Raw genomic sequence first — 144,179 nt, 5'->3', positions numbered from 1 at the left:
GGGACTCCCAGGCTTTAGAACACAGGCTCAGTAGTTGTGGTGCATGGGCTTAGTTGCTTCGCAGCATTTGGGATCTTCCTGGATCAGGGATCCAACATGTGTCTCCTGCATTGGCAGGCGAACTCTACCACTGAGCCGTCAGAGAAGGCACAAGGAAAATCTTAAGTTACCTAAAGATCGCCAAAACTATGTGCCTCTCCCAGCTGATCAGTGGTGCGTTCAACATCCTTTACGTGCTAGGGTATAAGTGTGTGTGTGTTAGTCACTCAGTCATGTTCAACTCTTTGAGACCCCAGAGACTGTAGCCTGCCAGGTTCCTCTGTCCGTGGGGATTCTCCAGGCAAGAATACTGGAGTGGGTTGCCATTCCCTTCTCCGGAGGATCTTCCCAAGCCAGATTGAACCCACATTTCCCACATTGCCAGCAAATTCTTTTCCGTCTGAGCCACCAGGGAAGCCCAGTGTATAAGTAGCAGGTTGCAAGAGAGGATGTTTCTCCAACCCCTCCCAGTCCTGTTGATGTCCATCAAAATAAGAGTTAAAAACTTCAAAACAATCACATATGAAAATCTGGGCTTCAGTCTTCACAGGGCTTTAGCTCATCCCATTGATGATTGCCAGACTTTAATTTCATGAGACCACATGTTGGATATTTCCAGAAAGGAGGCCTTTAACACATCTCCTTTCCCAGCTTGTACTCTCATTCAGATCTGAGAGACTGTCATAATACTGGCCAAACATATATGTGAAAAACAGGCTAATATTTATTCCTTCAATTAATTTTTTTCAACACCTGCTTCAGTTCGATGAATATTTAAGAAGGAAGACCCTGAGAAGACATCAAGGTCACGTGAAAAGACTCTTCCAAAATTACGTGGTTGGCTGGTTAAGTAGTCACCTCAGGACCTGGGTCTGTACCCAGGTTAGGATATTACAGCAAGGAAAGAAACTTATAGGAAACATTAATGCAGCAAGAAAACAAAACAAAATTTGAAAAAAAAAAAAAAAAAGGACAACATTTTAAGATAAATAGGGACTTCCCTGGTGGTCCAGTGGTTAAGACTCTCAACACAGGGGTCCTCGGTTCGATCCATGGTCAGAGAACTCAATGCCTCAACTAGAGATCCCTCATGCTGCAACTAAGACCTGGTGAAGACAAAAAAAAAAAAAACAAAGTGTACAAAATACACCATGCCTAGTTGTTTAAAATTCCTTTATGACTTCCAGAAATTACTACCGAGAGCAGAAAAGCAAAACAATGCATGAGACATGACACACAAGATTAACAACTTCGTCTTTTTTTCTGTGTAAATCATTCTAAATGCCCAATATAAACTGCTAATAAGATGTTTTCGATCAAAAGACTTTCTGACAGCCAGAACAAAACCCGGAACTAAATCCTAAGAGTACGTGAATGACGGGCCTATTGCATTTTTTACTATTAGCAAGCAGGCTCTAGTCTCAATTATATGATAGATTAAGTTGATGCCAACATATTTCTGTTCTAATGCTTTCTTTGCTTTATGTCACATCTTAGTCTGCAAGTGTATAATCACAGGAATACAAATATAATAGAAACAAGAGCTGTTAAAGATTTTGGTCCACATCTTAAGTGACCTTACTGAACTTTATTACCTGATTTTGACATTGTTGTACTCCTTGAATGACAAACATCCAATTCACAAACACCAGGATGTAAATAAATGCCTTAAAAATTCATTTGTGGAAAGAAATTTTTTGTTTGTTGGAATTTGGTTTTATGTGAAAAGTATGGGAAAGAAAAGAGTTTTAAAAAAACATGTTTTTGATCAGCTGATTCCCAGTTTGTCCTTCAATATGCCAAACAACCAAGGGCATGAGACTTATGACATTTTTAAGATTTAGTCTTATACGACTTAGACATATACAAAACTTCTGAAGACTATTGAAGGTAATACATTATAAGGTCTTTCATATTTACTTCATTTTTTTAGCTTGTCATTTCCATTGAATCCTTCTATCAGAAAACTCTATCTCTTAAGAGATTAATGTCTAAAACATTTCCAGAACTCCTACAACTCAATAGAAAAACAAACAACCCCCAATTAAAAAATGGGATGGGATCATAACAGACATTTTCCCAAAGGAGACATATAGATTGACCAACAGGTATATGAGAAGGTGCTCAGCATCACTAATCATCAGGGAAATTCAAATCAAAACTACTCTCATACTTGTTAGAATGGCTACTATCAAAGGCAAGAAATGACAGGTGTTGGTGAGAATGTGTAGAAAAAGGAACCCTTATGTTTTACTGATGGGAATGTAAACTGGTGCAGTCACTGTGGAAAACAGTATGGAAGTTCCCCAAAAAATTAAAAATAGAACTATCAATTGATCCAGCAATTCCAACTCTGGGCATTTGTTTGAAGGAAATGAAAACACAGACTCAAAAAGATATGTGTACCATGTTCACTGCCATATTATTTATAGTAGTCAGGACGTGGAAATAATATAAGTGTCATCAGTGGATGAATGGTTAAGAAACATGTGAGAATACACATATTTCTCCAGCTCCTATGCTTCAAGAAGCACCATCTGCATTCAGTTCAGTTCAGTTCAGTCACTCAGTCCAGTCCAACTCCCTGCGACCCCATGAATCACAGCACACCAGGCCTCCCTGTCCGTCACCAACTCCTGGAGTTCACTCAAACTCACATCCATCGAGTCAGTGATGCCATCCAGCTGTCTCATCCTCTGTCGTCCCCTTCTCCTCCTGCCCTCAATCCCTCCCAGCATCAGGGTTTTTCCAATGAGTCAACTTTTCGCATGAGGTGGCCAAAGTATTGGAGTTTCAGCTTAAGCATCAGTCCTTCCAAAGTACACCTAGGACTGATCTCCTTTATGATGGACTGGTTGGATCTCCTTGCAGTCCAAGGGACTCTCAAGAGTCTTCTCCAACACCACAGTTCAAAAGCATCAATTCTTCAGCCCTCAGCTTTCTTCACAGTCCAACTCTCATATCTACACATGACTACTGGAAAAACCATAGCCTTGACTAGATGGACATTTGTTGGCAAAGTAATATCTCTGCTTTTAAATATGCTATCTAGGTTGGTCATAACTTTCCTTCCAAGGAGTAAACGTCCTTTAATTTCATGGCTGCAATCACCATCTGCAGTGACTTTGGAGCCCAAAAAAATAAAGTCTGACACTGTTCCCACTGTTTCCCCATCTATTTCCCATGAAGTGATGGGGCCAGATGCCATGATCTTCATTTTCTGGATGTTGAGCTTTAAGCCAACTTTTTCACTCTCCTCTTTCACTTTAATCAAGAGGCTTTTTAGTTCCTCTTCACTTTCTGCCATAAGGGTGGTGTCATCTGCATATCTGAGGTTATTGATATTTCTCCTGGAAATCTTGATTCCAGCTTGTGCTTCTTCCAGCCCAGCGTTTCTCATGATGTACTCTGCATATAAGTTAAATACTTATATACAACCTTGAGGTACTCCTTTTCCTATTTGGAACCAGTCTGTTGTCCCATGTCCAGTTCTAACTGTTGCTTCCTGACCTGCATACAAATTTCTCAAGAGGCAGATCAGGTGGTCTGGTATTCCCATCTCTTTCAGAATTGTCCACAGTTTATTGTGATCCACACAGTCAAAGGCTTTGGCATAGTCAATAAAGCAGAAGTAGATGTTTTTCTGGAACTCTCTTGCTTTTTCCATGACCCAGTGGATGTTGGCAATTTGATCTCTGGCTCCTCTGCCATTAGTAGTTGCTAAAGCCTGACTTCTAAATAATGAGATGCTTTGTTGTACTTGGTAACCACATTATCTATCTATAAAACTGTTTCTCAAGTTGTGCAGTTAGCAAAGAATTTGCCTGCCAATACAAAAGATGCAAGAGACACAGTTATGATCCCTGGGTTGGGAAGATTCCCTGGAGAAGGAAGTGGCAACCCACTCCAATATTCTTGCCTGGAAAATTCCATGGACAGAAGAACTTGGTGGGCTACAGTCCATGGGGTTGCAAAGAGTTGGAAACGACTGAGCAAGCACATGCACACACACGTATATATATACATAAAATGAAATACTATTAGCTATAAAAAGGAAATCCAGCCATTTAGGACAACATTATGTTAAGCAAAATGAGTTAGAAAAAGACAAATATCATATGATCTCACCTATATGGGGAATCTAAAAAAAAAAAAAACTCCCAAACTCATAGACGCTGAACACACATTGGTGGTTTCCAGAGGTGAGGAGTAAGGGTGAGGTGAAATGGGTGAAGGTGGTCAAAATGTACCAACTTCTAATTATAAAATAAATAGTCCTGAGTTTGCAATGTATAGCACTGCTGCTGCTGCTAAGTCGCTTCAGTCGTGTCCGACTCTGTGCGACCCCATGGACAGCAGCCCAACAGGCTCCCCCATCCCTGGGATTCTCCAGGCAAGAACACTGGAGTGGGTTGCCATTTCCTTCTCCAATGCATGAAAGTGAAAAGTGAAAGTGAAGTCGCTCAGTCATGTCTGACCCTCAGCGACCCCATGGACTGCAGCCTTCCAGGCTCCTCCATCCATGGGATTTTCCAGGCAAGCGTATTGGAGTGGGGTGCCATTGCTTTCTCTGAATGTATAGCACAGTGACTATAATCAATAATACTCTATGGTATATTTACAAATAGCTAAAGGAGGAGATCTTATAAGTTCTCATCACAAGAAAAAGAAAAATTTGTAACTATGTGTGGTGATGGATGCCAACTAGATTTATCATGGTGACCATCTAGCAATATATATATGTGTGTGTGTGTGTGTGTGTATATATATATATGTTATATATAATCACTACATTGTACACCTGAAACATATAATGTTTTAAGTCAATTATGTCCTTTAAAAAGTCCCCAATAATTTCTATTCAGTTTCAAGAAATTGTAGCTGCCCCATGTTGTTTCACAGATATAAATCTGACTCCACAAAACTTCACTTGAATGAAAAGTCAAATCACTGTTTTTTCATTTAATACTATAATAGATCCCTAACTCTCTAATATTTTTGAGCATTGGTGTTAATTCATTGACCTAGACAATTGGTTCTCACTCTAAAGGAGTCTTCAAACTGAAGCTCATTAGAGAGCTCTCTTTGGCTTAAATGCAATTATTTAGATCTATAGAATTTTTCCAGCTCCTATGTTTGAGGAAGCACCATCTGCATTAGTAGTTGCTAAAGTCTGGATTCTAAATGATGAAATGTTTTGTCCTAATTGGTAACCACATAATCTGTACTAATTTTCTACACACATGTCTGGTGAAATACATTTCCAGAATAAAGGTTGTGATTCAGAAATTTCAACATAATTAAAATCACATTTAAATATAGATAACTAATAAGGACATGCTGTAATAAGGAAATCTACTCAGTACTCTGTAATGGCCTATATGAGAAAAGAATATGCAAAAGAGTTGATATATGTATTTGTATAACAGATTCATTTTGCTGGACACCTGAAACTAACAAAACATTGCATATCAGCTATGCCCCAATAAAAAAATTTTTTTAATGTAAATCTAAATAGCTGAATGTATAGCATGAAGAGGTAGAAGAATCATGTTCTAAAGGTTCAGTTCAGTCGCTCAGTCGTGTCCGACTCTTGCGACCCCATGAATTGCAGCACACCAGGCCTCCCTGTCCATCACCAACTCCTGGAGTTCACTCAAACTCACGTCCATCGAGTCGGTGATGCCATCCAGCCATCTCATCCTCTGTCGTCCACTTTTCCTCCTGCCCCCAATCCCTCCCAGCATCAGAGTCTTTTCCAATGAGTCAACTCTTCACATGAGGTGGCCAAAGTACTGGAGTTTCAGCTTCAGCATCATTCCTTCCAAAGAAATCCCAGGGTTGATCTCCTTTAGAATGGACTGGTTGGATCTCCTTGCAGTCCAAGGGACTCTCATGAGTCTTCACCAACACCACAGTTCAAAAGCATCAATTCTTCGGCCCTCAGCTTTCTTCACAGTCCAACTCTCACATCCATACATGACCTCTGGAAAAACCATAACCTTGACTAGATGGACCTTTGTTGGCAAAGTAATGTCTCTGCTTTTGAATATGCTATCTAGGTTGGTCATAACTTTCCTTCCAAGGAGTAAGCGTCTTTTAATTTCATGGCTGCAATCACCATCTGCAGTGATTCTGGAGCCCCCAAAAATAAAGTCAGCCACTGTTTCCACTGTTTCCCCATCTATTTCCCATGAAGTGATGGGACCAGATGCCATGATCTTCGTTTTCTGAATGTTGAGCTTTAAGCCAACTTTTTCACTCTCCTCTTTCACTTTCATCAAGAGACTTTTTAGTTCCTCTTGACTTTCTGCCATAAGCGTGGTGTCATCTCCATAGCTGAGGTTATTGATATTTCTCCTGGCAATCTTGATTCCAGCTTGTGCTTCTTCCAGCCCAGCATTTCTCATGATGTACTCTGCATATATGTTAAATAAGCACGGTAGGAATGCCTGTATTTGAGATCTGGATCTGCCACATAAAAGCAGATGTTATGAATTTAAAGATGTCATTTAGCATCTCTGAGTTTTCTTATCTGGTAAAAATGATAGTTGTGACATAACTCTGATTTTTTCAAAAGTATGTTATTGTAAAGATCAAATGAGCTGATTGTACATCAAAAAGTTTTCTAAAGTGCTGTAAGAAATCAGAACTATAGTGATCAAATATTTGTTTAAAAATGCAAAGTAGTATCTCATTTTTCTTTCACTAAAATCAGAAAAAAAACTAGAGAGGTTTACAGTGGCGTTAAATTTTTTGGCCCTGAATCCGTTTTACTGGACCTTTGCTACACAAGTCAGATAACAATTTTTATTGTCTCTGATTTTATGTCTCTGTAATTTGATTTTAATGAGGCAATACTGTTTATAACGGATAGCATGCATATGTTTGCCATTAAGAATTTCAACCAGTTTCTGTAATATATTATGTGTTAAGGAGTGAAGGATGGAGAGACGCATACTAGGCATTGATTTTTTTACTTTACTAACAAAACTTTTACTAAGTACCTTCTGGAGAAAATATAGAGAAGGCTTCCCAGGTGACCCAGTGGTGAAGAATCCTCCTGTCAATGCAGGAGTCGCAGATTCGATCCTTGGGTCAGGAAGATCCCCTGGAGAAGGAAATGGCAATCCATGCAAGTATTCTTGCCTGGAAAATCCCATGCACAGAAGAACTTGGTGGGCTATAGTTCACGGAGTCTCAAAGAGTCGGACACAACAGCACATGCACTTCTATTTCTAATATTCTACCAAAAGTTACAAATGCCCAACTTCAAGTACAGAAAAAAATTTTTTTTAAAAGGAAAGAAACCAAACTTGAAAGATAAAGAAAAGCCTTCAGGTAAGTCTTTTCTCCAGTCAAGAAGGATGTGCTCAAACTTGTTCAAATAAAGAGAGGAAGAAGCCATTAGAATAAGAAGAATTGAAAGGATATGAAAGAACATAAGAATGGTGTCAAGGGAATAAAAAAGGCAAGGAAGATGAAGCACAAAAGTACAAGTGTTCTTCAGGGAGACAGAAGTTGAAAAATGCTTGGAAAAAGAGAGAAAGGTAATGAGTTGGGGAACTTGAGACATCCCTGAGGTTTTATGTTCAAGAAGCTGTGATTTATGTCTGTGTCTATCTCCATCGTTAGATTTTTAGCTTCTTAAGGCAAGATGCATCCCTTGGGTTTCCCTGGTGGCTCAGTGGTCGAGAATCCACCAGCCAATACAGGAGATGCAGGTTCAGTCCCTGGCCCGGGAAGATCCTACATGCTGTGGAGCACTAAGTGCATGCGCCACAACTGTTGAGCCTGTGCTCTAGAACCCGGAAGCTGCGACCACTGCAATCACACTCACAGACAAAAATAAATAAATAAGACATATAAATGACATAGCTTTATTCATATTATGCTTGTGTCTCCCAGAGCAACTAGTTCAGTTTCTTGTTCATAGAAGTTACTCAATGGGTATTTAGTTGAAACTGAATAAAAGTTGCCTGGGCTGCAGTTTAGATTCTGGTTATGAAATACAGTGATAGAGACATAGCAAGACAGGGCTCAGTAAGTATATACAGGCTCACTTATTTATTATAGACATTCTTAGTGAACACCATGTACTAGGAAGTCTCTGAGGATAGAACAATGAATCATATGTGTTAGGATTCTGCTTTTCTTTACCAAAATATAACCCAGATCTTCCAAGTTTAGCATTAGAACAATTTCCAGATGATCAGGTGTCACTTGTACCACAAGGCCCTGTCTGTTTCCCCTGGCTTTCTCTAGCCATTGGCGTCCTCAGACTGATTGCCATTGGGATGTCCTCGGTGGTCCACTGGCTAGGACTCCATGCTCCCATTTCAGAGGGCCTGAGTTCAATCCCTGGTGAGGGAACTAGATCCCACATGCCCCAACTAAAGATCCTGTATGCCTCCACTAAGATACAGCACAGCCAAAATAAATAAATAAATGTTCATTAAAATAATAGAATAAAATAAACTGATTGCCACTGAGATAACCATGCTGAGGATAGAGGGATGGAACGAAGATCCTCCTTTAGGCAGTTTGGCCCAAGCATGAACAAATGACTCTGTCTTCATTTCCTGTAATCCAGCTAGAATAGTTTATTAAAGATTGGTGGATAACAAAAGGTAAATAAACCTAAATAATAGCATGAATTTGGAAGATCTGAGTTTAAGCTATACCTTGCCTTCAAAGCTCATGTACTACCCTGGGGGAAAAAAGACAAAAAACAAACAAATCTTATCTGTGTCCTTCCTTCTTGGCTCCCACATGGAGGGTATGGGGAGCCACCTTTAATAGTAATTACAAAAAGTACATTTCCAAACATTCTGACCCAATCTTTAGGGATCAAACTTCATTTCATATCAATTATGGGCCCACCCACTCAGTCAAACTTTCCTGTCTGAAGATTAGTTTCTCTCCTTGGCATGTATCAACAAGAAAAACCTAGTCCTTCAGACTGTATCACAACATAATAGGCTGAACATTCTCTCAAGAGATACATACAGTTCAGTATAAGTGAAAAATTAGTCCATGAAATGTGGGTAAGATATGCTCCAGTATCAGCTTTGACTCCTAATTAGGGAAATGGGCTCTGTATCTTTTAAAATAATAACAACATAAAGCTAAAAGTTTGTTGACTATGTCCATATATCCCACCAAATTGTATATGCATGTCATGCAGAAAGGAAAAAAAAAAACACATGAACACAAGTCCAAAATTTGAATCCCGAACACTTTCACCCAAAGCATTCTACGAAGGAAAAGAGATTGCAGGGAAAAAATTAGAGGAGAAAGAAAAGCTACTCTTCAAATTTCCCCTAGTGCTAGTATAGTTCTGCTGCTGCTGCTAAGTCGCTTCAGCCGTGTCCGACTCTGTGCAACCCCATAGACGGCAGTCCACCAGGCTCCCCAGTCCCTGGGATTCTCCAGGCAAGAACACTGGAGTGGGTTGCCATTCCATTTCCAATGCATGAAAGTGAAAAGTGAAAGTGAAGTCGCTCAGTTGTGGTCGATTCTTAGTGACCCCATGGACTGCAGCTCACCAGGCTCCTCCATCCATGGGATTTTTCAGGCAAGAGTACTGGAGTGGGGTGCCATTGCCTTCTCCGAGTATAGTTCTAGCAACACACAAATAGTCTCCTGTGTCCTTGTAACAGTTCTAGGAATTCAGCTCATTTTATAGGTATGGAAAACAGAATAGCAAGGATAGAAGTGAATAAATCTGTTTATGTTTAGCTTGTAATTATTGTGCAAACTTTAGCTTCACGTCTTCACTCAATAGATATTTATTGTGAATTAATTACATATAAGCATTATAATATAACATAGCCAAGACACAGTGACATACATTCTCTGTCCTCAAATTACGTCCACTCCAGTAATGAAAGAAAAAACACTGCACTAATGAGAAGGTCACTCATACGTACTGAAATAATATTTTAGATGTCAATGTCAGGGAGTGAAAGTAACCCTCCAGTTATTTAAAAAATGAGTGGCTGGTGAGGAAAAAGAGGCAATGAACATGTAATTGAATACTCCCTGGACGTCTTAGTTCAGGTTAAAAATTCTCGAGCTACTTTAAAAATTGAATTTGTTCAGTTATATTGAGTCATTTATTCAGAGACAGCCTGAGGGTAGGGACATTAATTAGAACCAATTGTGGCAGATCCAAATCTAAAACAGCTCTCCACTTTAAAAGGCAGGGGGAGTAAGGAGTGGGGGAACAACCTCATGTTTCCAGAAAAGAATGGTTCCAGAAAGATTAAAAAAAAAAAAACGACAATTATGAAGGGAAGCTGAATCAGAAGGTAAGAAAAGAACTGAGCAGAAAGAGAATGGCTGCTCTAAGAAGTAACACAAACTACATCTGGCAGCATATGGTTATGACTAAGAACATGGACTTAAACATCAAAAAGACCTGGATTTAGAGTCTGGCTTCCCTGAAAAATGGTATATCTGCATATCTTTGAGCCTCAGGTTTCTCATCTGTAAAATGGGGAAAATAATAATACCTTTTTCGTCTACATGGCAGCTTAAAGGTTAAGTAACCAAATGCAAATAAAATGCCTGGGACATTGTGTGCTCTCAGCTAGTGGTTCCTATTTATGATGATTCAGTAATTTAAGGAGACTGTGTCCTTGAACTTAGTGAACATTTGGTAATCACTGGTGCCTATTAATTCAATGGAATGCTAAGCAATCTTTAAAATACATTCTACAGCAGCAATCCTTAATTAGTACACACCTACTCACGGGTGGGGGCATTTTGAGAGCTTGAAGGGAAAGTTTTAGGACATTGTAATCACAGGAATAGCAGTGGAAAGTGATACTCTGGATTAATGGACAGAAATTGGAGATGCTAGATGTTCCGGAATTCTCAGGAAAGTTCTACACATAAAAGGATGCATGCCCTTGCATCCTATGTGATTTTCAAATGTCCTTCTAGACATTCATGGAGGTGTATGATCTGAATCTAAAGCTCAACTCCATTATACATGAACATAAATGGTTTTTTTCATGATTTTAATGTAAATTTTCTAGGAAAGCCATTATTATGTAAATAGAGGACAGAAGGTATTTTTTTTTGTTTGGAATTTTACCAAGGTTAGTTCACCATCTTGGTAAAATCATGTGACTCATGACAGTGTCACCCCTATGACAAATCAACACAACTCTATATCAGTCTGCTTTTGTGTCATGACATTAGACTTAAAGCTACAAGAGAAAGATAAACACCATATGATTTCACTTTTATGTAGAATATAACAAAGAAACAAAACCAAAAATGAACGAGTTAAACCAAACAAAAACAAACATGTAGATATGGAGAACAGAGTAATGAAGAATAGAGAAATGGGGATGTTGGGGAGGTCAAATGGGTCATATATGACAGAAATGAAATTTTTAGTAGTGAATACACTTTAGTGTATACAGAAGTAGTAATACAATGTTGTACACATGAACTTATATAGTGTTATAAACCATTGTTATCTAAATAAAAAAATTAAAAAAAAGAAAGCTCCTTAAAGGTATACAAAACCTGGCTTGTTCACTCTGCCTTCCAGTGAAGTCATGCCTCAGCACTTCATATATTATTTCATTATAAATTGCTTCACTTTTAATTATCCTATGTATTATAGCTAAGGCATTTTTTAAATAAACTGTTTGGTCATGGTGGTTTAGTCACTAAATCATGTTCAACTCTTATGACCCCATAGACTGTAGCCCACCAGGTTCCTCTATCCATGAGATTTCCCAGGCAAGAATACTGGAGTAGGTTGCCATTTCCTTCTTTAAAATAAATTGGTCATGAAAATATATTAATAACATAAGATTAAGTGAAAAAGTAGATTCAAAGCATTACCTATGGATTGATCCCAGTTCTATAAACAAAACAAACAAAATTTACAAAACTCACATTCCTTTCCCTGTAAGATGGGATTACAGTATCCCAGCTGAAGAGATCTCTTATCTGCTCCACAGTCCTGTAAAACTTTGATCGAATATTTTGTTTTATTTCAATTAAATTATAGCAGTGAATTATAGAAGTGTATTGTTTGTGTTTCCAGGGATTAGATGGGAATGAAATATGGATTTTAACCTTGGTGTTATTATTTAAGCCCAGTCCTTTAACTTTTATAGGTTTATTTTGCAATCTGAAAAACTCATCAATAACACAAGATTTCCAGCTTTCTGTTTCTTTGATTCTAAAGCAAGTGTTTGTTGATTACAGGTTTAAGTAATATTTCCCCAACAATGCTCTACCTGGGGACATTTATGGATATTAAGTAAATAGAGTTCTATGGTTAGTATATCTTAGAAAACACTGGGCTAAATGAAGTAAAACATGTTTTTGTAGGTACGACTTTTCAATTTTCTTGTTAAGCTTAAGAATGTTGAGTTTTTCAAGAGAAGTACAGTGTGTAGCATTTCCTATATATATTTGACCACAGAATCTCGGTTCATATACCCTGAGACTTCCATGGAAATAATGTTCTACATAGCAAGTGCTGGGCCACACTAATTTAAGATGGTGTATATTTTAATATATTTTACAAGATTTTCTTTTACTTTCAAAAGACTGACTCCCTATGGTTAATTTTCAGGCATTATAACAAGCAATGGAGAAAACAGTTATGTATAGTGGTTCTCTTAAATCATATCACTTGAAATCAGAACTTGTAAGTTCAGGTTAATAGAAAGACGCTTGCTCCTTGGAAGAAAAGTTATGACCAACCTAGACAGCATATTAAAAAGCAGAGATGTTACTTTGTCAGCAAAGGTCCGTATAAGTCAAAGCTATGGTTTTTCCAGTAGTCATGTACGGATGTGAGAGTTGGACTATAAAGAAAGCTGAGCGCCAAATAATTGATGCTTTCAAACTGTGGTGTTGGAGAAGAACCTTGAGAGCCCCTTGGATAGCAAGGAGATCCAACTTGTCCATCATAAAGGAAATCAGTACTGAATAGTCATTGGAAGGACTGATGCTGAAGCTGAAACTCCAATACTTTGGCCACCTAATGCGAAAAACTGACTCATTTGAAAAGACCCTGATGTTGGGAAAGATTGAAGGTGGGAGGAGAAGGAGACAACAGAGGATGAGATGGTTGGATGGCATCACCGACTCAATGGACATGAGTCTGAGCAAGCTCCAGGAGTTAGTGATGGACAGAGAAGCCTGGCATGCCTCAGTCCATGGGGTCGCAAAGAGTTGGACACGACTGAGCGGCTGAACTGAACTGAATAGAAAGAAGGAACCAAGAAGGTTAACAAAGAACACAAATTGTAATGTCTGATGAACACAAGTCATTTTAGAGCTAAAAGGTGACACAGAGCTCTCTTTACATCAAAAGACTGATCTATTTCAAAAATTTGTCCAAAAAAAACCCAAGTTTGATGTATCCATTAAGTCGAAATAGTTAAAGTCTGAAAGTTATTTATAGAAAATCTACACAGTGCAGATATAGAAAGAATGTAATACTATATATGGAGAAAGGAAGAAATTAGGTGATTTGAAATATTAGAAATATTGTGCTTTCTCAGTTATTTTAGGAAGATTTGGCCACCAATACAGACAACCTAAATTAAAAACTAGAGTATAATTCTAGAAAGAACATAAATAACAAGATTATCCCAGCTGCAGAAAAGAGTATAATTCCTTTAACTGATGATTATTTTAAAGGTCAGCTGGTGGAAATTCACTGAATTTGTTTTGCGTAGGTGTATCAGCAGTTGGTCAGAGAAGGCAATGGCATCCCACTCCAGTACTCTTGCCTGGAAAATCCCATGGACGGAGTGGCCTGGTGGGCTGAAGTACATGGGGTCCCTAGGAGTCGGACACGACTGAGACACTTCACTTTCACTTTTCACTTTCATGCATTGGAGAAGGAAATGGCAACCCACTCCAGTGTTCTTGCCTGGAGAATCACAGGGACGGGGAGCCTGGTGGGCTGCCGTCTATGGGGTCACACAGAGTCGGACACGACTGAAGTGACTTAGCAGCTGCAGCATCAGCAGTTGGTATTAGTTTAAAAACTCCTGAATATTTGACATTTAAAGAATTATTTTAGATTGTATAAATTTCAAATTTCAGAATGCAAATTATTTAATGAGTGGAATATCTGTTGAAAAATTTAAACATTGAGGTTCACTTGCCCAGCTGTATAGTGTGCTTCTGGGTCACAGTTTACTGCACAAGATGGTTTATGAAAATAAATCTTAATAGCATACCAAGTAAAATTTAATCATGAAGGTAAGTCTACCATCGAAATAAAAACAAAACAAAACACTCAGGTAATAGATTCTAAAACCAACTTAAGGCTTAATTAACATATAAAACCTTTAAGGGCAAAAGCAATACTGAAGTGTGTATTTTGAAAGTTAGTCATTTAGTCATGTCCTACTCTTTGTGACCCTGTGGACTCTATCCACCAGGCTCCACTGTCCATGGCATTCTTCAGGCAAGAATACTGGAATGGGTTGTCATGCCCTCTTCCAGGTTATCTTCCCAACCCAGGAATCGAACCAGCATCTCTTATGTCTCCTGCATTGGCAGGCAGTTTGTTTACTACTAGTGCCAACTGGGAAGCACCTAGATGCAGAGAAACTCAGTCATATTAACTAGATGCAAAGGGCCACCAGGTCTAAAACGCAGCTCTGCACTCTTTCTCACATCAGTGGAGTAGACTGTGTTTCTGGCTCCGAAATCTTAGCTGGACATCTGGGCAGAGCCCCCTCAGTGCCTCCCACCATGGGAACGTGGCCTGCCATCCTCTCTCTGTCCCACCTGTTGCTGCCTGTCCACCAGTTTTCTTCTTGCTGATCCTGCTTCTCACGTGCCGCTGGGTAACTCAGCCAACCAGCCCTTTTTCATTTCTGTGGGAAAGAATGCCTGACTTGGGCCTCAGGCCAAAGAGTGTAGCTAGTTCAACAGTCTCTTTTAGCACAATATGGGACATAGATTTAGAGGCTATATGATAAATGTCGTTTGTTGACAGGGAAAAATCTCAGAAATATGTACTTGGTTTCTGGAAGAAATATAAAAATGCTTCAGGGAATTCGCCTGCAGTCCAGTGGTTAAAACTCTGAGCTTTCCTTGTGTAGGGTGTGGGTTCAATCCCTGGTCAGGGAACTATGATCCCACAAAGATAGTGGTGTAGCACACACACACACACAAAAGCTTCAGGTAGAATGTTTAGAGAACACGAATGTCAATTCCTTACAATTCTTTAGGAGAATTATGGTACTAATGCATATGTTTGGAATCTAGGGAAATGGTACTGATGAACCTATTTGCAGGGCAGGAATAGAGACCCGGAGGTAGGTAATGGACTTGTGGACACAGTAGGGGAAGGAGAGGGGGTGATGAATTGAGAGAGCAGCATTGAGATAGATATATACACACACTATCATATGTAAAATAGTTAGTGGGAAGCTGTTGTATAGCACAGGGAGCTTCAGTTCAGTGCTCTGTGAAGACCTAGATGGTGTGGGTGGTAGGAGGGAGGCTCAAGAGAGAGGGAATATATATATATTTATGGCTGATTCATGTTGTTGTAGGACAGAAACCAACACAACACCACAAAGCAATTATTCTCCAATGAAAAGTAGATTAAGAAATAATAAAATGGAGAACAACAACAACAAAAAATTATGGCACTATGCATGCTTTCAGAATAATGTGGCAGGTAGTGAAATCTTGATAAATCTAAATAGACTGTTTTTTCTTCAGGCACTTCAACTTCTCTATTGAATGTGCGGATATTTTAATTTAAAAGTAGACAATACAAATAAAAACAAAAATAAATTCAAAGTTTGGACATCTTTATTTTTTTGGAAATTTGCAATTTCATGGAAATTTGTCCGAAAGATCATCCTTATAGCAACTGACTATAACTTTATCTACAGATTTACATATCAATGTGAAGCCTGGGTAGATGTCATATAATCTTTCTTGGATTTTCAAGCCCTAGCTCATGCTTGCCACACAGAACTCCATGTTACCCTGAAAAATAAGAACAGGAACAACAGAAAAGCATATCATTTCTCAATGCTTTCAGCAAGAGAACGCGATGACATTTGGTATTTTTGGTAAAGCAGTTATTTGGGTCATCCCAAGCATTAGCATGTAATCATCTTCCATCTGCGAAAAGGGTTGGTCAGGTAAAAATAATTTATCTGACAATTGTAAATCCTGTGCTCTTAAAGGAAGAAAGGAAGGAAGAAAAAAAGTAAGGTAAGTGAGTAGGTGGTTCTAGGGAACGGCTTAGTGGGTGCTATCAGCAAACAAGTCATTTTAGCTGATAATAAAGCGATTCATTGCAGGAAGAGAGCCAAAAGAGACATACTTTCTTAAACCATTTATTTGCCTTATTATAATAACATAATTACAAGAGTTAATATATAGCATTTTTTGGTTATTTTTATTTCTCAAAATATTTTCACTCAGTTATCTTCATCTTCAAGTTGTTTAGGGTATGTAATATCCTGTTTTTATTCCCCTATTTTTGATAGACAAAGAAACTTTGAAATGAAAATCCTGACAAACTGCCAAAGCTAACAAAACTATTTAATGACAGAATTGGAAGCAGAACACATCACTTCTGCCTCTATTCCAGTGCAAACAGATATGTGTATTTCCACAAGTTTTCAGGCTATGGTTACCTAGAGATTATTTGCGAAGAGATTTCTTGAATTTAACACATACTCTGAATTTTTCTACTTGTGGTTTCATCTTTCAATTGTGTCAGTGTGTTTTGTTTTCATGATTCTGCACCCCGCCCCCACCCTCTTTGGATAAAATCTTATGGAAGAAAGCACAGTAGCTATTCCTTGAAAGTATCTTTGAAAAATTCACAGTGTTAATACAAGTCAGCACAAACCTGTATACTATATTTACTAATTTAGTCAAGAAATGCTGTTTGCTCTTATCAAGCTTAACATTTATTATTTTACTTGTTTTCATACCAACCCTCCAAGTACATATTATTCTTATGTTTCAGATGAAGTTGAGCAATTTGCCTGGGATCATAGAGTAAGTGGCAGAGCCAGAATTTGTACCCAGATTAGTGGTACTCTAAAAGCCATAGGATTTCTACTCCACCAAGTTAACATGACAGAGTCTCTTCTCTCAAAGTGGCTGTGGGTGTTCAGATGGGGATAAAGGTACACCTGGCTGGGCGGGGATGAGGATGGTGTGGGATCCAGAAGGGTTTGTGAATGAAGGAGCATTGGACCTAGTGCCTGGAAGATGTGATTCTTTTGATCGCGCACAAATGCAAGGTTGAGAAGTGTAAGCCAAGAACAGTGTGAACAAAGCTACAGAGTGGGAAAGTCAGAGCATATGTAGAGAACAAGTTTGGATAGAGCCTAAAGTGAATGAAGGAGAAATGTGCAAACTTTAGAAGCGTGTTTGTGGTTATGAAGATCCTTGAACAAAAGGCAGTGGACAGTCTTTACTACCAGTGGCTTACACAGATGGGTATGAATATAAAACACTCAGTCTTCAAATTTCAATGGTATCTGGATTAGGAGAATGACCCTATTAAGAGGAGGTTTTGTTTGTTTGATTTGCAAAGAGTAAGGGAACCGTTCTAATTGACAACTTAGGACTTAAGGATAGATGGTGTTTGGGATACCAAAAACAAACTCTACTGACCTTTAGCTGAAAGAGAGAGAGAAAAAGAGAGAGAGAGAGGGACAGAGAGAGAAAGAGAGATTATTGGTTTCTGAAAACAAATCATGAAAGTTTTGGTGAAAGTATCTAGCTTTGATTTAGATAAACGTAACTAGAAGTTTGCTAGAGTAAAAACTTTTAGTTATGAAACTCAATGCAATGCTTTGACTCTATTTCTTTAGATACAGCAACCATCCAATCACCACTGAGGTGATGGATTATATATATGCCACACCTATACCTAAGCTTCCTTTGGGAAGCTGGGAAATAGTATTTCAGGTAAACATGCTGCCACCAGAAATAAATTGAGGATAATTTTGCCCTGCCAGGAAAATGAATGAGATAGTTGGGATCCCAATGGCCATAGTATCTCTGATAGAAAGAAGCATCCATCCCTGTAGATGAATTAGAGAAAGTTCCTCCACTGGGTAGATGCTCCACTTGGTGAATCTCACTTCTTGGCAGGGTGCCTTTGCAGTAAACAAACGGCACAACCATATGAGATGGTCCTGGACTATGAGGAAGGAAAGAAAGATATGTTCTAAAGATGGCAAAGCCAAAGAGAGAAGGAGACTTGTTCCTACTGACCATGGATGGGCCATATCAACCCTGAATCAACTATTTTCAGACTTATTTTATGTGAGAGAAAAATAAAATGTATTTTGTTTGTGACCGCTATTTCTGATTTCTTTTCCTAGCAGCAAACTGCTAGTAAATTGACATATGGTATGATTTGAGAAGTACTATTCTTAATTAATGAATTAAACAAATGTTCCTTGAGCATTATATGTCAGACACTCTGTGATGCTGTGATGTACTAGGGATAAAGACAGAGCTTACAGTCTAGGAAGTGAATGATGGATATGTACTTACATAGATAATTGCAGTATACGGTGATAGGGTGGTTCAGTTTGCATATTGCATAAAAACATCTGGCTAAGAGGTGAGTGGGAGCTGTGCTCTGACAGATTGCGTTCACCCAGAGGGAGAAGTTTTCTAGTTAATCTCCACAAATGGGACACTTTTTAAAAAAAGACTATAATTCAACTAATAATAATGCCTTATTGTAATTTCATTCAGTGACTTCCAAATTTATTGTAGCAGCAGTTAGCCTTCTTTGAAAGAATTTTCATTCAGGAACAAGATGTTCAGATGTTTTGGTTGTAGAGGTCTAACAAATTAGTTTGGATGTAGAAGAAAATTACTAGTTAATTTAATCATACTAACTGTAGTAGAAAGCTGAAACTCCAATACTTAGGCCACCTCATGCGAAGAGTTGACTCACTGGAGAAGACTCTGATGCTGGGAGGGATTGGCGGCAGGAGGAGAAGGGGACGACAGAGGATGAGATGGTTGGATGGTATCGCTGACTCAATGGACATGAATTTGGGTGAACTCCGGGAGTTGGTGATGGACAGGGAGGGCTGGAGTGCTGCAATTCATGGGGTCGCAAAGAGTCAGACATAACTGAGCGACTGAACTGAACTGAACTGAATTGTAGTAGAGGTGAGCACAGTGCGCTAAGAAAATACACAGTAGGGCTTCCAGAGGCAGCTTTGCAAAGGAAGTGATGCTTGAGTTAAATCGTGAAGGATGATTTCAAGAGGAGGACAAATTAGGAAAGAGCACACCATGCTGAGGGAATATCATCAGCAAAAGTACCTAAGAGAGCATGTCTTGTTTCAGAAACAGCAATAGTTCACTAAAGGCCAGGAGTGACAGAGATGGTGATAGTAAGTAAGAGATCATTAAGGAATAGTCATGCTTGTGAAATTAGGTTTTAGTTTACAAATTATGGAGAAGTCACTGAAAGATTTTAAAGAGCAGAGTAATTTGAATAAAATATATTCTAGGAAGATGTTGTGCTTGTGCTCATGTTCAGTTGCTTAGTTGTGTCTGAGTCTTTGTGACCCGCCATGGACTGTAGCCCGACAGGTTACTCTGTCCATGGGATTCTCCAGGCAAGAATACTGGAGTGGGTAGCCATTCCCTTCTCCAGGGCATCTTTCCGAGCCAGGGATTGAACCTACATCTCCTGCATTGGCAGGTGGATGCTTTACACTGCACCACCTGCAAAGCCTGATTAACCAGGGGTACATTAATGGACAAAACGCAAAAAACTCAGGCATCAGGTGACACCACATTATGGTGCATTGAGATGGAGGGACTAGAGTAATACAAATATTTAAAATGTTAATTGGTAGATGCTGATTATGGGAAGAAAAGTTAAAGATGATTCCTAGGATGAATTGGGTGACCATTCATATGGTTACAGAATCATTAGTATGGTGGTACCATTTTAATGGGAAAGGTCAGGAATAGATTTTGGAGGAAAGAGAACAAGCTCTGTTTTAAACATACTGATCTTGAAATATGCAGACTGTCCGAATGGAAATACCCAGGAGGAAATTGACAATATAGACGTGAATGTCTGGTGAGAACTCTAAATTAGAGACGTAGATTTGGGAGTTATAAGCATCAAGATGGTAGTTAAAACTTGGAGACACGGCTATCTAAGACTCGAAGAGTGTGTTTGAGTCCAATTTTAAAAATATATGGAAGTCTCCAAGAGGAAAAAGGGGTCTATTGTGGTCACATGCCACCAAATATCTTCTCACTAAGCAGTGTCTTAAATTGTCATTGTTGTGATTTATATTTTTAAGTTACAGTTGTATCTCTATGTAACCACCTCTTAAAAATACCACTGGGGAGAATTAAACAAATGACAGGGTAGAAGAATGAAGACAGTAGCTGAACTAGGTATCTAGAAATCAGTTTCTAAAATTGACTTGCCATTGACTGCCTGGTTGATATTCAACAAGTCGCTTTGCTTTAGGTTCCTCATGTGGAAAATGAGGAAGTAAGACCAGGTGACCTTCAACTTTTGGTAAACTATGATTCAACCAATAAGACTGTCCTGTTGTAGTTTAGATCAGTAATTTTCAAATTTATTTAGCAAAATTTAACCTTCTTTGAAAGACCTTTCATGCATAAACACAACATACTGGTCAGGATGTTTGGTTGCAGAGGTCTAAGTCAAGTTAGTTCAGACATACAAGAGAATTTACTAGTTAATATAACTGCACTATGAGTAGTTGGATCCCCAGGCTGACTGGAGCCTGACACTGGCATACCACCAGGACTTATTCTCCACACTTCTTGTCTCTGTGTGATAGATTCATCCTACACAAAGCAGAGGGTAGCCATTGGCCACTCTCAAAATTTTCTTCTTTCCTGCCTTCTCGTCTCAGATTTCTATGATGGTGGACTAGCTCTTCTTCCTTTAGTTCTGTCTGAAAACATTCTGAGGAAGAACTCTGCTTGCTTTGACTTGAGTCATATGCCCAGAAGGGCATGGCATCCCACTCCACTATTCTTGTCTGGAGAATGCCATGGGCAGAAGAGCTCAGAGGGCTACAGTCCATAGGGTTGCAAAGAGGCGGACAGGACTGAAGTGACTTAACATGTATGCACATAGTCAGGAAGTTGGGGGACTCTACTGAGATGCAACTGTCACTAGAATTATCTGTTTGTAGTACGAGGAATAGTTTTTCCAAAGGGAAGGAGCACTGTTCACAGAAAAAGGAAAATTCAGAAGTAGTCAAATAGATGGTCTATATTTAAAACAGAGGCTTTCTAGTTGTGATCCCACCTATCTGTTCCCCTCTGCATGCCCTAAGTGGTTTCTGAAGCATATTTCTGAACACTCCATGAAGATCGTTGAAGTACAACATCAAAATAATTGATTTTACTGATTGAATACCACACCAGGTACCTCCATATACTTAAAAAACTGAAGCACTGGATATTTATAGGTGGTGGTCATGGAACTTACATTCCAGAATATTTCTAGAATGTAGGGAAATACTGGAAGAATGGGTGCTGATGATGATGGGGTTGGAGTGGAGATTCTGAATATTCGGGGTTCAAGGGACTTGAGACTCCATCCTGGGAATATAGAGAGAAGAGGCAGGAGGACATTAAAATGAATGTGGTCTACTTCATTATTTTATCTAGTACTAGTCTATGGGGTCACACAGAGTCGGACACGACTGAAGCGACTTAGCAGCAGCAGTAGCAGCATATCATATGAGGCTTCCCTGATGGCTTAGTGGGTAAAGAATCTGCCTGCAATGCAGGAGATACAGGAGGTGTGGGTTCGATCCCTGGGTCAGGAAGATTCCCCGGAGGAGGAAATGGCAACCCACTCCAGTATTCTTGCCTGAAAATCCCATGGAAGAGGATCCTGGTGAGCTACAGTCCAAAGGGTTGCAAAGAGTTGGACACAACTGAGTGACTGAGCACACAGCGTATCATACAGCAAGCACATTATTAAAAATGGTGGAAAATGTTTATCTTTGACCAAGAGAGTGGAATGGTCCTTCGCGTCATCCATAATCATACTAGAGAAAGGAACAAATAGGAGGTTGATGAAAAGAGAGAGTTGATGGACTGGAAGAGGTGTGGAGGCAATGAATGAAGCCATTTTTTTCTTAGATGAACATACCCATGGTATATGGCATCTCAAAAAATATTAGACATGGGGATAAAGGGGGAGAGAGGAAGACGAATAAGATGAGTAAAGATGGAAAGATGGATAGGAATATAGTTCAATAAAAGATAGAATATGTTACTGGAATATAGTTTGGAGGCCCTGTCAGGAGGTCTGGGAATTAAAAATTTAAGATCACTTTGATTAATACCTATTTAAATGTTGTACTAATGAATATCAGGTAAATTACATTTAATTATTTTATTAATTATAGTTTACTAAATAATTTAAATGTAATACTTGAAAAGTTTTACAGCTATTAGTATAGAAATGTATACTAATATCAATAAAATAATATTTGATTCTTTATAAAGTAGTAATAACATTCTTAAGTTAAAATTTAAGTCTTTGCCTTTTGAGCAAGCTGCTCAACAGAATTTCAGAAAACAAAGGTATATAGTTATAAGGGATTTTATAGATCTGGCTACCCATGCTACCAACAGAAAAAACATGGAGAGATCAGATTTACTCAGATAAAATATTAATTGCTAATTTGGAAAAGATGCAGGTGGTCACTAGAACATTGTGGGTTTTTTTTTGCTTTTTTTTGAGAAGTAATGAACCAATTCTGTTATAATGCAAATAAACATAAGTGTTTTCACAACAAGTTGTACCCTACACAGGTCTACTATTAAACCATTTTGGTCAAAAAGGCCTTACTTAACCCAGAAGTTTTTACTTGGATAAGTCACTTCTTTAAAGAAATATTTTCTTATTGTGTTGTTATTAAAAAAATTTTTTTTCAATATATACCTCCTTCTCTTTCAGTTCCCTAAAAACTCAGTTTTCAAAATTGCTCTCTACTTTTTTCTACACTTTCTCTTTCATAGACTTGTGTTCTCTTTCTTTTTTTAAATCTTCATTGAAAAATTGCAACATCTGTCAAACATGGAAAATTCTCATGAAATAAGCTATCAAAATCAGGTTACTATTCTTTTGTGAACTTTGAACTACTATAAAACTGCTTTTTAAAAATGGCTTAGGTACTACTCTTTTGTTATTGGAATGTCTTTTGGAGACTTATGAGGGAATTTTAAAAATATCAGTGAAAATTAAGATTTCTCAGCTTTCGTACAGGGCCAGCTATTTGAAAATTATTATTCCTTTAATTTCAATCTTCTTGCAAATGAGAAAAACAACCTATTTTTTGGACAATACGGTTATACTCATTAATATATGAAAACATGGCTTTCCTGTTTTTAAGGCGAGCCAATCTATTTTCCGTGGTGTAAAGAGAACAGCCCTGACACTAGAGATTATTTAAGCTTAACTTGCATTCAATTGCCCTTTTTTAATAATAAAATTCACTATTAACTCTATCACAATTCTAATTACTCAGTGGAAGGTGATGCATTTAGTATTTAAATTTAAAGGCCAACAATGAACATGGCCTATGTAAATCTGAACTTCAGGACCAGCAAACCCAAACATTTATCAGTGCTTCTTTCCCATCCACAGAGGTTCTCTCCTCCTTCCTCACTCCAGTCACTGACAGTTCGCCCTGTGAGACTGGCAGGTATCACATGGCTCCAGTGGAACTGCTAGTGCCATCAGCTTTATCCTCCTGGGCCTCATTGTGACTATTAATTTTTTGTTACCTTTCACACTTTCGTTTCTGGTGTGTTCTGTTTCCTGTTTATGGGTTGGCTTCCCCTACAAAGGCTGTAAGCTACTTAAGGACAGGGACCATATATGTTTATTTTTGTTTGTATCTGAAGAGAAATACAATATCTGGACTATAACACACCCTCCAGAGATGTTTACTGTATATGAATGACTACCTAGGAATCTATTGAATATATATTTACAGGTATTTAAAAAAGTTTAAATCTGTGAGAATATCCCATCATCTGATTTATGTTTTTCAGGTGTTTATTTTCCTCTTTTCTTCACCATTTGGTAGTATTTCTCCTTGGGGCAAATGTTTCTATGCCAAGGATAAATGCTGTGGCAAGATGCCACTGAGGCGGGTTACTATTCTGGGCTCCTGAAGTGACTTGTTTGGCTTAGTCCATTACAAAGCCTTAGAATCAAGATCGTTAGGAGAGAGTGGAACTTCTTTTACGATTTCAGACTCATTACAGAAGCTGGTTTGGGGGTGATGTTGCTAGGCAGGCAAATGGAAACAACACAGATGGAAAACAAAGTAGCCTGCGGTCTTCTACGTCTTGAGGGGCTTCTCTAATTACTCACACTTCCTGGTGACAAAGCTGAAAATAATGCAATTCTTCTTTTGGTGGACTCTTTCAATAACTGCTCCGTTGTGGCTAAATGATGATTTGCATTTTTACAGCAACTTTTACCCCAAGAGATGAAGACATTTTACATTCAATATAGGGCCTAAGATTAATTGCAACCAACACCACGTGTTTAGTGTGCTAAACACCGCCCCTGTGGGTGGGTGGGTGCGTGGGGAATCCTGAACACTGCTAATATACCCTTGACACTGGTTAAGTACGCAAGCCCGGAGCATGCATTGGGAAAGAGATTATGCAAAACTCTGTAAGAGCAGTATTTTGCCACTAGAGCTGGTGTGTTTTTTGACTGCTCGTGGTAAAAGCTGAAGCTGACCCACAAAAACAAAATTAAATCCCATAAACTTAAAATGTCAAGGCCATATACGCCAAGTACACATTCATATTTCTAGTTTACACTTTGCCGTTTTCACTATGTTGCTGGCACGGCCAAGCAAATGTATTTCTACCGTGAGAGGGGAGCCTCAGAAAATAAATAAGACAGGGTTAACGTAGAGCGTCTCAGGTTCTTTTATTCACCTCTCACAATGCAACTTACAGATGTTACACGTTAAAAAAAAAATTAAACCACAGAAGATGCCAGGAAACATTTTCTTCGGTCACTTCCTTCATCTCACCTGGCATCCCAATCGCCACCTTGAGCAGCGCTGGCTGGGCTTCGCGGTCAGGCCGCCTCAGGCGAGCGCGCAGTAAACAGCGCCGAGTCCCGGCGCGAACACCGGGTGAGGCGGGATCGCTAGTGTCTTCCCGCCACCCCCCGTGGCTTTGCGGCTGTGTCTTTCTGATAACCGACCAGCCTCCCCGGCTCGGCTCTTCACTCATGCCAAGAGAAACGAGTAAGAAAACAGCAAGGGTAAAGGAGAAAATGGGCAAGAGAACTGGCAGCCCCGCGCGCACGCGCACTACGGCCAAACGCGGCGCCCTGGGGGCGGGGCCAAGGCGCAGCGCTGAAGCTCCGCCTCCTCCCCCCTCACCCCACCCCTTCGCGCGGGGGAGTGACTGACTCTCGCCAGCCCCTCCACGTCAATCAACCCTCCTCCTTCTCGCACTCTCCGCACCTTGTTATTAATCTCAATACCGATATCCCGCGGACGCCTCTCCCCCGACTCTCGGGGGTGTGAACGTGTGTGAGCGAGAGCGGAGGCACCGAAAGCTGGCGTCTCGGTGCAGCACTCTCGGCCCCGGCAGCAGCAGGCGCAGCAGCAACCCCCGCAGCGGCGGCAGCCCCAGCGCCAGGAGGCCAAGGCCAAGGCCAGGCTCTGCGCGGCTCTCGGAGTAATAGCCGCGGCTCCAGCGGCTGCGAGGGCGCAGCTTCCTCGGGCAAGGGCCTTCGCGTCGGCGGCCGCGGCCGCGGGGCCTCTCCTGCGCGTCCGGGGTCACCGTCCCCGAAGCCCGGCGGCGCGGCCCTTGGTCCCCTCCCCGCCCCCCCATCCGTCTCCTTCTCGCTCCCCTCAGCCGCCCTCCTCGCCGCCGCCTTTGCGGTTCCTCAGGCGGCCCGGCCCGGCCCGCCCGCCCCGCGTCCCCTCCGGCCGGTGCCTCTCCCCCCGGCGGGCTGCCTGCATGTCTTTGCTGCCCTCAGCCCCGCCGCCACCGCCGCCGCCGCCTCCCCCGCCGCCGCAGCACCAGCAGCAGCCGCCCCGCCGCCGCCGCCGCCGTCGCCGCCCGGACCCCGGCGCGCTGAATGCAGGTGAGGAGGGGGTCGCAGGCCCTCGGGGGACCCCAGGCCCGGGCGCTCTGCGCGCCCGTCCCGCGCGAGCTGGGATCTGGGCCCGGCCGGCCGCCGCCGCCGCCGCGGCTTCCCTTCGGGGCGGGCTGGCGGGAGCGAGGCCCGCCCGTGGGTGTTTGTGTTTGCGTCTGCGGCCGCGGCTCCGGAGGGGAAGCATCTGTGGGGGCCGGGTGCGCGCGCGCGCGCGCGTGTTTGTGTGTGTGTTTCCCCTGCCGCGGGGAAATGGCTGCTGTTGCTCCTTCTGGGCCGGAGGAAGAGAATGAGGTAGAGTGTTTTCGTGCCTTCGAGTAGTATCGAGAGCGTTGGGCAGAGGAGCGCGACTCCCGGGGAAATGAGGTGGGAGAGGGCCGAATGTGCGAGGGGGTGTCGTGCGAGTTGGGACTCCGGCGGGCGGCGAGGCGGCCAGAGGACTCACAGCGAGTGGGTGTGTGTCGGGTGCGGGGCTGACCCGCGTCTCTTTCGGAGGCGGCGAAGGTTCCGGTGTGTGTGTGTGTTGGGGGGTGGTCCGTGCCCAGGGCCCGGGACTCTGGGGGCCGATTCAGAGTGTCCGGGACCCCCGAGTGGCGCGTCCCTCCCCCCTTTGTGGCCGAGGCTCCGGAGAGCCTCGCAGGTGAGAGCTGCCCCGCGGGGACCGGGGAGGGTGAGTGTGTGCGCGGCACACGCACAGCAGCCGGGCCCGGGAGCCGCGGGTCGGGGCCGCGCCGCCGTTGCCGGGGCCGCGGCAGGAAGCGCGCCGGCCTGCAGCGAGGCCTAACCTCCTCGGCTCCCGCCCGCCCGCTGGCCGGCCTCCCTGCCTCCCGCCGGCATCCCCGGACGCCTCGCGGGGCGCGGGGCCCTGCCTCAGGCCTGGGCAGGTGAGGGTCGGAGGCGGGACGCGCGGATCGCCGCCGCCTCAGCCGCCCTCGCGTCTCCTGAGGAGCGGCGGAGGCAGCTTTTGGCGTTCCAACTGCGAGCTCTGCCCTTCGCCGGCGGTGGGACCCGAGGGAAAGTGAATCTAAGCAGTAAATCTCGCGAAGACGCGGTGTCGAGGTCTCTTCTTTTAATCCTTTCCTTAAGGCTGTGTGTGGAGGGACGAAGTACATATTTCCTTTTTTTCTTTTTTTCGTTGCAAATACTTTCCCGTTGATAATACGCTTTTTTTTTTTTTTTAAGATTAAATTTTTCTCAGAGGGGCGGGGGAAGAAATGGAAGCTGGCTTCCCTGTCCTGTGGTGGTGGAAGGATTGGATGGAGTCTGTGGGTTTGAAATTGTTTTATCCTGCCTCCTAGGGGGAAAGGCGTGTACGCGCCGAGCTGAGGAGGTCGGTGAGGAAGAGGAAGTTACTGGAGCTGTCATCCTCCTCAGCACGGCCAACTCTCGAGCTTAGGCTGTTCAGAGATGCATTGTGTTGAGGGAGTTGGGTACACAGGGGAAGCTCAGGACTGTATTTCAGGGGATACTGCCTTACTGGCTCTAGTTCCCTTAATTATCAATCAAGATAGTCACTTATTGAATACAAACAAGTTTTCCCTCACAGTCTCCAAAACCTAGAGCAAGCCTCCTCTTTTGTCTGCTCTAAGCGTGTGCTCTTAGAAAGCTATTTTGAGAGTAGTTTAAGCAGAACGCAGCTGTAAAGGTAGATCTGCTGCCAGTAGGCGTACGCTGCATCTCAGAACCAAGTATCAGTGGTGGTTGGATGCTTATTTGCTATTTACTTTATCTTTCCCACTCTCTAATTACGTCTAGTTAGCTCATCTAGCTAGCTCATCTAGCTGAAAGTTCAATGGATGAAATCTTTATACAGATTCGATCCTTGTCGGCCACGCTCCGTGTCATGTCCAGAGGTTGCTCCTTTCTGAACCTAGTCTCACAAAGAAATGTTTCCTGCTGTTCGTGGGGGGAAGTGTCAAGGGGAAGAGGACGAAGGGTGGCGAGCTGTTTTCTGTGACCACTACTGGAAAAACAACACACGTAGTTTAGTGGGCAGAGGACTTGTTTTAAGGACCTCAGAACTCTGTCTGTGCCATTTCTCTTAGTTCTTTCACTTTAGGCAAGGTACCTAATGTCTCTTAAGCCTGTTTTCTTCATCAGTAACAACGAGATAAGACATTTATAGTAAGGTCCTGAGGATAAATTGAAAAAAAAAAAAAAACTTTGGGACATAGTAGGTACTTAGTTAAATATTAGTTTTTTGTTTTTGTTTTTGTTTTTCTTCTACAGCCCAGATTGTGGGCACTGAGATGCGTGTAAGTACAAATACTCATTGGATTACTGAGAGCAATATTATGTCACTGTATGTTAAAAATCAAGACAATAGAATATTTCAGATATTTCAGAATATTTCAGATATACCTTTGATATACTTAATGTATTGAATATATCAAAGCAAGGTTAAATGTTGTATTTTAGAAGTCTTTTTCTTAGAACGAAGACTGTCAGTAAAATAGCCTAGTGTCCTAATTTATACTATCTGGTCATACCTAATTTGTTTTCATATTTTTGAATAGGGCATCTTTCAGTTTCGTTTACTCTTTTTTTTGAGTTCTTGCTATGTAGTCCTGTAACAAAATCTTAAGCTATATACAGCACATATATATTAAGACACAATCAAGTGTGAAAAAGGATCAAGGGCCTAGAGTTTATTTATGAATATAAGTGCCACACAATTCCCATGCAATTGTTTCAGTTCAAAACCAAAAGCTTTTGGAATATTTTCCTGAATGGAAGCAAAAATTTTCTATCAGTAATTTCAAAAATCTTCTATCAAAAATCAGCTTTCAGTAATTTTCCATTTTTAAAAATTCTGTGAGGAGTGGTAAATGTGTTGTTCATTTAATTTTAATTGTACTGTGGTGGGAAAAAATAGCGATATGGAAAGGTAAAGGCAACAGAGAGGTTAAATAGTTTTCTTCTTATTTGCGGAAGGCAGGGTGAAGATGATGTGGGAGGAGTTTCATTAGTTTAAATTTGTAATACCTCTGTTTACTAACACCAGGTTTCCTTAGGCCTTGTATCATTGTTATTTATATCAGCAATGTTAAGCTTGAAAAAACCCAAGTAAAGCATTAAAATTTTAACACATTTGTGAAGTATGTTTGTGAAGGATAGGGGAGAGAACTTTATTAGAATGGAAAATGTCATGGTTTTGTTAAAGTGTATATGTTATGGGTGTGTGTGCATTTACAGTGGACAGAATTATCTGCCATATGGTTATATTTAAAGGAAAAATTATTTAAAATTAGGAATAATTTTTAATCTTTAAAAACAATAAAATGGAAATGAATTTTGCCCTTAACTCAGGCAAAATTTGATAGTTTTTATTAGACATTTTGAATTATTATTAGACATGAATATTACTATAAGAAAATAATTTGTAATTTTTTAATTGGGAGAATCGAGGAAGACATTTTTCTATTATAATCGTGAAAATAAATGTTAATGAAATAATAAGTGAACAGTGAACTTTATTATTTACAGTGGGACTCTTGCTATCATTTAAAGTAGTTTGCAAGAAAATTAAGGTGGAAAACTGTTTAGGTTTTAAAATTTAATGTTACTTAAATGGGCTTTTACATAATCTTTCCAAAATAGCCCTTATAAATGTTTTTAATTAGGGAGAATTGAAATATTTAAGATTCATGCATATTTTACTTTGGGTAATGCTAATTAGGGTAATAAATACATTCCAAAATTTCAGTGGCTTAACACATGTAAGTTTGTATTTTGCTCACATTAACAGACTAGTGCAGGTGCTCCTTGTTAGCAGGCTTGTGGCTTTTCTCCATGTGGTAATTGAGGGACATAGATGCCTTACATCTTATGTCTCCACTGTTCCTGGAGCCTTGGAGCCCTGCCTGTAACCTACAGGACATTTAAGAACCCCCAAAGACAAACATCTGCCCACATTTCATTGGTAATAATTTGTCGCAGAGCCTTATTTGAATGCAAGGGGAATGGGATTGTTGTCCCTGGGTGGTGAACAGCTTGGGGCATTTCATGAAGTTATTTCAGGTGGTAGCATATATTTGTGAAATTATGTCTAAAAGGTGAATTATAATACTTAAAATTGCTTTCCTTCTTCAAAAAGTAAAGTTGTGTGAAGAGGTTGGGGAGCAGTGGGAAGAGAAGGGAAGGGGTAAGAGCCACAGGAGGAGGAGGAGAGATGGACCTCTCTTCTAAGGTGGGTTTGAATGACAAGTAAATGTCAGGAGCTATTTAAAGATACAGATTTTACAAAGAACTTTACAACTGGATTTTATAACCTTTAGTGGGTCTCTCCTGTACTCTCCAGTTGTTGATTGCCGTTGTGGTCTACTGGGTTCTGACTGTTTGAGTTATTTCTGTTTGTACTTTGAAAGCTGTTAACTTTGAATTTCAGTTTCTGAAGTATAGTTTCGTGGGAAACATATCCTTTGAATTTTCTTTTTCTGTTGGGATAGAGTATTATTATCATTATTATTTTAAAGGAATATCATTTAGATGGACCTTACTGTTTTTTAATGTTTTCTGTTGCTGTTTTTGTAATTCTAAAGTCATTGTAATTAATATTTTGTGAGCCTTAACCCAGAAAGAGCAATAAAATCATCAAGTAAACAACAAAGACTTAATTATTAACTTGTGCTCATGTTTCATGATGAAAATACTACAACTTTCTTTGACCACCTGCACTAATACTGAACCTTTAAATTAACTTTATTTCTGGACAACTTTAATTTTAATTGAATTGCAGTTTATTCTTTTATTGTCTAGGATTGTTCTAATGTGAAAACTTGCTCTAGGTACACTTTTATTTATCTTTATTCTGAAGAATTTGATTAGGAATCTGGGGAGTTTTGTGTATTTCTCTATTCCCCAAAAGGAAGATTTTAGAGTAAGTCTGACTAACTTCTATATGCTAAGTAATTTCTAATGTTTTGCATTTTGAAAATTAGAAACCCTATTTGAGGGCCTATTCTGTACCCATTATTATGTTGTTGTTTAGTCACTAAGTTGTATCTGACTCTCTTGCAATCCCATGACCTGTAGCCTGCCAGACTCCTCTGTCCACGGGATTTCCTAGGCAAGAATACTGATGCAAGCTGCCAGGGGGATCTTCTCTTCCCAGGGATCGAACCTGCGTCTCCTGCATTGGCAGGCCGGTTCTTTACCACTGAGCCACAAGGGAAGCCCGCCCATTATTGTACTTGGTTCTAAAAAGAAAGAAATAGAAGAGACTGTTGTGAAGCTTATAGCTTATGAATAAGTGAAGTAAGGCATATAATTTAGTTATTTCAATACAATAAGTGAACAAGTGGGAGTTACTACAATATAAACTCTTTACAGGCATTCTGAGAGAGAGTAACAAAATGGATTGGTGGGTGGGCCAGGGACTATTCAAAGTTGAGGACTTTTTTGGTTAACAGCTTTTTTTGAGATATAATTCACTTATAGAAGTAGCCCATTTAAAATATATAACTCAGTAGTGTTTAGTATATTCACATTTGTGCAGCCATCCCAAAATTTATAGAACATTGTAGTCACCTGAAATACAAATCCTGTATTCTTTGAGTTATCTTTCATTTCCCCGTGTCCTTAATTCTAGGCAAACACTGACCTACTTGTATTTCCATATAAATTTTAGGATTAGCTTATCAATTTCTGCAAAGAAGCCAGCTAGCATTTTGATAGGAATTGTGTAAGTTTGTAGCTCGATTTGGGGAACATTGCCATCTTGACAATTTTAAATAAGTCTTCCTGTTTATGAAAATGCTTTATGAAAAATCTTTCCATTTATTTAGATCTTTAATTTGTTTTGACAGTGTTCTGTAGTTTTCAGAGTATAAGTTTTAAGCTTCATTTGTTGTATTATTCCTAAATATTTTATTCTTTTAGATGCTGTTGTAAAAAGAATTCTTTATTTCATTTTTGGGCTGCTCACTGCAAATATATAAAAATACAATTGACTATTGTGTGTTGATCTTGTATTTTGCAGCCTTGCTGAACTTGATTATTAGTTCTAATAGTTGTTTTTTAAATGGATTCCCTCTGGTTTTCTGTATACCAAGGATCATGTCACCTGTAAATAAGTTTTACTTCTTTTCCAGTCTGAATGCATTTTATTTTGTTTTCTTGCTTATCTGCCCTGGCTAAACCCTTCAGTCCTTTGTTGAAAAGAAGTGTCAAGAGCAGATACTCTTGTCTTGTTTCTGGTCTTGGGAGGAAAGCATTCTTTCTTCCACTGTTAACTATGATACTGGCTGTGGGGTTTTCGTAGATGCTGTTTATCAGATTGAGGAAGTTTCCTTCTGTTTTAGTTTGTTGAGTGTTTTTATTATGAAGGGGTGTAGAGGTTGAGTTTTGAGGGAAATACGAAATAAGTGGAAAAAAAAATGAAGATGCTAAGACCTGTAATAAGTGGCAGATAATGATGCTTAACTTGTTTGGGAAAGAGGGGCTAAGCTTTTTCCCCCTTCTTTTTCCCTCTCCCTTCTTTTCTCTCTTCCCTATCCCTTTCATGCTCTTTAATTGTCTTCCTCTTAATCCGTATACACATTTGGAGGGTCTTTAATCCTTTAGTGAAGATTTTTTGAATAACTCATATTTCTTGATCAGTGGAGAATATTGCTTCTTTTGAAAACATTTATTAAAAACAGTGTGGAGAATTTTTAAAGTTAGTTTGATGGCTAGATTGGAGGGGGACACAGGAAGCAGGGAGAAACTAAATCATCAATGAATTACTAAACATAGAACCTTGAGTATTCTTTGGAAGGACTGATGAAGCTTCAATACTTTGGCCACCTGATGCGAAGAGCTGACTCATTGGAAAAGACCCTGATGCTGGAAAAGATTGAGGGCAGGAGAAGGGGGCAACAGAGGATGAGATGGTTGGAAGGCATTACTGACTCAATGGACATGAGTTTGCGCGAACCATGGGAGATGGTGAAGGACAGGGAGGCCTGGTGTGCTGCAGTCCATGGGGTTGCAAAGAGTTGGACAGGACTTAGTGACTGAACAACAACAAAATAATTGAAAAAAGGGAAGAAACCTTTGTGGTATCAAGTGTATGTTTAATTAAGAATTCTATGTTTACTTTGAACCTGGCTGTCACCTGACTTTTTCTCCAAAACATTTCAGAATCAATTGTTTTGCCTCTGTAAGTTTTCTGCATAGTTTTCTATGAAATTTAATAGATTTTTAAAGGAAGTTTTGTGCTCCAAGGTAAGGTTATATTTCACTTGATGTAGTGATTATTCTTCATTTACTTTTTGAAATTTTAATTGTTTCCATGCAGCTACATTCTGATTAAATGTTTTTTTTTTTTTTTTTTTAATTTCTGTCCTTCATGTTGTAAGCCTCAGAAATCAAGTAACTTTGGGTCTCAAGGCAAAAACTGATAAGTAGTAACAGAATTTTTGTTTTGTATTCTCTTTTGTACCAGGATTATTTTCATTAATCTTTTAAGTCACCTTAAAATCTCTCTACAGGTAAAATTTTATTTCTAATTTTTTGAAGAATAAGTAGTTCACTTTGCTGTGAGGCTCAATATTTCATACTAAATGGATATCTGGTAATCGGGGCTTTTAGATTGTTTTCATTTATTAACAGTAGAAATTGGTGACCCAGATTGGTGATACAAAATAAAAGTTACAGCACTTTATCTTTCTTAATATTCATCTTGAACCTCTCTCTGTAATCTTACACAGCTTAGAATCTTTTTTTGTTTTCCTAAATTACTTAAATTCCCTGTGAATAAAATAGATAAGTTATATAATACCAGTTACAAATACTGCTAAGAGAATAGAATAAATTTAGGATACACCAACCTTAATTTCTTTCTATACGAAGACTTTGTTGGGATCTTTACATATATATCCGTTGCTTTCTGATCATAATGTTTATATTTAAGTAAAACCAAAAAAACTGACAGCATATGTTGTGCTGTAGATTCCTGTGTAGTGTAGTCTCCTGCAAAATTGACATACAAATTTCTGAAATAATATATTGTGATTATGTACAGAATGATAACCTTGAAATAACGAGAATGTGAATCACCAAAGTATATCTAACCTATTAATAAATATTTATTAAGCTCCTACTGGCTACGTACTGTTACATTGAGGATTCTGGGGAATACGTTCAGAATATAGTCTTTCACACTAGAAAAGTGGAACTTGTGTTTATTGGACTACTGAATTCTAAGGACTGTGAAAGCCATCCCCTTCACTTTTAAATATGTAATCTAAATTAGTATACATAAAATTCCTATGAATGAGACAGTCTGATTCTCATTCTCTTGCTGCTTAAGAATGTGAGCCTTTGATCCTTTACTTTTCTAGTTCTTGGGAAAATTATTTAACTTCTCCATGCTTTAGTTTCCTCATCTGTCATAGGGAGATAGTAATTGATAGTCCTTATCTTACAGGGTTGTTGTGAGGGTTAAATGAAATAGTCATAAAGTGCTTAGAACAGCGTGGCACATCAGAAGTAAAAAAGCAAAGCAAAACTAGAAAACTCTTATGTGATAGCTGTGACTGTTTCTTGTTGTTAGGGAGCCATACAAGTTAAATAACAAACCTTAAACATTGAAAAACACAGTATTTAAAACAAGATCTGTTTGACTCCAAAATATTTACTCTTGATACCACTTTCACTTAGAGTGGATGTAAGCCTGAATAAGTAGTTAGCTAGTGAAGGCAAGTATGCTAAGTAACAAAGAACATTAAGTGCTGTATCATATACCAGAGTACATATGGGTGTGTAGCCTATAGGGATATAGACAGGAGATAGAAGTTGATCTCACCTGTATAGTTAGAAGGAAAGAAAGGAAAAGTTAATGGATTACTGCAGCATTCTTGCTTGTTTCCCACATCCATTATGCTGTTTTAACTTCTGTTTCTTTGTATGTGTTATCACCAGAGAAATCCTTTAAAGGTTTATTCAGTATTTAAAATTCTTAATAATGTTACTATTTTTTGGTTGTCTATTTTGTGCTAAGGCTAGGAGTTGGCAAAATTTGTATGTGAAAGGCCATAAGGTAAACATTGTGGCTCTGTGGGTCGCAAGATCTCTGTTTTGTATTCTTCTTTGGTTTCTTTCTTTTTTGTTAAATAAACAATCCTTTAAAAATGTAAAACCATTCATTGCTGGCAGGCCAAGCCATAGTTTATTGACTCCTGTGCTAGGAGATTTTTTACATGAATTAACTTCTCTTTAGAATCTTGGCAAAATTGATATTATCAATTTCTATTTTGTATTTGAGGAAACTGAAGCTTAGAGAGGCAAATTTGATGAAAGTCACATAGCAAATAAATGACACAAGAGGTCGAATTCAGATTTAGGTCATGGGAATTCCTCAACTTGTCTGCTTTCCAGCATATCCTGCTGCTACTTACTGCTTTTGGAATAAAATGGAGCTTTCATAGCATTATATGTGAGGCTCATTATGATTTTGTCCCCTTGTACCTTTCCAGTTTTATTGTTTATTACTCCTCTCTCTTCAAACATGTTCTTGAGCCTAGCCAAAATGAGTGACTTTTACGTAGTCTGGTTTGTGCTTTATATGTGCTTACAATACCTTATACTTTATGATCTCACGGACTTCTTTAATAATTCACGTTAGGTGCTCCAACTCCAGGAAACCTTGCCTCCCCCTTCTAGTCTTTGCTTTATGCTCTTTCTCTGTGCTCCCCTAGCATCTGTGCATCCCTCTTTTGTGACATTTACCATACTGTCTTGTATTTACATGGTTTATGTCTCTGCTTTCTCATTAGACAGATTTTTAAAGAATATTTATTTGACTGCACCAGGTCTTAGCTGTGGCATGTAAGATCTTTAATTGCGGCATTTGGGATCCAGTTCCCTGACCAGGGGTTGAACCCCAGGCTCCAGCATTATGAACATGGAGTCTTAGCCAGTGGACCACCAAGGAAGTCTGTGTGCTAAGTCACTTCAGTCATATCCGACTCTTTGCAACCCTATGGACTGTAGCCCACCAGGCTCTTTTGTCCATAGGATCCTCCAGACAAGAATACTGGAGTGGGTTTTCATTCCTTCCTCCAGGAGATCTTCCTAACCCAGGGATTGAACCAGTGTCTCTTATATCTGCAGGCAGGTTCTTTACCACTGGCGCCACCTGGGAAGCCAAAAGGAGTCTCCTAGACTGAGATTTAAGTATTTGTTACAAAGTAGGAGCTTAACCCCTACTATGTACTAAGTGTTTAGTATATTTTAGGGGCCTAGTAACTGTTTATTGAATGAATGAATGAATCAAATGTCATTGCAAATCATAGAAGTTATATCAGCAAATATGTAGTAGCAGAAAGTCATGCATCCAGATTCCAGGAGGAAGAGGACATTGAGTTAATATCTGGTTAAATTCTGGAATTTCAGTGTGAACAAGGGAGGTGATAAGGCAAACTGGAGCGTGATTATTATGGAGGGGTTTGAATGAGGAATTTCAGTTTGAACCTAGGTTTAACTGTAGAGCACCAGGTGGCTTTTTACATTTATAAATTAGATTTCTCTTATTAATATGTGAATTTTATGTCATGATATTGTTTGAATGATATAGGACATGGCTGTAGAATTGTTTTGATAACTATTAATAGTTATTGCAGATATGGCTCTAGAATCATGTCATTATCAATACTATTAAAGACATTGGGAGCGTTGAGTGATATGGAGAGATTGGGGCAGTTTGAAAATAATTATTTAAGAAGATTAATCTGGTTGAGGTATGCAGAATCAGTTAAGATCAGAATGAGAAAAGGGAGGCTCTTTTTTAAAGAATTAAAATACGAAGTGATACGTCAGGAGAGAGATCTGTGTCAATTGGGATAGAAAAGAAAGCTTTTAAGTGACATCAGTGATTGAAAATGAAGGAAGAAGTCAGAGGTAACTGAAAAATCTGGAGGAGGATATGATTTGGGGAAGAAAATTTTGAATTTTGTATTAGACAAACTGATTAAAATTGGAATTTATTTATTTTTGTCTGAATTTAGGCCCTGCTTACTTTATGCCTGAGTAATTAGAATACGCTATGATTGGTTTTCCCTTCCTCTGTCTAATGTGTGGGTGTTGAGCTTGGATATGAGTGGATGTTTGGTTGTATGGACTCTTTGGCAGTCTGGAGGAGACTGTGGAGCCTTTTTAGAATAATGATTTTAACTGAATGAAATAAGATTAAAAAGGAATGTGTTATATTGAAATACATAAAAATAAATATGATATATTAATGTATGTGCCCCTTTATCAATGCAGTTAAAAAATAAGATCTAGTAGTGAGTCTAATAACTACCATAATTTTAAAGTAGTGATACATATGTAGATGATATTTTGAGGTATACGTAACAACTAACGTTATATGAAAATACAACTTGTATTAGTGATAAAAATCCTGGGTACTGCTAGCATTACTATGGTAGATTGTCTAGGTCTGGCTGAAAGAGGTACTAAACTTTAATTAGAGGTTAGTGAACCTAGGGATAAAATTTTTTTTCTTTTACAAATTTACATTCTCTGAGATTTATGGATCCCAGGTCAATAATCTTTGCTGTTGTCTCCTGGTTTCAATTTGCTGTATTTATTTTTGTCATATTATTCTTTTTCTTTGCAGATGGTAATATTTTTTCATGTTTACTTTTGTAAATAATTATGTACTCTTTGTGTAAAAAAAAAAGATGCTAAAGAGCATAGTTTTCTGGTTATCCTGTCTCATGGAAATCAAGACTGTTAGTATAATATGTATAGGAATAGATATACATTATCTATTTCTGGGTAATATGACCTTATATAACCATATTAACATAATAAACTTTGTTGTTGTTCAGTCAGTCAGTCATGTCTGACTCTTTGAGACCCCCTGGACTGCACACGCCAGGCCTCCCTGTCCTTAACCATCTCCTGGAGCTTGCTCAATCTCATGTTCGTTGAGTCGCTGATGTCATCCCCTTCTCTTCCTGCCTTCAGTCTTTCCCAGCATCAGAATCTTTTCTAATGAGTCAGTTCTTCACGTCAGGTGGCCCAGCTATTGGAGCTTCAGCTTCAGCATCAAACCTTCCAATGAAAATTCAGGCTTAATTTCCTTTAGGATTGACTGGTTTGATCTTGCAGTCCAAGGGACTATCAAGAGTCTTCTCAAACATCGCAGTTCAAAAGCATTATGATCCAGCTCTCACATCCATACATGACTATTGGAAAAACCATTGCTTTGACTATAGAGACCTTTGTTGGCAAAGTAACATCTCTGCTTCTTAATATGCTGTCTAGGTTCTTCATAGCTTTTTCTTCCAAGGAGCAAGTGTCTTAATTTCATGCTGCAGTCACCACCTGCAGTGATCTTGGAGCCCAAGAAAATAAAGTCGGTCATGTTTCCATTGTTTCCCCATCTATTTGCCATGAAATGATGGTACTGGATGGCATGATCTTCGTTTTTGAATGTTGAGTTTTAAGCCAGCTTTTCACTCTCCTTTTTCACTTTCATAATAAATTAAAAGACGCTTACTCCTTGGAAGGAAAGTTATGACCAACCTAGACAGCATATTCAAAAGCAGAGACATTACTTTGTCAACAAAGGTCTGTCTGGTAAAGGCTATGGTTTTTCCAGTGGTCATGTATGGATGTGAGAGTTGGACTATAAAGGAAGCTGAGCACTGAAGAATTGATGCTTTTGAGCTGTGGTGTTGGAGAAGACTCTTGAGAGTCCCTTGGACTGCAAGGAGATCCAACCAGTCCATCCTAAAGGAGATCAATCCTGGGTGTTCATTGGAAGGACTGATGCTAAAGCTGAAACTCCAGTACTTTGGCCACCTGATGTGAAGAGTTGACTCATTTGAAAAGACCCTGATGCTGGGAGGGATTGGGGGCAGGAGGTGAAGGGGACGACAGAGGATGAGATGGCTGGATGGCATCACTGACTCGATGGACATGGGTTTGGGTGGATTCTGGCAGTTGGTGATGGACAGGAAGGCCTGGTGTGCTGCAGTTCATGGGGTCGCAAAGAGTCGGACATGACTGAGCAACTGAATTGAACTGATACTGTTTTTAAAACTTGCTTTTTGATTTAACATTATATTATTGACAATTTTTCTATCAGATATGCATTAAAAATTTATAGCTTAAAAAAATTGAGGTATATGTCACAAACACAAAATTCACCATTTTCAAGTGTACACTTCAGTGGTTTTAGTGTTTTCACTGTGTTGTGAACCACCACTATTAATTTCAGAACATTTCCATCACCCTCAAAGGAATCTCATATCTATTAGCAGTTCAGATTTTCCCATTCATTAATTTGCTGGCAACTACCAATGTACTTTCTGTCTCTGTAAATTTACCTTTTCAGGGCATTTAATGTAAATGGAATCATATAATGTGTGACCTTTTGTGTCTGGCTTTTTTAACTTAGCATAGTGTTTTCGAGATGATGCCATGTTGAAGCAAGAAACACAGCTTCATTCCTTTTTATGCCATTGTATGGATATGGGCTTCCCTGGTAGCTCAGACGGTAATGAATCTACCTGGAATTCAGGAGTTTGATCCTTGGGTCGGGAGGATCTCCTGGAGAAGGGAATGGCTAGCCACTCCAGTTTTCTTGCCTGGAGAATTCCATGGACAGAGGAGCCCAATGGGCTACAGTCCATGCAGTCACAAAGAGTTGGATAGACAATATTTTACCTGTTCCCAGCTGATAAATATTTGGGTTGGTGCCAGTTTTTTGGCTGTTAAAAATAATTCTCCTATAAATATTCATGTAAAGGTTTTTTTTTTTTTTTTTTGACATAAATTTTCTTTTCTTGAGTATATCCCTAGGAGTGGAATTACTGGATCATCTGTATTTCTGGGTTTAACTTTTTGAGGAACTGACAGACTTTTCCACAGCAGCTGCATCGTTTTATATTTCCATGTATCATTTTTTTTTTTTAAGTAAAAAAATTTTTTTAAATTTATTTTTAATTGAAAGATAATTGCTTTACAATATTGTGTTGGTTATGCTTTTTAATGACTGGATTGTAGTCAATTTTATTGATGTGCTGTATAATTCAGTCCCCTATTGATTGGCAATTAATTGATTTCCTTATTTTCTGCAGTTATAAACAAACACCTTTGTCTACTGTTTTAAAGGGTAAATTTCTAAAAGTGGACTTGCTAGATTAAAATGATTTCACATTCAAAATTTTGATATCTTATCAGGTTGCACTTTTATGCTCCTACCAGTTGTGTCTATTTCCCCACACTTTGATATTAATCTTTGCCATTTTGATAATAAAGTCACATGATTAAAAAAGTCTTCAACTGATGATTAGTGGAGTTACATTTTTTTCACTTTTTTTGGTCATCGTATTTCTTCTTTTGTGATTTGCATGATCATGACCTTTAACCCTAATTTTTCCTTTGAGAGGTTCACATTTTTTTCTTATCGATTTGTAAAAGCTGTTTGTATTTTAGAAACATTACCTCATTGCCCATAAAAAATATTAGAGACCTTTTGCTCCACTTTGCTCTTGAGTTTATGACTTTGCTCTTTGTCTTATGGACATTGATGTTTAATTTGTCATTGTTTTTCTTTAGTCTTTACCTTGCTTTGAAGTCTTTTTACTCCAAAATTACAAGATTATTATTCTTCATTTTCTTCTAGAAATGTCTAAAACTTGTCATGGTTTAGTAGAAGCAGTTTAGATTTTGCAGTTGGATTTAGGCATGTTTAAATTCCAGTCCAATCACTCACTAGCTGTGAGGTGTTGAATATTTCACAACTTATCTGTATTTCAGCTTTCTCATTGGTAAAATGGCAATTAACAAGTAGTTTATAATTTCAGAAAAATTAAATGTATAATGCATGCAAATCATTTAGCACAGTATCTGGACATATACTGGGCTTTCGATACATGTTTTCTTCTCTCACATTTATAAACTCTTATCTTCCTTCAGCCTACTTAAAATCTAATTCTGAAGATAAGATGGGAAAATTTCAGGAAGAGAATGGTCCTCAGTTTTTAAAACCAGAGAACCACGCAGAATGAATATTGACTGAAAAAGGGATTGAAAATCAGTTTAGTAATTTGAGTTCATATATGTTTAATAAGAATACTTTTTTATTAGAGTGGTAAGAGAGACAGACATATTTTAATAGGATGAGGACTAAATAAAGCCATACAATGTACTCAGTCATGTCCGACTCTCTGCAACCCCATGGACTTCAGCACGCCAGGCTTCCCTGTTCATCGCCAACTCCCAGAGCTTGCTCAAACCCATGTCCATTGAGTTGGTGATGCCATCCAACCATCTCATCCTTTTCATCCGCTTCTCCTCCTGCCTTCAGTCTTTCCCAGCATCAGGGTCTTTTCAAATGAGTCCTTCATATCAGATGGCCAAACTATTGGAGCATCACTTTCAGCATCAGTCCTTCCAATGAATATTCAAGACTGATTTCCTTTAGGATTGACTGGTTTGATCGCCTTGCTGTTCAAGGGACTCTTTCAAGAGTCTTTTCCAACACCACAATTCAAAAGCATCAGTTCTTCCATTTCAACTTTATTTATGATCCAACTCTCACACCCAGACATGACTACTGGAAAAACCATAGCTTTGACTATACAGACCTTTGTTGGCGAAGTAATGTCTCTGCTTTTTAATATGCTGTCTAGATTTGTCATGGCTTTTCTTCCAAGGAGCCAAGTGTCTTTTAGTTTCATAGCTGCAGTCACCATCTGCAGTGATTTTGGAGCCCCCAAAATAAAGTCTCTCGCTGTTTCCATTGTTTCCCTGTCTATTTTCCATGAAGTGATGGGACCAGATGCCATTATCTTCGTTTTTTTGAATGTTGAGTTTTAAGTCAGCTTTTTCACTCTCTTTTTTCTCTTCCATCAAGAGGCTCTTGAGTTCTCCTTTGCTTTCTGCCATAAGGATGGTGTCATCTGCATATCTGAGGTTATTGATATTTCTCCCAGCAATCTTGATTCCAGCTTGTGGTTCATCCAGCCCAGCGTTTCTCATGATATACTCTACATATAAGCTAAATAAGCAGCGTGACAATATACAGCCTTGACGTACTCCTTTTCCAATTTGGAACCAGTCAGTTGTTCCATGTCTGGTTCTGACTGTTGCTTCTTGGCCTGTATACAGATTTCTCAGGAGGTGGGTAAGTTGGTCTGGTATTCCCATCTCTTTAAGAATTTTCCACAGTTTATTGTGATCCACACAGTCAAAGGCTCTAGTGTAGTCAGTGAAGCAGAAGTAGATGCTTTAGTCAAAGAAGTAGAAATAGATCACATGAAAGATGATTTTCACAAATGCAGCATGTATCTATCATTAGTATATCTCTGAGGAATAGTTGTGATTCTTCCTTTTTCTCTCATTGGTAGAATGTTGGTTAGAGGATATGGTTACCAGTACAACATATATTGTGTGTATAAATTGTACACAAACTTAAGTCATTTTTACTGCTATTAGTTACAAATTACAATGCTTGTAGCACTTCACAGTCATCAACCCCTGAAGACTGTTGCTCCATTCAAATTTTATTCTTCTTAGTAGCTTATTGTTGAACTTAAACATTTCTTTATTAAACTACAGTTTTTTGTAAATAGTTAAATATTCTTTGTGGTAAGCAACTTTAAGTACATTTTAGAAAGAGGTGGGAAAGATGTAAATGTTTACAATGTGGTAATCATTGTTTACCTTTTCCTCATCTTTCCTAGACGATAAGGTTTTTGGGCCAAGGAACACAGTTCTAGTAATTAAAGATATAATGGATTTTTGATGTGTTTTTAAAGCATTGAATTTTGTTTTAGTCTTTTTTAAAACAACCTCAGAGTTTTAAAAATTTGTTAATAAAACTCTTGGCGTTCATCATAGGAAGAAATAAAAGACATGGATTATGTGCAACTGGGTTTTAGAAAATGATACCAAATTTTATTCCTTGATCCTGGGTAACTGTCTGTTGTTCTTATACCGTGCTCATTTTGTCAGCCTCAAAACAAGAAGGAGGAAATTCTGTATTGGTTAGCTCAGGAGGAAGGTAATGAGTTTAAGTAACAAAACAGGAAATTTGTTCCTCTGTGACCTTTGATGCATTTGTGAATTTGGCATTTTGACTATAGGGTTGAAATTTAGAAGAGTTTCATATTTAGTTTACTTTGTTGCTTTTGGAGAGTATCTACCTGTCAGGGAAAAACAGGACTCCAAGTTAAAGGCTCCGCTGCCTTTGTGGGAAATAATGGACAATACTCTTCGTTTTGCTGACAAAATCTGGGTATCTGTGTTTTACAATGGCTGGGTTTTGCTTTCACATACAGCCAGAGTATCCTTTTCCTGGAACCAAGCGTGACTCAAAGCCTTTGTAAGTTCTCCTATTCTTTATCCTTTTAAGCAACTATTTTAGGAACTGTTTTAAAGCTGACACCCCTCCCGTTCAAATCTTTTCCTCTCAGCACAAAGCGCCACCTTCTTGGCAGTCTTTTGTATGAGTGGAGTGGGTACTCTCCTTAGGCATTTATTTCTGTCAAAAAGTGGATTAGCTGCATTGTTTAATGCTATCTCGTTCGGATCAGTGTAAGTCTGCATTGGCCTTGCCTTTTAAATTTTTTCATAATTAAGATGCTGGCACCTTGGAACTCTTTCCTGGATGGAGCTTTTCTTTGTGCCTTTTATTGAGTCTGATCCTGGAGTTTGGTTACTAAGGTTTTTCAGTTTTATTTCACTGTTTTAAATGGAGATTTGTAGATTTAGATACAGCTTTTCCAAATTCTAAACTCTGGTTCTCAGATAAGTGAGACTTTTTAACACCTCTCTATGTATATTTGGCTATGTGTATCTAAGGCAGGTTGCTGTTTTTCAGTTGATAAATCTTGTCCAACTCTTGTGACCCAATGAGCTGCTGCACTCCAGGCTTCCCTGTCCTTCACTGTCTCCTGGAGTTTGCTTAAACTCATGTCCATTGAATTGATGATGCCATCCAACCATCTTGTCCTCTGTCGCCTCCTTTCCTCTTGCCCTCAGTCTTTTCCAGCATCAGGGTCTTTTCCAATGAATCAGCTTGGCTGTTCACATTTTGTTCAGGTCAAAAAGTATGGGACAGCGATTATGATTACTCTCAGACTTTGATGTTAGTCAAGAAAACTTAGTATTCAAGATTTAATTAAATTATTTCCCCCAAAGAAATAGAAAAGCTATTATGAAAAGGGTTCATTAGTTAAATCCTTAGTTTTTGATTCAGCTATCATGTTCAGTTTTCTAGTAATGGAAACCAAATGTTTTCTTGAATTAGTTGTTTAAATTTTCTTGAATGAGTTGTTTAAATTTTCTTGACGTAATACAACTTTCATAGTTAATACACAGATGATTTTTTTGCTTATATAAACCAACTTACGGAGAAGGCAATGGCAACCCACTCCAGTACTCTTGCTTGGAAAATCCCATGGGCGGAGGGGCCTGGTAGGCTGCAGTCCATGGGGTCACTAAGAGTTGGACACGACTGAGCGACTTCACTTTCACTTTTCACTTTGATGCATTGGTGAAGGAAATGGCAACCCACTCCGGTGTTCTCACCTGGAGAATCCCGGGGACGGCAGAACCTGGTGGGCTGCCGTCTATGGCGTCGCACAGAGTCGGACACAACTGAAGTGACTTAGTAGCAGTAGCAAGGCAGAACCTGAAATTAGAAGATAGGAGAAAGAAAAAGATGAAGTATTCTGTTTTGTTATGAAGTATTAGCATAACACTTCACATATAACGCATTGGACTAAGTCCAATTTTTCTAGTAGATTTGTTATTTCAAGTCATAGGAACTTTTGTACTCTTGATGTGCTTACTTTTAAACAGTGTGTGACTTATCTATGTGATCTGTGATCGTTTTACAAGTGCCCTTGTAGCCTGTATCAGTTTGGGTGTGAACATACTTACTCTTCACTTTCTTCAGCTAGCAAAGATGTTTTCATTTCTGGTATGTTCAAAACAACAGACTTTGCTGTGGATTCTTAGTATGCTTTCAGATTGCACAGAGAACTGGTTGAAGAGAATAATAAGTATTCTTTGAGTAATACTTATTACTGATTAGCAGTTTTAGGAGAATGCTTGCAGTGAATTTTCTGATCTTAAATTGTAGACATCTTTAAGAATAGAAAGGCTTCCCTTGTGGCTCAGCTGGTAAAGAATCTGCCTGCAGTGTGAGAGTCCTGGGTTCAATCCTTGGGTTGGGAAGATCCCCTGGAGAAGAGAAAGGCTACCCACTCCAGTATTCTGGCCTGGAGAATTCCGTGGACTGTATAGTCCATGGGGTCGCAAGCAGTCAGACAGGACTGAGTGACTTTCACTTTCACTTGAGAATAGAATACTTTTGCTTGTGTTTTTTCCCCTCTCTCTAACTTTGGTAGATTAACTGTGGTGGAGAAGAGGAATTCAAAGGAGAAATCCTAGCAATCAGATATAGTGACCTTTTATGATTAGTACGTTAAGGACAGTGCTGGAGAATAGACCAACAACTTCGCTTGTTTATTTTTGAACACATGCCAGATGTGTTGGATAGTTCCCTCTTGACTACATAATAGCATCTCGAGTATATAACAGTATGGAAATTTTTTTCTCATCCTGTGTTTTTTTTTTTTTTTTCCTGCTTACCTGGGTATCTTACAACTATCCTTCAAAGAGGGATGTGAGGGCTGTGGAATTAAATCCTCAGAGAATTTGGCAGATAAGAGTATAAAATGTAAAAATCCCAAACCATTTTTCTTATTTTGTCATTGTATTTGTGATTGAAGTAGGAAATGAAAGAGAGGAACTGCTAGTGTGAGAATTCATTAGAGAAATGGGAAAATATTTTCCCTTGTGTTATCTCAAAGTTTGTTGAATAATAAGCCACACTGTAATGGATGTTACATTTGTTGTGCCTGTAACAGAAAATAGAACTGTTTCTGAGTTACTGTGTACTCCAGGTTACTTGGATTTGGAATGTTAGGAATATGATTTCATGTTAGGAATATGATTTCAATAGGATTTGGGTAGCCCTGGATCTCTGACTGTACTCTCATTTGCCTATCTGTCCAGCTAGTTAGGGTTGTACTTGTCTCTTTGGGGTTTCTTTTTTCTTTTTCTTTTATTGGAGTGTAGTTGATTTGCTGTGTTGTATTAGTTCTTTTTCTGACTTCACTTAGTATGATAGTCTCTGGGTCCATCCATGTTGCTGCAAATGGCATTATTTCATTCTTTTCTTATGGTTGAGTAATAGTCTAGCTGTAAATCTTTATCCCTTTCTCCGTCCGTGGGGAAATCTTCTTTATCCATTCCTCTGTCCTTGAGGTTTCTGAGGGGACTATATACATGAAGAAAAATGACAATTGAATTAGCAATTTATTAATATACAGGCTTTGCGCTGAACTGTTTTAAAGTCAAGACCTGTACAGACCTCCTACTCCTCAACTCTTCTGTTTCTAGATGAACTTCTTGAAAAATCAATCTTCCTAAGAATCAATTTGCTGAAATTACCAAAATTAATTCCATTCACTCAGCAAAATTATTTTGAAATTTATTCATGTTGTTGGGTATATCAATTGGTTGATCTTTTTTCCCATTTTCCATAAACGTCTTTTATTTTTGTTTTTATTCTTTTAACCTGTTTAAAAAATTGTGGTTAATTTATAGCGTTGTATATGTTTCAGGCGTACAGAAAACTGATTCAGATATATATATGTGTGTGTGTGTGTGTACATATATATTTTCAAATTCTATTCCATTATAGCTTATTCAGTTCAGTCGCTCAGTTGCGTCCAACTCTTTGCGACCCCATGAATTGCAGCACGCCAGGCCTCGTCCATCACCAACCCCCGGAGTCCACCCAAACTCATGTGCATCAAGTCGGTGATGCCATCCAGCCATCTCATCCTCTGTCGTCCCCTTCTCCTCCTGCCCCCAATCCCTCCCAGCATCAGAGTCTTTTCCAATGAGTCAACTCTTTGCATGAGGTGGCCAGAGTACTGGAGTTTCAGCTTTAGCATCATTCCTTCCAAAGAAATCCCAGGGCTGATCTCCTTCAGAATGGGCTGGTTGGATCTCCTTGCAGTCTAAGAGACTCTCAAGAGTCTTCTCCAACACCACAGTTCAAAAGCATCAATTCTTCAGCGCTCAGCCTTCTTCACAGTCCAACTCTCATATCCATACATGACCACTGGAAAAACCATAGCCTTGACTAGATGGACCTTTGTTGGCAAAGTAATGTCTCTGCTTTTTAATATGCTGTCTAGGTTGGTCATAACTTTCCTTCCAAGGAGTAAGTGTCTTTTAATTTCATGGCTGCAGTCACCATCTGCAGTGATTTTGGAGCCCCAAAAAATAAAGTCTGACACTATTTCTACTGTTTCGCCATCCATTTCCCATGAAGTGATGGGACTATTACAAGATGTTAAATATAGTTCTTGCGCTATATATAGTAGGACTTTGTTTATATATATAGTAGGACTTTGTTGTTCACCAGTATATATATAGTGGTTTGTATATATGTGTGTTAATCCAGAACACCTAATTTATCTCCCCTTTCCCTCTGATGTCCCCCTTGGTACCATAAGTTTGTTTTCTGTGTCTGTTTTGTAAATAAGTTCACTTGTGTCATTTGTTAGATTTCACGTTTAAGTGATATCATGTGATACTTTGGAGACAGGAATGGCAATCCACTCCAGTATTCTTGCCTGGAGAATCCCATAGACAGAGAGGCCTGGCAGGCTACAGCCCATGGGGTTGCAAAAAGTCAGACACAACTGAGCAACTAACACTATCCCTGACTTTGGGCTTCCCTAAAAGCTCAGTTGGTAAAGAATCTGCCTGTAATGTGGGAGACCTGGGTTGGAGACCTGGGTTCGATCCCTGGGTTGGGAATATCCCCTGGAGAAGGGAAAGGCTACCTACTCCAGTATTCTGGCCTGGAGAATTCCATGGACTACGGTCTATGGGGTTGCAAAGAGTCGGACACGAAAGAGTGATCAGAACACACGTGATATTTGTCTTTCTCTGTCTGACTTTGCTTAGTATGATAATCTCTAGTTCCATCTGTGTTGCTCCAAATGGCATTATTTCTTGGACTTCCCTGATAGCTCATTTGGTAAAGAATCTGCCTGCAATGCAGGAGATCCCAGTTCGATTCCTGGATCAGGAAGATCCCTGGAGAAGGGATAGGCTACCCACTCCAGTATTGTTGGGCTTCGCTGGTTATTTCATTATTTCATTCTTTTTATGGCTTAATGATATTCCATTGTATATACGTACCACATCTTTAATCCTCTGTAGGTGGACATTTAGTTTGCTTCTGTATATTGACTGTTCCTGTAGTTACGTACAGGTGTGAGTTGGACCATAAAGAAAGCTGAGCACCGAAGAATTGATGCTTTCAAACTCAGGTGCTTGGAGAAGACTCTGCAAGTCCTTTGGACAGCAAGTAGATCAAACCGGTTAGTCCCAAAAGAAATCAATTCTGGATATTCATTGGAAGGACTGGTGTGGAAGCTCCCGTATTTGGCCACCTGATGCGAAGAGCTGACTCATTGGAAAAGATCCTGATGCTGGGAAAGATTGATGGCAGGAGGAGAAAGGTGACAGAGATGGTTGGATGACATCACTGACTCAATGGACAGAAGTTTGAGCAAACTCAAGGAGAAAGTGAAGAGCAGGGAAGCCTGGTGTGCTGTAGTCCATAGGGTCACAAAGAGTGGGACACAACTTAGCGACTGAGCAGCAACAACAAATGGTGCTGCAGTGAATATTGAGATGCACATATTGTTTCAAATTAGGGTTTTCTTCAGATGTATGCCCAGGAATGAGATTGCAGAATCATGTGGTAACTCTGTTTTTAGTTTTTTAAGCAACCTCTGTACTGTTCTCCATAGTAGTTGTACCAATTTACATTCCCACCAGTGGTGTAGAGGGGTTCCTTTTTTTCCACACTGTCTCCAGCATTTATTATTTGTAGACTTTTGGGTGATGGCCATTCTAACTGTTTCATGGTGATAAATCATTGTAGTTTTGTTTTCCATTTCTCTGATAGTTAGAAATGTTGAGAATCTTTTCATGTGCTTGTCATTTATATGTCTTCTTTGCAGAAATGTCTATTTAGGTCTTCTGCCACCCAGCCCCCCCTTTTTGGATATTAAGCTATATGAACTGTCTGTATATTCTGAAAATTAAGCTCTTGTTGGTTACATTGTTTGCAAATGTTTTCTCCCAGTTTGTAGGTTGTCTTTTGGTTTGTTTATGGTTTCCTTTGCTGTGCAAAATCTTTTTGAGTTTAGTTTTTATTTTGTTGTTATTCTCATTACTTTAGGAAGCAGATCCAAAAAACTATTGCTGTGATTTATGTCAGAGTGTTCTGCCTATATTTTCTTTGTGTTTTGTAGCATCTGGTCTTACATTTAGGTTTTTGATGCATTTTGAGTTTTTTTGTGTATGGTGTTGGAGAATTTCTGATTGCATTCTTTCACGTCGCTATTCAATTTTCCCAATACCACTTATTGAAGAGACTGTCTTTTCTCCATTATGTATTGTGCCTCTTACGTTGTAGATTAATTGACCATAGGTGCTTAGGTTTATTTCTGAGCTTTCTGTCCTGTTTCATTGATGTATATTTCTGTGTGTATGTCTCAGTACCTTACTGATGACTGTAGTTTTATAGTACATTCTCAAGTCAGGAAGCCTGTTTCCTCCAGCTTCACTTTACTTTCTCAAGATTTCTTTGGCTTTTCATGGTCTTTTGTGTTTCCAAACAAATTGTAAAATTTTTTGTTCTAATTCTGTGAACAATGCCCTTGGTAATTTGATAGAAATTGCATTGAATCTGTAGATTGGTTTGGGTATTATAGTCATTTTTGCAGTATTTATTCTTCTAGTCTAAGAACATGGTATCTCTTACCATCTGTTTGTCTCATCTCTGATTTCTCTGAACAGTATCATATAGTTTTCTGAATACAGATCTTTTGCCTCCTTAGATATGTTTATTCCTAGGTATTTTATCCTTTTTGATGTGATGGTAAATGAGATTGTTTCCTTAATTTCTTTTTGTGATATTTCATTGTTAGTGTATAGAAATGCAACAGATTTTTGTATATTTTGTATCTGGCAACTTGACCAAATTCATTCGTGAGTTCTATTAGTTCTCTGGTAGCATTTTTAGGATTTTCTCTGTATAGCATCATGTCATCTGAAAACAGTAAAAATTTTACTGCCTCTTTTCCAATTTGTATTCCTTTTATTTCTTTTTCTTGTCTGATTGCTGTGGCTAGGACTTAAAAAACTATATTGAATAAAAGTGGTGAAAGTGGGCATCCTTGCTTGTTTCTGATCTTAGAGGAAATGATTTCAGCTTTTCACTGTTGAGTATGATGTTAGCTGTGAGTTTGCTATATGTGGTATTTCTTATGTTGAGGTATGCCCTTTTATGCCACTTTCTGAAGAATTTTTAACATAAATGGATGTTGAAATTTATCAAAAGGTTTTTTCTGTATCTATTGAGATGATCAGTTGGTTTTTGTTCTTCCATTTGTTAACGTGGTATAGCACACTGATTGATTTGTAGATATTTAAATATCCTTGCATCCCTGGAATAAACCACACTTAGTCATGGTGTATGATTCATTGAGGAATTTTTCATTTATGTTCATCAGTGGTATTGGTCTGTGATTGTGTGTGTGTGTGTGTGATTTCTTTGGTTTCAGTATCAGGGTGATAGTGTCCTCATAGAATGAGTTCAAAAGTGTTCCTTCCTCTGAAGGTTTTTTTTTTTTTTTTTTTTTTTTAATGATAGTTTCAGAGGGATGGGTGTTAACTCTTCTCTCTAAATGTTTGCTGGAATTCACCTATGCAGCCATCTAGTCTTGGACTTTTGTTTATTGAGAGTTTTAAAATTGCTAATTCGATTTCAGTACTGGCAATTGGTCTGTTCATATTTTATATTTTTTCCTGGTTCATTCTTCACAGATAGTACCTTTCTAAGAATTTTTCCATTTCTTCTAGATTGTCCCATGTTATTACTGTTCAGTTTCTCATTGTAGTCTCTTTTGATTCATTGTATTTCTGTGGTGTTTGTTATAAATTCTCCATTTTTAAATTGTATTTTACTGATTTGAGGCCTGTCCCTTTTTTTCTGTATGGGTCTGGCAAATAAAGGTTTATCAATTTTACTTATCTTTTCAAAGAGTCAGCTTTTTTTATCTTTTCTGTTAATTTTTTTAGTCTCTATATCATTTATTTCTGCTCTGATCTTTATGATTTATTTCCTTCTACTAACTTTCAGTTCAGTTCAGTTGCTCAGTCGTGTCCAACTCTTTGTGAGCCCATGAATCGCAGCACGCCAGGCTTCCCTGTCCATCACCAACTCCCGGAGTTCACTCAAACTCACGTCCATCAAGTCAGTGATGCCATCCAGCCATCTCATCCTCTGTCGTCCCCTTCTCCTCCTGCTCCCAATCCCTCCCAGCATCAGAGTCATTTCCAGTGAGTCAACTCTTCACATGAGGTGGCCAAAGTACTGGAGTTTCAGCTTTACCATCATTCCCTCCAAAGAACACCCAGGGTTGATCTCCTTCAGAATGGACTGGTTGGATCTCTTTGCAGTCCAGGGGACTCTCAGGAGTGTTCTCTAGCACCACAGTTCAAAAGCATCGATTTCTTTGGCACTCAGCCTTCTTCACAGTCCAACTCTCACATCCATACATGACCACTGGAAAAACCATAGCCCTTGACTAGACGAACCTTTGTTGGCAAAGTAATGTCTCTGCTTTTGAATGTGCTATCTAGGTTGGTCATAACTTTCCTTCCAAGGAGTAAGTGTCTTTTAATTTCATGGCTGCAGTCACCATCTGCAGTGATTTTGGAGCCCCCAAAATAAAGTCTGACGCTATTTCCACTGTTTCCCCATCTATTTCCCATGAAGTGATGGGACCAGATGCCATGATCTTTGTTTTCTGAATGTTGAGCTTTAAGCCAGCTTTTTCACTCTCCTCTTTCAGTTTCATCAAGAGACTTTTTAGTTCCTCTTCACTTTCTGCCATAAGGATGGTGTCATCCGCATACCTGAAGTTATTGATATTTCTCCTGGCAATCTTGATTCCAGCTTGTGCTTCTTCCAGCCCAGTGTTTCTCATGATGTACTCTGCATAGAATTTAAATAAACAGGGTGACAATATACAGCCTTGACTTACTTTAGGTTTCATTTATTCTTTTTTCTCTAGTTGCTATAGATGTAAGGTTAGGTTGTTCATTTGATGTTATTCTTTTTTTCCTGTGGTAAGCTTGTATCACTATAAACTACCCTTTTAGAACTGCTTTTGCTGTGTCCTATAGGTTTTGCATCATCATATTTTTGTTTTCATTTGTCTCTAGGTATAGTTTTTAAATTTCCTGTTTGATTTCTTCAGTGATCTATTGGTTGTTTCATAGCATATTATTTAGCCTCCACATGTTTGTAGGGTTTTTTTTTTTTTTTTTTTTCTGTGTATGTGTAGTTGATTTCTAGTCTCAAAGCATTATGTTGGAAAAGGTGCTTGATAAGACTTCAGTTTTCTTAAATTAACCAAGGCTTGCTTTGTGACCAGTTATGTGATCTATCCTGGAGAATGTTCCACCTGGACTTAAGTGTATTCTGCTGCTCTTGGATGGAATGCTGTGAATTAAGTCACACTTACATGTGGTCTACTGTGTCATTTAAAATCTGTGTTTCCTTATTGAGTTTCCATCCATTGATGTAAGTGGGGTGTTAAACAACCCGTTATTGTGTTTTTGTTAATTTCTCCTTATATATCCATTCACATTTGCCTTATTGAGGTGCTCCTTTGTTGGGTGCATATATGTTTAGGATTGTTATATGTTTTTCTTGGATTGATCTTTTGACCATTATGTAGTATAGATAATTTCATTTTATTGCTGAATAGTGCTTCATTATGTGCATGTAGTTACCAGTTCTACTTTCTGTTAAGCTGTTGATAGTCTTTTTTCCCCCCAGTTTTTTATTCTTACGGATAAAGGTACCAAGAACATTTGGGTTCAGTTGAGTCTTTGCATATGTTGTTATTGCTCTTCAGTCACCAAGTCATGTCTGACTCTTCACAGCCCCATGGACTGTAACATGCCAGGCTTCTTTGTTCTCTACTGTCTCCTGGAATTTGCCTAAGTTCATGTCCACTGAGTTGGTGATGCTATCTAACCATTTCGTTCTGTGCCATCCCTTTCTCGTTTTACCTTCAGTTTTTCCCAGTGTTAAAGTCTTTTACAGTGAGTCAGCTCTTCACATCAGGTGGCCAAAGTATTGGAACTTCAGCTTCAGCAACAGCCTTTCCAATGAATATTCAGGGTTGATTTCCTTTAGGATCGACTGGTTTTATTTCCTTGCTGTCTAGGGGACTCTTTAAAGAATCTTCTCTAGCACCACAATTTGAAAGTATCAGTTCTTCAGTGCTCAGCCTTCTTTACAGTCCAGCTGTCACATCTGTACATGACTACTGGAAAAACCTTAATCCTTTTGGCAAAGTGATGTCTCTGCTTTTCTATACAATTCTAGGTTTGTCATAGCTTTCCTTCCAGGGAGCAAGTGTCTTTTAATTTCATGACTGCAGTTACCATCTCCAGTGATTTTGGAGCTTTTTGCATCTCTGTCTTTATTGTATGGGCTAGAATCATCAGTACAAAGTTGAATAGAAGTGAGATCAGATATCCTTGCGTTGTTCATGGTCTTAGTAGGAAAGCATTCAAAATTTGACTGTTAAGTATGATTTTTTCAAAGAGTTCTTTTATCAGTTCCTGTAGTTTGTTATATTGGCTTTGTCTTCTTCAGCTTCCCTGCCCAACACTCAGCAATTGATGGCTTCTGCTTAGTACTCAAGACCCTGAGTTCTTGGTGAAGTTTCTTCCTTTTATGTTGCTCTGTCCTCAGACTTTTCCATTTCCAGCATATGAAACATTATTGGTTGTATTGGATAAGACTGAGACTGTAGGCCCAGACTGCTTGTGTTAAATCCTAGCTCTGCTACCCACTAGCCATGTGACCAGAAGCAAGTTCCCTTTCCTTTCCAAAATAGAGGTAATTGAAACACATACAACATAGAGTATTTATAATTACCAAGTGAACATACATAAAACACTGTAGATAATGTTTTCATATGGTTGGTGCTCATTGAATACTAGCTGTAATCTGATATTTGTCTCAAGGTGGAAATTGCTGAGATGCTCAGCCTTTGGTGGGATTACTATCTCCTTCTATTAGCACCTAGAGACAACTTTAATTGGCCAGAATGTTTTTAGTCAAGAACTTATGAATAAATATAACTCTTAACCTTTGAGTTTTCCCTCTCTGTCATGTGATTTTTTTGTAATAGTATTTGATTTCTCTCAACACGTGTTTAACATACATTATACTCTGGTTTCATTTTTGTATAGGATTCCCAACCTTGGCACAACTGACACTTTTGAGTCAGATATTTCTTGTTTTGAGGGCCTGTCCTGAGTATTGTAGGATGTTTAGCAGTATCCATGAACTCTGCTTACTAGATACCATTAGTGACATAACCCCCAGATCATGACAACCAAAGATAATGTTCAGACATTGCCATATGTCTCCCAAGGAGAAGATCACACCTGGTTTGAAAACTCCTTTTTTAGAGCAGACTCCTGTTAGATGCTGTGATATGAGACTGTGAGTAGTTATTTTAGTATTCCTGGGAGACAGCTGTGATGGTTTTATTAATCAGCACTTATTTTTTAGGTTGCTACTAGTTTTATTCAGTAGATCTTTCTCATATTTTCACTTTTGCATAACTGCTTGATTATTTGTTGCTACTGGGATTGATCAGTATGTTCTCTCTCTTTTTTTGGTGACTGTTCAAACTGATGGCTTGGAAAAAAATCTTTTCTTGCCCATATAGATGCAGTGGATTTAGGCATCTAGGGAATTTTTCTGTTTTTAAAAATTAATTTTTATTGGAATATAGTTGCTTTACAGTGTTGTGTTAGGGAATTTTTCAGTGGATAACAGCATCTAGCCTTAACCTTTTTTATATGTCATTGTACTTTGGTTTCAAAAAGAAGAGACAGGAAATCACTTATCTTTTTGAAGATTTCACTTATTTTATTCTCAGAGGTGGTTGGGGAAACAAGTATTTCCTGCTGTAAGAAAGGAAATTTTTGTTTGAAGGTAGTCTGTTGTCTTTAGGTATTCATAAGTGACTTTTAAAAAGAATCTTAAAAAGAATAGTAATGCTAGGTAATTTATTTGAATTAAAATTATTGAACAACTCAAGAATAAATACATTGTAAAGTGTTATTAGCAGTAAGTTTTTAAACATAAATTTGAATATGATCTTTATGCCTCAGGCATGTGTTAATTTTCTGGGAAGAATATGGTTTTGATTTATAAACTAAAAACTAGCATTTCTTTTAGATGTGGTTTGACTTAGAACATTTTCTTAATGCCACATCATTTTTAAAATGTTAGTATTATGTTGTGTATATGCATGATTGATAGAAGAAAAACATCTTACATTTATAGTTTAAATAATACCAAGCAAAATCAGATTAATTTCCTTAACCAAAAAACAGAAAAAAATTTAGAAAAATATGGGTTCAAAGGATGAATAAACTTTAGATAAAATTATGTGCCATAGTATGCATCTAGAGTCTTAGGCTTATAATAAAAAGCCAGTTAAGCATAGAAATGGCTTGCATATACTGCTGGACAGTGATCTCTTTACATGACTCATTAATGTTGTGACTTAAGTATTCTTAAATTATCTTTCTTATTTGGCAGAATTTTATTTCTTGTTTTGTTAATCTTTGTATTTTACAGTAGGAGCTTATTATCTTGATATTTTTGCAGATATCTTTAGGTAAGATACAACTTTATGAAAGATACAACTTTATGAGTATTGATAATGTGCGAGGTAGGTTATTATCAGAATTATGAAAAATACTATTTTATAAAATGTAAAAGTTTTACATATACCTTCAAATATATGTCAGGTGCCTTTGAAATTTATAATTAAAAGAACTCTTTGTAGGACTTCCCTGATGGTCCAGTTCTTGAGACTCCACCTTCCAATGCAGGGGACATGGGTTCAATCCCTATTTGGGGAACTAAGATCTTCCATTGTTATTGGGAATGCAAATTGATACAGCCACTCTGGAAAGAAGACTATTAGGCAGTTTCTTATATGCATGCATGCTAAATCACTTCAGTCATGTCTGACTCCTTGCAATCCCATGGACTGTAGCCCGCCAGGCTCCTCTGTTCATGGGATTCTCCAGGCAAGAATACTGGAGTAGGTTGCCGTGCCCTCCTCCAGATGATCTTCCTAGGTCTCTTATGTCTTCTGCATTGTCAAGTTTGTTCTTTACCACTAGTGCCACCTGGGAAGCCCAGTTTCTTATATAAGTAAATACATTATCATATGATCCAGCCAGGAGTCATGCTGTTCGATATTTACCCAAATGAATTAAAAACTTAACAGCTACCCAAAAACTGGTACCTGGATACTTATAACAGTCTTTACTCAAGATTGCCAAAACTTGAAAGCAGCCAAGATATCCTTTAGTAGGTGAGTGGATAAGTAAACTGTGGCACATCCGGACAATGGAAATATTATTCAGCGCTAAAAAGCAATGAGCCTATCAAGCCACGAAAGACATGGAGGAACCTTAGATGCGTATTACTGAGTGAAAGAAGCCAGTCTGAAAAGGCTGTATACTATATGATTCCAACTGTATTGTTGTTCAGTCACTAAGTCGTGTCTGACTCTGCGACCCCATGGACTGCAGCACCCCAGGCTTCTCTGTCCTTCACCGTCTCCCAGAGTTTGTGGAAACCTCATGTCCATTGAGTCTGGATAGTTGCCATCCAACTATCTCATCCTCTGCCACCCCCTTCTCCTCCTGCCTTCAGTCTTCCCCAGCTTCAGGGTCTTTTCCAGTGAGTCAGCTCTTCACATTAGGTGGCCAGAGTATTAGAGCTTCAGCATCAGTCCTTCTAGTGAATATTCAGGATTGATTTCTTTTAGTTTGCATTGACTGGTTTGCTCTCCTTGCTATATGACATTCTGGAAAACACGAAACCATGGAGACAGTTAAAAAGATCAGTGGTTGCCAGAGGAAGGGATGAATAAGCAGAGCACAGAGAATGGTTCAGACAGTGAAACTATTCTTCATGGAGCTACACTGGTAGATTCTTGTCATCATACACATGTCAAACAGCAAGAATGGCAGAATGTGAAACAGCAAGAGTGAACCCTGTTGTAACCTATAAACTTTGATAATGTGTCAGCATAGGTTCATTGATTATAGCAAATGTTTTGGACGGTTGTGCTATGTGGGGACAGGAATATATATACTTTCTGCTCAATTTTACTATGAACCTAACTATGTGTGTGCTAAGTTGTGTCCAGTTCTTTGTGACCCCATGGACTGTAGCAGTCCATGGAGTTTCCCAGGCAAGAATACTGGAGTGGGTTGCTGTTTCCTTCTCTGGGGGAATCTTGTGACCCAGGGCTTGAACCTGTTTCTCCTGTATTGCCAGGCAGATTCTTTACCACTGAGCCACCAGGTAAACTCAACTATGAACCTAAATTTGCTCTAAAAATAAAGCATATTAATAATAAAAGAAGTCCTTTTGTCATAGAAAATGTGTTAGTTGCTTAGTTGTGTCCAACTCTTTTGCTACCTCATGGACTGTAGCTCACCAGGCCATTCCCTTCTCCAGGGGATCTTCCTGATCCAGGGATCAAACCTGGGTCTCCCACATTGCAGGCAGATTCTTTACTGTTGGAGCCACCAGGGAAGTGCTTTGTTACATATTTTATATTTGTCATAGAGAATATAACTAAATAAGAAAAATTAAATTATATTCCTGTTATTGTTTTAGATATTTTTCTACACATTGGTACAGATTATGTACACATTGTTTTGTTACCAGGATAGGATTATGCCATATGGAGTCAGTTTTTGTTTTCAGTTAGCAGTACATCTTGATGTTTTCCCAAAGATTTAAATGTTCAAAAAATTTTTTAAAACTTGATTTAGTGCTCTTCCACAGTTGGCAAGTGGACTGTTCCGATTTTTAGAGGTGCTCTTTGCTAAATTTAGATTACTGACTTTCTGGTTAGGCTACAGAAAATAAGCATCCACTCTATACTGATTATAACAATGTTATTCTTAAGGATTATTTATTAATAGAATTACAGATTGGCACAAATGTTAGGACCAAATGATAGAGTTCTGGGTAGACCAATGTCTGTAGTATTTATACTTCATGCATTTTGCCATTATTTGAATATCATGTGTTTTTTTAAAGTAAATGATGGGATTTTAAGGCATTTATTTATTAAAGGAAACTTATAATAGGCTGTTATCAATGTAAAAGAGCTACTAGTTTTACTGGAGACTAGCTTTTAAAAACAAGGATAACAAACAATGAAAGTTGATTAAAGTTAATTTTACCAAGATTGTATAGAATATGTGATCTTTTGGTTACTATTGTACATATTTTTGATCACCATTTTGGGATGACTAGCATCACTTCTTAACCATCATTGGAGAGTCCATTTTCATTTTGGAATTATTCACTTTGGAATTGACTCCTGAGAACATGGAAGTTTATTATTTAATAGTTATATTTCTTGCACTCTTAACTTTTCCTCTTCAAAGAGAATCATGAAGAAACTGAATTGTGGAGAAAACCCCCCCTGAGGCACTTCGTTTGCTGCCTCAGTTCTGTGGACTTGGGCTGCTGTAGCTCTTTTTCATCCTGTATTTCATGTGTCTCTGTAGACAATTAAATTACAGTTTTCACTGAAGTATTAATTTAGAAATCATATGGTATTTTTAATGCAGCAGTTTATGTATACATTAGAGTATAGTGTTTTTCATTAAGTATGTGTTAATTTTGAAGTTTTTGAATAGAATTTGCTGGGACAGCCAGTAATGAAGCATTTCTAAAATTACAGTCAACTGTCGGTAAGTGGGAATTTTAAATTAACCCTTGGGGCATAAGCTTGAGATTTTGTTGCATTTCTTCTGTGGCATAAAATCATTCTTTTAGATGGAATAATCTAAATCTGGATTTCTACATTACTTTTATTTTCAAAACCTGAAAAAAGGATTTATTTTAGAACTAGAATATAGGTTAGTTGCTGGCCCTAAAGAATTATGAGTTTTGAGATAGTCTCATTTAAGTATATTTTCTCAAAGAAGAACATGCGTGCACATTTTAGGATTGGGTCTTTATTAGGTTGGTACAAAAGTGATCTCGATTTTGTATTGTTCAGCTTTGCCATTTGATATTGGAATGCATTCTTAAGTAAATGTGGTTGTGTTATTAAAAAGAGAGTTGGGTCTTAGACTAACTGAATCTGTTATAATCTAGTGATTATAATTGTGCATTCTGAAACACTTGGGTTAAATGTGGTACCAGTCAAATATTGTTCTGTAGTCTGCTTTTATGATGGGAAGAAATAAGAATATTTTCTATTTTATATGGATCATATAAGGATGTAGACTATGAGACAAGTTTTACAGATTGAGCATTCTTACTACAGACAAGAGGCACATAAGGAACATTTTTGGCAGAAAGTCTCCTAAACTACATTCAAAGATAACTCTCCTTGAGTTACAAGAACAACAAACTCTAGGGAGATGAAGTCTTTGGAAGCTCTTAACAAAGCAGCTAAAACAGGAAAACTGGCTATCTGAAGAAAATGTCAAGATTATAGAAAACTGTTTTGCAACATATGAAGTTACTGTGATATAGATTAAAGAGGTTTTAAAGTTTGTGACTTTTATATAAGGTTTTTGTTGGCCAAACTAAATTCTATGTAAAGTGAACTTTTTCCTGTGTAAAGTTCTTAATGAAGTTAAGCAAGTGTTCTAATGTTGTGAACTGCATCCTGTTCTTTTTATGCTCATTTTTGAGAAAAACTAGATAGTTGTTGGGTAGATGACATTTCATTACTTGTTAATTTTCAAAATTTAAAGTAAAAATGTAGTGAATAAATAATATGATTAAGTCATAAAATGAGAGAACACAGATACGGTAAACAAGAGCCCAGAATAGAAGTCAGGTTGAGGAATCAGTCCTTCTTCTGCCATTGAGATGTGTCTTGGACAGGTTACTTATTAAAATTGAGTCTCAGTCTCTAATTTGTAAAAGGAGGGCACTTAACTAGATCTCTAACATAGTCCGTTTCTATATAGTTTCTTCCTTTTCTAGAAGATACTTTAAATAGAAGAAGTTTTCTGTATGGTAATTTTATACTTACACAAAAGTAAATGCTGGCTAGAATTTTATGTTATTAACTGTTGGATTCTTCTCAATGTATTTTAAATTCTGTGTTGCTTGACCTTTGGGCTATAACTTTTTTTTTGTTATACAGCTTCCCTGGTAGCAGCTTTGATCCCTAGGTAAAGATCCCCTGGAGAAGGGAATGGCAGCTTTCTCCAGTATTCTTGGCTGGAGAATTCCATGAACAGAGGAGCCTGGAGGGCTGCAGTCCATGAGGTTTCAAAGAGTTGGACACAACTGAGTGACTAGTACTATACAGGGTTTTTAAGGCCTTTATAAATTTTTCAGATAATTTATGCATTTTATCATTCATTTTAATTTTCTAAAACAAGTTTATAGTTTAAGACTGTGACAGCTGAATCAGTAGATGATATAGGTCCTCTTGGAAGTGTGACTAGAAGAAATGCTGTTGAGCAGAAGAAAGTAAAATGGAATGCCTGAAGGCGGCAACCAGGACTGATAGTGTCATGTTTATTATTAGAGTCTCTCAAGGTTGGCAGTTTTTCATGTTAGGAAAATGATCTGTAGGAAAGCATAAACAGATTTTTGAACTTTCTGTGATCTTTCCTCCGCCCACCTATATAGCACCATCTCTCCATTCCTACAGTGATATTTTTAGCAACCCTGAACTGCTTATAATCCCCCTGTACTGTGTGTGCGCACGTGTGTTAGAAGATTTGGCGGGGGAGTGGCGGGGGAGGGATTTCCTTTTCAAATGGCCTAGGTCACATATGCTCTGATAGCATTTATTACTTAATAATGAAGTTGACTTATTATAACTCCTTGACATTGTTACTGAGAGTTCGCAAAATGCTGTGGACTGAACTTTCCTGATGTGACTTGCTGAAGTTCACTTATACTATTTTTAGGCTAACGTATTTATAAATGCCTTGAGATGAAGCTAGAGATAGGGAATCATATATTCTGTTTATTTTTGGTTTATACCCACTTACGTGGCATTTTGCATGAGAAAGCAATTTTCCCCAGATTGTTTTGCTTTACCAAGAGATAAGAAGGCTTAAGTTTTGTTTCCTGAGTGTATTTCTGATGATGATATGAGTAATTATAGATTAACCAGTATGTCTAGTTCACATAATCACACAAAAAAATTCCTTTATCCTCATTATAGTCCATCTGTCCCTCCACCCTTAAGCCTTGGCAACCATTTACCACTTTTCTGTTCCCATAGGTTCAATTATTCTGAAATATCATATAAATTGATTTGTATAGTACATAGCTTTTAAAAAACTTGAGATGTAGTTGACACATATTAGGTATACAACATAATGATTTGTTATATGTATATACTGTGAAATAATTGTAATGAGAAAGGTCTAGTTAACATCCATCACCTCCACACAAGGTCTCTCTTAGCAACTTTCAAATATATAGTTCAGTATTGTTAACTGTAGTTACCATGTTATACATTACTTCCCGAGGACTTACTTGTTTTTTAACTGGAAGTTTCTACCTTTTGATTCCCCTCACTCATTTCACCTATTCCGCCCACCCCACATCACCACCTCCGACAGCCACCAATCTGTTCTCTGTATCTTATGCATGTGTGTGTGTGTGTGTTTTGGCTTCCATGTACGAGTACAATCATACGATTTTTTCTTTATCTGACTTACTTCGTTTAGCATAATGTCTTCAGATCTGTTTGCAAATGACAGATTGCCTTATTTTTTATGGCTGAATGATATTTCATTGTGTGTTTATATCACATATTCTTTATTCATTTGTCTGTGGATGGGCATATAGGTTGTTTATACTGTGTCTTGGCTGTTGTAAATAACGCTGCAGTGAACCTTGGGGTACAGATGTCATTTCTAAATAGTGATGTTGTTTTCTTGGGATAAATACCCAGAAATTGGAGTTGCTAGTTCATATGGTAGTTATGTAAGTTTTTGAGGAACCTCTTTACTGTTTTCCATAGCAGCTGCACCAGTTTACATTCTTACTAACAGTACACACAAGTTCACCCTTTTCCTCCACTTTCTCACCATTTATCTGGTCTTTTTAATAACAGCCATTTTAACAGGTGTAAGTTGATATTCTGTTGTAGTTTTGATTTGTATTTCCCTGATGATTAATGGTGTTGAGCCCCTAATCATCAGGGAAATGCAAATCTGTTTACTTGTTGGCCATCTGTATATTTTCTTTGGAAAAATGTCTGTTCAGATAGTTTGTTCATTTTGGCGGGGAGGGCTTCCCATTTTTTAATTGAAGTTTTTTGCCATTGAGTGGTGAGTTCTTTACATATTTTGGATATGAACCCCTTATTAGATATATGATTTGCAAATACTTTCTCCCATTCTGTAGGTTGCCTTTTCATTTTGTTGATGGTTTTCTTTACTGAGCAGAAGTTTTTTAGTTTGATGTAGTCCAGTATGTTTATTTTTGCTTTTGTAGCCTTTGCTTTTCTGTCAAATTAAAAAAGTCATTAATGAGACCAATGTTAAGGAATTTATTACCCCCTGTGTATTCTTCTAGTTTTATGGTTTCAAGTCTACATTCAAGTCTTTAATTTTGAGTTGACTTCTATGTATGGCATAAGATAAGGATTCAGTTCAGTTGCTTTTCTCTTTTTTTTTTTTTTGCATGTGGCTCTTCAATTTTTGCAACACTGTTCATTGAGGAAACTGTCCTTTCCCATTGTATATTCTTGACTCCTTTGTTATAAATTAATCACATGTTTGTGGGTTTATTTCTGGGCTCTCTGTTGTGTCCCCCTGATCTGTTTTTATGCTAAAATCCTGCTGTTTTGACTACTGTAGCTTTATAATATGGAGAAGGAAATGGCAACCCACTCCAGTATTCTTGTCTGGAGAATCCCATGGACAGAGGAGCCTGTGGGCTACAGTCCGTGGGGTCACAAAGAGGTGGACATGACTGAGCAACTAAACCTCCACCACCACCACCAGCTTTGTAATATAGTATAAAATCAGGAAGCATCATGCCTCCAGCTTTGTTCTCTCTAAATTTTTTTGGCTTCTCTGGTCTTCTGTGGTTTCATGTACATTTAAGGATTGCTTGTTCTATTTCTGTCAAAAACGGCACTGGAATTTTGATAGGGTTAGCATTGAATGTGCAGATTGCTTTGGGTAGTATGGACATTTTAACAGTATTCTTTCAATCCATAAGCATAGAATATCTTTTCATCGTTTTATGTCTTCTTTAATTTCTTTCATCAGTGTCTCACAGTTTTCAATGTACAGGTCCTTTTTTTTTTTTTTTTTACCATGGTGAAAGTATTCCTAAGTATTTTATTCTTCTTGATGCAAATATTAATGGGGGTTTTCCCTAATTTCTCTGCTAGCTTTGTATTAGTGTATAGAAATACAACGGATTTTTATGTATTGATTTTGTATCCTGTCACTGTACTGGTTTCATTTAACATCCTTTTGAGTTTTTAATGTGTCATATCATGTTATCTGCAAACAGTTTTACTTCCTTTCTGATTTGGATCCCTTTTTATTTATTTTTCTTATGTAATTGTACTGGCTAGGACTTCCAGTACCACGTTGAATGAAAGTGACAAGAGTGTGGGCATCCTTGTCTTTTTCGTGATCTTTGAGGAAAATTTTTTAGGTTTTTATCATTGAGTATGATGTTTGTTGTGGGTTTATCATATGTGGCCTCTTTTATGTTGAAATTTACTGAATATTGCATTTTAAGTTTGGCATCTTTAATTTAATGTAAAGCATTTGACAGTCATCCATGTTGTGTGTGTTAGTAATTCAGTCATTTTTATTGCTGAGCGGTATTTCATTCAGAGAAGGCAATGGTACCCCACTCCAGTACTCTTGCCTGGAAAATCCCATGGATGGAGGAGCCTGGTAGGTTGCAATCCGTGGGGTCGCTAGGAGTCGGACACGACTGAGCAACTTCCCTTTCACTTTTTACTTTCATGCACTGGAGAAGGAAATGGCAACCCACGCCAGTGTTCTTGCCTGGAGAATCCCAGAGATGGGGGAGCCTGGTCGGCTGCCGTCTATGGGGTCGCACGGAGTCGGACACGACTGAAGCGACTTAGCAGCAGCAGCAGAAGTATTTCATTGTCTAGCTATACCACAGTTTTATTCATCAGTTGAAGGGTATTTGTATTGTTTCCAGTTTTGGGTGATTATCAATAAACTTTAGCTGAAAACATTTATATGCGGGTTTTTTGTGAACGTAAGTTTTAATTTTACTTGGGCACATGCCTAAGGATGAGATTGCTGGGTTCTATAAATGTATGTTTACTTTTATGAGAAACTACCAGACTGTGTTCTGAAGTGACAGTACCATTGTGTTTTCCCATCCGTAAAATACTAGGGTGTAAGTATGTGTATGTATTTATATATTAGACGCTTACTCCTTGGAAGGAAAGTTATGTCCAACCTAGATAGCATATTCAAAAGCAGAGACATTACTTTGCTAACAAAGGTCCGTCTAGTCAAGGCTATGGTTTTTCCTGTGGTCATGTATGGATGTGAGAGTTGGACTGTGAAGAAGGCTGAGTGCCGAAGAATTGATGCTTTTGAACTGTGGTGTTGGAGAAGACTCTTGAGAGTCCCTTGGACTGCAAGGAGATCCAACCAGTCCATTCTGAAGGAGATCAGCCCTGGGATTTCTTTGGAAGGAATGATGCTAAAGCTGAAACTCCAGTACTTTGGCCATCTCATGTGAAGAGTTGACTCATTGGAAAAGACTGATGCTGGGAAAGATTGAGGGCAGGAGGAGAAGGGGACGACAGAGGATGAGATGGCTGGATGGCATCACTGACTCGATGGACGTGAGATGGACGTGAGTCTGAGTGAACTCCGGGAGTTGGTGATGGACAGGGAGGCCTGGCGTGCTGTGATTCATGGGGTCGCAAAGTATCGAACTGAGCGACTGAACTGAACGTATCTATTTAGAAGCACACGTACAAGGATGTGGGGCACGTGTGTATGTGTGGCTTCCTTGTCAGTCCTAACTATTAAATTTTCAATGTAATTGTTCTAATAGGCATGTAGCGATATCTCATTGTGGTTTTAGGTTGCATTTCCCTAATGCCTAATGCCAAGCATCTTTTCATGTATTTATTTTATATCTATATATCTTCTTTGGTGAAGTATCTGTTAAAATCTTTTGCCACTTTAAAAATTGGAGTTTCTTACTACTTTGTTTTGAGAATCGTTTATATATTCAGGAGTACTTTTTCAAATAAGTATTTTGCAAAATTCTCAATCACTGGGCGTATCTTTTTAGTTATCTTTCAAAGAGCACATGTTTTAAATTTTCAAGAAATCTAGTTTATCAGTATCTTTTTCTTTTATGGGTCATGCTTTTCTGTTTTATATAAGAAATATTTGCTCAATCCAGGGTCACAAAGATTTTTCTCTTACGTTTTCTTTTGTAAGTTTTATAGATTTTGCTTTTACACTTAAACTTACGATCCTTGCAAGTTAATTTTGTGTATGGTGCAAGGTGTGGATTGATGCTTCTTTATTTTTGCATATGGATATCCAATTGTTCCAGTACCACTATCCTTTCTCTGTTGAATTACCTTTTTATCTTCATGGAAAATCTATTGACTCTATTTGCGTGGGTCTATTTCTGGTTTCTCAGTTCTGTTTCTTTGAACTATATGTGTCTTTCTTTCCATTAGTACCAAATGGTCTGGATTATCATTGCTCTCTAGTAAGGTTTGATATCAGATAGTGGGCATATCCAAGTTTATATTGCTTTTTAGATGGGGAAATATTCTGAAGAAAAGAGAAAAGATGACTTAAGCCATGAAGAATGGATAGGAATTTGACATCACTGAAAAAGATGAGAATGTACATACTAGAGGAAGTAGAAAACACAGGCTACATGAAGGAAAAAAGGCAGGGGGAAGATAGGGTTTTGGAAAAGTCATAGTCCTGGGAAAATTGGTGTTGAAATTTTCGATCTAGTCTAATTACCTCCTGTTTTCTGAGATAGTTAATTGTATTCCACATCTTTAGATTGAATGGGAGGCAGTAAATACAATAAGCATTAAAGACATTGATTGTTTAATGGAGACCAAGACCTAATTTGGAATGATAGGGCAAGAGTGATAAGCTTTGGTTGTCTAAATTGATTACTAGTGAAATAAAATGAAGCTTGTCTAATAACAGCATTATTTTGGAATTTTGAAGTGCTTTGTAGATTTGTCATTCCAGGTCTTTATTTTTCCTCTTAGAAGTTATGTTTTATGTTGCTGCCGCTGTTGTTTTCTGGTATGCCACACATGGGAGAAAATTTTTGGCTATGTAGAAAAGGAGTTATAGTTTTATTCTTTCTGCTTTTTCCCCGCCTTTTGATAGTATTTTAGTAGACTAACCCTAAAACTTACCTTTTGCAGAGTAATAGATTATCTTTCTGGAACCCTAAAATTTTCTTTCGATTACCGTTTAAAAAAGAAGTATAACAATCACTACAGCTATCTCATTTTTATCCAGGGGCTTTATCTTTACATCAGGAAGCAACAGTTATAACTGGACGTGGAACAACAGACTGGTTCCAAATAGGAAAAGGAGTATGTCAAGGCTGTATATTGTCACCCTGCTTATTTAACTTCTATGCAGAGTACATCATGAGAAATACTGGGCTGGAAGAAGCACAAGCTGGAATCAAGATTGCCGGGAGAAATATCAATAACCTCAGATATGTAGATGACACCACCCTTAGGGCAGAAAGTGAAGAACTAAAGAGCCTGTTGGTGAAAATGAAAGAGAAGAGTGAAAAAGTTGGCTTAAAGCTCAACATTCAGAAAACTAAGATCATGGCATCTGGTCCCATCACTTCATGGGAAATAGATGGGGAAACAGTGACTGACTTTATTTTTTGGGGCTCCAGAATCACTGCAGATGGTGATTGCAGCCATGAAATTAAAAGACGCTTACTCCTTGGAAGGAAAGTTATGACCAACCTAGACAGCATATTCAAAAACAGAGACATTACTTTGCCAACAAAGGTCCTTCTAGTCAAGGCTATGGTTTTTCCAGTGGTCATATATGGATGTGAGAGTTGGACTGTAAAGAAAGCTGAGTGCAGAAAATTGATGCTTTTGAACTGTGGTGTTGGAGAAGACTCTTGAGAGTCCCTTGGACTGCAAGGAGATCCAACCAGTCCATCTTAAAGAAGATCAGTCCTGGGTGTTCATCGGAAGGACTGATGTTGAAGCTGAAACTCCAGTACTTTGGCCACCTGATGCGAAGAGTTGACTCATTTGAAGAGACCCTGATGCTGGGAAGGATTGAGGGCAGGAGGAGAACGGGATGACAGAGGATGAGATGGTTGGATGGCATCACCGACTCAATGGACATGGGTTGTTTGGGTAGACTCCAGGAGTTGGTGATGGACAGGGAGGCCTGGCGTGCTGCAGTTCATGGGATCTCAAGGAGTCGGACATGACTGAGCAACTGAACTGATACTGATGCATTTCAGTTCAGTTCGGTTCAATCGCTCAGTCGTATTTGACTCTTTGCGACCCCATGAATCACAGCGTGCTAGGCCTCCCTGTTCATCACCAACTCCCGGAGTTCACTCAAACTCACGTCCATCGAGTCAGTGATGCCATCCAGCCATCTCATCCTCTGTCGTCCCCTTCTCCTCCTGCCTGCAATACCTCTCAGCATCAGAGTCTTTTCCAATGAGTCAACTCTTCACATAAGGTGGCCAAAGTACTGGAGTTTCAGCTTTAGCATTTGGTGGGGTAGATAACTGGTTATGAAGGAGATCGATAAGGATAAACTGACTAGAAATAAAACATATTGAGTACTAGTATTTTTAAAGGCCAGAAAAATCCTTGGTACTACTGTTTCATCATTATTCAGTTTGTTAGTAAAGATCATAGAAAAAATATGATCATTGGATTAGAAAACCATTTGCTATTATCACCTTAAGTGAAATATACTGATGTGTATTATCCTTTTATCTTTGATCTTATTCCTCAATTTTAAGCCCTTTAAAACTTGCCATTCTTGTTCTGGGTATGCTACTCTTTAATCCTATCCTTGTCCATTCTGTAGGTTATCTATTATTCATTACTCTCATCCTCTGTGATAAAGATCTTTTATTCTCCCTTTAGCTGTATGTTTCAGCATAGTGGCTATAGGGAGAAATGCAATTACCTGATGACGGGGAGAAAAGTACTAACAAAAAGAAATGAAAAATTGTTTGTGAAATTATTTGAAATTAGAATATTCTATAACTTTATTTTTCACGTAGTACCATGAAAATGGTGTAAGCTCCATGAGGGCAAGGATGACCTTTGTCTTGTTCACTGTTGAAGTCCTAGTGCTTGATACAGTACATGATGATAGCAGGCCTGCAGTGAATGTTTGCTGAATAAATGTGAAAGTGGTCCGAAACAGGAAATTCCAGAAGTCCAAAGGTAATTTTTTCCTTAATGATGGGTGGCTTTACCATTGTAAAACTTGAATTTTGTTTTGTTTTTGTTTAAAGTGGTGACAGATTGGGAGATACGAAGATTTTGAATGGCTCTTTTTGAGTGTTTCATTATTGAAATGATGAAACAAGTCTGTATTCATCTACAGACTTGAGTTGAATATGTCATTGAAGACAAATGTCACCCGGAGGCCGTTGGTATAGAAGAGGAGTAGGAATGTGGATGAAATTGTTGTTTATCACAAGGTGTCTTCTAAGCTCTTGTGATTGCCATCAATCTTTATTTTTATCAGTATGATTCTACTTTATGCAGTGTGATTTGCTGGAAGCTGTTTTTTAAGTATCTGCTGTGAGCTCCTGGGCTCACAGGCAAGGTATAAATTTTGTGTGACAGTTGTAATGATTAATACTTGTGTATAGTTAAAAATAGATATTGATGAGGAAATAGAAACTTCCAGTGCTGCAGTGCAGTGCTTATTTTTCTTTATTAAAAATGGTAAACTTAGACATATTTTCTCAGAAAGGAAAGTGGTCTTAATGATTAAGGCCAGATGGCAAGGATAGATGTTAGTCAAGGTGGATATTCAATAAATAACAAATAATGTGTTCCATGATCTTTGGAAATAAATGCTGACAGAAGACATTTATTTGAGAATATGTAAAATATAATAAGACACTGACATCTTGGTCTAAAATGTAAGCAGCGTAGGCTTAATTTTGTCTTCTTTTAACTTTGAGAACTCTACATCTCTGTCTAAGATTTCTTCGCAAACTGCTGTTGAGATGATGACTTAATATGTCTGTGGCTCCAAGTGCCTATCTACTGGTTTATACTTTAGGGTTGGATTCATTGAGTTAGAGGTCTGGTTCACTGTGATTGGAGCATTCTCTCTTATTGTGAATGCTAAATGAAGTAGGATTAATTTCTGAAACTGTGCTGAACTATAGACTGAGATAAAATGACCTTAAATTTAGAGAAGGGGGTAATCTGAGGGAATCTGTGGTTTAACACCATAATGACTTATATCTTTATATCCACTATAGAGTCTGCTATTTTTTTGTTTTTAGTAAGCTTCTCCAGAGAACCAAAATTAGCAGAAGCTTAGTTCTGGCCTTTAATAGTTGCTCTGATTTGGCTCAGATTATTATTTAGTGGGGAGGACAATAGGGCAGGGAGGAGTCATGTTGCAGTATTTTCCTCGCCCCAGATACAAAACCTGAGATTTGGGGTTCCTTGGCAATAGTGTATTTGGTGGTAATTCATGTATATTTTGCAACAATTTATTCATTGAACAGCGTGTTATATAGGAATCTTGTATTTTATTTACAGTTTGGGAATTGTAAATTTTTTAGGGCAAAGTAGCCCTAGTGTTACATACAGTGTTACTTTCAGCCAGAAAAGGACTGGAATACATCTTCCATGAAGTTAGTATTTTACAAGTTTACTTGAAGTTTTTGCGTAATTTTACAGACGACTCCAAGAAATAAACTAATGAAAATCTTCACTGTATGTCATAATTAATCATCCTTCAGTGATGATTTTCTTTCAGGATAGTTCACTTAGAAACTAAGAAATAATCAAGTTCTTTGTTCAGGACTGACAGTTGCTCTCAGAACTAGATTTATACTAGATTCTGAGAAGCCTGCATTGGTGATATAAGATTCAAGGAATGGAGGAGAGAGGATGGCAAGTTCAAAGAAGCTTATGTAGTCAGTATTTGGGGAGCTATGTGGAGTATTTTTCATAGTATTGAAGAGTGCAAGTTAAAAAGGCTGTTTTGTGAAGGGGGTTTTAGTTTACTCTTGTTACATTAGTAGGATCCCCTCCCCAGTGTAAATTAGGTTGATGTAATGGCATGATCCTTTGGGAACTGATGTAAGATATTGCAGAAATGAGAAATTCTTGGAAAAACCAATTGAAAAACCTGCCTTTCATCAATTTAATAAAGTTAGAGAAAGGAATTAGCTGTTAGACTTTACAAAATAAAACATTTCTCTTCCTTGGATGAAGTGTGTCCATCCAGTATTTAAACCTTGGACTGACCTGTATCTTAGACTGTTGAGAAAGCACATTATCAGTGTCACATTTAAAGATTTAAGTTATAGTTGAATTATTATTTTATACATTAAGTTATTTTGAAATAGGTTTTTGTGATAATGTCTCCAAGATGGAAGATTGATGCTGAGAAACTGAACAGGAAGATAAAGCTGAATAGGAGGTTCAGTAATGCCAATTTCTTAAATTTGAGCTAAGTTTTTAAGTAGCATATTTGAAAACCTGATGCTTAGGACAGTAGTGATCACCAAATCTATAGACTCTACTAAATTAGTTAATGCAAATAAGTGTTTTAACTTCAATCAGACTATCCAAATTTAGTGTCACTTTGAAGGATTAAATGACTTGTATTTTTATTGACTTCCTAATCAAATCCAAAAGAGACCTTTGATGCGTAATATAACAGTATTAATTGTACTTTGGTTTTTACATATTATAGACATTGGTAAGCATTTTATGGATATGATAAACAGATTTTTAAATTTTAATACTTAAAAAGATGGAGACATAAAAATTTTTTAAAAAGAAATACAGTTCTTATATAGTAGCAGTTTCAGATATTGACATTTGTGGGCCAAAAGAGATGATGACTATTAATCTCCTCTCTAGATTTCTAAATTATTTAGGGAAATTGATTAATGACCATTTCATGAGATTAATTTTTAGAAGAGCATTGACTGTTAATTGGACTAGGTGGGAGAAAGCTGGTAGTTTTTAGGATTAAAAAGCACATGATCATTCCACAAATACTTACTAGGTGCCCACTGTGTGATAGGAGTGCTTTGCGGTGGTAAAGAATCTGTCTGCCAATGCTGGAGATGTGGGTTTGATCCCTAGGTCAGGAAGATCCCCTTGAGTAGAAAAATTGCAACCCACTCCAGTATTCTTGCCTGGGAAATCCCATGGAGAGAGGAGGCTGGAGGGCTACAGTCCATGGATTGCAAAGAGTCAGATACAACTGAGCCACACACACATGTGATAGGAACTGTATAGAGACAAAGAGGATATACCTCCATTCTCATTATCCCTTAAGTAACACACTGTCCAGTGGTAGCCATGGTTAAACTGCCAAATTAAGTTGACCGATGCACTTTTTTTTTTAATTGGAGTATAATTGCTTTATAGTGTTGTGTTAGTTTCTGCTATACAACAAAGTGAATCAACTGTGTGCATATATCCCTTCCCTCGTGAATCTCCATCCCATTTCCCCCATCCCTCCCCTCTAGGTCATCACAGAGTGCTGAGCTGAGCTCCCTTTGCTGTATATATAGCAGGTTCCTACCAGCTATCTATTTTACACATGGAAGTATATATATGTGTATATATATAATCTCCTGATGTGTCCCACTCTCCTCTTTTCCCCGTTGTATCCACCTGTCTGTTCTTCATGATTACGTCGCTTTTCTTCCCCTGCTGTAGGTGCATCTATACCATTTTTTGCACTATGTTTTATGAAAATGATTTAAAATTAATGAAAGTTAATTTGAAAATTTCATAGTCTTAGTTTTACCCATTGTTATTGTTGATGAATTTGTAGCATGTCTTTGGATCTGAATCCATTTGATTTGGTTTTGCTTATTAATCTTGTGTTTTTGTAGAATCTTACATTAGTGTGTAGGAGTATCCACAGAGATACATGTGCCTTATGGTGCATAGTAGAAATTCTAAAAACCTTACTACCTAAAAATGTTATATTCAGAAATATTTTACATAGGCCACATAGGGTAAAAATCAAGTTTTTCCCCTGTGAAAAATGATCATACTCTTTGTGCTGTATGAAGATCCGGGACATTTATGGAAAATAAAACATGTTTCAGTATCACACAGTTATGTGATAAGATTAGAGCTGAAGAGCTTAACCAGGTTTGGAAGCTAATTACTGTTAACAGATGAAAAAAATCTGGAAAACTTCCTCTTTGCTCCTTTTAGTAAATGGGAAGAAATGACGGTTTTTCCTTCAGAAATACTAGGGCAAATTATGGGATGGGAAATTTTGATTGTACTCTTATAAACTAGCTTTGATTTCTTGATACATAATAGAATTCTTCCTGTTTTTCTTTCTATGTAACAAATTTCAGACCATCTGAAAGTAACTCTTCCATTGAGATAGAGGTTCTAAACTACTTGGAAACAGTCCCAGTTTTAGACATTTGGTTTTGGTGTCTGTATGTATATCTGTGTGTGTTAAAGTGTGAGCAAAGAAGCAACTATAAATAGTATGCAGATACTGATAGATGCTTTTGAATTGTGGTGTCGGAGAAGACTCTTGAGAGTCCCTTGGACTGCAAGGAGATCCAACCATTCCATCCTAAAGGAAATCAGTCCTGGGTGTTCATTGGGACGACTGATGTTGAAGCTGAAGCTCCAATACTTTGGCTGCCTGATGGAAAGAGCTGACTCATTTGAAAAGACCCTGATGCTGAGATTGAGAGCAGGAGGTGAAGGGGATGACAGGGGATGAGATGGTTGGATGGCATCACTGACTCAATGGACATGAGTTTGGGTGGGCTCTGGGAGTTGGTGATCGATAGGGAGGCCTGGTATGCTGCAGTTCATGGGGTCTCAAAGAGTTGGACATGACTGAGCGACTGAACTAAACTGAAATGATAGCATGCAGGAGTTTAAGACCTCTTGAATGGTTATTTTTATGGCCATTTGTCATCTGATTCATACATTGCACACTTGAGGAGTTTTATGTCTGTTTGGTTGTCACTGATGATTGTTCAATTATTTTTGCAGTTATATAAAGAAAACTGTATAATACTACTTTAAATTAGGGCAGCCATGTAACTCATCATCCAAATTGGACACTTTTGAGCATTATATTAATAGTGACCTAAGAGTAACAGATATAAACCAAGATTGGCCCATGTAAACCAAGATATATGATCTTAATTAAGATGCTTTTGATTACAAGTAGCAGAAAACACAAACTAGTAGTTTAAACAATAAGCAAATAGACTGGCTTGTATAGTTGAAAAACCCAGTGCTGAAGAATGCTACAGGAGTGGTGTGGTGAGGGCTCTGGCTTTGTTTCTCTGTTTTCTAGTCTCTGACTGCTATGGCTGGCTTCCCTTCTAGTTGTTGAATGATTGCCAAGAGTAGTTGGGGTTATATTCTTTTTCATGTATGACCAATAGGAGAAAGAAGCTTGCTCTTCCCATAAATGTAAAATTAGTCTTAAGCCTAGTGATTATTAGATATTTCTGAACTAATCTCTGTGACAGGGAGAATATCTTGTGCTTATTGTTTTAGACATGGAATATTTGAATAGCATGAAGCAAGGAGGATAGAATTACCTTGGTTCTCTTAGACCAATCAGAGTCCATCAAGGAAACTCTCAAAGGGTCAGTCTGTGTTGGAAAGCACAGCAGTTAAATGAAGAGGAAGGGGTGCAGTGAATGTTTGGGAAGCAACGACCATGTTTTATTGTGAAGTCCAGTGTCCCTGCTTCTTTGCATTTTCCTTGAGGCCTCTGTTACTAAATTCCTGCAGCCTAGCCTACTTTGCGTGTGTTTTCCTTCTAATGAGAATTTAAGGGTAGCCTGGTAAGGGGGAAGCCAAAGAAAACTTAGCGTCCCATTTTTCTCCCTCTGTTTTTATGTATGACTATAATAATTGGTCATCTTTTTTCTTTTTTCTCACAGACTAATAGGGATGCCAAAGGAAAAATATGATCCTCCAGATCCTCGCAGAATTTATACCATCATGTCAGCAGAGGAGGTAGCCAATGGGAAAAAATCTCACTGGGCAGAATTAGAAATCTCGGGTGAGTGAAATCTGAAACATTTAATTTGGGATATGTGGCTCAGACAGTAAAATGTCTGCCTACAATGCAGAAGACCTGGGTTCAATCCCTGGGTTGCGAAGATCTCCTGGAGAAGGAAATGGCACCCCACTCCAGTATTCTTGCCTGGAAAATCCCATGGATGGAGGAACCTGGAAGGCTACAGTCCATGGGGTCGCAAAGAGTCAGACACGACTGAGCGACTTCACACTTTACACACACATAATCGCAAGAATGAACAAGAGTTGAGTATTACATTTTTGTCATTGCTATACATTTTGAGTTAGATGAATTAATTGAAAAAATCCAAATGCTGAGGTACTTGCTGCTGCTGCTAAGTCACTTCAGTCGTGTCTGACTCTGTGCGACCCCATAGACGGAAGCCCACCAGGCTCCCCTGTCCCTGGGATTCTCCAGGCAAGAACACTGGAGTGGGTTGCCATTTCCTTCTCCAATGCATGAAAGTGAAAAGTGAAAGGGAAGTCGCTCAGTTGTGTCCGACTCTTGGCGACCCCATGGACTGCAGCCTACCAGGCTCCTCCATCCATGGGATTTTCCAGGCAAGAGTACTGGAATGGGGTGCCATTGCCTTCTCCGGCTGAGGTACTTACTAGTGTTCAACTTACTGTTTTATCTGTGACTAAATGTCTTTGTTTCCATTGTTTCTTTTGAGATTAATACCATGGGCCACAGGTGGCATCTAGAACTGAAGGCATTGGGAGTGCAGTTTCTAAGTAAAACCTGCTTCTTTGATATAATAGATTTTGTTTTTCTATCACAGAGTAATCATTTTTGCAAGTTGATATCTTTGCCATCATCCTGTCATCCCATTGTTGGCAGAGTAGGAATCCTAAAAGCTATCTGTTTATTCTATAAAGTGATAACTGCTACATGACTTTACATGTTTAGGATTTGTTAAAATAGAATCTGATTTCTGAAAACTCATAACCCCAGTCTAATAGTGAGAAAAACATCAGACCAACTGAAGGACGTTCCACAGAGTGATTGTCAGGGTCCTGAAAACAAGGAAAGAATGAGAAACTGTCATAGACAAGAGAAGACTAAAGAGACATGGCAACTAGATGCAAAATGGTATCTTGGATCAAATCTTCTAACAAAAAGGTGTAAAAACTGGTGAAATTCAAATAAAGTCTGTAAATTAGTTAATAACGAAAGTAGTAATCTTAGTTTCCTAGTTTTGACAAATGTTCTTTTTTGGGCTTCCCTGGTGAATCAGATGGTAAACAATCTACCTGCAATCCAGGAGACCCAGGTTCGATCTCTGGGTCAAGAATATCTCCTGGAGAAGGGAACTGACTCTAGTGTTCTGGCCTGGAGAATTCCATGGACAGAGGAACCTGGCGGGCTACAGCCAATGGGGTCACAAAGAGGTGGACATGACTGAGTAACTAATTCTTGCAGTTAACAGGCTTCCCTGGTGGCTCAGATGGTAAAGAATCTGCCTGCAAGGCAGGAGACCCAGGTTCTGTCCCTTTAGTTGCTAAACTGTGTTTGACTCTTTGTGACCCTATGGGCTGTAGCCTGCCAGGCTTTTCCCAGGTAGGGATTTCCCAGGCAAGAATACTGGAATAGGTTGCCGTTTCCTCCGTCAGGGGATCTTCTCCACCCGGGGATTGAACCCGGTCTCCTACATTGGCAGGCATGTTCTTTACTACCGAGCCACTAGGAAACCTTTTACAAATGTACAGTGGTAATATAATATGCTAGTAGTAGGGAAAACTGGCTGGGGGGTGTATAGGAACTGTGTTGTCTGGTAACTTTTCTATAAATCTACAATTATTACAAAGTTAAAAACTTATTAAAAATAAAAGTATAAGTACAGTTTTTCTTTTATGAATTGATATAATACAGACTGTACATAGAATGTAATTTTTTCCTCAGTAGGCTTTCATTGGAAGAGTTAAACCCACATTAGAGTATAGCAGGAACTATGTGTATCTTCGATAAAAAGTAGCTGGGTGGATAGGTGATTGGTAATTTTAAAATAATGAATATGAGCAAATCCTACTAGGTTAACCCAGGATTTCTCAACTTGGCACTGTTGACACTTCCGGGTAGACAGTTCTTTGTGGTTGGAAGTGGTTGTGGCACATCGATGTTCAGCAGCATTCCTGGCCTCTACCCACTAGATAGTGGTAGCACTCCTCTGGTTTTGACAACCTAAAATGTTTCCAGATTGCCAGAGTCCCAGTGTTGTCTCTGGTTGATAATCCCTTGGTTACCCCTAGGTAAAAACTTAAGTGTTTTATTTATTAGAACCTCTATCACTTGAAAACTTTGTTTCCTATTAAAATGCAAAATCCTAGTTAATACTTTAAGCCTGATTATAGACAAGGTCAAGGAACCTGTGATAGAAAGAACCCTGGACAGAAGATCTAAATTTGAGTCTACTGCTTGATAGCCACACGAAAAACAACATTTCCCTATTAAGATTTTTTTGCCCTCTGTACCTTCCACTGCTCTTTTAATCAGAATCTTTTACCATTTCACTTTGGTAAAAAGTTTTTAAAGTCTCTTCATATAAGTTTATTGTTAAGATAATACCACGTTTTACAGAAGTTGAAACTCTGTGATTTGCTTAGGCTTAATATGGCTAACAAATGGTAGAAATTAGGACTCTGAATCAAGTCTTCTAGCTTTTTCCAGAATGTGTTCTACCATAGCTGTCGGAGGCTGACTCACTGGTAAAGCGTAATGTGTGACCATTTCCTGGAGTGTGTTGCACTTAATGCAGAATCTTAAACCAGATTTATTAATGTATAATTGAAATATGAGAAAGCTGGGGAAGATATCTTCTTTGGGAGTAAAATGATTTTCCTGGTGGCTAATCTAAGATTAGCTCTAAATCATGGCAGTTACTCTTGTCTATTTAAAGTATGTAGACTAATTCAAACCCTAGGTGTAGATTAGCCTTGTACTGTTAATTTTCATGAAGTATGTGAGAAGTGCTTTGTTAGTACCATGACTTAAAAAAAATTCATGACCATTCTATTGCAAAAGCTCAAGTCAGCCCCATGCTTTCTCCTTGAGACATGTGATCACCCTCAATCCAAGGGTCTCCTTGTTATATTGCGTTTTATTTTAATACATGGTAGATTTGTGAGAAAGAATGGTTGTCAGACAAAAGTTGCATGGAATTAAAGAAGGACCAGTTATGTTTGGAAGCAGTCAAAAGCATTTAATGCAAAATTAAAATGTCAGAGTCAGAGTATCTGTATGCATTTATGGGCTTTTCTCCCACTTTTTGGTGCTTGTAGCTCATTTTTTGTCTTGGACCTAGGTTTAATGAATCAATATTTTGCCTTTTAGGTAGAGTGCGGAGCTTAAGTACATCACTTTGGTCATTGACACACTTGACAGCGCTGCACCTAAATGACAATTACCTTAGTCGCATTCCACCTGATATTGCCAAGCTTCATAATCTGGTTTACCTGGATCTGTCATCCAATAAACTCAGAAGTTTACCAGCAGAACTAGGAAACATGGTGTCTCTCAGGTGAGAACATATAAATGTGACACAACTGTATAAAATTGTAAATTTACCAAATACAAATATGGGAGGTTACTCATCTTAAAGTAAGTAGGCTTTCCATATGTATGTGAAGATTAAATGATATAAATTGTCTAAGCACAGTACTTGAGTTGGCCTTCATAGAATGCTTCTTTTCCTTCCTTCCTTTAAATTTGGAGTTTTCTAGCTGGAAATGTGCATGTATTACCAATTTCTTTTGACAGACTTGAGGTGGGATAGGGCTAAAATACTTTATTCTTGCTTTACACTCAGGTGACAAATCTCATCAGAATTATTTGGGGCTAGACTAGTAGTAGACTGGAGTGGGTTGCCATTTCCTCCTCCAGGGGATCTTTCCGACCCAGGAATTGAACTCACATCTCCTATGTCTCCTACGTTGCAGATGGATTCTTTACCCATTGAGGCATGGGGGAACCAATGAAAACAAAGATTGCTTTCCTGCCTTTTTACTGCTGAGTAGTAATGTTAAAAAATTGCTATCATATGTTTAAATTTAAACATTTAATATTTTAAAAATCTTGTTTTTTCACAATCCCTTTACTGTATGTGTTTTTTTTAATACTTCTTAGGTGTCTGATTTTATACCTTTTAGTCATTAATTAATAACACTGGCCATTTATTTTCTCTATAATCTGCCCCAAATTTCACAGTCATAAATTCAGATCTTCATGTGTGCTGTCCTGTTTATACTATCCTATGCTTTATTTTTAATGTTTATATTTTCTGTCAGTGATTGTTGTATCTTGAAGTGATTATAGTTGTAATGCTATGAAATTTGAATGGGTTACTGGCTACTGTGTAGTAAATCCTGAAGTTTATTAAAAAAATTTTTTTTTCCCTGTGATTGAGGCTGGGTTTGAGGATATCTGCTATCTTTGGGTACATAAAATATCTCTCTCTCTTGATTTGTATCTGAGAGGAATTTTGGGTGAGCGACAAAAGGGAGTGGATTTGAGTGTGATACACAATTCCTATATCTTTAATTTGTGTTCGAGAATGAGTAAATTCATAGAAACACTGTTAATGAATGTGGTAGTTATAACATTTTGGAATGAATATAGAGAAATAATGCCTTGATTGTAGATATCACTCATGGTATCTTAAAAGGCAGGTTAAGAACAGCAACTGTGGATATGTTAATAAAGTTTGTTTTTTTTTTCTTTAAAACAGGGAATTGCTTTTAAATAACAATCTGTTACGGGTTTTGCCTTATGAACTTGGTCGGCTCTTCCAGCTACAAACTCTAGGTTTGAAAGGTGAGTGATTTTTCTTTTTTAAATGATAGCATTGACACTCAGTATTGAGGCTGTGTTAACCTTTTAAAGGCCATTTTGGTTACAGTTAGGTCAGGTTTTAGTATAATTTTGAGAATATAACCATATGTTCCTCTTAAGAGAAAAGTGATTCTTCTGTGTCAAATTGAGCTTCAGGATTTCAACAAGCTCCCATCATTTTAACAAGCTTGTATGGAGGGAACATTTTTTAATTTTATTTTTAATTTTCTGTAAACCTTTGAATTGTCTTAGAGGAGATATTTTAAGTTAACACTTAGCATTGTAGTTTTTTTTTTTTCCCATTTAAAAAAAAATTTAAAAACAACGATGTAACATAATAAATTATAACCTCAGTCAGAATGTCTGATTTTAATAGAGTAGATAGCATTAACATATTATATAAGGGAAAAGCATAACAGTAAAAATGAGCTACACATAGTAAGTGTAGTTGTTTGTATATAAGCATATTAATCCATCCTCTGGTGGTATCATCTCAGTTTGGGATGAAAGTCATACTCAAATCACATAAATACTTGTTTTGTATGTTTTTCTCTTACAGCATAGCATAGGAAGACGGGCTTATTTTGAATGCAGAGGACTGTGTGTAGATTTACTGTATTGGTTAAACATTTTTTGTGCTAATAAGGAATGAACATTAATCAAAGCCTTATAAAATACACACTTTGTTTTATTTTCCTTCTTCAAAGACTACTAAGTCTCATGAACATGTTCTGTTTGTGTTTGTTAAAGTCATACAATGGAGCATTAAGAAAGAAGCTCGAATAAGAGTGGTAGGATTGCTGATGTTACTTGTTGAAATGAATGAAATGAAAACAGTGGTATTAGGCTTTCTTACACAATTAACCCTTTGTAAATTAAGTCATTATATGAATGGTCTAACTTGTGATTTTAGTTTCTTTGTAGGATTTTACTGCTTTGTTTTTTTTTTTTTAAATCATGTATGAAGTACAGACAGGGGGATACTTATCATCTAAAATATTTTCTTGAGGATTCACCCAAGGTGTGAATTTCACCTTACTCTCTATATGTTAAATCTTATTCTTATAGTTGAAACAATTATCCAGCTAGAGTTGGAGTGGGGGCTTCTGTTCCTCTTAATAAGTATGAATGGTTATCATTTTGTATAATCTTAGATTTCATGAAATATGGAACTCACAATTTCATACTGGTTATAATAATTGTATATTTTTTTCTCCAAGGATAACTATTATTTCTTTCAAGATCAATCAGAAGGGCTGTTTTCCTCCTTCTCATATTGATGGAGAGCATGTTAATGACAAATGAATAATTTGCTATTGAACCCAGTTAGATTTAGCCTTTATACTTTGTAACATTCCTAAAAAAGCAAATATTATATATCTTCTGTTTCACAACTCTATTCCATGTTATCTCATGTAGAGACGTGTTCTCAGAAAATTTATACTGTGTACCAACTGAATGAATCATTCTGAATATCTATTGTCTCCTTAGTCCTTCATTCTTTTTTATTGGTTAAAATGTTAGTCTTCCAAACTATAATCTTTGGTTGGCCTTTGGTTTTAGAGATTTGTCTGCTGATGATTCACATTTGTTAAAATCTCCCTTTAGACTTTAAAGTCAGGCACCAGTTCTGCTTTACTAGATGCAACTTAGTTTTCTCTGTGCTCTTGAATAACTTCCTTTTCAGTAAACTTCAGTTTGTTCTGTGGTAAATGCCTGTATGCAGCCCTTTCCTCTTCTGTGAAGATTTGTTTTTCTGGCAGTGCTATTTTATGTTCAAGTAATCAGTATGGAGGAGTAAGGACCTTTTAGAAATGAAAGAAAATCAGAGCCCTTCCAACCTTCTTTCATAACTTTAAGATGGTAAAAAACAGGGTTGGTTTTATGAAGGAATTAAAGGAATAAAGGTCCCTAATGAATGGTAGCTGTATATTCTTAGGGAGGTAAAACTTGAAATAATTCATCATCAGTTTTAATAACCACGTAGTGGTATTTTGTGTCTAAAGGGGAGGGAGTAGAATGGAGCATTTAAAATAGTGTTGTGATATATTTAAAAGAAACAATGAAAATGGATTGCCTCTGAGATTCCATTTTGTCTTCAAACTAGAAAAAGGAGTGCCTTTCTTCCATTTCCTGTCTTCCTCTGAAGCATAGATACTGACATTTTGATAATGATTTTGATCATCCTGGCTCACCAAGTTAATTTTTAGAAATTCTGTTTTGAGACTTGAGGAGTATGAGTGGTGGGTTGGGTATTTTAGGAGTTACGATAGGAAGAAGGCCAATTTAAAAACTACATACATGGCCAGTCCAGTAAGCTGGAAATGTTCTGTTAAGTCACTTAAAAAACAAATTCAAACTTTATTAGTTTTTATGAAAGAAAATGTGTAAGTTTTAAATAATTTGAAATTCATGTCCTAAGGTAAAGCAATGCTTTCTCTGACATACGGGCCAAAGAGTTCCTCAGGCATTAAACATTTATGTCCCCAAATAATAAAAAATTTATGACTTCAATAACTGTGAAAATTTCTACCTTTCTCCCACGAATTGCTTACCACCCTTGAAATAAAAAGGAGTGTGACAGTTTAAGATTCTTTTACTATGTGAACTTTTACATTCACTAAATATATCATAATATAAAAAGTAACATTTTAAAGAAAATAATAAAATGAATAACTACATATCCGTTTATCTAACATTCTCAGTACCTTTTTAAAAGTAGCATTTTAAAAATCCAGTTGTCACTCATATAGGAGGCAAGGTACTTACTTCTGTATTATCTAATGAGCATCTATAAATCAGTAAGTGAAAGATAATCTATCAGAGAGCATTGTTGTTCAGTCGCTAAGTAGTGTCTGACTCTTTGTGACTCCATGAACAGCAGCACACCTGGCTTCCCTGTCCTTCACTATCTCCCAGAGTTTGCTCATACTCATGTCCATTGAGTCAGAGATGCCATCCAACCATATCATCCCCTGTCACTCCCTTCACCTCTTGCCCTCAATCTCTCCCAGCATCAGAGTCTTTTCCAATGAGTTGGCTCTTAACAGATGGCCAAAGTTTTGGAGCTTCAACATCAGTCCTTCCAGTGCGTATTCAGGGTTAATTTCCTTTAGGATTTGACTGGTTTGATCTCCTTGCTGTCCAAGGGACTCTAAAGAGTCTTCTCTAGCACCACAATTCAAAACCATCAATTCTTTGGTACTCAGCCTTCTTTATGGTCAGGCTCTCACAAACATGCATGACTATTGGAAAAATCATATCTTTGACCATACAGACCTTTGTTGGCAAAATGATATCTCTGGCTTTTTAATATGCTAAGTTTGTCATAATTTTTCTTCCAGGGAGCTTCTTATAATTTTGTGGCTGCAGTCACTGTCTGCAGTGATTTTGGAGCCCAAGAAAATAAAATTTGTCACTGTTCTTAGTTTTTCCCCATCTATTTGCCAGGAAGTGATGGGACCAGATGCCATGATCTTAGTTTTCTGAATGTTGAGTTTTAAACCCGCTTTGTCACTCTCCTCTTTCACTTTCATCAAGAGACTCTTTAGTTCCTCTTCACTTTGTGCCATTGGAATGTTACTGTCTGCATATCTGAGATTGTTGATATTTCTCCTGGCAATCTTGCTTCCAGCTTGTGAATCTCCTAGCCCGACATTTCTCATGAAGTACTCTGCATATAAGTTAAATAAGCAGGATGACAATATACAACCTTACACTCCTTCCCTAATCTTGAACCAGTCTGTTGTTCCGTGTCTGGTTCTAACTGTTGCTTCTTGTCCTGTACAGGTTTCTCAGGAGACAGGTAAGGTGGTCTGGTATTCTCATGTCTTTACGAGTTTTCCACAGTTTTTTGTGATCTACACAGTCAAAGACTTTAGCATAGTCAGTGAAGCAGATTTTTTTTAGAATTCCCTTGGCGTTTTCTAGGAATGTTGGCACTTTGATCTCTGGTTCCTCTGCCTTTTCTAAATCAAGATTATACATCTGGAAATTCTTGGTTCACGTACTGTTGAAGCTTAGCTTGAAGGATTTGAGCATGACCTTGCTAGCATGTGAAATGAGTTTAGTTATATGGTAGTTTAAACAAGCTATTAAGTTAGCCAATTATTGTTTCATGGGTAGTGGTAGAAGACATGAGACTCTTGGGTCAGAGACAAAGAACATTATCATTCAAGCTACAAGATGGGCCCAGACACCCGTTGTATACACACAGTTTGCATTGCAGTTGAGTAATCCAAGTCCAAAGGTCCAGCACTTTGCAAGCAAGCAACAAATATTATAGCTAACTACAAAAAGTTAGTCCTGCTTCCCCAGAAGTGCAAAGAGTTACATGGAAGTAGTGCTCTGGCTGCCTTGACCTATTTATTAATAGTTGCCTATTTAGCTACAGAACCTGCTCCATATCATGAGACAGATGAACCTCAGAATCAGTTACACTCTCTGAGAATGAGGAACGGAACACAGGGACACTGATGGACTGCCTTTCCCAACCATTTTTTTAAAGAGATTTTTCTTGTATGTTCACGAATAAGATAGACATGTATTTTACTGTTCTTATTTAATTTTCTCAAAGAGTTTGCATAGTATGTAATTAATCCATTTCTTGAAATTTTTGTGGAACAAGGCTATAAAACTATCGTTGCCTGGTGAAACTATCACCTCAATGTATTTGTACTTATAAGAACCGTCAAGTCCTTCTAATTGTTCATGAGTTAGTTTTGCTGGACCATATCTGTAATATTGAAATTTTTTAGCTTTTTAAAGTTTTCAGATTTGTTTGCATAAAAGTGTTGATGATATTCTCTAGATATATTTTTAAGCTCTGTTTATATTACCCCTTTCTTCATTAGTAAGATTATTTGTGCCTTCTCTCTTTTTTCCTAATTTATTTCCCGAGGGGTTTGTCAGTTATGTTCTTTTCAGTGAATCAGTGTTGCCTTTTATTTTTTAAAAACTGGTTTGTTTCTGTTTTTCTTTATTCTTTTGTTCCATTTATCAGTATTACAATTTTTTCCTTTTTAAGTTGGATATATGGCTTATTCATACTTTGAGTTCCTTATTTGAAAATAAATAAAAGTATTTAAGATCATACATTTTTTTTGTCAAGACTAAATTTACTTGGCAGTTTTTTGGCATCCTATGCTTTTGATATGAAACATTATCATTGTTTTGGCCTAAGTATTATTATTATGCATGTGTGCCTGCTAATTCTCTTCAGTTGTGTCCAACTCTTTGTGACCCTATGGAGTGTAGCCCTCCAGGCTCCTCTGTCAATGGGATTCGCCAGGCAAGAATACTGGAGTAAGTAGCAATGCCCTTGTCCGACAGGGGAGCTTTCTGACTCAGGGATTGAACCTGTGTCTCTCATGTCTCCTGCATTGGCAGGCAGGTTCTTTACCATTTATGCCTCCTGGGAAACTTTATTATTAGGTTTATCATACCTTCTTTGACTCATCAGTTATTTAAAATTTCCATGCATGTGTGACTTTAGATTAGCTTTCTTTTATTGTTAGCTTTAAACTTAATTGCATTATAGGCAGTTAAGGTAGCCTGTATGAATCAGGTCTTTTACATCTATTGATTCTTGCTTTATGGCCTTGTATGTGATCAATTTTTATAAATGTTTTACTGCATCTGAAAAGAGTATTGTTTCTCTAATTGTTGGGCACACGTCTATATATATTTCTCCATTATATCAAATTTGTTGGTGTTCCTCAGATTTTCTGTATCTTTATAAATTTTTGGCTGTTTGCTTTTTGAATAATTAAGTTGTATATGCTAACATGTCCATTTAAATTCTGGATTTGTTCATTTTCCCCATGCCGTTTTGTTAGCTTTTGCTTTATAGCCTTTGAGATTATTTTATTAGGTATACCATCTATGCCTGTATATTTCTCTTGTTGTTGTTCATTTGTTAAGTTGTGTCTGACTTTTGTGATCCCATGGACTGTAGCATGCCACCTTTCCCTGTTCCTCACTATTTTCCGGAGTTTGCTCAAATTCATGTCCATTGAATCAGTGATACTGTCCAGCCATCTCATCCTCTATCTCCATCTTCTCCTTTTGCCTTCAATCTTTCCCAGCATCACGGTCTTTTCCAGTGAGTTGGTCGTTTACATCAGGTGGCCAAAGTATTGCTCTACCTTCAGGTAATTTGAACCTGATAGTATGTTTGAGTCTTTTGTTAGTGTTTTCATCTTATAGTCTTTGTTATCTAATGTAATAGCTATGCAAGTTTTCTTTTGGAAATTGTTTGAATGTATCTTTTTTCATTTGTTTACTTTCAGCCTTTCTGTGTAATTATGCTTAGATGTCTCTTACAAATAGTATATAATTGGTCTTTGTTCTTAATCTAGTCTGACTTTTTTTGTTTTTAATGTGTAGGTTCAAACCAGTTGCTTTAACTCTATTCCAGTTGTTGATATTCTTGTATTGTTGCCATCCTACAATTTGATTCCATTCTTTGTGTGATTTTTCTCTTTTTGCCTTTCTAAAACAGATTTTTTTCCCCTTGTTCATTTCTCAACCTGTGTATTTCTGTTGGTTTGGGATTTGTACATTTTATTTCTGGATTCTTAGTGATCACTCTTGAAATTGTATCTTGAATATAGTTTTGAAAAAATTAAATTTTTATCAACTTTTTTACCAAACCATTTGCATGGAGTGAAAATGACCTCTTTGTTGACAGACATTCACATTTGGTAAATGTTGACAGATGTATGCAGTTGCATAACCACCAGTACAGTTGAGACATAAGATTGTTCTGGTATCCTCCAGAATTCATTTGTGTTTGTTGAAGTCAACACCTTCTCCTACTATCAGCCCTCGGCAAGTACTTTCCCAGAAATGTCATACATGGAAACATAGTATGTAAACTTTTGAGTCAGGATTCTTTCATTTAGCTTAATGTATTTGAGGTTCATCAGTGTTGTGTATTTTGATAGTGCATTTCTATTGCTGAGTAGTTTCTGACTGTGTGGACATACTACTAAATTTTATCTGTTCACAAGTTGAAGGACATGTGGGTTGTTTCCAATTATGGTTGATTAGGGATTGTAAACATTTGTATAGATTTTTGTGTGAAGTAAGTTTCTCTTTTCCTTGGGTAAATAGATGGGACTGGAACTGCCAGGTGGTATGGTAAATGTATGTTAAACCTCATAAGAAACTGCCAGACTGTTTATCTGGCTGATAACGGAGCATAGTGGATTTTTCATTTTGTATTCCTGCCAAATATATGAGAGGATTTTATTTGGCTGTGCCTTCTTGTCAGCACTTTTTGGTATTATCAGTATGTTCTATTTTTTTTTTCATCCTAGTAGGCTATAGTAATATCTCATTGTGGTTTAAATTTGTCATTTCTCTGATGAGAAATTATGGCAACTTTTGCATAATTGATATTTTCTAATTACTGAGATTTTGAGAGTTCATGAAATGTTCTAGATTCAAGTTCCTTTTAAAAGTATGTTTTACAGATGTTTCCTGGCTTGTATGTTTATTTTCTTGATTAGAAACTTTTAAAAAGCAATTTTCCATTTCATTGCAGTCCCATTTATCCCTTGTTTTCATCTATGGTTTGTCTTTGGTGTCATACCTAAGATGTATTATTTGCCTTATTCAAGTACATGAAGATTTTCCTTTAGAAATTTTATAGTTAGGTTTTACATATAGGTCTGTGGTCTGTTTTGAGTTAATTTTTGTGTATATGGTGCAAAGTCTATTCATTTGTGTATGCACACCCAGTCATTCCAGCTGTTTATTGAAAAGATTATACTTTCTACATGAGTTTTCTTGCAACTTTGACAAAGTTATTATTTGACCCAAAGATATGTGGGTCTACTGTTAGATATATTATCTTATCCACTGATCTGTGCCAATACCAAAATGTTTGATTACTGTAGCTTTATGATAAGCTCTGAGATTATATAGTATGAGTTCTCCAACTCTGTAGTTATTTTTCAAAATTGCATTGACACATCTAAATGCTTTGCACTTCCATATAAGTTTTAGAATCAGCTTATAATTTTTGCAAAATATCCTGCTGGAATTTTAATTGGAATTGTATTGAATATGTAGATCAGTTTGGAGGAAGAATAAATATCATAATCTTGACACTTAATATTGACTCTTCCAATCTATGAATACTGTGTACCTCTTCATTTATGCACGTTTTTTTTATTCCTTCAATGTTTTGTAGTTTTTAGCATGCAGATCTTGCAAATATTTTGCTAGATTTATATATTTTTGCTGGATTTGCTGGTTATTTGATGTTATTGTAAATGATGTTGCCTTTTAAATGTCCAATTATTCACTGATATTTTATAGAATTATAATGCAGTTTATTTAAATGTATATTGACCTTGTCCCTTGAAACATTTGTAAACTTATTACTTCTAGGAACTTTTACAACCTTTTAATCTGTGAGTACAGATCTTTTCATTTCTTTCTGTGTGCTTTTTTTTTTTTTTTTTTTTGCTTTATCACACTGCCAAGGACAATATTAAATAGAAATGGTGACACTGCACATCCTTGCTCCATTCTCAATTTTATGGAGAAAAAGTGCTCAGTCTTTCATTGTGAATTATATTATTAATAACTGCAAGTTTTCTGGTAGATGCTTTTTCAAGTTAAATAAATTTCCCTTCTGTTACTTTGGGCTTTCCTTGTGGCTCAACTGGTAAAGAATCCGCCTGCAATGCAGGAGGCCTGGGTTTCATCCCTAGGTTGGAAAGATCCTCTGGAGAAAGGATAGGCTACTTACTCCAGTATTCTGGCCTGGAGAATTCCATGGACTGTATAGAGTCCATGGCGGGGACAAAGAGCCGGACATGACTTTCACTTTTCACTTTCCTATTACTTCACTTTTGCTGAGGATTTTTGTCGTTAGTACAAGTTGAATTAGTCAAATACTTTCTCTGCAACTGTTGAGATGAGCATGACTTTTCTTCTTTACTTTATTTGCTAAATTACATTGGTGTTTTTTCAGTAATAATCAGCCTTCTATCAATAGATTGAACTCACCTTCTTGTCCCATTTTAAATACCACTTGACCATAATGTGTTCTGTTTTTAATATATTGCTGAAATAACTGTATTGCTAGTGTTTTGTTGAAGATTTATACATTTATGATAATAAGACATTCTGTAGTATAATTTTTGCAGTGCTTTTGTCTGGCTTGATACCAGGATACTGCTGACTTTGTAAATTGAATTGAATAGTGTTACTCAAACATCTTGAATAGTTTCCATTTATATTATTGCTTTATTACCTTATGGGATGAATCTTCCAGTAAAAATATATGGGCCTGAAATTTTTTTTGTTGAAAAGTTCTTAACTAGTAATTCCGTTTTTCATTAATACAAGACATTGAGGTTATCCTTATCTCAATGTAGCCACTTCTGTTCTTTTGGTTACTGTTTGTAAGGTGTATCTCTTTCTGTAAAAGATTACTTTCAGTCTATTTTTGTCTTTATAGTGTGCCTTTTTAAGATAGCATATAAGTCTTGTTTTATTAGTCATTCTGCAGTTCTCTGCTTTTTAATCTGAGTTTAATCCACTTACATCTAATGTGTTTGCTGATGAAGTGGGATTCATGTCAGTTATTTTGCTATTTGTTTTCTGTATGTGTTATGTTCTTTTTGTTCCACTGTCTCTCAATTAATGCCTTCTTTTGTGCTAGATGGATATTTTCCAGTGTACCAATTTAATTCCCTTGTTTCTTTTGCTGTATTATTTTGAGTTATTTTCTTAGTGATTACCTTAAAGATTACAGTTAACATCTTAGTTTACAGTAATTTAATTTGGACTAGTAGCAATTTAATTTCAGTAATATAAAAGAACTTTGCATCTGTATCTCCATTCACTTCTCTTTTATGCTGCTATCATTACAAATATCATCTTTTTACCTTGTGTGCCTGTCAACATAGATTTCTGATTATTGCTGTGTGCAGTTATCTCTCAGATAGGAGGGAAAAAGTTAGAAAATTAAATGTACACTGTCTTTTATATGTTACTGTGTGGACTACCTTTACTGGTACTCTTGAGTTTTCATGTGGATTCAAGTTACTATTCTGTTTTCTTTCAGTTCAGCTAATAGAATCTGTTTAGTATTTCCTGAGGGGTTAGCATGCTAGTGAGAAACTCAGGTTTTGTTTGTTTGGGAATATCTTACTATCCCCATTATTTTTGAAGGATATTTTTGCTGGATATAGAATTCCTAGGTTGAAAGTTCTTTTTATTTTTCCTTTAGTACTTGGAATGTGTTATTCTACTGCCTTTTGGCTTCGGTGGTTTCTGATGAGAAATAGCTGTTAATCTTATTTTGAGGCTCAGTGCACCATGTGTCATGTCTATCTTAGATTCTTTGACTTTGCACAGTTTTATTACAATTTGTCCAGGGTCTCTCTTACATTTTATTTTACTTGGAATTTATTTGGCTTCTTCTGTTAATGTTTTTCATTAAATTTGGGATGCTTTTGACCATTATTTCTTTAAGTTTTTTTCCTGTTCTTTTCTCTCCTTCTCTTCTGGGACTCTCATTATGTGTAAGTTGGTATACTTGTTGTCTGATAGATCTCTGAGCTCTGTTAATTTTTCTTCATTCTTTTTTCTTTGTTTTCCTCAGACTGTGTAATTTTAAACTTCTCTTCAAGGTCACACATCTTTTCTTCTACCCTCTGCTCTTGAGCCCTTCTAGTGATTTTTAAAAAAATTTTATAATTTCTATTTTGTTCCTTTTATAATTTCTGTTTATTTTTTGATATTCTTTATTTGGTGAGATGTCATTCTAATACTTTAATTCTTTAGGCATGGTTTTCTTCAGCTCTTTAAGCATATTAAAATAGTAGATTTCAAAGTTTTTTCTAGTAAATCCTTGGGTACAGTTTTTATTGTTTTTAGGGACAGTTTTTATTGATGGATTTCTTCTCTGTGTTTGGGACATACTCTCTTGTTTCTTTGTGTGTTTCTTAAGTTTTTGGTTAAGAATTGGGCTTTTAAAATAATGTGGCAACTTTGAAATTAGACTGTCTCCCCTTCCTGGGGTTGTCTGTTGTTGCTGCTTGTTGTGTATGTTGTTTGTTGCTTTAGTGATTTCTCAGAACTAATTTTGTAGGCTTTATCATATGTGACCATCGAAGTCTTTATTCAGTTTATGGTCAGTTAATTCTTGGCCAGAGATTTTGATAAATGCCTGTAACCAGTAAGTCTCCCACTCTTGGCCAAGTGGCTGAGTGTGTGGGGGCAAACAATCAGTAATCAGCCAGGAAGTTTATAATTCTGCTTTGTCCTTCACTTCTTTCATTGCATAACCTCAACGACAGACAGAGGTGAGAGCTTAGGCTGTTTTTAGGTTTTTTCCTAAACATGTGCATAGGTCTCCATATACATATTACCTCTGGAATCCCAGGAATATGTCAGAGCTTTTCAGAGCCCATATTTACATCTCATTTCCAAGCATTTTCTTTTAAACCTTTTGGTTAGTCTGCTGTTTGCTCCAGGTGTTTCCTTGATCTTGGGCACCAACAAATTTAAGACATTTGCCAATGATAACTTCCACCCTCTCCTCCAGGAAGAAGTCTCTTAATTCTTGGCAAGAATCAACTTCCAATCTCTTTACATATTGGAGCAGAAAACAAAGTACTGATCTCTCTAGAGCTCCAATTTATCATACATTAAGATTTCTTGTTCTAAGTCCCATATTTTTATTGTCTCGTGCTTTACATCTTTTTGCTGCCCAGTGGTGCATTCTGGGTAATTTCTTTGGATATAGTTTTCCTGTTCATTTGTTTTATTTTCAGCTGGTGTAATCTACTACCTCACTCATTCATGGTTTCTTGTTTTGTTTCATTTTGTTTGTGTTGTTTTTTGGGCTTCCTTGGTGGCTCAGATGGTAAAGAACCAGCCTGCAGTGCAGGAGACCTGGGTTCAATCCCTGGATTGGAAAGATCCCCTGGAGAAGGAAATGACAACCCACTCCAGTGTTATTGCCTGGAGAATTCCATGGGCAGAGCATCCTGGCATGCCACAGTCCCTGGGGTCACAAAGAGTTGGACATGACTGAGCAACTAACATACTTGAGCAGCGCCACACAGCATGTGGGATCTTAGTTCCCCAGGCAGGGATCTAACCCTGCATTGGAAGTGTGGATTCTTAACTACTGGATTCCCAGGAAAGTCCCTCATTCATGGTCCCCACCCCCCAGTACTTTATTAGTTATGATTACATACAGTGCGTGCTTGCGTGCACACTCAGTTGCTTCAGCTGTGTCCAACTCTTCGACCCTGTAGACCATAGCCAGCCAGGCTCTTCTGTCCATGGGATACTCCAGGCAAGAATACTGGAGTGGGTAGCTATATCCTCCTCCAGGGGATCTTCCCAACCTAGGGATTGAACTTGGATCTCCTGCACTGCAGGTGAATTCTTTAGCACCGAGCCACCAGGGAAGCCCAATTGCATATAGTAAAATACCTAAATACTTAAAGATGCTGCTTGGCTAATTTTGACAAAAACACACATCTGTGAAACCACTACCTAGCTCAAGATGTAGAACATCTCCATCAACCCAGGAAGTTTCCTTTTCCACTTTCAAGTCAATTGGAAACAGCTCACCAGGTTTTCACCATGGTCGTATTATTTTACACTTCCACCAGCATCCTGCAACTTCTGAGAGTTCCAGGTTCTCCATGTTCTTTCTAACCACTGCATTGGTCAGTGTCATTTAATTTTAGATATTTGTGTTGGTGTGTGTTGTATTGAAGATTTTGTTTAATAGTTGGAACTTTGATTTCTGGAAGTTCTACACTTTTTGTTTTTTCAAATCTGTTTACTATTTTTGCATGCTTGTCTTAACAAATACTGTCTTTATTTCTTAAGAAAACATTTAGGCTGTTAACAGTAGCTTGTTTTGTTTTTAGTATTCAGATATCCCTGATCAATGTCATTTAAAAAATACTTATTTCCTTCTATATTTCACTAACTCATCTTGGTAATGATAAGTTTTCTTTTCACTTGAAGGATCTTCCTTTTCTCCATGTGTAATATTCTAACTAGGAAGACCCTCCTTTTTAATAATATCATTCATTCTTTCTCACACAAAGCCTGTTTTTCTTTCATTTAGAATATTGTCTTCAAAGATATATGTGGAACCTATGGGGTTACTTTGTGATATTACTTCAGAATTGACCAAGATTAATATGTATATTTGTGTGTGTATGTATGTATATATGTGATTTTGACACACCCAAGTTATAGATATGCAGTATAAACAGTGACATCTGAAAGAAATAGATCTTTTGAAGTTTTTCTTTATGACTATCTCACCAGAGTATTTAATTCATATGATGTCTTTCAATTTATGTAACAGACTGAGTACAGTAAAAGTCACTTTAGAAAATTAGTATTTTGTTTTATCGTTTATGTTTGTTTTGTCTTCCAATTGTAACTCTTAACAGATTTTATTTTTCTGTTCTTTAGGCAATCCTTTATCACAGGATATTCTCAATTTATACCAGGACCCAGATGGAACCCGAAAGCTACTGAACTTCATGCTTGACAATCTTGCAGGTAAATGTTAATTACAAAGCAGTAAACTCAACAGATATTACTGTTAGCTAAGTATCCCATGTTGCTTAAAAGCATCTGATCAGTTTTTAAAACTGGTTATAGGATGGAAGTTCTGGCATTAGTATATCCCATGGTAGTGGGACATTCTTTTTTTGCACACAGTCAGTGCTTTATATTTACCAAGCAATATATTAGGAGCATTAGTTACATTATCTTGTCAAATCTTTTAAGGAGTCTAGGAGATAGGAATTTTTACTGGCATTCTGAGATTGAGAGAATAAAGTAATTAACTTAAATATGTGGCTGACAAATGTCAGAGCTGTGAACTCAAGATGGTCTTGCTCTTAACCACAAAGATACCTAGTTATCAGTTGTTTGAATTGGATGCAGATTACTTGGAACCCACACGTGGTACACATTTTTCATGAATGAAATGATTCGTTTGATTCACTCACCTTTGTGGAAATTACGCCAGCAAGATTTTAATTAAGCACATCATATTTATGTGATTAATATAGTTGTATTCCAAATGAAAATTTTTAATATAAGAAAGCTTTTAAGTATTTTGACTGAAATTTTTTTTTTTTTTTTTGCTTAAACACTCAAAATACAGGTAAAATAATGGAGATGCTGCTAAATTTAAATATTTTTCCTGGAATAATGGCTTTCTAAAATACAGAATCCTGAAACAATGCTAGAGAAATCTAGATTCAAGCATAGAGGCCGTCATCACAATATTTTTGCAGTACGCTTTTTAATTCTGACATAGAAGACACTCATCTACATATGAAAAATTTTTTTAAATAGTAAGATTTACAATAAGGGGAAATCAAATTAATGTTATTTAAAATTTTTTTGGCTAAAAAGACAAAGTTGATTGATGGAGAGAGACATCAGATTTATTAAAGAAGTCCTTTTAGTATTTAGAATATGTGGTCATTTAAGTTGTATACAAATCATGTGTTTGTTATTTTCTTCTTGTTTTGAAATAGTATTTGTCTTGTCTGTATGAATATAGCCTGTTGACCCAGCCATATGGAATATGTGGTGTGTGTGTGTGTGATTTTTAAAGAGTTTTTCTTGTGTTTTAGATATAAGCTGTTTGTTGCTATGCATGTTGTAAATATCTTTTCCCATGCTGTTATTGGTTTTCACTCTCTTAATCTGTCTGTTGATGAACAGCAAAAGTTTAACATACTCTGCTTTATTGATCTTTTTAGTATGATACTGCTTTTGTGTTCTCTTTAAGAATTTTTCCCTACCTCAAGCTCATGGATGTATTCTGTGTTATTATCTAAAAGCTCTGTTTTTCACTTGTAACATTTAGAGCTATCATCTTCTTGGAACTGATGTTTGTGTAACACAGGATTCAATTTTTATAACTTTTCCATTTGTAAATTAAATTAACCCATAGCCATTTATTGAAAAGGCTGTCCTTTCATTACTATTTTTTGTGCCCTTTTGTCATGAACCATAAATGTTTGTATGGATTTATTTCTAGAACCTCTGTTTTTTGTTACCTTCTGTTAGTCTTTATGGCAATATAAAGTTGTTATTTACAGTAGCTTTATAAAATGTTTTGAGATGCAGTAGAGTAAATCTTCCCTCTTGATTTGATCATAAAGTCTTGGCTTATTTTGGCCCCATGCTTATTTTGCCTTATTGTTTCATTAAAATTGCTAGAAACAGCCTTTCAAATTTCTCCACTCCCCCAAGTGAAAGTGTAGGGATTTTATTGGGGATGCAGTAGACTGCTCAGCAACACAGGTTTGAACTGCACAGGTCCACTTAGATGCAGATTTCTTTTCAATGAATAGTACTATAGGATCTAAAATTGGTTGAATCTGTGATGTGGAACAGAGGATACAAAGGGCTGTAAGGTTATATGTGAAGGTGTTGACTGTGCAGGGATCAGGGTCACTATCCCTGTTTTTATTCAAGAATCTACTGTAGTTTGCTTTGCAAAGAATCAATATATTTACAATACTACATTTTCTTCTTCTTTCTTGTTTTTTTAAACTTTTCAGTTCAATCACTCAGTTGTGTCTGACTCTGAGACCCCAGGGACAGCAGCAAGCCAGGCCTCCTTGTCCATTACCAACTCCGAGTTTACTCAAACTCATGTCCATTGAGTCAGTGATGCCATCCAACCATCTCATCCTCTGTTGTCCCCTTCTCCTCCTGCCCTCAGTCTTTCCCAGCATTGGGGTCTTTTCAAATGAGTCAGCTCTTCACATCAGATGGCAAAAGTATTGGAGTTTCAGCTTCAACATCAATCCTTCCAATGACACCCAGGACTGATCTCCTTTAGGATGGATTGGTTGGATCTCCTTGCTGTCCAGGGGACTCTCAAGAGTCTTCTCCAACACCACAGTTCAAAAGCATCAATTCTTTGGCACTCGGCTTTCTTTATAGTCCAACTCTCACATCCATACATGATTACTGGAAAAACCATAGCTTTGACTAGACAGACCTTTGTTGGCAAGGTAATACCTCTGCTTTTTAATATGCTGTCTAGGTTGGTCATAACTTTTCTTCCAGTGAGTAAGCATCTTTTAATTTCATGGCTGCAATCACCATCTGCGGTGATTTTGGAGCCCCCAAAATAAAGTCTGTCACTGTTTCTTCATCTATTGGCATAATGTGATGGGCCCAGATGCCATGATCTTAGTTTTCTGAATGTTGAGTTTTAAGCCAACTTTGTCACTCTCCTCTTTCACTTTCATCAAGAGGCACTTTAATTCTTCTTCGCTTTCTGCCATAAGGGTGGTATTATCTGCGAATCTGAGGTTATTGATATTTCTTCTGGCAATCTTGATACCGCTTGTGCTTCATCCAGCTCAGTGTTTCTCATGATGTGCTTTGCATATAAGTTAAATAAGCAGGGTGACAATATACAGCCTTGATGTACTCCTTTCCTGACTTGGAACCAGTCTGTTGTTCCATGTCCAGTTCTAACTGTTGCTTCCTGACCTGCATACAGATTTCTCAAGAGGCAGGTCAGATGGTCTGGTATTCCCATCTCTTTCAGAATTTTCCACAGTTTATTGTGATCCACACAGTCAAAGGCTTTGGCATAGTCAAGAAAGCAGAAATAGATGTTTTTCTGGAACTCTCTTGCTTTTTCAATAATCCAGCAGATGTTGGCAATTTGATCACTGGTTCCTCTGCCTCTTCTAAAACCAGCTTGAACATCTGGAAGTTCACAGTTCACGTACTGTTGAAGCCTGGCTTGGAGAATTTTGAGCATTACTTTACTAGCGTGTGAGATGAGTGCAATTGTGCGGTAGTTTGAGCCTTCTTTGGCATTGCCTTTCTTAGGGATTGGAATGAAAACTGACCTTTTCCAGTCCTCTGGGCACTGCTGAGTTTTCCAAGTTTGCTGATAGATTGAGTGCAGCACTTTCACAGCAGCATCTTTCAGGATTTGAAATAGCTCAACTGGAATTCCATCACCTCCACTAGCTTTGTTCATAGTGATGCTTCCTAAGGTCCACTTGACTTCACATTCCTGGATATCTGTCTCTAGGTGAGTGATGATCATCGTGGTTATCTGGGTCGTGAAGATCCTTTTTGTACAGTTGTTCTGTGTATTCTTGCCACCTCTTCTTAAAATCTTCTGCTTCTGTTAGGTCCATACCATTTCTGTCCTTTATCGAGCCCATCTTTGCATGAAATGTTCCCTTGTTATCTCTAATTTTCTTGAAGAGATCTCTAGTCTTTCCCATTCTGTTGTTTTCCTCTGTTTCTTTGCATTGATTGCTGAGGAAGGCTTTCTTATCTCTCCTTGCTATTCTTTGGAACTCTGCATTCAGATGGATATATCTTTCCTTTTTTCCTTTGCTTTTGGCTTCTCTTCTTTTCACAGCTATTTGTAAGGCTTTTTCAGACAACCACTTTGCTTTTTTGCATTTCTCTTTCTTGGGGATGGTCTTGATCCCTGTCTCCTGTACAATGTCATGAACCTCCATCCATAGTTCATCAGGCACTCTTTCTATCAGATCTAATCCCTTGAATCTGTTTCTCACTTCTGCTGTATAATCGTAAGGGATTTGATTTAGGTCATACGTGAATGGTCTAGTGGTTTTCCCTACTTTCTTCAATTTAAGTTGGAATTTGTCAATAAGAAATTCATGGAGTGAGCCACAGTCAGCTCCTGGTCTTATTTTTGCTGTCTGTATAGAGCTTCTCCATCTTTGACTGTAAAGAATATAATCAGTCTGATTTCGGTATTGACCATCTGGTGATGTCCATGTGTAAAGTCTTCTCTCGTATTGTTGGAAGAGGGTGTTTGCTATGACTAGTGAGTTCTTTTGGCAAAACTCTATTAGCCTTTGCCCTGCTTCATTCTGTACTCCAGGGCCATATCTGCCTGTTACTCCAGGTGTTTCTTGACTTCCTACTTTTGTATTCCAGTCCCCTATAATGAACGGGATATCTCTTTTGGGTGTTAGTTCTCGAGGGGCTTGTAGATTTTCGTAGAACCATTCAACTTCAGCTTCTTCAACATTACTGGTCGGGGCATAGACTTGGATTACCGTGATACTGAATGGTTTGCCTTGGAAACGAACAAAGATCATTCTGTCATTTTTGAGATTGCATCCAAGTACTCCTTTTCGGACTCCTGTTGACTATGATGGCTACTGCATTTCTTCTAAGGGATTTTTGCCCACAGTAGTAGACAATAATGGTCATCCATTCCAGTCCATTTTAGTTTGCTGAGTCCTAAATTGTCGACGTTCACTCTTGCCATCTCCTGTTAGACCACTTCCAGTTTTCCTTGATTTTATTTTTATTTGCATTTATTTTTTGCAGCCTCCCCCTACCCCTGACCATAAGTTTTGTTTCTTCAGTTTCTTTTAGGATATCTTTTTCTTCTGTGCAATCTCCTCTTTTGGTTTAGGAACAATGTTCATTTTCAGTTCAGTTCAGTCGCTCAGTCATGTCCAAATCTTTTCGACTACATGGACCACGGCATGCCAGGCCTCCCTGTCCATCACCAACTCCTGGAGTCTACTTAGACACATCTCCATTGAGTCAGTGATGCCATCCAACCATCTCATCCTCTGTCATCCCCTTCTCCTCCTGCCTTCAGTCTCTGCTTTTTACTATGCTGTCTAGGTTGGTCATACTTTCCTTCCAAGGAGTAAGCGTCTTTTAATTTCATGGCTGCAATTACCATCCGCAGTGATTTTGGAGCCCCCAAAAATCTGACACTGTTTCCACTGTTTCCTCATATATTTCCCATGAAGTGATGGGACCAGATGCCATGATCTTCGTTTTCTGAATGTTGAGCTTTAAGCCAACTTTTTCGTTCTCCTCTTTCACTTTCATCAAGAGGCATTTTAGTTCCTCTTTACTTTCTGCCATAAGGGTGGTGTTATCTGCATATCTGAGGTTATTGATATTTCTCCCAGCAATCTTGATTCCAGCTTGTGCTTCTTCCAGCCCAGTGTTTCTCATGATGTACTCTGCATATAATTTAAATAAACAAGGTGACAATATACAGCCTTAATGTAGTCCTCTTCCTATTTGGAACCAGTCTGTTGTTCTGTGTCCAGCAAAGAGTTTCAGAGAATACCAAGGAGAGATAAAAAAGCCTTCCTCAGCAATCAATGCAAAGAAGTAGAGGAAAACAACAGCATGGGAAAGACTAGAGATCTCTTCAAGAAAATTAGAGATACCAGGAGAACATATCCCCTCATTTAATTTGTGTATTTATTAGACTGTTTACATTTAAAGTAAGAATTGATATGTAAAACTTGAAATCAGCCATTTTATTATTTGTAGTCTGTTTCTTTTATTTCTCCTTTATTTATCATTTGTTGGTTTCTTATGGGCTATTTAAACATTTTTTAGGATACCATCTTGTTTTATTTATGCTGTTTTAGAGTACCTGTCTTGTATAGTTTTCTTAATGATGACTTTTTAGATATCACAATATGCATACTTAGAACAGTCTATTGATAATAGTGCCTTCTCATTTTAAGCCAATTATTGATGCCCTACTTCCATCTGTGTCCCTTTGCCTTCTCCACTTTTAAAATATAACTGTCTCTAGTATGTCCTCTACTTACACTGAGAACCACATAGATGTTACAATTTTTGCTTCAGCTATCAGATACAATATAAGAAGCTCATGCAAAGAAGGTTAATCCACTACATTTATCCTTTCACTCATTCCTTGTTCTTTCCGTTTTGATGTTCCATTTTTTCTGCTGTTAACATTTTCTTTCTGTCTTAAGAGCTTCCTTTAGCCATTCTTTAAGGGGCAGTCTGCTAGCAATGAAGTCTTTTAGTTTTCTTTTGATAACATCTTCATTTTTCCTTGATTTATGAAGGCAAGTTCTGTTGGCCACAGAATTTGAGGTTGACAGCTATTTTCTTTTAGCTCTTGAAAAAATATTATATCAGTTCCTCTGGCACCATGGTTTTAGAAAGAAACCTATTGTTTCCTTTTAGGTAATGTGTCATTTTTCTGGTGTTTTTGAGATTCTTTGTCTTTAGTTTTTAGCAGTTTCATTGTGATGTGGTTGGTGTCTGATTCTTTGGGTTTATTTTACTTGAAGTTTGCACATCTTCTTGAATGTGTAGATTTATGTTGTTTGTTAAATTTGGGAATTTTTAGTCATTATCTCTTTGAATATTTTTTAAGTCTACATTCTGTCTCCTCTCTTTCTGAACTTTGATTTTATGAATCTTAGATCTTTTGAGGAACCCACAGGTTCCTCAGGCTTTGTTCTTTTTTTTTTTTTTTTTTCTGTTTTCTTCTTGTTGAGTAAATTCTCTTGATTTGTTCTCAAATTCAATACTGTTATGTTTGGTTGTCCATATTATTTTGCCCTTCTACTTCTATTGTGGGCTTCCCTTGTGGCTCAGCTGGTAAAGAATCTTCCTGCAATGCGAGAGACTGGGGTTCGATCCCTGTGTTGGGAAGATCCCCTGAAGGAGAGAAAGGCTACCCACTGCAGTATTCCAGCCTGGAGAATTCCATGGACTGTATAGTCCATGGAGTCGCAAAGAGTTGACACAACTGAGGTACTTTCACTTTCCACTTTTTTGCTGGGGTTTTCTATTTTTTCATCTGTTTCAAGAGAATTGGTAATTACTTTATGAAGCAGTTTTATGTTGACTGCTTTAAAATTTCTGTCAGATAATTTCAACAGCTGAATACCTCTGTGTTATTGTCTGTTGGTAGTCTTTTCTCAAATAAATTGTAATTTTCCTGGTCTTTGGTATGACCGGTGATTTTCACTTGTGCCCTGGATATTTTTTAATACTATGTTAGGAAACTCATGACCTTTTAAAAACCTCAGTAGCAGGCAACTGCCCAGTTTAGGTTTAGCATGTGGGTTTTGTTGGCTCTTCAGACTCAGCTGGCACCCTCACTGTGGGAAACCAGGCACAGTACTGTTGATCACTGTGAGGTGTGGGAAATCACACTTTTCTTACCCCCTCTCTCAGTCCCCCTCCAGGTCTATTCCTCATGGCTTCAGGACTGTCTAGCACTTAGTGTGGCATGTATGGAAGATAAAAATGGGAGAATTGTTTTAGATCACATTTTTAGGTATGATGTTGAAAGATGCTGTCTCTTCTGTTCATGATGAGAGTAGTCTTCAATTTTGATCCACATTCTGGTACTGTGCTAGGACCATACAGATTTAGCTATTAAACAGTCTTTATTTGATGGTTGGCTTATATAAACATAGTCTTATCCTTTGGAGTTTGAGTAAGCTCTGGGAGTTGGTGATGGACAGGGAAGCCTGGCATGCTGCAGTCCATGGGGTTGCAAAGAGTCAGACATGACTGAGTGACTAAACTGAGTGATCCTTTGTCAAATCATTGGCCATGCAATATTATCTTTGAAAAAAGTCAATGTTAAGTAATATATGTCACACATGAATATATTATTCTCTTTGAAAGAAATATTAAAATTCTGGTGTGTATCCTTATAGACATTTCTAGACATTTGTATATAAAAATTAAATTGGTAGAAGTTTTCTTGGCATTGTATTACTTTGCATATGTGTTTTACGTTTTTTCTAATAAAATACATCCTACAATATTATTATCTAATTATTAATAAAATGTATTTTATTATTATATAATTTCTACTTTTTCCTCACCCAGCAGAATGTCTCATATACCTTTCCACTTTAGCATGCATATATCTTTTTTCTTTTAAACTATGGCATAGACTTCTGTGAAATGGATAAACATTTATCATTGTTTCTGATATTATAAACATTGGCATAATTAATATGTTTGCTGCTTTAAGCAGATAGGGCTGATCCCAAGAAATAGAATTGCTGGGTCACAGGGACATGAATGTTTTAAATTTTAAAAGATGATGCCCATTTGTCCATCCAGCTATACCAGTGTATATTCCCACCAGTTGTATGTGCAAATATCTATTTCTTATCACCTTCACCAACCCTGGATATAATTAAACCTAAATTTTTTTTGTCAACCTAGATAAAGACATGCTATCTCATTTTTAAGTTTTTCCTTGTTACTGGTGAGATACAGTATCTTTTCCTATGTTTTTGTTCTTCAGTTATTTTGGGAGAATAGTGTATGTTTTACTTACACTGTTAAATTGGGCTGTATCAAGATATGGGAAGTGTCAGAATGTTGACATCACTTTTATTTTGATAATTTTCGTGCTTTCTGAGTTTTTAACTATTTGCTAATAAGAATCCCAGCAGCTGAGGAGTTCTTTGTTTACTCTCCATTATATTTATATAATGAACTTCTGTTTTAGAGAGAGTTGCCATAGTTCTGGAACAGCACTCCCAGGAGGCAAGGTTATTTTCCAGGATTCAGTGTGTTGAACCAGCTGGATGGTTTGTTATCTTATGATGACCTTCATTACTTTCTTGGCAAGATATGGACTATGCAAAATAACATTCATTTCACTTTGTGAACAGTATGGCTTCTAAAAGAGGCATCCTTTAGCTAGACTTTTGGAACACTAAAATGGTTAGTAAAATGACACTTTTTTAAAGATCTTGGATACTTTGTTCAAAATTTCTGAGACTGCGTGGTGATGGAGTGTTTCTGCTTAAATGGGACGCGTTTCTTAGCCACTAATTCGCTGGGTAAATCTGCAAACTTGAATCAAACTGTCCTGTAATTGCAATTGTGTTTAAAAGTGAGAAGAAAAAATAGGTAGTTAAATCTTAGTGCATTTTCTTTCATCTGATAGTTTGGTAGAATTTAGTTCCATTAGTATTGACAGTCATATCTGAGCAATTAATGTTTAACCAGTGCCTTCCTTTTTTCTATATGTACAGTGTCATTCTAATCTCTGACCTTGTATCAACATTATAAAAGAAAGAATAAAATTAGGAAAAGAAAGCCCTATTAGAAAATTCAGTAGTTTTTATTATACATGCATTTTTTTTTTCTGTTTTAAAAATATTTGAGTAATTTTGTTCATCAGTGTGTTGAAACTTCACGTAGCTTTCATTTTCCCTCGGAACAAGACTGAGTCAGTACAGTTTACGTGTATAATTAAGACATAAGCCTCTTAAGGATTTAAATAGGTTCTTTTTAAAATAAATACCGTGTAAGTATAAATGCCATTAATGAATTTCTTTGTGTTCTTTTCAGATGTTAGTTTTGTGTTTTCTGCATAACTCTTCATCAACTTCCTTCAGCTTTTAAATCTTCATTGTATTTCAGTACTAGATTTTTAAGACCATATGGATTTCCCAGGTGGCGCTAGTGGTAAAGAACCCCCTGCAGTGCAGGAGACATAAGAGACAATGGTTCAGCCCCTGAGTCGGGAAGGTCCCCTGGAGGAGGGCATGGCAACCCGCTCCAGTATTCTTGCCTGGAGGAGAATCCCATGGACAGAGGAGCCTGGTGGGCTATAGTCCATGGGGTCACAAAGAATTGGGAGGACTGAAGTGACTTAACACATACGCACATGGGCTTTTATAGCTGAAGAGAAAACAGAAGCTGATTTGACATTATAAATTAGTAAATAATACTGATTTTGGAAATACAGGAAATTACATTAAAAAAATTTTTTTTTCCAGTTCATCCAGAGCAGCTTCCTCCGAGGCCATGGATTACATTAAAAGAACGAGACCAAATTCTGCCATCAGGTAAAATAGTTTTTCTTATTCTTTCTTGACTTTTTTCAGATACACTTGAAATGCCATTTGGGTTTTGTAATCGAATTAACCTTCAAATTAGGCCTTCATTTTACCTCCCCTGAGTTTAGATGAGTTTAGAAATACTGATGGGTAGAGTTAAAGTCCCGGAGAAGGCAGTGGCACCCCCACTCCAGTACTCTGGCCTGGAAAATCCTATGGACAGAGGAGCCTGGTAGGCTGCAGTCCATGGGGTCGCTGAGAGTCGGACACGACTGAGCGAGCGCTTCACTTTTCACTTTCCTGCATTGGAGAAGGAAATGGCAACCCACTCCAGTGTTCTTGCCTGGAGAATCCCAGGGATGGGGGAGCTTGGTGGCTCCCGTCTATGGGGTCACACAGAGTCGGACACGACTGAAGGGACTTAGCAGCAGCAGCAGAGTTAAAGTCCACCCTAAGGCTTATGTACAAGAATCTCGTCTTTGACCATGATGGGGCTCTTGGTTTGAAAATTATTTCTTATAATAGAGCTTTCCAAATGGCATCTTCACATAAGGTTTGGTGATTTAAGAAAAATGAGGAGTAATGAATTTTTTTCTGAAAAATTTTGAACTACTTAGATTTATCTTTCTTTAGTGGGTAGACTGATAACTCTTGTAGAGTGATAATTTAGACTGAACCAATTTACTATATTGGAAACAGAATACGATACCAGGCCAGGGGTATAGAAATGGTATAGGGTGAAGATTTGAGCAGTTTAATTACAGGATTCAGCATTTCTTGAACTTCAGTAAATGTAGAAAATATAAACCTTTATCTTTTTGTTCAGACCAATGATAATTTGACATTTATAGGGCTTCGTACTGTTTATTAGACATTTTATAGTTCAGAATTCTGCTTAAAATAAGTTGTTACTAAAGTCACAGTTTTTATGATACCTAATTTTATTTTGAAGATGAAAATTTTACTGTTTTAATATGAAGTAACCAAATGCTGATACTTAATTTTAGGGACGTTCAGTTGTTAAAAGGGTGATTTATAGCCCCAAAACTATAATGGTAATTAAACTTAAGAATTAATCCTAGATGGTGAAAGAGGTACCAGTATACATAATGACCACCAGTCAGATCCCCAGGAGACCTCTGAACTAAGTTTCTCATAATACCTTCCTATCATCTGACTCTGAATCAACTTCAGTTGAGCGTTACTTCATTTCTTGTATTCCTTACCATTTATTAAGTATTTGATTCTCACCCATGTCTGCCCATTGTAATTACCTGGGATGCTTTTTAAAAATATTAATGTCCAAATCCTAACATACTAAATTAGTCTGGAGTGATGAACATTTTTTTTTTTTAAAGTTCTATAATGTGATTCTAATGAATAGATAGGATAGAGAATTAGTGATAAAAATCAGGGATTTTCAAACTGGTGTGCTTCTGCATAGAGTCACCTTAGGATTTTGTTAAATTGCAGATTCCAATTCAGTAAGTCTTTGTGAAGCCAAAAATCTTTGCATTTCTGAGTTCCAAGGTGATAACTGATGCTGCTGGTTCCTAGAGCACACTTTTGAGTAGCAGGGGATACAAACTGCTTTCTTGTTAGTTTACTTGTAGTCTTTTTACTGGCTTCCTTGGTGCCTCAGTGGTAAAGAACCCACCTGCCAATGCAGGAGATGCGGGTTTGATCCGTGGGTCAGGACGATCCTCTGCAGTAGGAATGGCAACCCACTGCAGTATTCTTGCCTGAAAATCCCACGGACAGAGGAGCCTGGTGGGCTACAGTCCATAGGGTCGCAAAGAGTTGGACATGACTTAGCAACTGAGCATGCACACAGTCCTTTTACAGTTCAAGGGAATTTTAAAATGAGAATTTAATTTTAAAAATGAGCGTTTGATTTGGTTAAAAAGGTTTCTGTTATAACTAAACTTTGTTAGTCTGTATTCTTCTGGCTCAGAGCAGTGAGAGAAGTAAGAGACTCAAAGAAGTACTAAGTGTGAAAATTTTGTTAATGAAAGGTAATGAAAGCCTTTTAAAGAGAAAAAAGTTAAAATTTACTTTTGTAATTTACTTTTATGCCATTTATAGAGAAAAGTTTTGCTCAGCAAATTATGTGTAAAAAAGTTAGTATTGATTTAAAATTAGATTATTTTTGGCCACACCGCATGACTGGCAGGATCTTAGTTACCTGACCAGGGATTGAACCTGTGCTCCCAGCAGTGGAAGTGCAGAGTCCTAACCACTGAGCAACCAGCGAATTCCCTGAAACTTGAATTTTTATTTATTAAAATATCCTTTAAAAAATCTCAAATATGAGCTATAAGTCTGATTCTGGTAAAAGAACTTTGGTAAGGTGGATGGACTCTGGTGAAGTTTTTATATAGTTTAACAGAATCTTGCCCAAGGCGTTTCACAGTGGTGATATTTGAGTTGTGTTTGTATGGCATGTATGATCGTGTAGGTGTACATGTGATATTGCTTTAGAAAAGGTTGCCTAATTTTCTCCCTTTTGTTTTGTTTTTTTCTCCCACTTCTTAGCATCATTCACGGTTATGTGTTACAATGTGTTATGTGATAAATATGCCACCCGGCAGCTATATGGCTATTGCCCATCCTGGGCATTAAACTGGGAATACAGGAAAAAGGGAATTATGGAAGAAATTGTTAACTGTGACGCAGATATCATTAGTCTTCAGGTAACACTATAGAGATTGAATTGTCTGTAACTTAAAGGTGAATCTAAAAATTACAAAAGATATTACTTTTGGGAGAGATTTTGTGTTTGAAGGAAAACCCAAAGGAATTATTTTCTCTCTTAAGAAAAAAAGATATTTCCACAGTGAAACAGTTTTGTATAGGCCATAAACTTATACTCATTTACTGTTTTCTTAAGTGAAAATAATTTCACCATGATATTCATGTTAATTTGTGTTATGAACAAATCATTGGTATTGCTGAAAGAGAAAACTACTGAAGATTGAATCTTTAAGAAATATAAATTTAATTTATAATGGGATCTATAAAAAAAATTACTTGTCTACCATTGTTCATCAGTGATAAACATATAAAAATATTGTACTATAAATCATGCATTTTTGCCTTATTTTTAAAAGCAACCTCAGAAATTTAGATACTTTATTGAATTTAACGTGACAAAGCACCTTTTGATTGAAATAGTGTTTTACTGCTTTTCAATGCTCAGCTAATGAATGGCCAAGAAGGTTTACACATAGTTTTTAGTACTTTTTTTCTTAGCAGTTTTCAAGGCATATTAAATGCTTTAAGGTATTTTAAAACTTTAAGTGTTATAATTTCACACCTCCTTTTCTGCATAGCTTAAGAATAAAGTCATTACTTTTATAATAAATTTTTTTTTGTGTTAGAGTAGCTTTATTATTTACTTAAATTTGTGTTATTAGCCATGATTCATTTGACTCTGGAAAATAAGGAAGTAGTAGACGTCTTCAAAAGTTAAATTTTCTTTTAAACACTAAGAACTGACACACAATGACGGGAGGAAGAGGCCAGTATGGGCTTACCAGGTGGCGCTAGTGGTAAAGAGCCCAAATGCCAGTGCAAGAGACATGAGACACGGGTTCTATCCGTGGTTCAGGAAGGTCCCCTGGAGGAGGGAATGGCAACCTGCTCCAATATTCTTGCCTGGAGAATGCTATGGACAGAGGAGCCTGGCCGGCTACAGTCCATAGGATTGCAAAGAGTCTGACACAACTGAAGCTACTTAGCACACATGGAGACAAATAAGCATAAGCTTATGTTATTTAATTTTCCTCCTTTTGATTCAGTATTTATGGTAATAACAGCCTCACACTCTTGCTTAGTAAGTAAAGTATAGTATGAAGCATAGAAGCATCATAATTTTAAAAATGTTATTATAAAAGTAATACTATGTTATAAAGTGTTCATTCCAGAGAAGTTGGAAATATGAAAAGAACATAAATAATAATAGAGTAAAACATCTAATCCTGTACCCCAAAGAAAGTTGCTTTAACTCCAGGGTTAAAACTTCTGGAGTATTTCTTATATTCTTTTTAAAACATTCATTTGCCTATTTATTTACAGGTATGTTTTCAAAATAGAGATCACACTATTAATGTATTTTGTTTCTTACTTATTGCATTTAATATACATTTTCTGCATTACTAAAATTTCTCAAAGCCAATTGTATGAATACATACTGATTTAGCATTTTCCCTGCTGTTGGACATTAAGGCTGTTTGTTTTCATTGTTACAATATCATGTTGTTGTAAACATTAGCACACATAAATCATTATCTTCACGCTTGATTATTTCATTTGGAAAGATTTCTTAAAAGTATGTTATGGGTCAAGTAATAAATTAGTCTAAATATGGTATTCAGGTAACTAAAAATTCCTTCAAGTAGGATTTTTTGTTGATAGATCTTAAACTTCTTAGTTTTGACTATCATTCCTTTCCACCACAGTTGAGAAATACAAAATATTTTTTTAAATTACCTCCTAATACAATTTTTTCAATTCCCTACTGTTTAATCTGTAATATGACCAACTTTCATATTTTGTATTTCAATTTTGTTCGATTACCAGTTGAGGAAGTGAAGTACAGTAGTTGTTGTTCAGTCACTAAGTCGTCTCCCACTCTTTGTGACTGCATGGACTGCAGCATGACAGGCTTCCCTGGTGAACTCTAAATTGGAAGTCGAGAGATTTGGGACCAACTAACTACCTGTGTAAACCTGAGAAAATCATATTTTTTTTTATTCTTTTAGGCTTTACAAAGCTGCCATTGTCAAATGGTGGCTGCTATCAATAAGGTAAGGTAGTTAGATAATGTATGTTAAATGAAGTATTTTAACTTAGTAGCACTTTACTCACAGTGTTGCATAGTTTTACATCTTAGTTTTCCTCTGTCATGTTGGTGATAATGTATCTTCCATCTCAGGAAGTGGAAACAGAGCAATACTTCACTCTCTTTCTGCCAGCATTGAAGGAGCGTGGATATGATGGATTTTTTTCCCCAAAGTCACGTGCCAAAATCATGTCTGAGCAGGAGAGAAAGCATGTGGACGGTTGTGCAATATTCTTCAAAACAGAAAAGTGAGTTATGGAAACAAAGCATAATTTCTTTAATTACCACACATTTGAAATTGTCTTTGGTTTGACCCTAAAATAGACAAAAAGCTGAAAAACAGGTAATAAAAAAGTTAAAACTATTGGTAAGATTTTATTTCTTAGGCTGTGTTTTGGAAATTAGAATGTTTATCATATTCTTTATGCTTTTTTGCCAAATTGTACTAAAAATATTAAAAGGGGTATATACTTAAATATGATATTATCATAATTTTATATATATTTCCGTGAAGTAAAATATTAGTTTTGGTGTAAAAAAGAAAGTAGTACCCTTTAAGATTGGAACTAAGTGATCTGAAGTTTCTTTTAGTAATTTTTTTTCATTTGTTGTTATCATGTCTGAGTCTTTGCGAGCCCATGGACTACAGTATGCCAGGCTTCCCTGTCCTTCACTATCTTCTGGAGTTTGCTCAAACTCATGTCCATTGAGTCAGTGATGCCATCCAACCATCTCATCTGTCACCTCACCCACTTTTTCTCCTGCCCTCAGACTTTCCCAGCATCAGGGTCTTTTCCAGTGAGTCACCTCTTAGCATCAGGTGTCAAGTATTGGAGCTTTAGCTTCAGCATCAGTCCTTCCAATGAATATTCAGGGTTGATTTCCTTTAAGATTGACTGGTTTGATCTCCTTGCAGTCCAAGGGACTCTCAAAGAGTCTTCTCCAGCACCATAATTCAAAAGCATCAGTTCTCTAGCACTCAGCCTTCTTTATGGTTCAGCTGTCACATCCGTACATGACTACTGGAAAAACCATAGCTTTGACTAGACGGACCTTTGTCGGCAAAGTGATGTCTCTGCTTTTTAATGCACTGTTGAGGTTTATTATAGCTTTTTTCCAAGGAGCCAAGCATCTTTTAATTTCATGGCTGCAGTCACCATCCTCAGTGATTTTGGAGCCCAGTAAAATAAAATCTGTCACTTCTTCCACTTTTTCCCCTTCTCTTTGCCATGAAGTGATGGGGCCAGATGCCATGATCTTAGTTTTTTTGAATGTTGAGTTTTAAGCCAGCTTTTAGTTGGCCCTTTTCAGAATCATTCATATTTTATCAACTTTTCACCTTTTCCAGTTAATATTGTGTATGTTTATTTCTTGTCTTATGAAAAGTCGCTCAATTGTGTCCAACTCTATGGACCTCATGGACTGCAGCCTGCCAGGCTCCTCTGTCCATGGAATTCTCCAGGCAAGAATACTGTAGTGGGTAGCTGTTCCCTTCTCCAGGGGATCTTCCCAACCCAGGGATTGAACCTGGGCCTCCCGCATTGCAGGTGGATTCTTTACTGTCTGAGTCAACAGGAAGCTTAGTCACTTGCTTATTGACTAAATGTTTACTGAGCATTTGCTTTATGATGAGTGCTGTGCTAGTCACTATAGACCCAAAAATACATGGTTTCTGATCCCACTCAGAGCTCCAGTAGGAAAAGGAAGGAGTAAATATCACAGTGTAGTATGGTATATATGTGTTAGAGAGATGCCTGGATAAAATAAGGGAAGGCGAAGAGAAGCACAGAGCTTATAGAGGTAGGGAGTTAAAGAATTGATTGAGACAAAACAGTGGAAAGTGGTCATGACCTGAAATGGAAAACAGAAAACATGACCTTTTTGCTTTTTCAGGGCTATAATGTAGTTGATGAAAGTATGGTCAAAGGTAAACCTATTATGACTGCTTATTAAAATATATGAACAATCTTGTAGAGGCCTCTGTGCTTTAATATTCTTGAGTTTAAAATGGAAAAAAGTATATATTCAGAGGTAGTTACAAGAATGAAATGAGGTAATGAATGGAGAGGTACTTTTTAAATCATTAAGTGTCCCAGAAATATGTTTATTATTGTCATATTTCTCTTTTTGTAATACTTTGCAATTTTAGTATTTCTCTCTTACTAGGTTTATGATGCTGTGTGCATTGAATTTAGGAATTGCATTTCTGACTTGAGGGTTCAGAACCGTAACAAGCTTAGAAGGCTATGTCTGTCTCTTTTTCTTTTGTTTCCATTTGGAATTATGAAGAGTTATTATATTACTCTCTGTTTCATTCTTTTATTTGTTTTATTGAAATATAGTTGATTTACAATGTGTTAATTTCTGCTGTACAGTAAAGTGATTGCATTATGCATATATACATTCCTTGTTAATACTCTTTTTCATTGTGGTTTATCACAAGATACTGAATATAGTTCCCTGTACTGTACAGTAGGACCTTGTTGTTTACTCATTAGTTGCATCTGCTCCCCCTAGACTCCCAGTCCATCCACCCTCCACCTCCCTTCCCTCTCCCTTTGGCAACCACAGATCTGTTCCCTGTGTCTATAGGTCAGTTTTTGTTTCATAGATAGGTTTGTTTTTGTCATATTTTAGATTCCACATATAAGTGATATCATATGGTATTTTTCATTCTCTTTTTGACTGACTTGACTTAGAGTGTTGAGATCTGAGTCCATCCATGTTGCTGCAAATGGCCTTATTTCATAGAAGGCTGTCTTTTGAGTAGCTGACTGAGTGACTAGATGGTTAGAGGCAGATTCTTTTGGTTATCATCTTGAGGAAAAGAGAGAAGTATATTTTTGCCTCATAAAGACTGCCAGTTTTACAGTGGAAAATTTGAAAGCACCTCCAGACTTCAGAAGACTGAAATGTATGGAGTGAGATAGAGGTGGTATTATATAGTTAATAACTTGAGTTTGATACATTAGATAAGAAATCATCTACTAATAGAATAGGCACATAAACACTTGTGACTATTTTCCTGTTATAACAAAGCATTTCAATGTTTTTATTAATATAGGCCTATTTATTACCAGCATGACTTGTTTTGAATAAACGAATTAAGTGAATTTGAAAGCTGTTTGAGTCACTTCTCATTTATTTGTCCCTACTTTCATATCTTTTCTGTGAATTTTTAATAGAGATTTTTCATTTGTTTAATAATTAGTACACAGCCCTATAGAATTTGAGGTCAGAATATACTCTTCTAGTGAGTTGATGTGATTTTTTTTTTTTTTAACAAATTTTAGCCTAACAATAGCCATTACTTTGTAGTATTTGCATGTCAGCCTTTTTCTTTTTTTTTTTTTTTTAGCCTTTTTCTTTTATTCGCACTGATTATCTTAATTTTTAAAGCAATCCTCAGAGTTAGGAATACAACTATTTCCTCATTCTTACAGATGAGGAAACCAAGACATGGAGAGTACCTGGCTTCACAGTCAGTGCTTTTAACCACTGTACTAAACTGAATCTTTAGACTTCTTTTATATATATACAATTTGTATATTTTTTTAATTGAAATGTAGTTGATTTACAGTATTGTGTTAGTTTTAGGTATGTAGCAGAGTGATTCTGTTTTACATATATATCCTTTTCAAATTCTTTTCTCATATAGGTTATTAGAAAATATTGAATATAGTTCCCTGTGCTATATACTAGGTCCTTGATGTTTAGACTTATTTCAGCTTTTGCTATCACTTGTATCTCTTAACAGGTTATCTCATTTGGAAAAATTACCTTGAATTTCATATTAGTTACCTGTATTCACACAAATTTCCTTGAAACATCATAATTTTAAAAAATTACTGATAACACTGATGAGATGTGACATCAGCTCGTTTTTCCATTTGCCATTGTTTCTTTCTGAAGGATGATATTATCATTTTTGATTCCTTTCACAGTTTTGAGAGGGAACTCTAGAATGCCTTGATAGTTTATTAGAGGTAATTAAGATTTTGAACTCACAGTTATAACTGTTATTTAGGAAACTTTAGACAAGTGACTATTTGAAAACAGGCTTGAATTATTTAAAATGCTGTGAATTTTTTTCACTTTGAAATATTTTGTAAAACACACATGTGCATATAGGCATGTATTTTCTCTCTCTTTGTGTGTTTGGAAAACTTATTATAGGTTAAATTTTTTTAAGTCAAAAAGTTTCTCTTTGCCATATTTTGTCATATAGACTAAACAGTTAGTAGAAATGGAGTCTTGGAGCCCAGTGCACAATTTGAAGCAATCAAAAATGTTGAAAAATGGAGCTGAAACCAGACCTAGATACTAGACATACTTGCTGTTCTCGAGTTTAGCAGTTCTGATCTAATCATACTTTGCTTCAAATCAGTGAGAAAGGGAAAGATGAAAACAGCAGTTTTAGAACAATGTGACCATTACACTGTGACGATGCAGTCTCTTCTGATAGGGTTGGTGACTAGGTTGTCATGTGCTTAGTCCTTGTTATAGTGCCTCTGCTCTCTGTCTCAGAGATACCAGGTAAGACCAGGTCCTTGTTTTGCCTTCCATTTTACGACAGGTTGTTTTGTGGTTGAGAAGAGGGCATTCATTTATAAATTATATAGTATTGTCCCAAAATGACCTATTCTGATAATCCTATCTTACTAGTTTCTCAGTTACTAATTTTGTCTGTCATAGGTGGTGGTTGCATTTAGAACTTTAAAATCGGAGGTTGTGATTTCTAGTTTCCAGTGTTAGCTTTCCCATTTATTCAATCTGGAACTTTGCTTTATGCCAGTTTCGTTACCTTTCCAGTATGGATGTTAATAATAACTGTTCTGCCTGACTTCAGAGGTTTTTTATGGGGCTAAAATGACCAAAAATGTGAAAATGCTTTCAGTGGTTAAAAGAGTTGTACAAATATATCTAGAATGGTTAATATCCACTTTTTTCCCCTATTTATCTCACTCTCTAAGCTTACCTTTTCTAGATTATTTTTTGGAACTCCCATGATTACTTTGAAGGGACCCAAGAACACATTTTATAGCATCTTATACTGCATATACAATAAAAATTTCTATTTGGTTTAGGTTTAAAACGAGTGAGTTAAATGTGATTAGAAAAGATCATGGTTCACAGAAAGGAGAAGCAGAGTAGAGATTATTTGGTTGAGGTGAGAGGGGAGAAAGTAAGAATTGTTCTAAAGCAGTATGGAATAGAATATGGGTAAACTGTTTCTTACTATATTATAGATATATTATAATTATAAATATAGTATAAAATAAACACAAACAGGATGAGTTGTAGGAGATTATCTAGCTCTACTGGTGCTAGAAATCTTATTTTCTAAAAGCAGAGTCCCTGAAAAGTTCTTATAGCCCAAGAAGCATATCTATGCCCTTATTTAATTCTTACTGGAAAAAAAAAGGAATTTTGCAGAAAAAAGGAATTTTCTGTGGTGCCTCAGTTCTCAGCTATCTCTTTGATTCTTTCAACTGTTGGTGAAACTGAGTAAGATTGAGAGTGTCATTCTGACCGTTTCTGTATCTCTGAGCACTAAAAAGGGGAGTATTTGGTTATAATGACATGTGCTCTATTTAGGAAAACTGATTTTATTTTTCTGAACTTTTTGAAACCAAAGACATTAGAAAGTAGATACCTCAAGAAGATTGGGATGCTTAAGTCAGAAATAGGGCAATACAGTAATAAATCATACCAATGAGGAAGAAAACTGAAGGGGTAATTTGAGGCAGTTAATGAACCAGGTAATTGTTCAGTATTCATTTTAAAAGAAGTGTTTTTTTCTTCCCCCCAGTAAACAACTCAATAACCAAGCATGTATTAAAGAAAAAAAAAGAGCTTATGAACCTATCTTCTTTGCCATGAAAATTAAGAAAAAAGGGAAAATTGGATGAACGTGCTAAGGCAACAAGGAGAATATTTTAAATAGCATCTGCACTATACCCATGTGCATTGTGCAGTCACTAATTAATGATCAAGGAAAAAGTTCTATTTTGCTTTCATGGTCTCTATTGAGGAGAATTGTTTTCAAACTGAAAAGGCTAAGACGAGGTAAGGGGGAGATTGGGAAACCAAGAAGAGGAGCTTGGGAAGCCAAGCAAATCACTAAACTGCCTTAACTAGTTAGGTTTCCAAATCAATATAATTATATCCCATGGTATTAAAATATCTTGCCAAAGTATGATTAGAGAAGTAGATGGCATGAGTCATCTATAGTGAGCATTGGAGTATAGGAGCAGTTCTAGTATATTGGAGACGAATAAACCACCTCATTTGCAAGCCTCAGTTTTCCTCATCTTTTTAGTGGTAATGAGCATTGGTTTGGCCAAAAAGTTTGGCTTTTTCCACAAGATATTAGTCGAATGAACTTTTTGGCGAACCCAGTAGTATTGTCTGTCACAATTTGAGTTCTCCAGAAACAAGACTCCCAAGTTAGTTTGGTGTTCAGGGGTTTATTAGGGATCAAAAGCTGTGACAAGGAAAGGGGGGAAGAAGAATTGAGCATAGAGAGTAGAACTGTGTTGCACATCAGACAGCCTCAGTTGACCCCACCTGTAGCTTTGGAGCTGAAATGGCCTGTGAGAGTTAATCTAGGAGGAACCAAAATCCCCAGACCTTTATCTTTTGCTTTTGATCTGTAACGTGCCACTCCCAGAAGTACTTGGACTTTGGTGAGGCTGCCCTCTGCAACTGGAGCAATTCCTGAAGGACTGATGAGGCATCCAGGTAGCATCTCTTCATGTCCACACTTTGCAAAGTTTTAACAAAGTTTTAGGACTAATAATATGAAGTAATTTCACAGGTCTTGATACAGAGTAGATCCTCAATAACAGATGGCTTATTGTTTTAAATTTGTTCTGCACTGTTCAGAATTTTGATTATATAAGAGAAGACATATGCATACATATAAGATTTATAAAAAACCAAAAAGCTGGCAAGGATATTTTAATCTTTTGGAAAACTAGAATATTGTTTCAAAGTGCCCTTAATATCTGAATGGGTGAACTAATGAGCAGGAATATAAATGATACTCAACAGAAATAAAGTCTGCAATTCTTCAATTATTAAAAGAAAGAGGAAGAGAGAAAATTATTTGAGATCACAGAAAAATGTTTATATGCAAAACAAAATATTACTACACTAATGAATCTATTACTATAACTAATCTCATTAATTATAATAACTTATATTCAGAAGTACCTTAAATGCCTAACAGAATAGTTCAATCATGGTGAATTTATTTAGTGGACTATAATGCAACCATCGGAGAAGGCAATGGCACCCCACTCCAGTACTCTTGCCTGGAAAATCCCATGGACGGAGGAGCCTGGTAGGCTGCAGTCCATGGGGTCGCTAAGAGTCGGATACGACTGAGCGACTTCACTTTCACTTTTCATTTTCATGCATTGGAGAAGGAAATGGCAACCCACTCCAGTGTTCTTGCCTAGAGAATCCCAGGGACGGGGGAGCCTGGTGGGCTGCCGTCTATGGGGTCGCACAGAGTCGGAGACGACTGAAGTGACTTAGCAGCAGCAATGCAACCATAAAAATTGATTGTTGAAGCAAATATTTGGGGTATATCTATAAACCTGGGTTTATCTGTGGACCTGATAGATATAGATATACCCAGGTCCCCTCCCTCCTGGACCTCCCTTCCATCTCCCTCCAGTCCCACCCTTCAACCTGTCACAGAGCCCCTGTTTGAGTTCCCTGAGTCATACAGCAAATTCCCATTAGCTATCTGTTTTATATATGGTATTGTAAATTTCCATGTTACTCTCTCCATACATCTCATCTTCTCCCTCCTCCCCTGCCCCCATGTCCATAGGTCTGTTTTCTGTATCTGTTTCTCCATTGCTGCCCTGAAAATAAATTCATCAGTGCCACCTTTTCAGATTCCATATATATGTGTCAGTATGTAATATTTATATTTCTCTTTCCAACTTACTTCACTCTGTATAATAGGCTCTGGGTTCATCCACCTCATTAGAACTGACTCAGATGTGTTCCTTTTTATGGTTGAGTAGTATTCCATTGTCGGAGAAGGCAATGGCACCCCACTCCAGTACTCTTGCCTGGAAAATCCCATGGATGGAGGAGCCTGGTAGGCTGCAGTCCATGGGGTCGCTAAGAGTCAGACACAACTGAGCGACTTCACTTTCACTTTTCACTTTCATGCATTGGAGAAGGAAATGGCAACCCACTCCAGTGTTCTTGCCTGGAGAATCCCAGGGACGGGGGAGCCTGGTGGGCTGCCGTCTATGGGGTCGCACAGAGTCGGAGACGACTGAAGCGACTTAGCAGTAACAGCAGCAGTATTCCATTGTATTTATGTACCACAGCTTCTTTATCCATTCATCTGTTGATGGACATCTAGGTTGCTTCCATGTTCTAGATATTGTAAATAGTGCTGCAGTGAACTTTGGGGTACATGTGTCTGTCTTAGTTTTGGTTTCCTCAGCGTATATGCCTAGGAGTGGGTTTGCTGGGTCATATGGTGATTTTATTCCTAGCTTTTTAAGGAATCTCCATACCATTTTCCATAGTGGCTGTATCAGTTTGTGTTCCCTTTTCAGCACACCCTCTCCAGCATTTATTGTTTGTAGACTTTTTGATGATGGCCATTCTGACTCGTGTGAGGTGATATCTCATTGTAGTTTTGATTTGCATTGCTCTAAAAATGAGTGATGTTGAGCATCTTTTCATGTGTTTGTTAGCCATCTGTATGTCTTCTTTGGAGAGGTGTCTGTTTATGTCTTTTCCCTATTTTTTGATTGGGTTGTTTGTTTTTCTGGCAATGAGTTGTATGAGCTGCTTATATATTTTGGAAATTAATCCTTTGTCAGTTGTTTCATTTGATACTACTTTCTCCCATTCTGAGGGCTGGCTTTTCACCTTGTTTATAGTGTCCTTTGCTGTGCAAAAGCTTTTAAGTTTAATCAGGTCCCACTTGTTTACTTTTGTTTTTCTTTCCCTTACTCTAGGAGGTGGGTCATAGAGGATCTTGCTTTGATTTATGTCATCAAGTGTTCTGCATATGTTTTCCTCTAAGAGTTTTATAGTTTGGGGTCTTACATTTAGGTCCTTAATCCACTTTGAGTTTATCTTTGTCTATGGCATTAGGAATTGTTCTAATTTCATTTTTTCACATGTAGCTGTCCAGTTTTCCCAGCACCCCTTATTGAAGAGGCTATCTTTGCCCCATTGTATATTCTTGGCTCCTTTGTCAAAAAGAAGGTACCCATAGGTGCGTGGGTTTATCTTTTTTTGGTTCTCTGTCTTGTTCCATTGGTCTGTATTTCTGTTTTTGTGCCAGTACCATACTGTCTTGATGACTGTAGCTTTATAGTATGGTCTGAAGTCAGGAAGCTTGATTCCTCCAGCTCCATTCTGCTTTGGCTATTCAGGGTCTTTTTTTTTTCCATATGAATTGTGAAATTTTTGTTTTAGTTCTGTGAAAAATGCCATTGGTAATTTGATAGGGATCACATTGAATCTGTAGATTGCCTTTGGTAGTATAGTCATTTTCACAATATTGATTCTTCCTACCCGGGAACATGGAATATCTCTGCATCTGTTTATGTCGTCTTTGATTTCTTTCATGAGTGTCTTACAGTTTTCCATGTACAGGTCTTTTGTTTCCTTAAGTAGGTTTATTCCTAGATATTTCATTCTTTTTTGTTGCAGTGTTATATGGGATTGATTCCTTAATTTCTCTTTCTGATTTTTCATTGTTAGTATTTAGAAATGCAAGTGCTTTCTGTGTATTGACCTTATATCCTGTGACTTTGCTGAATTTACTGATTAGCTCTAGTAATTTTCTAATAGTTTCTTTTGGGTTTTCTATGTATAGTATCATGTCATCTGCAAACAGAGTTTTACTTCTTTTCTGATCTGTATTCCTTTTATTTCTTTTTATTCTCTAATTGCCATAGCTAGGACTTTCAAAACTGTGTTGAGTAATAGTAGTGAGAGTGGACACCCTTTTCTTGTTCCTGATCTTAGAGGGAATGAAGCATATGGTATTTTATAGGGAAATGTCCCTGTCTATATTAGAGTATTATTAATAGGTAAAACTCTGAGTAATATTCTAATTGTATAAAAAATGCACACACATGCTTGAGAGAAAAGTCTGGGGAAATATGTTGAGATGTTGATGGGGGTGTTGGGATGCAAGTAACTTGACGTTTTCTTTACTTTTTTCTCATTTCCCAATCTTTGTATGTTACTTAATAAAATAATTTTTTTCACTGTTTGGTTCTTAAGCATCTATAAATACGGAACTGAAGAGACCTGGTTTAAGAACTAAAATACCAAAGAGTTGTGGAGATATATTATTATTTATTTAGCTTACAATTAATATGGCTTTCCCCACGGTACATTTTCAGTTTTTATTAACAAAAATTAGTCCAAAATGAAGGAGACAGTAGTTCATTTATCTCCAGTTCTAGGTACTGCACCTTTGAGTTTAAACTTGAGTTTTTCAAATGAACAACTGTTTTACACCATATATCATGCAAAGAATTGATTTCTTTTCTGGAGAAGACTTGGGAGTTATATTTAAAGTAGTGTCAAATGTAAATTCTGTGTTCCTTTAAAGAAATGGTCCAGATTTAGGTTTGATTTAGGTTTAGGTTACAGGTCTAGAAATGGTCTAGATTTAGGTTACAGGGAAACAAATTTTAGTAAAGACAGTTCTATAATTAGATAGTCTCACTCCACCACCCCTACCAAATAATATCCTGACTCTGGTAGAAGAAAAATATTACAGTATTAAGCTGTTAAACAGCAATTTCAGACTTTTCCTGCAGGAGCCTAGATTCCTATAAATAAGCCTTAAGAACTCTGTAAATATTTACAAGATATTTCAAAAGTTAAATCCAAATAATTAAACTAAGTAATTTTAAAATAACACTCAAATTTCCAAATACCAAATTTTAACACTTTGGAAATCAATAACATGTTCCTGAAACACTGCTTAGTTGACTTGTTGCAGACCTCTGAATTGAGTTTTTGCCTACTTGCTTGCTTTTTTCTGAGTTCAAAGCCAGTTATTTACCACTTGTATCTGTGTGTTTGTGTGAATCAGGGTTTTTATGAATACTGTGTAACCAAAACAGAATAGAGAAATAAGCTGGATACTGAGACCGATAGAAAACTATAATTATCATCTATACCCTCTGATTTCAAATTTTTATAAACATCAAAACAGATTCATCATTTTCAATGATTGATTTATTCAGATATAATACTGCTTTTATCTATTTTATATATGATAATCTTACCAAGAGTTGTTTAAGAAAGAAATTCTATTGCTTAAAGACATTTTTAAAAGTCCTGATATTGAGGATGATCCATTATATCTGTGGAACTCATTTTGTATCTGCCTGCTTCTCTTTATTTCTCTTGCCTTACCTTAAGCCACCATTATCAGTCATCCAAACAACCTGAGAAACTTTCTGATTCATCTCACAGTTCTCAAACTTCGGCTCCTGTAATTCATTGTCTACAGTGGAGCTGCAGTGATCTTAAAAAATATAAATCAAGTACTATCATATCCTTGCTTAGAATCTATTTCAGTCACTTCTCTTCCTCTTAATCTCCAACATCATTTCATACCCTTCCATTCTTTTATAACCCATAAACATACAAAGTTCTTTGCTAGCCCAGAACCTCTCACTTCTTCCTCTATCTGGAATGCACTTAATTCCATTCTTCACCTTGGTAATTTCTCATCATTCATATTCCAGTTTAAATATCACCTCTTTACAGGGTGGAAACTCCACTCCTTTAATCACTCTGGCTTGGGAGTAGGCACATGACCCAAACTTATATTCTTCTCAGCCCATCTGAGACATTGAGACCTGGAGTCTGGAGAGGAGTATTATTTCTTTCATCTAGCACAGTGTCCTGCAACACAGTACAGTCTTAGTATTTTTGAAGGACTGTGTGCAGGCTTCACTTTCAAAGCTAGGAGAAGATGGGGTAGGGCCCTTTTATAAAAGTAGAGATGTCTTTTTCTCCTCTTAAAACCTAGTGAAAGGCAGACAGTATATTTAGTAGGTTTTGGCTGTTTATAAATGCTTTACAAACTTAGTAAAACTTGACTAACAGAGGTTAAATGGCTTGACTAAAGTCATCCTGCTATTAAATGGCAGTGCTGGACTCAATTCTGTTAAATCCTGCAGTTCCTACTTTGGCACTAAGGAAAGGAAATACTGTTAGTACAGATGCACAAGCTGTAATCCCAGGGAGAGCCATCCCTCATCTTGTAGAATCATTCCTTCTGTTTACTTATATTCACCCAATGCCAACTTTGTAGTAGAAGCCAGATGGAAAAATTGGCTTCACCTTAGCTGGGATAAGGGTGTGTCCCTGCATTTTCTTGACAGATTTCTTGATGTGGTGAGAATAAAACTGCCAACAGGGTAGGTAGATTTTTTTTCTCTTCTGTCTTATTAACTTGCTGACTCAGTTAAGCTTGTGTTTACCTTTGAATACCAGAAAATCCCAACTGCCACTTAAAGAAATAGGAGAAGAGTAATTTTCTCCCACAGGAAGTCCAAAAATGGCAATCCAGAACTAGTTCAGCTGCTTCTCCATTTGTAATGGCTGTCTTGCCTTCCTGTCTCTTACCACATGGGTAGAGATGGAAAAGGGTAAAGGAGTACACACATACACACATACACACCGTCTTTGCTAGGTGGCACTTCCAAGAAGGTTTCTACAGTAATCAGACTTTTTCCCTCTCATTGGCCAGAACTATATCACAAGACCCCTTGCAGCTAGAAGATGACTAAGGAGACAGTGAGTAGTGTCTATATCTTGTGCTCTTCTCATACCTGATACCATAATACTAATGCATTGTGACCTTTTAGATTTACATTGGTGCAGAAGCATACAGTGGAATTTAACCAAGTGGCAATGGCTAATTCAGATGGATCCGAAGCTATGCTGAACAGAGTGATGACAAAAGATAATATCGGTGTTGCTGTGGTATTAGAGGTCCATAAAGAACTATTTGGAGCAGGTGAGTGTGGTTTAAAATCATCCTACTAAAAATAAACACCATCTCAAGTGCAGCGTGTCATGCTGGTATTTATTGCATAGTTATTTTCTCATCTTTTGAGGAAAGTTAAAAGAGATGGGCAGGAAAATAGTCCTAATTTGTCATCTATGTCTTGGGATATTACTTGCCAGGTACTCTGTAAAAAGGAAAGTCTTTAATATGCCATTAATTCTAAAAGGTTATTTGAAATAAGAATTGTTTTAAGCTGAATTTAGAAATTATGATGACTTTTTAGCCGTATTTTTAGCTTCTTGACTGTGAAATCTTTTGTCTTAAGGTTAAGTACTTGGCACGTTTTCTTTTAATTTCTTTGTTATATTTCAGTCATTGTCAGGGTAAGAGCGGGATCTTTTATCTACCTGGTACTTTACTTTTCCATTTTAGATATTTATAGCTTCCTTCAAAGTCAGAAACTCATTATGTACTTTGCATATCCAGACCTTTTTCCTCCCCTTCCTACTGCCTGCCTTTGAGCATTTCATTGCTTACCTAACCGTATTTCAGGTAAAACCAGGGAGAACGTGTCAAGACCCCATCAGGGCTTTTATTTAAAATGTTTTTCTTTACTTAATACCTGTAGAAGAAAAGATTTTTGCCTTAAGTATTGATTTGAATTATTCAGACCATGCATATTTGTCATACCTCCTTTTCTCACTGTTCTTCAGTTTATCTGTCATCAAAGATGATCAGTCTTTGATATATGATTTAAAATTCCTTCTTTTTTAGCCTCTTACTTGTACTTACTTTTATGTCCTTTCCAGTCTCATTCTTCTCAAAAGCTTGGTACCTTTTTTCTGGTAATGCGAACATTGAATTTATTTTGGAGTTTTACTCTCCTTTTAATCTGTAGAAGAGTAATTGTAAAGTATACAGTTGACACTTTTATATTCTGAAATATCTCTTGTACTCTTAGAGGAGGAATTTAATATTATAGAAGGTGCTTATGGCCTCTTTAAAGGGGCAAGTTTTTAATATTTAATATAGTGAATATTTAATCTACAGCCACAAATGACACTATAAAACTTCTAGGAAAAGACGATAGAGAATTTGGGCTGCAGGGTTTTTGTCCTATGATCAAATTGCTTTAAAATGACTGTTTCTATCACATATGAAAGATAATTCGGTTACTTGTTTACTCAACATTAAAGATAATTATAGCTTGGTAAGATGGAAACTTAACTTTACCAAAATAATAGACTGAGAAAATCCAGTCTTTCTGCAGAGTTTATATTTTCAATAGAAAAATTTTTAAGAAATCTGTTATAGAAATTTCAATAGAAAAGTTAATTTTGTATGTATCTAGTATTCCAACAGTACCAAAGTATATAGAGTAAAACATGAGCATCCCAGCTTATTCATACCCTCTAGGAGTAACTCTTACTCATTATTTACACATTACTAGTGTATATGTGTATACTTTTATTTAAATGGCATCATACCATGCATATCGGTTTCCCTGGTGGCTCCAGCTGGTAATGAATCTACCTGCCAATGCAGGAAACATAAGAGACATGGGTTCAATGTCTGGGTTGGAAAGATCCCCTGGAGAAGGAAATGGCAACTTGCTCCACTATTCTTGCCTGGAAAATTCCATGGACAGAGGAGCCTGGTGGGTGACAACTCATGGGGTTGCGAAGAGTCAGACACAAATGAGTGCGCATACACACACACACCATGCATATTGAGTTTTGTGCCTTAAAAATTTTATGGATATCTTTCTCTGTCAGTATATCTTAACTGAGTTGAATTTTCAGTTTTTCCCTCCAAACATGCTTATCGCCTCTTTCAAGGGGCAAATTTTTAATGTGCCATCCTCTCCCACCATGTTAATATTTATTTTGGCAGAATTATAAAACATTATTTTAGGGGAAAAAATAACCTCAGAAATTTTGTAGTTGAATACCTCATTGTCCAAATGAGCCTGAGTACCAAAACGGTTATTAGTAATAAAGGTTAGTAATTAGTAACAAAGCCACATCTGAAAGCCATGCCAGACTTTGAGAGCATACTTCCTAATTCTCATTTTTAAAATTACTTCTTCTGAGTGTATGGTATGAAGATTCTGGTAGCAGATTCATAGCAAATTCACTTCCTTACTTTATTTTGTATAGATTAATATCATGTTCTTGCATTTAACTACTGACCTTGTCATTGATGTGCTCAGAAAATGCGAAGTGAATGAGTACTGGGCAGTGGAAGGATTTAAATTAAGGTTTAGGTGATTCAAATGACTAAAAACCTACTTCACTAGGTTATTGTGATATTTACATGACAGATATTTAAACTACTTTTTTTACACTAAACTCAGCAAATCAAGCAAATCAAACCAATATAATCAAATATTGGTTATATGATGGGATAGATCCTAACTTGGCTAGAGAGCAGGATTTGGCAAACTTTTTCTATAAAGGAGCAGGTAGTTAATTAATAGTTTAGGTTCTGTGGGACACATACGGTGTCTATCACAGTCTTCTTTTGTAGAACCCTTTAAAAATGTAAAACCAGCTTCAGCTCACACAGGCTGTACAAACACAGGTGACGGGGCTGTGGGCTACAGATTGTCAACCCCCATATTGGGATTATCAGAATCTCAGCACTTTAGCTTCTAAGAACTACTTTATGAGTTAAAGGGGGGAAATAGAAATTAACGGAAAAGAGTAAAGAAGTGATTATGGGTTTGAGGGAAAACTCTTTAAGATACTGCTTTTTTATAATAAAGTATAATTTTAACCTTTGTTTCCCTAATGCTTAAATTTAGGTATGAAGCCTATTCATGCTGCAGACAAACAGCTGCTTATAGTGGCAAATGCCCACATGCATTGGGACCCAGAGTATTCTGATGTGAAGCTCATTCAGACCATGATGTTTGTCTCAGAGGTTAAAAACATTCTGGAGAAAGCCTCAAGTAGGCCTGGCAGCCCAACCGCAGATCCTAATTCCATCCCGCTGGTGCTATGTGCAGATCTTAACTCATTGCCAGATTCAGGTATTGATAACATGATTTACTCTTTGTGTTCAACTTTGCTTTTACTTGTAGTTGAAAGGTCAGCTGGCTCTTAACTTTTGAGCAGAGAATTTCTCTTCTAAATTCAAGGGTGTATCTGTAAGAATCCCAGGAATAGGACATGGGCTACTTGAGAAGAGTTTATTCAGCTAAGCTATTTCCAAAGGTTAAGGGACACAAAACAATTAATGACACAGTACTCTGCTCCTGGGAGAATTAGGGAAAGTGGTGGGAGCTGCTATCAGAACTTGGAAACAGTAGTTATGAGGAGAGGGCCATGTAATAGGAGCCGCGGATTTGAACTGGGATGCAGTCAGTCCCTGGCAAACCAACAAGAAGGGAGCCAGGGGAGTATATATCTTAGCCTCTCTCTGCTTCTGTCCTCTGATCTCTCACCACTGCTGTCCACTGACCAAATCCAACAGAGTGGGGAGGGGTTTGCAGTTGATGTAAGTCAAGGCTAGCCTCCTGTGTCAGAGAGTGCAGTGGAGAAGGGTGACCTGAGAGGCAACTAGAAAATGTTCAGCAGGTACAGCTATCTAGTTTAATAATGTTGGTAACCTTTAAGTGAGTTCATTAAAATCCTTTAATTCTGATATTAGGTGGCAGAAGAATGATCAGAATTACCTTAGGATTTCACATTACATCTTGAGCTCCTTTTAACCTCTTTATGTCCTAACAAATTATTTTAGATCTTTGTTAAAAAGAAAAAAATCAGTTCTGCACTTAGATATTAAAATTCAAATGTAAAACATTATTGTTGTTTTGCTGTTACCAAAGCATATTCTAAATTTTGTATATTTTCAGTAAGCTACTTTAAATTGTTTAAAACAACCACTGAATAATAAATGTAAAATAACCCAAACACTTACAACTGTAATATAAATAAAAGTCTCACATGTAGAAAATACCTTTGCTTTCTCTCCTTAGCAAATAAATGCCGAAATCATCCTTTGACAAAAGTTTGTTTTCAGCCCCTGGCCCCTTTGACACCTTACCCATGTCCTCCTCTTTGACTGCATTGCCCTCTAGCACAAGTTTCTCCCATCTCATTTGACTGTCATTTGGCATCACAGCAGAGTGAGTTGGCTCAAGCCAGACTCTCAAGGCTGGATCCTGGTTCTCCCTCTTAGGAGGTGTGCAATCTATGACTTAAGTTCCTCATTTTTAAATAAAGGGATAATCATTTTATCCACTTGATGGAGTTGTTTGTGAGGTTTAAATGTGTAGGGCTCTTCAAACAGTGTAAGAGCATGTAATAATTGCTAGATAAATGATAGCTCCTTTTCAGCTATTCACAGTACTGATGTTCTGCTCATCATTTTTTCTTTATGTATGTTACTGCCTTTCCCGACTCACAAATAGAGATGTGTGACAGCGTTAACTAATCATCATCGTCAGAAAAGTTGCGGTATTTTTTTCCCATGTTTACTTACTCAGTGGAAGTGGTATACTTTTTTTCAGTGCTTCTACTCTCTTTAGCTTTTTAGACACATCCAATATTTTTGACCAAGTGATCTGCCTCCAGCATATAATGTCTTATTTAGTGTGACTGAAAAGTCTCACTGTAGCCTGAAACAAAGATTGATGTTGCCTTCCTGAAGCTAGACATTGCAGTGTTGAAGATGCAGAATCTCTTTTTGTTGTGAATGATTTAAGAAATTTTATAACGTAGTCCAGAAATTGTTAACTGACTGGATAGAATGGTGAAATACTAAAGAGAGGTTGCTTTGAAATAATATTCTACAAACATGTAGGGTCAAGACTTTCCTAGTGAATGCCACCCTAGACCCTGGGAATCATCTTCATCTTGAAGAGCCATTAAGAAAACTGAAGCTGTTCCAGGATGATCCAGATATTTTGCTCTGAAATAGGCAAATAAATACCCTTCAGTTTGATTGGACCATATGAAATTGCTGATATTTGATTTCTTAACATTAACCTGAAGAAGGCAATTTCATAAGTAAAATGTTCAGTGTAATAAATCCACTCTGAACTTGGGTACGTGTACTTGGCAGCAGATTTTGTCTATGAAGTCTTCTGTAAGGTCTAAATGCTAAATGGTAGTGTTTCTTCTTTCTTTATTCTGCCAGGTGTTGTGGAATATTTAAGCAATGGAGGTGTAGCTGACAACCACAAAGACTTCAAGGAACTGAGGTACAATGAGTGTCTTATGAACTTCAGCTGCAATGGGAAGAACGGAAGCTCAGAAGGGAGAATCACACATGGCTTCCAACTGAAGAGCGCCTATGAAAATAACTTGATGCCTTACACCAATTACACCTTTGATTTCAAAGTGAGTGAAGCCTCTGGGCTGGCATAGAAATTATGTCAAATACAAATGTGTGACAAGAAAGAGCCAGAGATATGTTACTTACGTTTAATTGTATAATCTTTAGGAGTTTTTACATTCTCTAAATGTCTTGGCTAAGTGTGCACCTGAATATGTAAGGAGGTTTGTTAGGTTTTGTGGCTGTTATTGTGGAATTGAGAATCCTCTTTGAAAACTCATTTCTTCAAATTTCAAATAACCATGATAATAGCAGAAGTTTCCGAAATACTGTGTATGTGCCAGGTACTTTTCAAAAGCACTTTGTGTTTATTAATATAATAATAATAAACCATACCATCCCTGACTTTCAGTAGGAATCCAAATAGTAAGCAACTTGATAAAGCTAAACTCATCCTAAATGAACTGTAGAGTATTCCCTCAAAATTTTCTTGTTCTTTCCATTGATATTTATCTTAAAATTTTCCAGGTTTCTTTGTGAAGATGTGGTTAGAAAGGTTGTACTTAGGGTTTATTTTATATCCACGTTGTCATACTAATAAATTACCAGACAGTGGACCACCACTCTAGCTTAGTAAAAGAACAAGAAAGATTTTTTTGCAAAATAAGAAAAAAATTAAGAGGATCAGCTTTATAGGATCAGTTGTTCTTTTGAAACATTGATTGATAGTGGTTTTTCTGTAGTTAATCCCTTTCCATTTGCAAATTTTCTGATCATTCTGTCTGCTTGTAGCTCTTCTCTTGTACCTTTGTTTGACTTTCTGGCATTTCAGGAATCTATCCTAAAGTCTTATACTATCCTGAAAAATGCAGATGTTGGAAAATAGTTAGGAGTAAGAAGCCTAAAGGGAATTTAATAAAACACCAAAGGAAATTTATGAATTGGGCTCTGGCACATCTCCAGTAGCCTTTTTCCATTTTCAGTGCTTGTTAGCCTGTTTCCAGGAAACAGATAGTAGGAAGAAAACAGGAAATGTATGTGCTGATGTTATTCATCAGTTTTTGTAATCAAGAAATGGAAACAAATTGTTTATAGGTTGAATCTAATTTTAGTATTTTAACTGTTAGAGTACGTAATACTATGCAGAGATAATTGATTTTGTTCAGATCACTCATATGCAGTAATGTGCTAATAAATATTTAATAACCAGCTTTCTGAGGAAAAAACCCAAGTTTTTAGTGTTTGTAGATTTCTGTCGTACAGGTACTCTCACTCTCACTGTAGTACATTTCAAGCTCCCAACATCATACCATTGAACACTTGAGTTGGGATGAAGTGTCCACTTGAGTTGGGATGAAGTGTCCAGCGGACCCTGTCACTCCACTGCTCCTGTGTAAGCCTAAAGGAAAACCTCTGGACTTGATACACAGTTAAATATATAGGTTAAATCCTATACAGTGGTATATAATACATCTCTGCCTGCACAACCCAGAATACCTACAAAAAGCCTCCCTAAAGTAAATATTCAGTGGTTTTACAACTCTTAGTGTTGTTTTGGTATGTGTGTACTTAAAAAGACTTAAATCATTTCTCCCTTAACTAGGCTTTTATAAAGGTTACTTTTTCCTTGTCCATAAAGTAAAAACTAGGGAAATAAAATCTACAATATTAATCTAAGCCATCTTCCTCAATCATCTGAGTAGTTTTAAAATCTTTTCTTGATATTTCTTCAAAAGATCTAATGTGTTAGTATTGAATTAAAAAATCTTGTTGAACCATTTATACTGTTTACAGAAGTAGAGTTAAAGAATCAAAAGTGCATGGCTCAGAGAGTGATGTTTACATATATATGATAGGATGAGAAAGGACAGAACTATAAGTATGTGTGAGAGAGGCATGAATGGGAAGATAAATACGATCTCTGGCTGGTAGATAGACGGGAGAGTGGAATAGGGTGGAAAAGAAGAATGATCAGAGAAAAAACTAAAGGCATACCTGACTAGAGAGAATTAATTTTGGTGTAAGTAGCAAACAATAAACTTCAGTTTCATACAAAGAATTTTATGTAACTGGTGATGTACCACTTTTGAAGGCAGTTGGTAGAAAAGGATAGGTAGCATCACATGTAAAAATGTCATGTGCATAGTGTTAAATACAGATCCAAGTCTAGTATCCTGCCATTGCATCAGTGGAGAACTGTTAAATTTTGTTCATTTTGACCTAGCATTTGTCTACTTTCTTGGTTCTTGAATAAATTAGAAATGTAGAAAAGTGGTACTTGGAACTGAGTCATTTAATCTGGAACTAATTTGGAGTCACTTGAAGCAGTTAGGAGAATTACTTGTAGACCAGGTATCTTAGTGAGTTTAGGTTGCCATGACAGAATACCATATACTGTGTGGCTTATAAAACAACAGAACTTTACTTCCTACAGGTCTGAAGGCTGGAAGTTTAAGATCAGGTGCCAACATGATCAAGTTCTAGTGAGGCTTGTCCTCTGGGTTGCAGGCAGCTGTTTTCTCATTGCATCCTCACTTGGAGAGAGAGCTCTCTGGGGCTCCTTTTTATAGAGCACTAATCCCTTCATGAGAATTTCATCTTTATGACCTACTCATCTGCCAAATGCTCCACTTCCTTATACTTAGGGATTAGAATTTTAACATGAATTTGGGGGAATACAAATGTTCAGTCCATGACACCCCATCAGTTGAATCAACTGCTGATTGAAACTGGCTGCTGCTTTTACCACCCACCCCTCCTTACATCAGTCTAAGGGTGTGTCTGAACCATTTAATGAAAAGAGGGAGGACTTTTTTCCTGTTATGTCAAATAGTAAATCTTTGTTACATTATGAAATTTATAGTGTATAATTTTCTCACATTCTTTACAAAACAAAGCTTAAAATATTGCTGGCTCATAAACTGTTTTTGCTTTTTACTTTTTTCTCATACACCATTCTAGATTTACCTATAGTCTTTAGTAATACAAAGACTATTTTCCTGCATTCAGTTTAGTCGCTCAGTCGTGTCCGACTCTTTGCAACCCCATGAATCGCAGCATGCCAGGCCTCCCTGTCCATCACCAACTCCCGGAGTTCACCCAGACCCACATCCATTGAGTCAGTGATGCCATCCAGCCATCTCATCCTCTGTCATCCCCATCTCCTCCTGCCCCCAAACCCTCCCAGTATCAGAGTCTTTTCCAGTGAGTCAACTCTTCGCATAAGGTGGCCAAAGTACTGGAGTTTCAGCTTTAGCATCATTCCTTCCCAAGAAATCCCAGGGCTGATCTCCTTCAGAATGGACTGGTTGGATCTCCTTGCAGTCCGAGGGACTCTCAAGAGTCTTCTCCAACACCACAGTTCAAAAGCATCAATTCTTCGGCACTCAGCCTTCTTCACAGTCCAACTCTCACATCCATACATGACCATTGGAAAAACCATAGCCTTGACTAGACGAACCTTTGTTGGCAAAGTAATGTCTTTGCTTTTCAATATGGTATCTAGGTTGGTCATAACTTTCCTTCCAAGGAGTAAGCGTCTTTTAATTTCATGGCTGCAGTCACCATCTGCAGTGATTTTGGAGCCCCAAAAAATAAAGTCTGACACAGTTTCCACTGTTTCCCCATCTATTTCCCATAAAGTGATGGGACCGGATGCCATGATCTTCGTTTTCTGAATGTTGAGCTTTAAGCCAACTTTTTCACTCTCCTCTTTGACTTTCATCAAGAGGCTTTTTAGTTCCTCTTCACTTTCTGCCATAAGAGTAGTATCATCTGCATATCTGAGGTTATTGATATTTCTCCCGGCAATCTTGATTCCAGCTTGTGCTTCTTCCAGTCCAGCGTTTCTCATGATGTACTCTGCATATAAGTTAAGTAAGCAGGGTGACAATATACAGCCTTGACGGACTCCTTTTCCTATTTGGAATCAGTCTGTTCCATGTCCAGTTCTAACTGTTGCTTCCTGACCTGCATACAAATTTCTCAAGAGGCAGATCAGGTGGTCTGGTATTCCCATCTCTTTCAGAATTGTCCAGTTTATTGTGATCCACACAGTCAAAGGCTTTGGCATAGTCAAGAAAGCAGAAATAGATGTTTTTCTGGAACTCTCTTGCTTTTTTGATGATCTAGCGGATGTTGGCAATTTGATCTCTGGTTCCTCTGCCTTTGCTAAAACCAGCTTGAACATCAGAAAGTTCACGGTTCACATATTGCTGAAGTCTGGCTTGGAGAATTTTGAGCATTACTTTACTAGCGTGTGAGATGAGTGCAATTGTACAGTAGTTTGAGCATTCTTTGGCATTGCCTTTCTTTGGGATTGGAATGAAAACTGACCTTTTCCTGCATTAGTGTCTTTTAAAAAAGAAAGAGTTTGAATCAGAAGAGGTTGAGAATTGTTAGTTTGTAACCTTATTTGTGAATATGATACAGTGTACAAATGTACCTGCTGCTGCTAAGTCGCTTCAGTTGTGTCCAACTCTGTGCGACCCCATAGATGGCAGCCCACCAGGCTCCCCCGTCCCTGGGATTCTCCAGGCAAGAACACTGGAGTGGGTTGCCATTTCCTTCTCCAATGCGTGAAAGTGAAAAGTGAAAGTGAAGTCGCTGAGTCGTGTCGGACTCTTGGCGACCCCATGGACTGCAGCCCACCAGGCTCCTCCATCCATGGGATTTTCCAGGCAAGAGTACTGGAGTGGGGTGCCATCGCCTTCTCTGACAAATGTACCTACATATGTATAAATAGTCGGGCCAGTTCAGACATGATCTTTCTAAGGCTTTTGATAAGAGCTTTTACTCTGGATGTTTCAAACCAAGAAAATAGTTACAAGTGATGTCTCCAGTTAGTCTCCAGTTAAAATACATCTACTTTCTAGAATGCTTAACATCTTTATTGGGGTCTGTATTTACAAAGGATTCTCTAGCCCTAGTAACTAATGTGCATAATGACACATTATAATAAAATGATAAGATATAGGAAGTTTTATTCAACAGAAGTAGTTGAAAATGTTTTATTTGTGTAAAACATAAATGTTTTAAATGTGTTTGCTGAAGTAAAAGGTGGTCTCATAAAGGAAAGGAAAGCCACTGTGACTCTTGTTGACCTTTTCCTAAAATGGCACTGCAAAACTAGGCATTAGCCAAAAGGAAGGGATAAAAATACGTTGTACTAATGTCATTTCTTTACTGTTTGGACTTGGAACATTGATGGCAGAGCTACTCCCCTGGATTCAAGTAGGTTCCTAAATTTGTGGTAAAGTAGGGTTAAGGTATACCTATTGTTGAATAAAGCCCTCTCCCTCAAAAGAACTATTTGGTTGTTTTGGTCTTGATTGTGTCCAAATTAGCAAACTAAGGTAATTGTTTACAGAATTTCACAGTATAATTTTTTTTCATTGAGTTCTTTTTTTTGGGGGGGTAGCCCATTTCACTGTGATACTCTTTAAAATATTAACTGGAACTCACTATATGTAGTATTTATAAATAAAACAAGTGCTTCCAAGTGTGGAAGTCTTTCTCCGTGCTTGGATTCAGGCTCTGTTGATGTTGGAAGGAAGAAAGTTGACTTTACTCTCTTGCATATACACAACCCAGGGCAAAACCAAACACACTTGTTTTGAAACTTGCAGTTCAGATAAAGCAAATCATCTAACTCTGAGATGTACAAATGAATACGTACATAGGTCTCTGCTGAATGTGTTTTGCTGAGGTATTTTTATGCAGCAAGGAATCCAGAATTTACAGTATACCAGGATTTGTGAAAATGAGTATTCTAAACTAAAGAACAGATTAGAATGATGAAATATATGCAGTATTTTGTATACATGTATAAAATCTGGGAAAGCTGAGCTAGGATTAGCAGTCTGGAAACATGCTTTACAATGGTTTCATTCAGATGTGTTGGGTTGATGTACAAATAACTGGAAGTAATGCTAGTTTTCATTAAAAGAATTACTTTTGTCATACCTTTTCATTAACTATGTATATGTATAAATGTCTGTATTTTCTGCTTATTGGAACAAGAAGAGTCAGTGCAGTTTCCATAATGTTTATACTGATAAATGAGATTTCACTGGCTCAAGCAAGCCAATTCTGGAGAGGCTTAGACATGATTTGGTAGGCTTATTTAGCTTCTCAGTTTGCTTACCACAGTGCACATGTGAGGTCTTCCCTGTAGCTCAATTGGTATAGAATCTGCCTGCAGTGCAGAAGACCCGGGTTTGATCCTTGGGTTGGGAAGATCTCCTGGAGAAGGAAATGGCAAACCACTCCGGAAAATCTCATGGACAGAGGAGCCTAGCATGCTACACTCCATGAGATCACAAGAGTCAGACACGACTTATTTCATTAATCTGCTTTATATGAGCACATGTGCAAGGTATTGTGGTTCTACTAGGTACTGTGTTTCCCTCTTTAGCCACCTTTATTTCACATAATTCCCATTCAAGATTTGAGCTTTATTTGACCCATTGTGAAGACAGCAGGTACCAGAAATACAGGTTACCCAGGTATTTGTCATTTACAAATTATGAATTGTTCTTTTATATATCTTGGGTTTTTCTTTTTATCTAAGCATATATTTTTCTCTCTTTTTCCAACCCCCAATCTCTTTTCAGGGCGTGATTGACTACATTTTCTATTCCAAGACTCATATGAACGTGCTTGGTGTCCTGGGGCCTTTAGATCCTCAATGGCTGGTTGAGAACAACATCACTGGGTGTCCACACCCTCACATCCCTTCAGACCACTTCTCACTGTTAACACAACTTGAACTCCACCCTCCACTCCTGCCTCTTGTCAATGGTGTTCACTTGCCTAACCGGAGGTAGTGGAGTACTACCCCGCCAAGACGGGGATCTGTTGCTATGGACCTGTACAGTTGTAAATCAAAGTATGTAGGAGTGAAGTATGGCCATCCTTAAGCTGCTTCTTCAGGTTCCTTTCATTATGTGTTTGCTATAAGATTTTGTACAATTTTGTGCATATTGGTATCATTTGGCACTAGGGCTGGAACCAAAGTATTACTGTTTCCAAATTTTTGATTTAACATGTTTTTAAGTTGGACTGTCTTCATATTATATTAGGAGTCAGCATTCATAATTGATAAATCACCAATTCAAGGCCCAACAACAAATGTATTTGTTTTTCCAAAACAAATACTTTGTTTTGAATGTTTTCAAGTGAGCCAACCATTTTTCATCTTTGTTAAAGGCAGTTTTTAAAGACTATAAATGTGAGATTTTAAACTGAATGATGATATGCCTTGCAGGAAACTTTCTTGAATTTGTTTTCCATAACAAACTGATTTTTGGCTCCCCAGTCATTTGCACATTAACAAAGCACTTATATTTGCTAGATCTGTACATAAACTAGCCATAATGAGGAAAATTGAGAAATTAAAGATGATTGCACAGTATGCTTTAAAAATCAAGCATTTAACAGCACAATTTGTTGGGCAGGCGCTGGTCGATTTTTTTGTTTTGTTTTGATTTTTGAGGAATCATTCTGTATTTTGTTTCCCCTATTAGTTATAACCTTACTAGAAATATTAATTCTAAGCCTGTCTCTCCAGTTTATTTATAGGAAAACAACGGGTAATTTCTACTGCCACACACCTTGAAAACAGAATTTGGCCTATCTAGGATGCCCCTAAAATTAGTGTCCAGTGTTGTTTTTTTTTAATTATTTCCATCCACCCTTTTCTGCCTGGTTGTGCTAGAAAAACAGATATTATATGATCTGTTTCATTTTTGCTGTTAAGGGCATATGTTAAAAGAAATAACTACTGAATGAAAAGGCCCTGATCAGAGTCTTAGAGGTGGAAAGCTATACAGATATTTCTCATGTTTTCCAAAGCAGGTCAAGTGGCTGTTGGTTTTTGCTTTTTGAGGTGACAACGGAAAGGATTTGGGGGAGAGAAAGAACAGGAAGTAGTTGAAAACCTTGAATCATTTTTCCTGACTCTAGTTGCCAAATGGCCGTTATATGCTTTTAATCTTTGTTTCTGTTGTCTGTCAGGGTTGAATTAAGAAGCTACTGGTTTATTCCCAACTATTGATATGCTCTTTAGATACGTTGGAATCCTTTTTTTCGCCCAGGAGGGGCCAGTTGAAAATCTGTGATTCAAGAGGCAGTGAACGCAATACCGTTTTCTGGGGGAAAAATTGGTTGGCTACTTGATGTTAATTATGGCACAGTAACAGGAAAAGGTTGTGTCTGTGTTTTTAAGTTTTTCTTTATTCTGCTTTTTTGCTGCTATAAGAGTTTTCTGAAATTTATATTTTAAACTTTTCATGCACTTTACTGTTTCTAGTCTCAAAATGTGATATTTTTAATAAACAAGAAATTTTCCATTATGTGAATGAAATTTTAAAAGAAAATAGCCTATATTTGTGTCTCACTAATATATAAAGTACAGGTCAAATTTAAATTATTTAATTAGTTTTAAATATATACAATTTGTCTCCTCTTTGAAAGCTGACATCTTAGGCTGTTTTATTAGTCTTAAATGATGCATTTCCTTTGGTCATTTTATACTAATTTCTTCCATAGTAAATTAATCAGGCTACATAAGATAATATTTCCCCTGAAGGGTAATTTTAGTGGGACAAGGGTGGTGGGATGATGTGATATCAGATATAGGATTTCATCAGAAGGGTTCTGTAAAGCCTAAACTCCCTTTTAAAAGTGCCTAGTGATAGAGGCGTGGTTTGTCATCTATTATAATTGGAATGTCATTGTAGTTGAGTGAAGTTTGATGTAAATAAAATATTCTTTTAAAAATGTCAAGATACCAGAATAAACAAACAAAATAAACAACCCTTAAGATGACAGATTTTCCTCAGTGTGCAGGTATCCCTTCTTATATACCTCAAGCATTCAACATCTAGCCATGCAAATTGATTACCTGAAGCATAGTACTGGAAAGTAGAATAGCATGAAAAACTTAATTTTGTGGACATTACCTTTTTTTGTAATCAGCTACTGTATGTTTTATTTTTATCTCTTGTTTTGGGTGGGTTTTCTGCTCTGGAGGTATATGCACTAACTAATACATTTTCCTCTTCTCATATACGCATGTTAATTAGCAATGTGAGCAATATTTCTTACCATACTTCACTCCCAATATTTTTTGAGATGTTTGTATAAAATGGAATTTAAAGTTCACTTATGATTGTATATGAACCACAGAGGAGCCCATTTATTAATAAAAAACTTTTTTAATAGTTAAATGTAGAGGGAAAAATAAAAAAAAATTGGGAAACATTGTAAACAGCTTAAGTTTATTTTGTGTATGATCGAGGCACTCTGTTGCAGGAAGGTGTGTAATTGGGTTCTCTCTGCTTCCAAATGCACTCTTTCAAACCATTCATTATCCTGTGTATTTTTAATGTGGTTTTAGTAAATGTTGGTAGTAGCTCTGTTGAAGTAGGTAATTGTGTTATGTTTTGGGTGGCAAACACACTTGGGGCATGGTAACCCAAATTTCATGTGCACGGTTTCCCTTGAGCCCACTGCCCAAATTTCACACACCCTTCACCCTTTGTTCCCTTTGTAAAAGGAGTGGTATCTGTTTTGAGCTGCCAATTCAGATGATCAGAAATGCTGCTCCCCTCAGTATTGTCTTGTTGAAAACGCATGCCATTTGGAACCTTGGCATGAGAAGCCAAAAGGAAGAGGTGAATGACATACGGTATATATTCAATGAAAGTAAAATATTTATGCTCATATACTTTCTGGTTCTCAGAATAAGTTAATAAGCTTTATGCCATGGGACTGCTGCATATTTTATCTGAAGGTTAAAGAAAATGTGGGCATTTTTAGATTGTGATAATGTTTTATTTTTTTAAACTGTTAAATATGATTTCTGATATCTGTCTAAGAACTGGAGTGTTCTTTAAATTTATCAAAACAGTGTTGTTTGAGGAACGGAAAACTGCACTGTTTGCCATTACAACAGTCATACAAGTGCATGTCACGTCACCCACTCTCTCAGGCATCAGTATCCGCCTCATAGCTTTACTATTTTGATGGGGAAATCTTGCAGCATCCTCAGGACTGACATCTGAGAAAGGCTCAGATCCACTTACTGCTCCTTGCTTGTTGACTTTGTTTTAAAATATTGTGCCTGGTGTCAACTTTTAAGCAACAGCACTGCCTAAAAGCAAGCAGAGAACAGAATCCCAGCACCATTCTATAGGCAACTTTTTAGAATTCAGATATAGTAAATCTGTTCAAGATTTATGATGTTTTATGTAAAAAAAAATTTTGTACAATGTAGCTGAATATTTTTGTTTCATTTCTTTGATGTAAGGCGTGTGAACGTTCGTTTGAATATCACATGTTAAAGTCAGGTATGGCACAATGGGTTCTGAGACCAGCTTTTCCTCCCTCCCATTTGCCTTGTTCCAAGCTCTTCTTTTCAAATTACTTTTCTGATGGTCGTAGGCAGATATTTAATTTGACTAATACGCATCCTGTGTGAATGTATTAAAGAAGCCACTGTGTTTTAGTGTTAGAGTTTGCAGAAATATAAAGCTTCATTTCTTATTTGTCCCTATTCTTTGACAAAAGCTATATATTCAACCATGTCAAAGTTATATATTAAATCACAGAGAAGCAAGGGAGAAAGTTGAAAGATACTGAAGGCTCATATCACTTGATTCTATGGTGGGTTGTATTAGGACTGAGGATGTGACACATTAAAACTGGAACATGAGCAAACATACAGTGTTCCATTTTAAAATTGTATCTCCTAAGTATATACTTTAAATGGGTGAAAAATTAAGTTTGTATTTGCATTTCTAAGAGCTTCTAAAAATCACTAGTGCCAACTATACTTTTAAATCAAAAAGCAAGGAATAGAGAAAGCACAAGGAAAAAATAGGTTAAATGTGTTCTTCGAGAGAACCAGAGGCATATGGTTTGGCATTCCTAATCCAAAGCTAGATTTTCTAGCAATAAAAGTCAACTGTGTCCCAGTACTTACTTCGTTTCTAAGGCCTTACATTTTGAGTTTCTGAGGGATTTTAATCGCTTTATAAAATGTACTGACTGATAGTAGCTTCAGTCACAAACAGCATCATCAGTTTCTGATACATCTGGCAGACCATAAGAATAACAGTTTCATAGCAGGCAAAGACTTTATTGCACATTTTCAAAATAGCACTCATATATACTTAACAGTTTGACAGAAGTGTGAATTCTCACATTGTAAGGTAGTCTTTCTCTTCTACCTGTCCTCGCCCTTTTAAAAAAAAAATCACCTTTCTAATGTGTGGAAGATTTAACTTTTTCCTTCTGAATTGTATCCTGTTTCTAGAACTCTGTGAATTATAGGTTCATAAATTAACTAGGGAAATTAGAGTATTTTTCTAAGCCAGGAACTTCAATTAAAGTTTTGAATTTGTAGACAGAGAACTTTTATACTTATGGTTGCTTTGAGTGATTGTAATTTTTTTTAATGGCATCATGATCACTGAATTTGAATTCCAACACAAGTAAATTAGTACATCTTACCCTGGCCTATTTACCAGAAATGTAATCTGTTCAGGAACATGGTGCCAAAAGCATCTTGGATTTTACAACATGATACATGTTTATTGTGTGTCTACCTTTGAGCTTAAAAGAAACAAGTTCTTTGTACTGCAGGATGTTTTGAACAAGATCCACAGAAAGAAAAAAAAAAGCAGTTCTTTTCAGGAAGGTAGTAAGTAAACATGCATGTTTCTTGTTTTTAACCAAATACCTTCTTTGTATAAGTGTCTCTGTTAAACAGTCACAAATTCTATAAGAAATAGGGAGAGTCCAGGGAAAGCAAGCTTCATTAGCCTAGTTAGTCATTTCTTTTGGCATACGTTTGTTTGGTTAGACTTGGGTTATTCTTGGAACCAAAGGAAAACAAGCATGTTGAAGTTTTGTTCAACAAACATCATGACACCGAAGAAATGGAATGTTTTTAGGTAAAGTAATTTTTACTTTCAAAGCATAAGAAATGACATTTCTGCATTTTCTTTGCAGTGGTAAAAATTTAGTAGCATTGTACTGAAATGAGAAGTTGTGTCATCAGAAACAAACCACATTATGAAGAGTGTATGCAAACACCAAGTGATATGACTCTTGGCACAGTAGCATTGGGTATATTCAGCTCTCAGTGGCTTTCGGAAGGCATAGTTGGATGCCTCCTGGTAGTTGTTTTTGTTAAAAGTCTCCCCAAGTTGAGATAATGTCCCTATTTGTATGTCTGTCACTTTCCACCCTTAAGCATAAGAATCATGGTAGCCCTCTCAAAAGTGGTCCTTTATTGCTCTTTTCAGTTTTGTATTAATTTCTAATTACTGATATATGACTGTATTTCCTTTCAATTTATCAGTGGTTATATGTACCACATTTGTTTAATTAGTTAACTCACACAATTGGCTCAGCATTGATGTGTCAAACAATGGCTTTGCTTCTTACTGAACAGGCTTAGTTTCTCGCTACTTGTTTAAATCTCGATGCAGTAAGTGATGCAGTAGTCTGGGTGTGTATTTATTCAGAAACTGTACTGTCCTTTTTCTCTGTGCTTAACTTGCTTAAAATATATTTCCTTACCTTTGAAATTCCTGAGCGGTGCTCTGCCAAGTTGGGGGCGGGGGCGGGGAGGGGGTGGGTAGGGGTTTGGATGGCTGTGTTACTGCACACTGGATCTGGAAGTGTTCAGTGTTGTGAGTGGCAAATTTCTTAAACACCAGCAGCACTGAGAAGTGCACTATGGGCATTCGTACAGTTGTCCAAATGCAAGCAGTTCTTTCATCTAGGAGAAGTGGAGGAATAAAGTTCATTGGCGTACTTGGTATATTTTGAGGGGGAATGAATGTTTCAGCTTTGGGTTTTGTTGTCTCTGAGTGGAATGGGGTGGTAAGGAGGGAGGTGATTTTTTTTTTTTCTTTTTTTTTTTTGTGTGTGTGTATGTACCTTTTCTCTCTGAAAGGGCCAGAATGTTGGTCAAGTTCACCGTGTTAATTTATATATATTTTTTTCTATTGCGATTTCTTTCAACCATAAAACAAGTGCCAACTAATCGTCCATGAGATGACTTACTCTTCCACTCAATTTACCATTTGAATAGAGAAGGGTTCATTTATTTTCCTTACTTGGCATTAAATTAATAATTCATTGTTTTGCGTACATTTTTGTCATTCAGTGGCCTCTAAAGTGTTTTTATAACTAATTTAATGGTTGCAGAGCAAAGCACATGAGTTTAAAACTGAGCAAGAAGTTTTGGTGATTTTTTTTTCCTAAATACTGGTTAGTTTCTACTGATACTATTCCAAAATGAATTCTTCTGTTTTAAGTTGTGTGTTTACTTTGCTTTTGTCCTAAGAAAAAGCCAAGCACTAAATCAGTTTGTTAGTGTGTTCTAATAATCAGTTCAAAATCTGAGATTTCCTTCCTTTCTTTTTTAAAAAATTAGATTTAATGAAGTGCCATGAATTGTAGCTTACTAGTGTTTAATGTTTAATAGACTGGTTCTGTGGTGTTCTAATCATTTAACACTCTGTCATCCCTGGAGAAAGTGGTTCTACTCTTAGGGAACACATTCTCTCTGACAAAATCACCAGCTGCTTTATTTTTCTATTTATTACAGTTAAACAGTTCATGAGGTCTGAATCTTGACCAAACTGCTCAGCTGAGATGTTTTTCACAATAGACACTGTACAAAATGTGTGTGCAAAAGGACACAGTTGGGTGGTAGTATTTTTTCATTAATGTGAACATTGACTAAACAAAGCAGTCCTGCCTTTTAAATCTTGTGGCAGCTCAGGAGGGAGGTGCTTAAGAACTTTAACTACTATGTCAGATGACAAAATACTTTTTTCCGTTTTGGAGATTGGGTACTGCTCACACATGATGTATAGGGCTAAATACATGCTTGTTTCCTCGCACCTGTGTACTTCCCCTTCTCTCCCTCCCGTCCTTCCCCTGTAGGCAATAAATGGCCATTTTGCAACTGCATACCTTTGTCTTGGTTTTTTACTCTTTATGTGTGCAGTGTAAGGGTCTGCTTTAAGATCAGCATGTCTCTTCTAAAGTGAAGTCGGGACCCAGGGTCAGGCACAAATTACAAATTCATATTATGTAATATTTTTCCTAGAGCAAACTAAGGTACACTTTGTTTAGAAAAGATTTGTAAGATAATTGTAGCTATGAGACTTACTTTGGCTGGAGAAATCTGAACAGAGGGACATGTGACTTCTGAATGGGGCTTTAATAGCCAGTGTACAATTTGTCATAGGTGTTCCGTTTTCTTGCCTTGATAATCATAGATACATGTTGAGATCAGACCTTTCATCCTAGGTCCTTGTAGCTTTGATGAACAGAGCTCCTCTGCTGACCAGCATAGGACATGAGTGTAAGTGAAAACAACTGCCAAGTCACAGGGTCGTCCTTGAATAAATGTTTGTTATTAAAGCATAATCTAGCCCATTCTGACTGACAGACAACTGTCAGCCAGATATGCTGAGTTACCAGTATGGACCAATCAACAGGCTGACCTGACAAGATGTACAGTAAATTCATTCAACAAACAAGTCTCTGCTATGAACTAGATGCTTTGTGCGGCATAAAGATGGACAGGCTCCCCATCCTCCAAGAATTCACATTCCAGATCCTCTTCTATTTATGACTAAGAAGAATGAAGTGTTGTAGTTAAAGGTGTCTTAAACCTTAGAATCTTGGAAGAGGGGAGGGAATGGCACACAGTGAAATAATTAGGAATTCCGAAAATTACACATATTCAGTAGAAAAATACTATTAAGGCATGGTGTGATTGAGATAAGATGATTCCTTTTTTTTTTTTTCATTTAAATGCAAATTTTAGTACTCACAAGTTTTAGGAGATTAAAAAGGATAATAAAGCCAAGTTCTTTTCCTGTTTGTTAGTAAAATTCAAAACAAAAGCTACTGCAGTAGCTAGTAATAAATGTAAAAAAGAAGATTAACAGGGAGACAGCATTGGAAAGAAACGAGAATTTGTTGTTTAGTCGTGTAGTTGTGTCCAGCTTTGTGACCTCATAAACTGTAGCCCGCCAGGCTCTTCTGTCCATAGGATTTCCCAGGCAAGCATACTGAAGTGGATTGCCATTTTCTTCTCCGAGACAAGATTATTCTTGAAGAGAGGGGGGAAAAAAAATAAACTGAACTGTCCAGTTTAACAAGTGTTTAGGAAAGATATTGACAGATTACTTTGGACAGATCACCAAGAACAAATCCCTAGGCTGAAAGCTCAGTGCCTACTGATTGGTCTCCTACCAAAGACCCAGTGTGAGCCTGTTACTGACCCTGAGGACCCTTCTTTACAGAGGCCTTGATGTTGGCCAGCCTTTTGTAAGTCTTGCAAAAGTAGAGTCATTCACCTCTGAAGTGGATCTTGAAGGGACCAGGTATCAGGACACTGCCTTATTAAGAAGACATGTGGATGCAGTCAAGACGTTCAGCAGGTGACCTTATTATATTTCACCATGTGATCTCAGGCAAAACATCATCATCACTGGTAAAATGAATATAAGAAAGTACATCTCATGAAACGGTTCTCTCAAAAAGCAGACACCAGAACAAGGGCTTAAATGCAGGTAGTTTATTGAAGTGATCCTAGGAAAGCAGAGTAGGGCACTGAGAAGAATGAAATAGGGAGTGAGGAAAGCCATGTCAAGGGTGCATTATTGAGCCTATCACCTCTGTGAGCATCTGGGGCTAAACCTGCCACGAACCCTCTAAAAATCTGAATGGAATGCACCTCAAAAATATCTTCATGAGGGATGGGCAAGGAGAGGATTTGCTTATGGAGTCCCATCTCCCATGAGGCAAAGGTTACTCCCTGGGTGCTCATTTCCTTCTTCCATCCATGTTTGTGCATCTATCAAATCCACTAAGCAGGTTCCTGTGGGCGTCTTATACAATAATAAAGAAATGGGGTGTGGGTGGTACAGAAAGTGAGAAACATTTGATGTGGCTGAGACTACAAATAATAATAATGTCATCCTCTTCCACCATGCGTTCCACATCTAGCTTTGCACCACTGCATCAGTGGGTCTAGGTTGCTTCCCTAACTTTGGGTGACCCAGACCTTCATCCCAACGAGGTATTTTGTTCTTATTGGGCCATTGGTGACTGAATTTGCTAGCTCATCCCTGGCATGAGAGAACCAAGAGCTCCCCAGTGAATCCCTTGGGTTCCAGATATGCTTTCTCCTGTTGCGTAGTACACCCCTACTCCCTACATGACCCCTTCTGGGGGGCAGCCTACATTCCAACACCTGGGCAACATGTGGGCATAGAAGCCTATCTTAGTCCACACTCCAGCAACTCCAGAGTTCCGCATGGTGCTTGGTGGAGACTGTAACCCAGCTACGCCCTTGGTCCTACGCTTCCCAAGAAACAGAACCTGCCACACCAGGTTTTACGGAGTCATGCCAGAAGCATATTAGGACTGCCTCCAGATCTCTGCTAAGATTAACTCTTGAGTCACTGGAGAGTGCTACTGTGTCAATAAATCGTTCCTAACATGCTCTAATTGAGGTCTCTCAGGCCCCCACTTCCAAAGTCCACGTGTACCTCCAGTTCCTGGTCATAATGTTAGCCGAGGTCTTAGAATTCTTTGGCAAAGTTGTTTTCTTGTGGTGTGTTCCTCTGCACAGTCTGTGCTGGGATGTCAGCAGGGGGAAAGGGCACTAGCCCTTTAAATTTTCTGGAAGTCTCTTGAGCCAGAGGAGGAGGGGCTTGCAACAATGAGGGGAAGGGCACGGATGGTCTGTTTTCTCTGCACCTTTGTGATCTGAAGCAGCAACTGGGCGATCAGAGCACAAGTGCCCAGTATTTGGAGAACTGGGTTCTTTTTGCTCACCCTGCCTCTTGCAAGCTGTGTGCTGGCTGCTCCAGGAACAGTGCACAGCTGCTGCATGCCATGTGGCTGAGGTGGGGGGCAGGGGCAGGGGCGTGGGGTGGGGAGCTGCTACTAGCTAAGAGCTGACAAGGACCAAAATGAATCACAATTTTACCTTCCAAGACTTCCCCTGGAAGTTTCAAGTCTTCAGTAGACTCCAGAGTTCTCAAAGAGTTCCATCAGACCGATTATGCCAGTGTAATGGTTCTCTAGGTGGGGAGACAGATTCCTGGTGCTTCCTACTCTGCCATCTTCCTAGGGTCCTTCTCCACATCTAAGCTTAACTTCGAAGAACAGCCACAACCTGATGCTGCTGTGTAATGGACGGCAACAGTCCATTACACAGCCATGTTCCCGTCACGGATTATTTCTTAATATTGTGGCAAAAGACTGTCTCCTGAGCCCTTCGAGGTGAGGGAATGTTTGGCAGTGGCTAAGCAGTTCACACATTATGAACCCATTCCAAATTCTCATCCCTAGGATTCTCCGGATGCCTTTGCTTACACCCGGGCTTCCCTGTGTGGTAGCCACTGTCCTCATGTGGTTATTGAGTACTTGATAGTTTAAAAAAATATCAGATTCAGATATGGGTACTAGAAAGCTAGAAATGACATGTGGCTCATATTATATTTCTGTCTGAGAGTGTTCCTCAATATGCCAAGTAAGGTCTGCCATCTCTACTTCACATGTTCTTGGCATTATTTTTACTAATCTAACAGAGTGGTTAGTTCCATCCTCTGGTGTTTCAATGAACACATTTAATCCTGAATCCCAGGCAGGTGTACCCATGTCAATACATTCACCGTGATTAAATCTTCTGAATGTCATTCTTCCGAATAGCCTTAGAATATA

General features: G+C 37.4%; 1 protein-coding gene across 4 annotated transcripts; it reads left to right on the top strand.

Moving 5' to 3' along the window:
• Window positions 1-26,127: 26,127 nt before the first annotated feature.
• Window positions 26,128-140,402, top strand: CNOT6L (CCR4-NOT transcription complex subunit 6 like). Of its 4 annotated transcripts, none has more exons than XM_061420566.1 (12): window positions 26,128-26,212; window positions 74,604-74,725; window positions 78,074-78,260; window positions 79,467-79,552; window positions 93,047-93,136; window positions 103,183-103,251; window positions 105,778-105,935; window positions 108,179-108,333; window positions 120,982-121,133; window positions 123,931-124,158; window positions 126,270-126,472; window positions 133,022-140,402. In XM_061420566.1, exons 2-12 carry the CDS (start codon window positions 74,614-74,616, stop codon window positions 133,232-133,234), a joined length of 1,653 nt encoding a protein of 550 aa, XP_061276550.1. In that variant the 5' UTR covers window positions 26,128-26,212; window positions 74,604-74,613; the 3' UTR covers window positions 133,235-140,402. The 4 variants fall into 4 exon arrangements, with proteins under 4 accessions (XP_061276550.1, XP_061276548.1, XP_061276549.1 ...); XM_061420564.1 differs by lacking the exon at window positions 26,128-26,212 and adding an exon at window positions 26,431-26,515; XM_061420565.1 differs by lacking the exon at window positions 26,128-26,212 and adding an exon at window positions 26,498-26,587.
• Window positions 140,403-144,179: the final 3,777 nt, after the last annotated feature.

This window comes from Bos javanicus, chromosome 6, assembly GCF_032452875.1.
Source record: "Bos javanicus breed banteng chromosome 6, ARS-OSU_banteng_1.0, whole genome shotgun sequence".
NCBI classification, from domain to species: Eukaryota; Metazoa; Chordata; class Mammalia; order Artiodactyla; family Bovidae; genus Bos; species Bos javanicus.
The sequence above is the reverse complement of the archived record's forward strand: the minus strand, read 5'-3'. Positions and strand labels throughout refer to the sequence as shown.

Coding starts and splice junctions, on each gene's coding strand:
- CNOT6L (XM_061420564.1), top strand. Junction 78,261..79,466: donor GGAAACATGGTGTCTCTCAG/GTGAGAACATAT, acceptor TCTTTAAAACAG/GGAATTGCTTTTAAATAACA. Junction 108,334..120,981: donor ATATTCTTCAAAACAGAAAA/GTGAGTTATGGA, acceptor GTGACCTTTTAG/ATTTACATTGGTGCAGAAGC.